The sequence below is a fragment of the Mustela nivalis genome, assembly GCF_964662115.1.
Source record: "Mustela nivalis genome assembly, chromosome: 8".
NCBI classification, from domain to species: Eukaryota; Metazoa; Chordata; class Mammalia; order Carnivora; family Mustelidae; genus Mustela; species Mustela nivalis.
Genome location: NC_139027.1, coordinates 137,895,674 through 138,000,154, shown reverse-complemented (window position 1 = coordinate 138,000,154; position 104,481 = coordinate 137,895,674). Strand labels below are relative to the sequence as shown.

Genomic DNA, 104,481 nt, shown 5'->3' with positions numbered 1-104,481 from the left:
CTCTGTCTTTGTAATTTAGGACATAGGGGCATATAATGCCTTCCATTTCCCAAACGACAAACCTGAGACTGAGGTGTACAATCTTGGGTCAGGGGCACACAGCAGTTGAGTAAAAGGAGTGCAGGTTAGGAGGCATTCTCAGATGAGGCTCTTGTGACTATGCCATGTTCCTTAGCCTCTCCCCAAAAGCTTCTGTGGTGCCCCACAGGGCCAGCTGGGTGGATGCTGAAGCTCGGGCGCTGGATTTTTTTCTCTTCCTCCTTGGTGTCCTCATTTAGAGTATTGGTTTTTAGGCTACTCTGTGCTGCAGACAATACACAGATTACGGTTTGAGGAGTTAATATCGTCAACAGCAACTAATTTGTGTTGAGAGCTGGCTGAGTGTCAGCTCCGTGACTTGAGCTGTTTTGTTCCAGGCACGGTGACACACTGATGTCATTAGCTGCTGTTACTTTCCACTGTTTTTGCGGAATGAACCGATGCAGGATATTCTCTTGCAAGGATCTTTGGTGACAACTTTGCCCCAGTCGAACTGTGGATTTAAAGGACAGGAAAGGAATAAAACCAAGAAAGAGAAAACCATCATCCTCTGGCAAAACCAGTATTTCTTAACCTCTTTGGTGTCATTGGACCTGATAGAGAATTTGATGAAAACTTTGGACTTACTCTCCAGAAAAATATCCAGTAGTACATAGAAAATCTTGCTACAGTTTACACATCTATGTATTTCATGCTTCCCCTGCTGAGGCTCAGGCTAAGAACAAGTACTTTAAGTGCTCCTACTGCTTGTTACAATCTTTCCCAAATGTTTTAGCCTCCTGAATGTTGAGGGTTTGATTTCCGGTGAGAGCTGCCCTCCCATAGTGCTCTCCCATAGCTGGAGTTTACAATTCTGTCTGGACAAGGCAGGCACGCAGAGTGACTCATTTTAAGAGTTAGCATGAAAAAATGACAAAAGCCTGTGTGTTAGGATTTTTCGAGAGTATCACAACCATCATGTACGGTTACACTTCTGAGGATGTCCCAAAGAGGGTTAAAGTCAAATAAAGTGGAAAGCTAGAAGTAATTCATCCTGACATAATTCAAGACCAAAACCAATTACTTTTGATTTTCAGTTTTAGGGAAACATTAAAAGTATTTCAGGAATACACAGGCCTTTCATGAACTGGCCTTTAGCTACCCATCCCAGCTGATATCACCCATGTTCCCTTTCCTCTCTTGGTTCCAGCCACATTGGTCCCTTCTCTCCCTTGAGAGCTCCAGGTTCATTTCCACTTCTGGGTACTTACCTTGCTGTTCCTTCTCCAGGAGCTCTCTTTTCCCACTGGTTTCCAGATTGCCTCCCTTGAGTGACTCAGTGTCTGCTCCTGGCAGGAGGGGTGGGGGGGGTGTATCCGTAGAGTTTCTTCCCTGACGTCTCCCAGTAAAAGAGCACCCCCCCATTCCTCCATCCACTACCACCACCTTGATGACCTCATGTTATAAATCTAAGTTGGTATCTTGTTTAACATGGACTTCTTTGCACTGGTTGTGATTTTTTTAAACATTGCCTCAAAATACAATGGATCTTGATTACAAAGGTTTGGGGCGCCCTCTTATGTTTTGCATTCAAGAAGAGTGCCTCACTCATCCCACCTCTCCCAGGCCCTGGATTCCCATCCCCCTCAGCTGGAATGAAGGCTGGAAGGTGCAGAAACTGTGGTTTGTCCCCTGTAGCAGCTCTAGTGATCAGTAGAGGCCTGGTGGATAGGAGATGTGCAATAAATAGTTGTTCAAGGAATAAAAGAAAGGAAAAGGGCATTAGCAAACCAAATGGGCAATCTTTGTAAATGGACAGATTTGGACACCTGGGTGGATCCTTGGGGAGAATATGAAATTTTAAAGAGATGTTTTATTTAAAAAAAAAAAAAGAAAAAAAAAAGAAGGCTAGTTGCCCCCAAACCAGAAACACAGCTCCCCGGTGCTTGTCACACAGAAGATCTCTCAACGAGGGCCTTCACCACTTCCATCCTCCTGATGAAATTCAGCTTAATTGAGGTCAAGCTGCTATCACCACCACACCACCCACCATTTCCTCTTCCTACTTTGAGAGGAAGCGGCACAGAATTCTGGGCATAAAAGAAAACTACTTAGCAAAACATTGTTAAAAGTTAAAAACTGTGATATTACTTTTCAGTGTTTTTCAGAAACAATTATCCGATCGAATTAGAGGAGACTCATCTCATAACTGCCCTTCCTAAAAAAAAAAAAAAAAAAAAAAAAAAAGGGAAGGAAACACATTTAGCTAAGAGCAGCAGCTTTCATTATTTTCAACCCAATGGTTTTGTATTTTATCAACAAGGGCTTGAATTGGTTGGTTTGAACTCGTCTCAAAATACATGCAGAGAACCCCCCCCCAAATGTTACATAGACAGATATGTCTCCGTATATATTGATCTGCCTATCTGCGTACATACATCGATAGTATTCTGAAAGCAATGGGGATCTGTTGATTACCTGTTAGAGCCTCTCACGTATGAGGGACCAAAAGAGTTAGAACAGCTAAAGCATTAAGACAGGATGTGGAATGTAGTAGTCCCTTAATAAATACGTGCTGTTATGACTATGGTGCAAAAATCATCTTGCTGGCTGGAATACAGGCACTAGTGCCTCCCTGCACCGTCCCTGTCCCTACATGTCCTTCCAGCACAGGCATTGGTGAAATTTTGTTCTGAATTACCCCTTCAAGGTGATTTTTAGCAAACAGTCTTAGAAGACAGAGATCATGTCTCTCTCCAGAGCACAAAGGCAGGTTTGCTTGCTGTCCAGTATCATAAAGATCCTGTCTGCCTCTAAGGCAAGTCTTGGTTAGGTTTGCGCAGAGGCTGCTAGGAAAGACTGGGTCTGCCTGTGCTAAGTTCTTTGGCTTTGGCACAAACTCAGTGTGCGAGTGGCATCACCCGTGCCTTCTTTTGCTCTGCCCTGGGACATGGGGTGAGGTGGAAATGATATAAGCATAAGCTGCTTGCAAGGCTGTAAGGAAAATCCTGTGTGTCTGGGTGGAAGAGTTGACATAGCAAGCCTAAATAATATTCTTAGAAAGGCTGGCTTGCCAGGATGAACTTTGGTTGTTTGTAAAAACTTAGATCTGGGGAGGGTTCCCACCATCCCTGGAGTTGAGAATGGGTCCACGTGCCAAAACTGTTTGTACACACAACGTGGTTCATACTGGACACCTGCTTGCCTTTGGAGAGACTGGAATTCGGGAATGTACCATGTAAAGACTGCCAACACGATCAACCCCATGGAGTCCTGGAGGTGAGGCTCTCATGACCTTCCCTGGCTGGCAACATCTCATGGATGTTGTCACAGTTTGTTGCTGAGGGAATTAAAAGTCCCCCCTTGTGACCGCAGAGAGAGGACTCTTGGCCACTTCAGCCTGGTTTCCTCTGTACCAAACTCTTTGAGCTTTTCCCTCTGCTGTCTCTTTTCACTGTACTAGATCAGAGTCATGAGTAGGAAACACAAGGCTAAGTCTTGGGATTCCTCCTTGTGAATCACTGGGCCAGCCATGGTCTTGGGGACCCCAGACATAGTTGTTGACCCCAGAATCTTATGTCCTTCTTGAAATATCCATGTAAGTGGCAGGCTAACTTGTTAATTAAAAGCAGGGGGATCCCAGACATGTCATAGGTTTGGCAGGGCTATTCTTTCCTTCTCTCAGGACACATGGGAGAGAGAGAGAGAGAGAGAGTGTGTGTGTGTGTATGCGCGCACATGCATGTACACATGGGGAGGGGTGAATCCCAAGTCTAGGTCAACCTGAGTACTACATTCTCTCCTTGTCCTGGGGATTTCAGGGGCCGGCACCTGCTCTAAGTTAGGCTAAGTAGAATCAAGCCTCTTTCTTTTCTTCCAGCCACAAACTAAAGACATAACCTGGGGCAGCCACCTTGCAATCACGAGAGTTAACACAGAGAAAGTGGGACTGAAAAACTGGGCACCCACACCAGCTGTCCTTGAAGCCAGTCTGTCCCTGGGTTATTTTAAGACACTTGAGTCAATAACTTTCCTTTATTGCTTAAGAAAAGTTGGATATGGTTTTTGATCACCTGCAGTAGGAGTTCTTGCCAATACAGTCACAGCTGTTCAAAGAATGCGGCATCTCTGTTCTAGTGCAGAGAACCCAGCAAGCTTCACAAAGATGCGATCCTTCTTTAGAGACCCTAAGAGCAACTCGGTGAAAACAAGCAGCTTTCTAACAGTCCACCACTTAGAAGTGCCTGTTAAGTGCAGAGTAGCAGGCAGGTTGGTGACATTTCAGATAACTTCCAGCCTGAGGTTGCTGGTTCCAGGTTACAAAGGTGTTTGGTGGCTGGGATGTATACAGGAGACATGGACCTTCACTTGAAGCAAAGTAGAGATGGTGTCACCATAGCAACGTGAGCTGCAGACCCAGCCGCAAGGAGAGGAAGAGCAGGTGGTTTGACTTGAGGGGAGCTCTGCACCGCTTTCAGATCTGTGCCCAGCAATGGGTATCCTGTCCACACCACACCTCCCGTTGCCTCACCACGAGTGATGGCTTTGTTTTTGCCGCACTAGCCTCGTGCATGAGCACCTGGCCTCTATGGTATCTCCTTGCACACTTTGGGGAGAGACATTTGAATAAGAAAAGCAAACATGGGTGGCTTCGCTTTGATATCAGAACCTGGGTGACATGGATCACCAACTTTTCCGAAGAGAGGATTGCTACAAAGAATGCTTCAGTTCATGATTATATTTACATAACATTACAAATGGTCACAGATTGGCGACTGTTGTAATACAAGCCTTTTCTGAGTAAACATACTGAATTTATCAACATAGACTATTACATACAAAATAAATTAATAAGGAACCCAACAGATATGTTGTAAATATAAGGTGTATCTTTAACTCAGTTAAGGTAAAATAGCATATATATATATGTTGTATAAGATGCAGGTACATGATTTGTACCAAATCTTAATTCAATTCAAAATGAAAAACTTATCACATCTGCTAACGGATGCAACAGAAATTCATCATTTGAGGATCAGTCCCTCCTCCTTCACCGTCTTGCTAACACCTGACAATTTGTGCATGTAATCCTTCATCACTTACCGTCTATCTCGCCACTAGACTGTCAGCTCCCTGAGGGCAAGGTCTCTGGCTCACGGCTATATGCCCAGCATCTAGAATCTGTCATAAGTAGATGCCCAATAAATAAGTCCTGAATGAATGATTTTAAGGCAGGCATACATTTGACCAATATAAAATTGGTTTCTACAACATCCCTGCATACACTGACTCCACAGGCTATGCTAAAAACTCCGCAAAGTTCTTTCTTAATACCTGGACCTCTCCGGGCTAAGTCAATGTCCTGGGGTTGTTTAGCCACTCGATAATACCAGCGTGTACTCAATGGTGCATCCCCAGGTTGGCTTTGCCTGTAGGACAGAGTTGCACATGTCAGGCTGGGAAAGCTGAGGCTAAGAGGTTAACGAGGAGACGGAGGGGGAAGGAGGCTCATTCTAACGTCCCTCTGAATTGCCGAGTGTGTTGCTCCAGCTTCTGGGCCTCGGCCTGGAGGTGCCCCAGGGCTGCAGGGCTGGGGTACTTGAGCACGGCGTGCTTGGTGGCCAGCGCGAGGTTCTTGAGCAGGCTGCACAGGTGACTGCTGCCGCAAAGAATCTCGTTGCGCACGTCCCTCTCCTGGGTCTCCTTGCACAGCGTGTCCACCAGCTTCTGTCCCACCATGATGACCAGCTTGCTCTGCGTGATGAAGACCTCGGGAGGCTGGCTGTTGCTGAGGCTGTGGTTAAATACGCTGATGGCTTTGAAGAGCGCCCCAAAATAGAGCCGACAGTGTTCAGAAAGTTGGAATCTCTTCTCAGGATTCTGCTGACTCAAAGGTTGCAGGATGAGGGAGCTAGGATTCTGGAAAAGGGAACAAAACCATTAGTGAGAGACAGATTTGATCACCAGGCTATGGTTGTCTCCTGTTTCCTCATTTGCTCAATTTTCTAGACTTTTTATAAGAAAAAACACAGTTTTGTTTGGGAAGCTCCACAGTGCACCATCTGCCTAACAAATTAATCTTTTCAAAGCACTGTTAACATATGAAGTATAGTATTTATATATACAATCTTACATATTTTGTTGTCTATATAATTTCATATGTTAAGTATACAAACTCTTTTTCAGTACTCCCAACAAACCATTAGCTGCCTATTCCATTAGACAAAACATTAGACAATGTCTAAATCTATAACTTAAAAAAAAATAAAAGAAAACTTGATGGTGAGATTTTAAAATTTACTCGAAGAACAGATTTTAAAGGATTTAAGAAAAATCTTTAATTCTGTTATCAGCAGTAAACCTGAGCCCCCAAAATTTCTAGAAGAAATCCAAGTATGTTGACCTAGCTCCCTAATGTTATGATATTTCTCCAAATTTCTAGTAAGATTTCATCTAGAATTTTACTTCCGTGAGTTGTATTTTCCAAAATGTGGAACCAGTATCCTCCCAAAGCCCAGGCACTATTGAAAGGTTCTCAGCATCTAGCTTACGGGCAGTCACTCCAGGTAACCATCCAAAGACCCTTCGTTAGGACAGGTGGGGAGACTGGAGCTCTCTGAAGTGGGGGGCCTGCACGTGGTCATTCATTTAGCAAAATGAAGAGCCAGAGCTCTAAGCTGAGCCTGCTCAGTCTTTTCATTAAACTGCTCTCTCTCATCTACCTTCTATCTCAAAATTCCTAGCTTGGCAGCACTGACAGTGTGCGGGTCTGATTTTTTTGTGCCTCCCCCGCTTTGTTGAAACTCTACCCCATAACATGAAGGTAGTGGGATACGAGCCCGTGGAAGGTCCCTGGGATAGGATGAGGCCATTTGGGTGGGGCCTCGTGATGGGAATAGTGCCCTTGTCAGAGGTCACTTTCCTTCTCTGCTCTCTGCACGAGAGGACAGGAGAAGACAGAGGAGAGCCCTCCCCAGGATCTGACCATGCTGGCTCCCTGACCTAGGACTTCCAGCCTGGGGTTCTTGTCCCAGCTTGCCTCCGAGAAAATGAACGATCTTGTCCACATCAGGAGGCATCCACCCTCCCTCCTCCACCCCCACCCACCCCCGGCCGGGGAGCTGTCCTGGCTCAGTGATCCTGGGTTTCAGGTACTCAGACAACTTTCACAACTGATGCCCTTTTTGTCTCCCTTTTAACCTGACTTGCTCCATCTTTGTCTTTAAAGGAATTTACTGGTTTTACTTATATTCGTTTAACGGCAATGCTTCAAATTGGTAACTGGAAAATCATTGTCATTTGCCACCAGTAGAAGGTAACCAATAAAAATAAGCACAATGATAACATCTTTGACCAAAAAAAGAAAGAAAAAGAAACATCAAGTGTCAAAAAGGTGTTGATGATAAACAAACTCCAAACCAAAATATCTCTTCTCCTGTAATCCGAAGCATTAAAAGAGGCTGTCAAAGGGAGTGGGAGTCTGAGCTGCCAAAGGTCAGGTCAGTCCCACCCGTGATAAACCTGCAGACAGCCGAGAACTATGTCACTAATTGTTCAAGACTCGTGCTCCATGTCCTAGGCTTCACTGGACTTGTTCAGGGCTCCTTCTACTGCAGACAGGAAAAACTGTCACAAAAACAGCTACTCCCAAGGGGGTAATGACTAGCACGCCAACTCGTTCATAGCAGGAGGCATCTCGAGGGATAAAAAGTGTGTGAGTCAAAAGTCCGGGAGACACAGTGCTATCACTTACCTGTCCTTCCCAGTTTTTGTTTTCATCCGACCTTCCTTCTGAGATGGGTGTTTCTGTCTCTTCTAGGTTAGACGACTTCTGAAAAATGAAATCCCTTCCAATTACCAATGTGAGTGGTTTTTACACTGTACAGAAGTTTTTTTTCCAAAGATTTTATTTATTTATTTGACAGACAGAGATCACAAGTAGGCAGAGAGACAGACAGAGAGAGAGAGAGAGAGAGAGGAGGAATCAGGCTCCCTGCTGAGCAGAGAGCCCCATGTGGGACTTGATTTCAGGACCCTGAGATCATGACTCGAGCTGAAGGCAGAGTCTTTAACCCACTGAGCCACCCAGGCACCCCTGTACAGAAGTATTTAAGTCCATTTTAAAAAACTTGAACATTTCTCTTTATATTTTTGTCAGTGGTTCTGCCTCCAGATGCCTTTTTAAAATTAAAATCAATTAATTAGCATGTAGTATATTAGTATATTAGTTTCAGAGGGCTGATGCCTTTTTTCAACAAAGGAAACTTTGCAAGACCAAGGACTGAATTTTGCCTACCAACACGGCTTAATACAAGGACATATGAGTTTTTAAAAAATTATATATACATTTATATTTGTATTTATACTTATATATATTATACCTCTTTATATCTATGTCTATATTTCTAAATTAGGGAATGAGAAATACCCAGATTTCTAGCTTCTCTAGAATGTGTGAAAGCTGTACTATTAACCAGCATGCACTTTAACAAAATACTATGCAAGACTAGGGCTGAAAGGGCCAAGTCATGTTATCCCCAGGTTATGTGCCATGCCTCTTGGCTCTCGCAATCCTTGAATGAGAGGTTCTCTTTCTACAGAGTCCAAACTCATGCAGCAAAGAATTTCTAACAGTAGCTGCAGTCTGGAGACTGCTAAGACCATAGGCAGTTGGAAGGGTGTTTACACTTCCTCTTCTGTTTCTAAGAAACACAAAAACAATGACTAAATCAACAGCTTTCAAAAATGCAAGGAAACTGGGTGGTGAGATTAAAAAAAGGGGCTCAAGGAACAGATTTCAAAAGGTTTTCAAAGTCCTTCCTAACTCTAGTATTAGGGATAATAAACCCCATGGGACTTTCCAGAAGACATCCTACATGCCTTAATATTAAGTGTTTAATCTTACTTACTTACTTACTTTATTTATTTATTTATTTATTAAAAGATTTTATTTATTTATTTGACAGAGAGAGATCACAAGTAGGCAGAGAGGCAGGCAGAGAGAGAGAGAGGAGGAAGCAGGTTCCCTGCCGAGCAGAGAGCCCGATGCGGGACTTGATCCCAGGACCCTGAGACCATGACCTGAGCTGAAGGCAGCGGCTTAACCCACTGAGCCACCCAGGCGCCCGAATCTTACTTTTTTAAAAAGATTTTATTTATTTATTTGACAGACAGAGATCACAAGTAGGCAGAGAGGCAGGTAGAGAGAGAGAGGAAGGGAAGCAGGCTCCCCACTGAACAGAGAGCCCGATGTGGGGCTCAAACCCAGAACCCTGGGATCATGACCTGAGTGGAAGGCCGAGGCTTTAACCCACTGAGCCACCCAGGCCATCCCTTAATCTTATTTCTTATTAAGATTTCATTTAGAACATTACTTTCATGAATTTTATTTTTTTTAAAAAATGGAACCAATGTCTTTCAAAAATTATTGAAAGATGAGTATCTTTCAATATCCAATTATTGAACTATCTAACAGTGAAAGCTTCTTAGCATCTAACTGATGGGCGACCACTCCAGATAAAATTTGAAAGCCTCCTTACATTATACCACCCTGAACTCACCGGTTCACACATAATTGTCCCATTTTTCTTTAGAAGCTCAGGGGAGTGTTCATTTTCCTTTTGTTTATTAAAAGGAGTACTTCTTTCGTATGGTTCAATTTCCCTTTGGGGAAGCTGGATGCATTTTGCAGGTTTCAGTTGTCCATGGGGGGTCATCTGCAAGGTATCTTCCTTTTCACAGTTCTGTTTGAAAAGGAGCCTCCCATTGGCAATGACAATGGAGGCAAACCTCTTGATGTCTTCTGGAACCATCCGCGCCACCATGACAAATCGCTCGAGGTCATCTGGGCTGTTTTGGACTTTGTCCGTCACAAGGACTTCCAAGGACCACTTGCAGTTATCCAGGCTTTCCTTCGTCCCAAGCAGGATCTGGTAGGAGCTGGAGATGGTCTGTAGCTGGTCCCTAATCCTGGCCTGAAGGTTCGTGTCGCTGAGGTTACAGGCGGTCCCACGGACGCCGCGTGCAAAATCCAGAAACGCTCTCAAGGATTCTTCCACGCGGTCGGCCGCGCTGCGGATGGCGCTGAGGTTGGCCTCCAGGTAGTCTCGGAACCTCCACTTCCTGCTGACAAAGAGCATCAGGCTGGCGACAGAGCTGGCCACCTCGTGCTGCAGAGCCGCGACCGTCTCTCTGGCCAAGTCCGGGTCCAAGGAGAGCTCCTTTCCTGACTCCTCCAAGCAGGAGCCAGACGAGGAGTCCGTGGACGTGGAGGAGCACGAAGAGACCATGCTGGCTCTGCTGTCCGAGCTGGAGACGGAGAGCCGGTCCGGGTCCGGAGACAGCGACGGGGCCCGACCCGAGAACCAGGAGGAGCTGCCGTCCGCGGCGATCTCCGGAGCCCCGCCGACTCTCCCCGGCTCGTTCACCGCCTGAGGGTCGCTCGGTGTCGCTTTAGGGATGTCGTAGATGTTGGGCTTGGTGTTCTGCTGCTCCACCCGGGGGATCAGAAAGCTTGAAGGCACCTTGTAGCCAGCACCCTCATCCAAGGGAAATGTGTCCCTGGGTGCCAGGGCTTTATAAGAAGGAATTTCGGGGAGGCTGAGTTTTTTCTGCATGGGCACATTTTTATGCAGGTGCGGATAGTGGGACCATGTTCTGCTGTTCAGAGGATTCTGGAAGCTGTACATGGGCCCTGGGGGACGGTGGGGCTCTGACTCTTCCACAAAGCTGCTCAGAGATGCATTTGTGCCTTCGGCTTTTTCTGGAGACACTGGCGAGTCATAAATCCATTCTGATTTCTGGGGACTGGGTAACGTGCTGTAGCCACCTCGCCTTGGGGCGATCGCTGATGTCGGGGGCGCACACTGTCCCTGTGAAGAACCACACAAAAATGCCCAGGTCAGAAGCAATACCAAGAGGATTCGAGCAACCCATGTGACAAATGTATATCACACTGGGGGCCTACTAAGTGCCGGGTACTGTGCTTCTTGGAAATCTGATTGTCATTCCCCTCCTCAAGCACCTTCAGTGGGTCCCCATTGTCATGATCACTCAAGGCCCTTCATTACCTGGTTGTACCCACCTTGAAGCCTCCCCAGCATGGCAGGCACCGGCCTCCTTAGGGGTCCAGTCACCCCCGCGGTTCACTTCCCCTGAACTCAGAGTGCTCTCTTAGCCCGCAATGGTTCATTTTGCTCGAACTAGTTCTTCTGTTCTACATGGCCGCCCGACCCTTTCCTTTCCCTCTAAAAACCTCCTCTACGTTCCTCACGATAACTGCGGAGATGACGTCTCTTTTGTAAGGCCTCCCCCAGAACACTTGGGAGTAGGTATATGTACTGTAAATGTGTGACAATTCAACGATGAATGTGGATTCCAGATTTTCAAATTAAGGCATGTCCCCTATAAACAAATAAAAATCTACCTTAACACAACATACCTCTGAGATGAAGAAGAAGAAGAAAAAGGAGGAGGGGGGGAGGGGAGGGAGGAGGGAGAGGGGGAGGAGGAGGAGGAGGAAGTCCTTGATTGGTTAAGGTATAATTCTTGGTCAGGATGAATATACTATTACTAGGACATTTTGGAGCCAGAGCCAAACTTTAAAAAAATTCAGCAATAACAACTACATGCGAACCTGTACAGAGTCAGCAGGAAGTGGAGGTTCCAAGACTAACCAAGTCAAGAGGAGGAGAGGGAGGAGGAGGAGAGGAGGAGGCATTTACCTAAGATCTACTGAGCTTCTGCTCCGTGCCAAGCACTGCACCTGTACTGGGTCGTCTGCGGGGATTATCTCAAGGCTCGCAATTAGTCCATCATGAGAAACGGAGGCACAGAGAAGGTAGAGGACTTGCCCAAACCACGTTGCTCACCTTGTTCCTGAACACCCCTGCCATCGGGGTTTCAAATGAGATCAGCTCTACTGTGAGCAATTTGCCTTCCCAATCTGACCAGGCTAATAAAACATCCCAGAGGATGTTCCCATTTTCCCAGCATTGAATCTCTGGGCCTCGTCATACTCACACTCAGTTGGCTGGCCGAGGGGCCCAGTCCTGCCTTCTGGGGGCTGGGGGGTATATCATATAATTGCCTCTTCTCTGGCTCCTGGGGGAAAGACAGAAAAGGATAACTTGGATTTTTCCTTCCCAATGGACGCACATCACAAACTCTGCCCACACCAGCATTTTTGTTTTTGTTTTTGCTTTGTTTTGTTTCCAAATGAAAACAGAAACCACCAAGGAATTTGGGGCTTTTGGTCATGATGTTCGCATGGTGGAAGTTTGGTCATGATGTTCGTATGGTGTAGTTCTGTTTTCAACAATGTGGACTTTGTGCTTTAAAAAGATGCCTTCTTGGGACACCTGGGTGACTCTGTCCGTTAAGTGTCTGCTTTTGGCTCAGGTCATGATCAGACCATGGTCTCATGGTCTCAAGTCCCATGTCAGCCTCCTTGCTCAGCAGGGAGCCTGCTTCTCCCTCTGCCTGCTGCTTCCCCTGCTTGTGCTCTTTCTCTGTCTCTCTGGCAAATAAATAAATAAAATCTTAAAAAAAAAAAAAAAAGAAGAAGAAGAAAGAAAGAAAGAGCGAGCTGGACTCTGGAGAGGGGTTTTCTTTGGAGAGAGCTGACCTGGGAGTTTCCCACTGATTCCTCCCCACAGGGGAAGGGTGCGATGCATTTCGTTCCCCTCAAACAGAGTGGAAAGGGCACCAATGGGACCTTCAGTGATGAATTGTGCCACCTGGGTGTGGGGTCGATGTGCACAGGGACTACCTCCGGCTTGGGCAAAGGTTAGGGTGAGAATCCGATGGCTGTGCTGGGGGTGGCCTGTTCCTGGGCAGGGATCAGGATGAAGAACATGGCCACAACAGTTGAGGGGCCCCCCCAAATTCTTGGTCATCAAGATAAATAATAATGGAATGCGAGATTTAAAAAAAATCACAATGTGAAAAACTCAGGATGAACAAAATGTCACCATTTTCAGTAAAGACAGTGTCAAGAGGGCGGGGGTGAGGTGAGGTGAGTCCTGCAAGCGTGTGTCTTTATTTAAGACTTTTGTGCCCAAGGCCACCTCGCTCTGCTGGCACAGCTGTGTTCCCCGGGAGTGTCCAGGAGAAGGGAGGGAGTGGGCTCATCACGGGCCAGAGGCAGATCACACTGAGCTGGAGCAAGGAATGTGGGACATCTCAGGAGTCTGAGCTTAGGGATGACCAGCCCCGCCCCCCACCCCAAGAAGGAGCCCCCTGGGAACCTGGCACCTGTGGGTGAGAGACCTCAGCCACGGGGGGGGGGGGGGAGGCAGGTGTGGGGAGAGGAGAGGCGGGGCGCAACTTGCCCCAATGCAGAAAAGCAATCTGCCTGCCTAGGGAAACCCCACAGCTGGGCCCGGCCGACACTCACCTTCAGGGCTGGGGGGCCCCGGCTCTGGGCCGGCACGTCGTACACCTGAGAAGGCAGCGTTGGCAATGAGGCCCGAGCAGGTCTGGGCATCGTGAAGAGGGCCTTGGAGAGAGAAGAGCAGAGGGAAGGAGACGTCACCACAGAGTCCGCAGATCAAGCTCCAAGCTAGCCTCGCACAACAAAGGCAGCCAGAACAGCGCAGAGGCCCTGTCCCTGCGCCCACCCCTGACTGGCGGCCCTGCACTCCAACCGCGGGCCTGGACGGAGGGAGGGGAGGCCCCGTGGTGGCGGGGTGCCCACAGCTGCCTGCATCAGCCCCACCTGGGAAGCAGGCTAGAATGCAGATTCCCGGGCCCCGCGTCCGGGGTACTGAGGTCTCTGAGTCCTGCCGGGGAGCCTGGGAATCTGCAGTATCAGGGAACTTCCCAGGTGATTCTGATGTTCTCGAGCGATCGAGGCTGTGATTTGAGTCTGGGGTGTTAACTATTCATCTGATGACGCAGGGACCGCCGTGGTGCGCCGGACAGGCAGGTGGGGTCCAGGGTGTAAAGTGGAGGGACTTGCGGGGCTGGGGAGGGGGCAGGGGACCTCTTGCAGGACTTGTCGCTGGGGATGAGGGTCGATGGTGCAGCAGGAGGAGACGGGACCAAGGGTGGCCCTCAGCCATGGTGGCTGTGTCTGTCACTGGACTCCAGTGAATCCTCTAGAAGTCATGAATGTCCCCACACTGGGTACCACACTGGCTGCTCCCGGCCGCAGCTTCCAGACCTGGCCAGGGAAACCAGGGTGGGGTGAACTTCAGAATGATACAGTTTCCCAGCTCCACATCAGACCTCTCTCAAACAAGGACGTCTCCAGGAGGGGCCTGGCAATGGGTGATTTTATAGGGAAATGGGTGCTGTCTGCCAGGGTCAGGGTCTAACAGGGGAGGAATAATGTGTGAACACAGGCAGGACACAGGCTGGAAAGCAAGACAGGGCCTTGAGGAGAGGAAAGGGTCAAGTCCAGAGAAGCTGGCAGAGGGAGCCTGCATTTCCCACCAGGTCCCCAGGAACCAGTCCCTGGAAAGGGCTTTCTGAATTGGATGGTGTGGCTGGTGAGGACCTGAGTCTGTGCAGACAGGGAGGGCCGGTGGCGGAGCAGCTTATGAGGACAGGGTCAGAGTCCCTTTGCTCACCAGGGCGACCCCGCATGGCATGAAGGAAATGTGAGTATCTTCTTATTTATTTGCTTGTTTTGGGTGAAAGAAAGTGCACAGCTTGAGGCAGAGGTGCCCACCCCTCAGGCTGGAACAATGGATGCAGATAAAGCCAGTGCAAAGCAAATGGGCCGACATTCCTTCCCACAACACAGCTGTCAACTGTCCAGATAACCTTCCCGCGAGTGATGACTGCTTCCGTACTCACAGAGAAAGCTGGTTCTCTAAAATCCTGGACTCTCAGGAGCACAGCAGACTGAAGTCACGTCAGTGAGAAGAGAATATCCCGCTCTCGTGAGAGAAGCAGGCTCGCTTTCCGTCCCCACCGTGGAACTTGTAACATGGGGTATCAGATGGGACACTCCCCACGTACCCCATCCCAAGGAGAAAGCAGTCTGCTTTGCAGTCTGGGCTGAGGCTGATCCTTGACACACTGCCCTGTTTTGCAGAGAGCCCAGCAAGACAGCCCTCGGTATACAAAGGGTCATGGTCCGTTACCTCCACCTCTGGCTTGTTCTGACACCCCAAGCTCTCCCCTACCACAGAGCTTTTCCAAATGCATCCCCCCTAAGACCCAAGCCCCTTGTCTTTCTGTAGCTGACTTTGTGGGGAGATGACCCACAGAGAACAAAGGGGTTTTCCTGGGTGTGGAATTTCAGGTGGAGGAAGCGGGTTCAGAAATAAATGCCCACTGTTTCTTGGAACATGGAGGTTCAAGGTGGCAGTCAATTAAGGAACATGTTTTAGAACCACAATTTCAAAAGGTTTAGGGGCACAGACAGGAACTAGTGGGTCTCAGAATAATTCCACCAGGAAGTTGGATCCTTTTACTTGAAATATGAACGATTCCCCTTTCTGAATGCAAACCAACATCAAATGGGTTCTTTGTATGGTGATTAAAAAGAAAAAAAAAGTCAAGCCAGCATATTATATTAAGGAAGTTGGAATAAAAAGTAAAACAAAGCTCAAGCCAGTGGTTCCCCTAGAGGAAGTGACCAGGAGAAATCGTGAGGGGCTTCTGGGGGCTTCTTTTTTCTGTTTCTCCCTCTGGATCCTAGTGACTAAGCTACCCCCTTAGGATCTGGAGGTTACGTCTCAGTAAAAAGCTAATTGTGAAGAAGAGAGAGCGTCAGCCACAGAGTTAGGAAAAGGCTGGGCAAGGGCAAGCCGAGTCCAGGGACGTCGGCAGCCATGCACGGGCGCAGGGAAGCTTTGGTCCCTGGAATTCCTCCTCCTGGGGCCCTAGTTGGGCCCCGTCACCTCCCTGGGAATTGGTTCCCTCGTTCCTAACATGATGAGTCGTTCTCAGGACCCACCGCGGTCTCTTTTAGCAACAAAGATGTCTGATCCTGTCACGTGGATTCCTTGATTAGAGAACCTGAGAAAAGGGACGTATTTTCACCTCCTTGGTTTTTGATTTTTGGCTCACCTTAATCTAGTGGTCGTCCATGCAGGGCTAAGGGCAGTCTGTGAAACAGGTCACCTGGGCCAGTTCCAGCCTGTGAACTGCCCGTTGGAAAACAGCTCAAAGCCAGTGGCCGGATTTGCTGAGTTACCCCCCTGACCGCACGGACGGGGCAGCACGGTCTGCCTCTACTATGGAGCAGAAGCTTCCGAACTGGGATTCATCCACTCCTTCTAGCTCCTTTCTTCTTGGGGTTGAAGGAAATATTTAGAATCACTAGAATCACTAGAAGGCACAACTTTGAGGAGCCCTTAGAAATGGGCAAGACAGGGGTGCCTGGGTGGCTCAGTGGGTTAAAGCCTCTGCCTTCGGCTCAGGTCATGATCCCAGGGTCGTGGGATCGAGCCCCGCATCGGGCTCTCTGCTCAGCGGGGAGCCTGCTTCCCCTCTCTCTCTGCCTGCCTCTCTGTCTACTTGTGATTTCTGTCTCAAATAAATAAATAATAAAATCTTAAAAAAAAAAAAAAAGAAATGGGCAAGACAGAGAGGTACAGAGGGGTGCTGGGACGGGTCCACTCTCCCAGCGTGGCGGTGGCTGCCCCACAAGCCAGGTGACCTCTGGTACTGCTGATTTCCCAAACCACAGGTGGCATCGCTTGCTCTCACAGACCCCCATCCCAAGCACAGAGAAGGTGATACAAATAAAATGTTGGGGAGGAGGGCGCAGAAATGTTGATGGGGCAGCAGCCACGGAGGAAACGGAAACAGGAGAAAAAGGCAGGAAAGTTCCCCAGGTGTTTTACTGGGCCCACCTCGAGAGTCCCTGGTTTCTGAATTCCCCCATTGGGCTGTGGTTTCTGCCCATGGCCGCAGCCGTGCACAGGGGAGGGCTCCCATCACAGACACGCTTCGTGTCAAGGACATCTCCCAGCCAATGCCCTGACCCTGTGCTGAGTTAGGTTGAGAGAGTAAATGCATCCTTCTCTTTATCGTGATGCCCGTCTAGAAGCTGGGGTCCACGGTCACTTCATTTAGCAAACATTCAAATGGTAGGAGCCTGCCTGCCCGGGGCCCAGGTGCCAGGGCCAGCTGGCGAACAGCAGGCACAGCCTTTGTTGGCCTTTTAGGGAGAGGGGGAGCCTGGATTAACTCCAGCAGAGGCCACTTGTCGAGGGAGGACCCACCACCCAGGCCCCCGCTCTGAGTCAGCTGCTCTAGCAGCAGCTGGGTGGGCCAGCTGTCCGAGGGCCGCCTCGTGGGCTGCTGCAGAAGGCTTGACCCGCTTCCGATGGGGCTTTGTAGTCAGCCCCTCTGAACCGCAGCTGTTTTGTGCACAAATGTCTACTTCTCTGCCTGGCAGCCCCGGGGGTTAGAAATTCTGAAGCATTCAAAATATTTTAAGAAACCAACACCTTTCAGGGCACTTGGGTGGCTCAGTTGGTCAAGCGACTGCCTTTGGCTCAGGTCATGATCCTGGAGTCCTGGAATCCAGTCCCGATCCGGCTCCCGGCTCAGCAGGGAGTCTGCTTCTCCCTCTGACCCGCCCCCTTCTCGTGCTCTCGCTCTCTCTCTCAAATAAATAAAATCTAAAACCAAACCAAAACAAAATACCTTCAAATTTAAAAAAAGAAAGGAAAGAAAAGAAATCAACACCTTTCCATGGTTGGAGGTGCTGTGGGGAAGGCTACAAGACCTTCCCAGAGTCCCCAGCTCGCGCGTCAGGGGCAGGGTGGGATGGGGTGGGGGTGGCGGCCGTCCTGGACACAGACCTTGCCAGGATCCCTGCCCTAAGCTTAGGCCAGGTAAGACCAAACTGCAGGAAATCCCCACAGTGACCCCAGACCACAAAAATCTGTTCTGCTTGCTTAACACCTCATACGGCCTAGGCCTGGGGACAGCAATCCATTGTTTTCTTCCTTTCTTCTTTAAATTCCTTTCCATTAAAAAAAAAAAATGTTTTCATTTTGCAATTACCTAGTGCTTCTTTTCCTCTGTTTCTTTTTAATTGCTATTTTTGAAAACTGCTGATGTCATACATACTGTATATAACACACAAACCAACTTTCTGATCTCTCTGCTCCTTGACTGTGTACCCGCTCCAAGCCAGGCACAGTCGCAGGCACAGGAACCATACGAGTGACCAACTCTACTTCTCAAGGGAACGTTAGTCAGTGAATGAGCACACACACTTATATACACACAGATCATCTGGTTTCTTTTTCCTTTTTTAGTTTTTGTTTGGTTGGTTTTGTTTAAACGGTTATTTTCCCCCTTCTACATGCCTCCTAGAACGACTTCATCTTTCTTTCAACAAGTGCCCAGTATGTTGCAAACATTTATATAACCAGTCGCCCCATTAACAAACATATAGGCATCTTCGATTTTTCCCTATAACAAAAAATGATATTATGGCCATGGCCTTCTCCACTCAAATCTATGTTTGCCTCCTTGGGTATTTCTGTAGTAATTCTGGAAGTAAAGTTTCTTGGCTGAAGGGAATCTAGATGTTAAATCTGTTGGGTAATTTCTTGCCTTTGAACCCATCAGAAGTCCCAGTGTCCGAAGGGCCATGGTAAAGGTCCTTAATACTTTCATAAATACCCTCACTAAGCATTCGATTTCCCAGCGACCATGGGCTTCTTGGAGAGCCGGGGTTGGGGGGGGGGATCACTGGAGTGCTGAGAATATCAGCAAGAAGCAAACTGGGCGCCAACGCAAGCCCACCCATCATCACCCAATCAAAGGTGTCCAGGTTCCCATTTTGCACATGGTTCCTCCTGCTGGACACCACGAACTGAAGGGCGAGGTCAGCCCCTGGGTGTTACATACCCCTCAACGCATCTGTTTTATCTGGAAACATGCATACCTGTTTCGGAAAGCTTAGAGTCTTTTCACAGACGATCCTGGCCCCCGCCGGTGGGTCAGGGAATTCGTAGACTTGGGTGGCGGTTCGTGGAGGTCCCTCCACCCAGCTCCTCATGTCCTCGTACACGGGGCCTGCAGTCGGGGGCTTGAGCAGGGTGGGCACCTGGTAGGTCTCCTTGGAGCAGGTAAGAGGTTCTTCCAGGCCTCTCAGGAGAGGGGCACACGGCCTGTCTGCGGGGGCCTCAGGGAGGATTTGGAGGCGGTTGGCAGGGGCCAGACCTTGCCTCCCGTGGAGCAAACACTTCCACCAGCCCTCGCTTTCTGGCACGTTTTGTTCCAGAATGGTCAAGATGTCTCCTCTGCAGAAAGCCAGCTCGTAGGAGCAGTCTGGGTGGTTGTCAAAAAGCGCTCTGGCCAGGAGGGTCTGGGGGCGGGAGGAGAAAGAGCTCATTGTGATTCCTGCTGCCAACCTCCACTCTGTCAAGGCCACTGGCTTGGAAACACATTCGAATGTTTCCCTGACCCCACAGGCTCTTGTCCCTACTCTTTGCCTGATTCCTTCCGACCCATCCTTGCGGACTCTGGCAAAATGTCCTGTCCTCAGGGCAGTCTAACTTGTCGAGTCTCCTGAATGTGCTCTCAGGGCTCTGTTTCCACTGTGACGACCCCGAGCTGCGTGGGTCAGCGCAGCAGAGCACGTAGTTGAATTGAAATCCTGGCTCTGCGACTTCTTAGCTGTGGGCCTTTGAGCAAGTTAGCTACTCTCTCTGGGCCTCAGTTTCCTTGTCTGTTAAATGGGACTAGTGATAATATCTCCCAGGGCGGGGTGGTGGTGGTGGTGGTGGTGGTGGCAAGAATGAAAAGGACTATTATGTACATAAAGCTCACTGAACAGAGCCTGGCCGTTAGCAGGTGCTCGGTGAAGGCTGTTTACTGTCCTCATGATCACGGTGCTCTTTGTCTGGTTGTTGTTATTTCTCTCCTGAACTGGATCCTAAGTTCCATGACTGCTGCGACCCTATCTCTCTTATATGCTGCTCGGTCCCCAACATCAAACTCAGATTCAGATGCCTGTGAGTTGCTCAGTCGACCTTCATTAGCGGGGGAGTGAGGAAGGAGAGACACGGGAGTTAGTGACTAGTTTGTGGCCACACGACCAGGATCAAAACCCAGTCAGGGGCGCCTGGGTGGCTCAGTGCGTTAGGCATCTGCCTTCAGCTCAGGCCATGATCTCGGGGTCCTGCGGTTGAGCCCCGCATCGGGCTCTGCGCTCAGCAGGGAATCCATTTGTCCCCCCCCCCCACAACCATGTTCATTCTCTCTTTCTCTAATAAATAAGTAAAATCCTAAAAAGAAAGAAAGAAACCCAGTCAGTGTCCCTAATTCTCAGATTCATTCTCTTCCAGTAAGCCACACACACTGTCCTGCCTCAGGGACAGCAATGGGTAAGCCTCCTTCTTATTGGATTTTGTTACTATAATTACATGAAGACAGTTTGTTTCTCGGGGTTTTAACATAACCACCTGTTACTACGTCAATGCACACTTTTCACAGAAAAATTAGGAAATGCAGAAGAGCAAAAAGAGGTGAAAACTACGCATAATCCCACCACTCAGAGGTAACTTTTTAGACCATTTGGTATTTAGCCTTCTGGTTGCTTTTTTCTTTCTTCGACTAAATTTAGTTAATTATACCTCTGATAGTCATTAACTCCTAGTACATACAGTTTATAAATAAGACAAAGCAAATTGACCTGCTGTCCCATTATGTTTGTCAGGGAGCGTTGCTTTTTATTTATTTTTTTGCGTAAAGTCTTTCTGTTACGAGAACGGAATTGGAGGTCCAGCTGCGGAAAAGTATCGTTTTAAGCACACAGTGAGGTCTCTGTGCATTTAGAGAAACACTATCACGTGTAAATCCAAGCATAAGTCGAGTCAGGTCCTGTGGACAGACACTGATAATCCCACATTAAATCTACTGCAGTTGAGGTCCCAGGAGATCAGGAATAAGTTCTGTACCTGGAACTTTCTTCTTACCACAAAAGCAGTAAACGTTCAGGACAGAGAGAGTACAAAGTAATGATGAGCAAATAGAAGAACGCAGAAGTGCCTGCCACGGATGACCACTGTCACTCCTGGGGGTCGTCCCCTCTCGGGTCTTGTGCCTTTTTGTTCATATTATGCGCAGAGTCAGCCGTGTTTTAAAAGCCTCATGCATGGAAGAGCTTGCTTTTCCTGGTTCAGGGACATTTTAGCTAATTCCAGTTTTTAGTTATTACAAACAGTGCTGAGAAGATCGTCTTTCTCACTAGATATTTGCCACGTTCCTTATTTATTTCCACAGAGAAATGCCCAGGGGGCTGAAATCCTTAGGACGCCCCCTGCCCTCATGGCCCTCAGACACGGCTGACCCACGGACCCTTCCATCCACTGTGAACGGGACCGCCCACTTCCTCACACCCCATGACCCTGGGCAGGAGCTCTTGGTTGGATGATACATTTGTTTTAAAAATCTTTGTCATGGAAACTTGAGATTTTTTTTAAAAAACACATTCTTGGCAATCAACTCATTTTTAAAAAGAAGGAACACATGGGGCGCCTGGGTGGCTCAGTGGGTTGAGCCTCTGCCGTCGGCTCGGGTCATGATCTCAGGGTCCTGGGACCGAACCCCGAATTAGGCTCTCTGCTCGGCGGGGAGCCTGCTTCCTCCTCTTTCTCTGCCTGCCTCTCTTCCTACTTGTGATCTCTCTCTCTCTGTCAAATAAATAGATAAATAAAAATCTTTAATAAAAAAATAATAGTAAAGAGAAGGAACCCAGTCCCGAAGCATTAGAGGTGTGTGTGTTGCGAAGGACCTTCCTGCCTGTGGGCCTCTCCTCTTCTATCCTTGAAACCCTCCCCTGAGAGGCTGACACAAAGCTCACTGATCGTGGGCAGAGTGAGTGTGCCGGGTTACACGGAAAAGCAGAGAGCCCAGTTAGGGCCAATGAACACGGATTGCCTCCGGGGTATGAGGGACTTCATGAAGTGTCCCCTCGGCCACCTACAAATTCTTTAGTTAAGAGCAGCCGACCTTGGCTGAAATTTTATGAGCTCCAGCACTGTTCTGTGTGCTTGAGTTCGGAGATACCAATTTTGATCATGTGGTGGTCCACTCTGTAAGCTTTCCACGGCTCCCCCGTAGCCCGTGCTCTGCCCAAACCTTCAGGGCCCTGAGAGATCCCACTCCCGCCCACATCTCCGGGGGCTCGTGATATCACTTCCTCATCAGCCCCACAGGAGCACACCCTTTGTGTGGGCTTGAGTCCCTCCCACAGGCTGCTGCCTCTGTCTGAGAGTCAGCAGCTGTGTGCCAAATCAGACCCACTCATCTTTCCAGACTCCTCTTAGATGTCCCTACTTGGCAGAAGGATTCCTTGACACCCAGACTCCTTCAGACTACCCTAGTTCTCTCCATTTTTTTTTTTTTTTTTGCTCAATGCTTTTCCGTTTCAGGACTGATGACATTGGCATATAATTCATTAAGTAGGTGATGATCATCTATTCGGTGTCTATGTCCGGGCTAGAGCACCGACTCCGGAAGAGGACACCGTCCTCACTCTAACCGCATCCCCAACTTCCGGCACATGGCAGGTGCTTATTGGCGGCTTTTTGAGTGAATTGGGTGGATAAGGCGGTGGATAAGGCTCCTGTGTGCATAAAAGGACACACAGCTGAGCTGAGAGCTCCTGTTTCTTTCTAGAGTAGGATAAAAAGGAGGGTCTCCGAGACTCTCTGCCCATCCTATTAGGTGGCCTTTGATGGGAATGACCACCACAATGTCCAAAAGATGGGCCACAGGACCTGGCTAGTCTGCTTACTCAGCGACTGTCCCACAGATGTGGTGCGAGCGTGTTTCCAGCCTGGGGAATCGAGCAGAGCCGAAGCATTTAGAGGGAACAGAATTGTCGGTTCTTATAAAGAGTACCAATTAGGGCGCCTGGGTGGCTCAGTCGTTAAGCATCTGCCTTCAGCTCAGGTCATGATCCCAGAGTCCCAGATTGAGTGCCAGATTGAGTCCCACATCAGGCTCCTTGCTCAGCAGGGAGTCTGCTTCTCCCTTTGACCGTCCCCCTCTCATGCTCTCTCTCTCTCTCTCTCAAATAAATAAAATCTTAGGGGAAAAAAGAGTACAAATTAAAGGCCAGGATTTAGTGAAGTTCTCTGTTATTTTGTAGATTTTTTTCCTAGTTAATAATAATCTCTGTATAGTAAGAAAAGAACCTGAAAGGTTACGGTCTATTACCTTGTCAGACTTTAACCAGATTTAATAATCGTTATTCAATTGCCTGTGGCTACCTAGATTCTTAAAGGCTCTCTGACCCAGTTTGAACATCTTCCTGGTTCTCTCCTTAACGGATCCATGTAACAAAATCCATGGTACGTTCTCTTGAGGGTCCTCAGTTGACCTTCCTGAACATTACACTGCAACCGTTCACACTGGCGGGAAAACAAAAACACAGTCTCCAACCAAGCATCACGACTTCACGAAATACACTTGGCACAGCCGTAAAAGAAAAAGCAGATCATTGGAGAGCCGCTGGCATTTGTTTAGAAATAAGATCACGTGTGTGTCCAGACAGAGCAGTTGCCGCATTATGGCCGCTGCTCGGAAGCACCCAGACTGGCATCAGCTTCGGCGTTGGGTTTGCCTGTTACGAGAGGCAGGGACTGCTTCCTGGAGAACAGCTGGCTCGCACAGTCAGCCACTCCACGCAGCACCCACAGCTGTCCACGACGAGAGCCACCATCTTACGACTCTGTGCCTCCCGCCTGCAGTCTGCAGGGCAAACATGCCTCCCTAACAGGCTGTAAACTCCAGGCAAAGGAAAAGTCCTATGCATGTTGCTATCACTTAACTGTCTTCGTTCTAATTGGCAGGGATGTCTCCGGACACCTCGTGCAATCAGCCAAAGTCTCAAAGTTTTAATAGCAAAGCCCATCAAAGTTTCTGTTCCGAAAGAGGAATCTAACACAAGTGAGGCATCTTGGGGGCTCTTCACCTGGGAAACAGAGGACCGTATTGAACGGGGCCCTACTTTGCATGGGGGGCGATGCGGTCATTATACCCCTTATGGATGCATTTTCTTATCCTCATCTTACAGAGGAAGAGGCTGAGGGTCAGAGAGATCAAAAGACTTGTCTAAGGTCACCCTGACTCTAACGGCTCGCCTCACATCCATTACTGCCCCGTTCATTCCCCTTACAATCCATTCTCCAGACATTCAAGCACATAAGTATTTAAATCCTTAAATCAGATCATGCTGGTTTCTTATTTAAAAACCTCCAGTGGCTTAGAAATACACTTAGAACAAAATCTACATTCCCTGTCTGGCCGCCCTCCTGGCCCACCACTCCGCCTGTTGACTTTCCTTCAGCCACATTGTTTTCTCCCTTTTCCCAGACGCACTGGGCTCGCTTCCACCGCAGGACCTTTGCCCTTGCTACTCCTCCTGCCCAGAGCACTCTCCCGCCAGACCTTGCCTGACTGGCTCCTCTTACTGATCTCAGCTTAAAGGTCACCTCCCGAAGAAGCTGTCCTTGCATGAAAGTCACTTCTTGCTGAAATGTCCCTGACCACCCAGCCAAGTAAGGCCAATCTCCTTGTCGGCGTCCTGATGGGACTGAGATGCTGAGCCTTTAGGCTCACTGAGGAAAGAATGCAGTCAGGACAAGCCAGACGTTTTTGGGCCTACGGTCGGGGTGGGGAAGGGAGGAAGCAGCAGCAGCAGCAAACACTCAGCATTCACCTATGTCCCTGGCACTGTGCTAAGCTCTTCATGGATAACACTTGGAAGCAACCGCCAGCCCGTCACGAGGGAACCTCACAACCATTGTGATACTCTCTGAGGCCACTCACAAGGTGTTATTTTAATAGGGTGTTAATGTGGAAACGTCTGTGTAGATACTGAGAAGATGAAGGAAGACGTATGTTTATACTTTTGTCCTCTGTGGCCACACTGACAGAGTCTGTGAGCAGTGAAAGAAATATTCCTGACTAATTTCCAGAAAGAGCATTTCCCTCACATGCCCCACCTCATACAACAGCTGGGGAGGAAAGGAAAATGAGGATGAATTTGGAAGAAAGGAACAAAGATGAAGTATAAGATTCTCTGGAGAGGGGGTGCCTGGGTGTCTCAGTGGGTTAAAGCCTCTGCCTTCAGCTCAGGTCATGATCCCAGGGTCCTGGGATTGAGCCCCACAGGGACTCTCTGCTCCGTGGGGAACCTGCTCCCTACTCTCTCTCTGCCTGCCTCTCTGCCTCCTTGTGATCTCTGACTGTCAAATAAATAAATAAAATCTTTAAGAAAAAAAAAAAAGATTCTCTGGAGAGACCTTTACACAACCGTCAGATGCAAGGCATTCGTCTGTGTTGAACGAGCTATGGGAGTAACTAGCTACAGCTGGAGAAGTCTGGGATGTTTGTTCATTCATTGATTCATTCATTCATTCACCAAGATCGTACGGAGCATCTACTATATACCCAGGGCCCTGCTAGAGATACAGCAGTGAACAAAGTTCCTGATCTCGTGTCAGTCTACGTTCCAGTGGGGGAGACAAACCTAATCAGATTTTCCCAGAAAGCAACAGAGGGTTTCTGCCCTTCTTCCGGACAAGGAGGGAAATACAGAAGTTATGAAAAATGCGGGTGTAATGAGAACAGAGCCGTGGAAATTGTGGAAATTGTGCTCTGGGGGCGAGGGGGTAGGAGTTAGTCAGCTCAGGAGTCATCCAGGCGAAGGAAGAGAAAGGTCTGAGGGCTGCGGGGGCGCGATGGACGGAGAGGGTGTGTGTGGAGCGGGCGGCCAGCGGAGGAACCAAAAGGTGGCCGGGCCGGAAGGGAGAGAAGTAAACAGAGGATCCAGAGCTCGAGTCCCAGCCGCTGAGGCTTGTGTCTGGTCGCCGGGTGAGAGGGGTCGGAGTCGGAGGGACGGGCCGCGAGACCAGAGAGGCTCATCCGGGCCAGCGGCCCAGCAGATGAGGGCACAGGCTGGGTTTAGGACAGCCCGGGGAAGGCGGTGGTGAAGGATCGCCTGCGATCTCTACGGCAAGTCTTGAGAGAGGGGAGGAGGAACCCAGTATGGACCAGGGAGAGTAGCCGGTTCTCGTGCTTTCTGTCTCCTGCAGTGGCACAGAGAGCCAGCCGCCGCGGCCGCAGCTCGAAGCAGAACCACAGGGAACGAGCCCGTGGAGGGGCCGCTGCGGAAGCTTCGGCTCTGTGCCTCTCTTAGTCATCACGCTCTGGACCAGCAGGGTGTGTGCAGCCTCTTTACCTTCCATTGTGCTTTCCTTCCTGGAAAGAACAAAGCTGCAGACACTCAGAGCCTGAGAGCGGGGCGGGGACCCAGGACGCTGTCTTCAGGGTTCGCCTCATTTGAGAATGTTGCATGTCTCAGACCAGGAGAGGTTATGCCACCTGCCTGAGGCCACACAGCGGCAGGCAGCAGCGTGTCTGATGCCAACGCCTGCTTTGCCAGCTCGACGCACGGCCTCTCCAAATCGAAGTCAACCTCTTGCTACTTATAGAAGAAGCAGGGAACTCACATGATGCTAGGAGCTGGGCAGCAAGCATACTGAGGCCAGGGGTGGGACATTTGGGAGCGCTGGAAAGTGCAGCGAGCTCACACAGATTTTAAAATATAACTTCTTGGGCCAAGCGAAGTGTGCTGCTGCTGCTGAGTCGAGCCACCGCCGGGGTCTTGGAGGCCCCGTGCTGCCCTCCTTTGCAAACCCGGAGCTCATGCGCAGGAGGCTGGAGCATTTCTGCTCAGTGCAGGGCTCCCGAGTGAGCAGGCGATCTGTTTGATGTGCCCTCCCACCCCGCCCCTTACGTTATGGCCAAGACCGCGCTGACCCCTCACAACACGAGACTCCTCTACCCTTTCCCGTTGCTCCTCTCTCCCCTTCCCCGCGGACACAAGTGCTATCCCCACCCCTATACTCCAGGATTCCTAAGATTAAAAAGTTAGTAGCCGGGGGTAGGAGAGACCCTGAGATGATTTCCTGCAAAGTAGGCAGAAGATCGTCATTTCCTTGGGAACATAAATCGTACCACAAGGTCTCCAGTGCATGGCCGGAAACAGTAAACATACTAAGCGTTCGAGCAAGAGATAAGAGACTGTACATGTGGCAAGAACCGTGAGCCCCAAGTGATGGCTGCCCCCCTGCTCTTACACTGTCCTAGAATCTCCTCGCTGACAAAATGAGCATCTGACTTCTACTGAACTCCTTCTCTGAAAAATGTCTGTGTTTAGCATTTTAGCCTCTTCCTCAGGGATTCCATGACTTGTTTCCAAGAATTCTTTGTTTTAGGAGAAGGTAGCAGAATTGTTCATACTTCCCCTCTGAGGATCATGAGAAAATAGTAACATATAAACCACATTTTTTTTCAAAGCACACACTGTAAATATTCGAAGACTTTGACAGATGGCAAGTATGGCTCTCTGAAGTTCATAAAGGCTTCCCCTGGATGGAGGAACTTTGACTCTGAGATCAGTGAGAGCTTCCCTTATAGACCTCTATGGGGTGGCTGAACCCAGACTCGGGACACCAGGAGTAGACACGGAGCCCAGAAAGCCCTTTGATCCTCATAGGGACAATAGTCTCCCTCGAAAGCCCTGGAAGAATTCACTGGAAGTATCTCATGCTGGGTAAATACACAGGCTTAGAAGGATCAAAACAGGGAGAACAGTGCTGTTGGCTTGTTTGCACGCTTACTTTCCATCGTTTTTAAAAGCACATTATGTTTAGAAAAAAAGAAGTTTCCAGGAGTATAAGCAAAATCCCCTCACCACCTCCATTTTCTCATCCGTATTCTCCAAAAGGGGGAGAAAGACAGAAGAAGAAGGACAACCCTGGGGAAGAGACAGAGGGACAGGCGACTCACTTTGTGAGAGGTTTTGGCGGGGAGCAGCATTCTGTGAGGTAAGAGGACAGGACAGGTGTGTTTTTAAGGAGTCATGGCAGAGATGGTCTGGAGAGGATTCCCAGTGCGCAACCCCCCATACCAGTGCAGCCTACTCCGCACACACGCTGTGTGTTAGCTGCTACTGGTCTCCTGCAGTTAATCAAAGAGAAAAGAATCCCCTTGATCTGGGCTGCATGTTGAGTCGCATCACGTTAATTTCTGTTTTTACTACTTAGCCACTTGCCCGTGGATGAGGAGAGGTCACAGTCTTCCGACTTCTGGGCCAGACACTGCAATAATTCACCTACATTATTTCTCCTGGTATTTACCACCCCACGGAGCAGTTACTGTGACTAATGTTCTGTTCGAGAGATGAGAAAACTAAGGCACAGAGAGGGTGATAAAGTATCGTAAGGGGGCTCAGAAAACAAGACGCAGAACGGGAATGGAACACAAGCAGTTTGGACTCTGCAGTCTGCCCTTTTGGCCCACAGATCACAGTGCTTGGCTCAGCCAGCCAGATGGCACGTGCGTCTTGACAGACGAGCAAAGGACAAAGTGTGCCTCCAAGAGAGGGATGGTAAGCGGATAAATACATTTCATTTTATTTTAGTTTACTTTTTAAAGATTTTATCTAGTTAACGGAGAGAGAGATCACAAGTAGGCAGATGCAGGCAGAGAGAGGGAAGCAATCTCCCTGCTGAGCAGAGAGCCCAATGTGGGACTCAATCCCAGGACCCTGAGATCATGACCTGAGCTGAAGGCAGAGGCTTAACCCACTGAGCCACCCAGGTGCCCTGATAAGTACATTTTAAAGATTTTATTTATTTGTTATAGAGAGAGAGAGAGAGAGATACAGAGCGCAAGCACAGGCAGACAGAGTGGCAGGCTAGAGGCAGAGGGAGAAGCAGGCTCCCTGCTGAGCAAGGAGCCCGATGTGGGACTCGATCCCAGGACGCTGGGATCACGACCTGAGCCGAAGGCAGCCGCCTAACCAACTGAGCCACCCAGGCGTCCCGATAAGTACATTTTAATTAGGTATGTACGTTGCATGGTCATTTATCAGAATTAGATCCTGCCCTAAGAATTCAGAACACAGCTCACAGGTAATTATTGGTAAATAATGATACACTTTCATAATGGAATACCATAAAGCCATTAAAAAGAATGAGGTAGAATTTATATGAGTTGAAATGGAACCATCTCTAAAATATAGTATTAATTTAAAAAAAGTCAGGATGACTAAGTGTGGGTATGGTGTGTCCCCATTTATGCTATTGTGAGTATAACATCTTTGTGCAAGGTGACATAAGTTTTTGGTTGGCACTTTCCCTCTCTCTGGCTGGGGGACCAGAGCCCAGGAAACCACAGATATTTGGGATTAAAGGAAAACATGCTTTTAGCCCATGCTCATTGGTAGTTAGAATTTTGTAAACCCTGGGTATGTGTTTTAGTTTTAAAAAAGTGTTCTATTGGAAGAAAATGGCTTTACGTTGGTAAACTTGAGTAACTGTCATTAATCATTCCTGTCCATTAGATAGAAGAAACCTTGCCTCCAAGTCAACTTCATCTCAGCTGAAAGCAGTTTTCCGCACAAGTCATACCACCAACAGAGAAATAAGGACGATGTTGCAAGGTGTTGTGTGCCTGTAACGTGCCTGTAACGTGGGGGCGACCTGCTGCTGCTTCCTTCCCCACCCCCAGCTGTATTCTGAAGTCTGTCGTTGAGATGGGACCACCTTCTCTTCCTTTTCTCCGCCCCCCACCACCCCGTTTCCCGTTTTCCATTTGTCCCTCCTTTCTTCTTCCCTCCTCTTGAAGAAGCTCCCCTTGAAACAACTGTTCAAGAAAGAAGTTGTTGCCTTAACTTCTGTTTTCCCTCATGGTTTCAATAACTTTCCAGAGCAACGCTGACATTGACAAGTGCAATTCCACAAGGTATAGGGAACTAAGTGTCACGGAAGATAGCAAAATGGTACATTTCATAATCAGAACGCGCCCTGGGACTTGCAACGGTATTCAGCTACTCACCTTTCATGGGTCATGCCTAATGTGCTGAGAGAGCTCGTTGGTGCTATTGTGGGGCTCGAGACAACTCTGCGTCAAGAATCTGCATTTTAGGGGCGCCTGGGTGGCTCAGTGGGTTAAGCCGCTGCCTTCGGCTCAGGTCATGATCTCAGGGTCCTGGGATCGAGTCCCGCATCGGGCTCTCTGCTCAGCAGGGAGCCTGCTTCCCTCTCTCCCTCTCTGCCTGCCTCTCTGACTACTGTGATCTCTCTGTCAAAATAAATAAATAAAATCTTTAAAAAAAAAAAAAAAAAAGAATCTGCATTTTAGGGGCGCCTGGGTTAAAGTTTCTCTGCCTTCGGCTCAGATCATGATCCCAGATCCTGGGATCGAGACCCGCATTGGGCTCTCTGTTCAGTGGGGAGCCTGCCCCCCCCCACCGCCTCTCTGCCTACTTGTGATCTCTCTCTGTCAAATAAATAAATAAAATATTTTTTTTAAAAAAGAATCTGCATTTTGGTGGGGGGTTAAGGGTAGGAGAAGAATAAATGAAGCAAGATGGGATCGGGAGGGAGACAAACCATAAAGACTCTTAATCTCACAAAACAAACTGAGGGTTGTGGGGGGGGTTTAGAGAGAGGATGGTTGGGGTTATGGACATTGGGGAAGGTATGTGCTATGCTGTGACGTGTGTAAACCTGGCGATTCACAGACCTGTACCCCTGGGGCCAATAATACATTATATGTTAATGGAAAATAAAAAAAAGAATCTGCATTTTAGTCTCAGAAATATTTGGGCTTTTTTTTTTTTTTTAATGAGGTGACAGCTAAGTAATTTCTTGCATCATTCTACGGCATAAAGAAGAGTTGTTTCTCTTGGAGCTGGTTTTAAAGGCGTAGCAAAAGGAGAGACACGGAAGGAAAGCTGCTGTTGCCTGTCAAGAGAGGCTGAGGCTGGCAAAATCAGCGAGTTTGGGCTCCAGCCGCTGCTCTGAAAAAGTGGACGCGTTCTCCAGTGACAGGCTCCAGAATGCGGACAAAGTGACCCAAAGTCACTTTCACTGAGACACCGAAATACCCTTTTCTCCCAATAACCTTTATGTTTAGAGTAACACTCAGGCTTAAAAAATAAAATAAAATAACTGAGTAGCATATAGTTTTTTAAACAAAATATAAATCCTCTCTTTTTGGTTCCAAAGCCAAAAATGGGCCATAGAGCAACTTTCAATTGCTTCAACTGGTGTGACAGCCCTTTGAGGACAATCATTACCGGCACTCTTAACTTAGGGGAAAAATTTGAAATAACAATAGACCCCTTCACATGGCTAATGTAGAGTCCCAGGCGGTTTGAATAGTGGCAAGAAACGGACGCCCGCCGAGAGAAACGCTGATACTCACATTCACCTTCACCTTGATCCTTTAAAGAAATTATTTTTCAGAGTGAGTATCCCACATCCTGAAAAACACCGGCAGAAACCTCTTGGGAGGGGAAGTCCTTCGGTGGCAGTTTAAGCCGGAATGCTGAGGGGTGTGGGTCTAAAACAGTTGTGCGTGAACCGTGTGCTCCTTCTGCAACTGTTCTCGCCAGCAGATCTGAGCGGACCGCAACAGGCCTGCCAAAGGATGGGGCCGGCCACAGCAGGCCTTCCCTCCGCCTGCGCCCTGCTCCCCGCCCCCATCCATCGGGGTGCCAATAGCCATTGTGGTGGGAACAATCCTGGCGAACATGGAAATGAGACGCTACATGAGAGAAAAAACACCTTAAGTCAAAGACTGATTCCTTGTTCTCCTAACACCTGTAAAAATGGCCCTGGTTGATGGCATCATCTATGAAAAAGCAGAAACGTGAAGTGATTTCTCCACCGTAACGTTGACCTCTGAACCCTCCAGCTTTGAAATCTTCTTGAAGGTTCAGATGAGAAAGCCCCTTATCCCAGGACTTCCATAGCTGTGGAAGGTCCTGCCCACGGATAAGACTTTGAGGAAGTGACTGACCAGAAAAAAATTCCGAAGCCGACCAATGGAAGTGAAGTATTTTCTTCCCTGAGGCCTGAATGCTGTGGTTTTCCAGTAGGTTTGGGTCTTGACCAGATCCACTCGTTTGAATCTACTTCCCCTATTGATGGGAACCTTGCTAGAATGCACTTGTCGTGCTTCATTGATTTGGCAATCATATATTAAATCCCTACTGTATGTTTGACACCGTATGCTGGGGGCAGTGAGCAAAGCAGTACAGGTCCCCTTGATGTAGCCTCAGGATAGAAATGATGCAATGAGAAACCAGGCCTTCCAGTAACTGATATTTAATTGGTTGTGGCCCAAGATGGGTGTCTGTTATACCAAACTGTGTCCTTCAGTCCACTGTTCCTCACCGCTCCCTTCTCCACCACGTTCACTCCTGGCCAGTCACATCCCTGGGTTATTGATTAAGATACCTTGTTTGGAAAAAAAAGAGAAGTTGGAAGCAACTTCTGGAAGTGGTTGAGGTTGAGCCCTTGCTCGTGAGAAGCGCAGGGAGGGAGGAGGGCGAGTGACTGGGAACTTCTTGGGGCCGCCACAGCTGGGTTCTTTCCCTTTTAAGCTTCCTTTCCTCTCTTCCTGTTTTCCTTCTTTCCTTCTTTCTTTCTTTCTTTTTTTTTTTTTTGAAGGAAAAAGAAGAGGAAAGACAGAGGCTACAAGAAGGTGTTTCTGTGCCATCGTGCCCTGTCCAATGAGGAGGACACTTTGTCTAGGATGGCACTTGTCAACTCCGTGTGTCTATTAACTGCTTCCCGTCATAGCCATGTGTCATTGTCCTTGGTACATTGTTTTACTTAGAGTAAAATGTTAAAAGAGACCAATTACAAACAACTCTCCCTAAGCAACCTTGCCTGTAAAATTGTTTGATGAGCTAGTATTCTTTTTTCTTTTTTTTTTTTTTAATGCATATGAGAATACATAACAGACGTTAGAAAAATGTTGTATCCGTGTCCCGCATCTGAGATCGTCTGGGAGGCTAGCAGTCAAGGGCCCTTCAGGGTGTGATTTTTTTCCATCTGATTGATCAGGAAGAATTCAAAGCTGGCCCAAGCCGTTTAACAGATCACAGAAAGATAAGGGAAGGTTCATGCCTATTCACTGAACTCTCTATGCCCCAGGGTCATTTTTAGGTGTGTTAGGAAAGCAAGGAGCCACCCTGTTACTTAAGCTCGTGGTCTCCCCTCTGTGGATGTGAATTTATCCCAGTGCCTGGACTTACCCACTTTGTTGTCAGTAATGAGTTATGGATAAACCCGTCGTAGGTCTTACTTGGGAGACCACACGGACAGTGAAAGACGGGTGTGTGTAACTGGCCGCGCTGACCTCACAATATTCATTAATCTCCTCACTTTGGGCAACATCCATGCAGGAAAGAACCAGCTGGAAGTACTCGCTGTCTATCATCAACTCTTATGCCCTTTCAACCTCGGGGCAAGTTTACATTCTGAACCTGAAGTGAACATCCCCCAAAGCCCTTTTTACTTTCTGTTAACTGGAGGGCAAAAATTGCCAAGGGAGAAAGACCCTACTGCTTTCTTGTCTCATTTCTTCTGTTTTCTTCTCCCTGGATGACAGATTGCCTGTAACAGATGCAGAGCAAAAGCTGCTTTTGGTTCTACGGAGAAACAAGACTTTCGGGAAAAAGAACAATACTGTCTATCCAGTAACTTCTAAGCTCACGGAGACATTCTCTCGGGAGTGCGTGGCCACATGGGTAGCCCAGACGTGCCCGTGGATAACTTTTCAGTGGTTTCCGTGTTTTTCCTAGAGGAGTCTGCAGAGACTGCAAGCCTTTGCCCAGAAGCCCGGATGCTGGCCCAGGTGCAGGACACACTGCCTTCTTGCCATTACTTCTGTTCCTATGGTGTGGACCCAAGTGTCCTCTTCCACTCCAGCCCACAAATGACTTATGAGCAATACAGATGGACACGGTTCCTAAAATATTTATTTCCCCTTTTTGCAACTCATGTTGGAGTATCCAAGTATCACTTCTCCCCGCCTCCCACCGCCGCCCTTTGAAGTTATTTCCCCTCAAGGCACTTGTCATTTCCTCCCTTAGTCACCCTAGTTCCAAAATGACCATGTTCTGTTTTTAGGGTTGCTTCCCCATTCGATGATCATGCAGACTACTTTTCTTTGAATAGTCTGGTAACTTTGGGGGTCGTGAGGGTGTTCTGTTGAGTTTTGTTTTTTTTTTTTTAATAGTGAGCTCTCTAGCAAATAAACTGTTACGAGAATAAAAGTTATTAAACAGGAGTGATCATACAATATGATGGGTATTTTATTCACTAAAATGACAGTTTATTATATTGGGAAACGGGTGGTGTTTAGAACAGTGCATGGCACAGGGCAGGCACCCATTAATTTGTTGAATGAATGAAAGGTATATTGCCTGGATAAATAAGGTTGGTAGAAAACAAACATCAGTTTAAAAGGATGCGTAGCATGTGTCGTTCAATAAAAACTGTTTACATCTTTCTTTGGTCTTCTTTCTGTTCATTTCCCCTGACAGTTTCAAAATGTCAAAAGTTTTTTCAAAGGACAGGGAAGGGATTTTTGTTCGTGTGCACTGGGAACAGCACGGCGGCCTGCAAAATGGAAGGAGAGACCACCGCCCTTGTCTCCTGACTCATCCTCCGCTTCTGCTCTTCTTGGCCAACATCCATTTGTTGCATCGCAGCCCGAGTGATGTCTTAGAAACATAAGACCATAAGACATCAGATCATGTCATCTCCTTCTTTAAATAGGCCAGTGGCTTCCTTAGCACTTAGAATGCACCTTAAAGATCTTACAGGACCAACAAGGTCCCACGTGAACAGGACCCTGCTTCTCCCTGCAGTCTCGTTTCTGCCCACTCTCTCTCCTTGTCCCTCTGCCCCAACAACGTCGGCCTTTTTGGGGATCCTCCAACAGGCTGAATCTCTTCCTGCTGTAGAGCCTTTGCCTTTGCCGTCTCCTCTGCCTGGAACGCTTCTGCCATCGGGCAGGTCTCCGGGGAGGCCCTCTCTATCCATCACCTCGATCAGATCACCTTGGTTTATTTTCTTCAGGGCAGTTCTCAACGCTGAAATCATTGTGTCCAGTTACTCATCTACTGACTTTCTGGCCCTACTAGGACATCAGCTCTGTGTTGATCATCCAAACCCCAGGATCCAGTAACTACATTGGATCCCGTTGCTGGGTAGATGGCTAAACAGTGGACAGTGAACTGTGTTCTCTGGCTGGCTGTCATATCTGGGATGTTTTGCCTTGTGAGGCAGGTAAAGGGATGGAACTGCTGGACAAGGTCACGGGGAGGCCGCAGGTCCTTGTGACCTTGACTTCAGCTGCAAAGGCTCAGATCTAAGGCAACATCCGACCATGGGAGTGAGAAGGGGGCCAGTTCTCGAAAGTCTAGGCTGAGTGGATCAGGCTGGGGCCAGGTAGCGGTTAGGGAGCTTAGAGTTGTGGTGGCCTCAGTTCCCAGGTGTCTGACAACTAGGAAGTACTGTCTCTGACCTTGTGGCAGGGCAGGGCTATGTCGCAAGTGTTCCATCTGCACTCTCTGTGACCTCCCACTTATTCCCACACAACTCAAAGTGTTTATTGGGCACCTATGGACAGGTACTGCTGTAGGCACTGGAGACCCAGCCCTGAGTAAGAAAGCCCAGAAGACATACAAATGGCTATCAGACACATGAAAATGTGTTCATCATCATTAGCCATCAGGGAGATTCAAATCAAAACCACATTGAGATACCACCTTACACCAGTTAGAATGGCCCGAATCAACAAGACAGTAAACAACATGTGTTGGAGAGGATGTGGAGAAAGAGGAACCCTCTTACACTGTTGGTGGGAATGCAAGTTGGTGCAGCCACTTTGGAAAACAGTGTGGAGATTCCTTAAGAAATTAAAAACAGAGCTTCCCTATGACCCTGTAATTGCACTACTGGATATTTATCCCAAAGATCCAGATGTAGTGAAAAGAAGGGCCATCCGTACCCCAATGTTCATAGCAGTAATGGCCACAGTCACCAAACTGTGGAAAGAACCAAGATGCCCTTCAACGGATGGAATGGATAAGGAAGATGTGGTCCATATACACTATGGAGTATTATGCCTCCATCAGAAAGGATGAATACCCAACTTTGGTATCAACATGGACGGGACTGGAGGAGATTATGTTGAGTGAAATAAGTCACGCAGAGAGAGTCAATTATCATATGATTTCACTTATTTGTGGAGCATAAAAAGTAACACTGAAGACACAGGGAGATGGAGAGGAGAATTGAATTGGGGGAAATCGGAGGGGGAGATGAACCATGAGAGACTATGGACTCTGAGAAACAAACTGAGGGTTTTGGAGGAGAGCAGGAAGGGGGTTTAGGTGAGCCTGGTGGTGGGTATTAAGGAGGGCACATATTGCCTGGAGCACTGGGCGTGGTGCATAAACAATGAATCTTGGAACACTGAAAAAATAAAATAAAATAAAATAAAAAAGAATAAAGAAAGCCCAGGTCTGTCCCTTGTGGAGCTGACACTCCAGAGGGGACGACAGATGATGAATAAAGGGAGAAACAATTGGGAAAGATGATTTCAGACGTCGATAAATGAAGAGGAGGAGGAAGCTGAGAATGACCAGGGAGGGTGTGGCTGGGGACGTGCCTTGGGTGGGGAGGTCCAGAGAGGGGTCAAGCTAGTGAGTGAGCGAGTGTGGAAGATGCTTTCGGGGAAGCCCCATGGCATCCAGCCCCCAGATGGAGCGTCTCAAGGTGGGGAAGGGGAGGCAGTGAGGTGGGGGATTTGGCAAGAGGAGGTCAGGTTGGCCTTGTGGCCGTAGTAAGTTCTCTGCACATATTCCCGCTGCCATTCCTCAACAAAGACTGAGTTAAAACGTCTTGCTTCCCACCTCAGAGGTCCTAAAGGCACAAGGAGAGCCTGCCATTCTCCCCGCCCGCAAGTGACATCCCCAGTGCGCTTGCCTGGATGCACCAAGGCAGGCACCGCCTAGCTGTTGGGCCTGCCTGTGTCTAGACAAGCCCTGGGAACGTTGGCAATCTTTACCGAGCCCCTCCTGAGGGGCTGGAGGACCGCTCCACCCAGAATTGGGATGGAAGAGGGCTAAAGGATATTTGCTCTTCACTTGAGGTGGAACCTGAAATGTTAAGGACATCTAAGAACACTGAAAGGTGCGTGAAATATAAGTATTATTTTGATCAGTTCTCTGGACAACCACCCTTCAGAAACAGGGGAAAGACACTTGTCTGAAAATTCCTTTCAGAAAACCAAGTGAGCCTACAGCCATATTGACAGAAGAGAGAAAGTGCAGGTCTGGGTAGAGAAAAGTGCAGGTCTGGGGCAGGTAGAGAAAATACTGTGAGAAAGTAGGTATAAAATAGAATCAAATTTCAGAAATTCTCAGAAAGCGAAGGAAAACTAATACCATGCTTATCTGACTCTCCTTCAATTCCAACCAGACAAAGATGTCTGTGCCCAAAGTTGCCAGTTTCAACATGAGCTCTAATGGTGTGCACGGGTACACACACACTCAGAAGTGAATACAATTTGTAACACACGGGACCCTGTCACTTAAGTACACGCAAACTCTGTTTTCATAAATAAGGCACTTGTAAAACTACCCAAAATCCCAAACAAGGCTTTACTTATAATAAAATCACTTATTCACCCTTTTAGACCTAAATTTCCAGCATTTCTTGAATGGAGTTGAACATGGAGGCAACATGTCCAGCTACTGTCCAGTAAGCCAACGAATGACGTGTTAGATGCAGCACTTTGCCACCCGTGACGAGCTACTACCTCTGTTGCGAATGTACCACTCCCCAAGTTTCCCGACACTAATACCATCTTATTTACTTTCCATTTTTCTTTTGGTTTTATGTGAGAATTAGGGAAAACCTAATCAAAGTCAGACAACTACACGAAGGCTGCTGGTCACAAAGGCGGAGACTCTACTGACACAGAACAGTTGGGTGTCAAGCAGCAGAACCAGGGGACAGCATGATAGGCAGTCACGGTCACCCCCCACTGTCCGCAGGCCACCTTCAGGGTATGAGAGGCATTCCGGGATGCCCCCGAAGAACCTGACGGTGCTTCAAAGCCAAATGCGCTGAAAGCTGAGAACCACTTACATGGTATGAACCCTGACTGCATGGTGTCCCTCTAATAAAAAGCAATTAATTAACAAAGGAGATCAACTGTGCTAAAATAAATGGAACTCTAATAGGTATTGCTCATTGTAAAAGGTGAGAAGCTCAACAGTTGTTCCATTAGTGCTCTTACTTGTAGAAAGCCTTTAAATAAGTCTATTATGTCATACGTGCATTGATATGTTTTGTAGGCATCCCAGAGCCGAGGTTGCCTCTGGACTAGGAGTTGAAGATGTGGGTTCTTGCCCTACTGCTGCTGGTATGGACTTAGTGTTAGAAGGACCTTATTAATTCAACGTTAAATATTCTTGCCTGTGACCAGATTGGAGTTTTACAGAAGAATGTCCTTGTTTTTAAGAGATACATATTGATGTGAAGTGTCCTTTAGGGGTGAAATGTCATTATGCCCACAATCGATTTTCAAATGGTGTAACAGTAACAACAAAGTGTGCACACACCTCTGTAAATACACACAAGGAGAGGCAGACAAATGTAGCAAAGTGCCAGGAATCAGTGAATCTAGGTAAAGGCTACACAGGGATTTACTGAATTACTGCCCCCCCACCCCCAGGTTTCTAATGGTTTAAAATTTTTTCAAAGAAAATAGTTGGGTATCAAATTCCAAGGTTCCTTAAATATTTACACACAATCCATATGAGTGAGGCCGGCATAGGTTACTCAGCAGTAAATTTCACTGGTGACATCCATTGTTATTATTTTAATACTAAGTAACATATTCATAATTCATATAAACAAGCTTCCCCTTTAGTATCTGTTTCACTTTTTCCTGTTCTACTTCACATTTTAAAAAGGTGCAGCAAGATCATCCTTGAGTTTCATTTTCCTTGTGTCCCAGCTGTTTTTCCTTTAAAGCAGCCAACACAACTTTCTAAATAGTGAATCTTTTTTGATTCATGACACAGACTTGAGCCCCACTCATACGTATCAGTACAAAAGTTCTCGGGAATTAGTGCGCAGAATGTTCCCTGTGGACCCAGCCCCCTGGGGGCTGAAGCCAGATGTAGACTCCGCTCTGGGGAAGGAGCACGGGATCAACCAGGACACCTGGGAGAGACACTAACTGTCTGCAGGGCCCAGAGAGAGGGGAGGCCAGCGTAGGCGGAGGCCGAGACTCACGTCTTGCTCAAGAAGTTTGTTAGAAGGTGAATGGTCGCCAAGGGATGGGTGAGTTGTATCATCAACCCCATAACCTGGCTTCTGCTAGGAAGTCATTTCATCCGTCTCTCAATCAAACTGGCAGAGGCTTTAGAACACATATCTTTTCCACACTTAGACTTAGTTAAACTTAGTTAAACTTCTCCATCTCAAACTCACATGTACTACTATTAGTACTATCTCAAACTCACACTCACTACTATTCACCTTTCAACTTCATTAGAAACTTGGAGTGCAAATCGGTCCCTGTCCTTAGCCATACCAGGGTGTCCCACCGCCCGCCCCTCCAAGCAGTCCCCGTCACTCACCTTGGGCATACCATCCATGACGCCTGCTCCCTTCATCTTGGTGTGAAACAGCTCCCGTGAGCTCTCCGGCTGATATCTCCGGCTTCAGAAGAGGATTATGCAATGTCACTGCATGCCTCTGGCCTGTTCTCAGAAACTGAATTCTGTGGAGCTATCTGACAACACGGGAAACTGTCAAAACGATTCTCCCAGCAGGCAGACTTTCTGGAAAGCACGATAAGAGTAAAATAAAAGGGATGATGGAGAGGGGACAGAAATCCAGGCCACACTCACTCCTCAATGCCTGGCCTCTCACTTGGTCTAGAAGTAGGGATTGTCACACTTAAGCTATGTGAAACCACAAAAGATGAAAAAAAAAAAAAAAACAACGCTCTTCTGCTTTATAGGGTGAAGTTCCTACTTTGAAAGCTCAGCGTATGAGCGTGTTGCATTCTCGTCCCCACAAACACTATGAACAACTTCCACCAGACAGAGCAAGTTCATTTTTTTGATTAGAAGCCGCTAGGCCAAATTTGCAATCGTGGTCAGCCTCTCTTCCTTCCTGCTTCCTAAACTTGCCCCACAAACAGCTGGGAGAAAACAAGTCAAGGGGGGTGCCCTCAAGGACCCCGTCCCGACTCATCTCTCCTCTGGTACATACCGCTCCTTGCTCACCGGCCCACCCAGGCCCACCTCCTGGTCTCGGCTCACAAAACTTCATGACGAACATTTTCCGAGTGCTGACTCTTTAGCAGGGCTCTCTGCTGAGCACTTTTCTCTTATCTCTTAAATTGTCTCTTAAATCTCACCCATCCATCATCTGAACTTGAAACCACAGCACGGGCTCAGTGCAGTTCAGCATTACCTGCTAAGTATTTTTACTTTCCCTGAATTCAGAGTAAACGTTCAGAGAGGACATACAGGGAAGAAGACTTGCTAGCCACAGTCACAGCACCATGAACTGGTACCCATTCTCCTGAGCGTGGTTCAGGTTACACCTCCAACAGTTTGTCTCTCCCCATTGCTACCCCTTCCTGCCGTTAGGGCCCTCCCTGTCTGGTCTGCTGAGTACCCACCCCCGTGTCGTCAGCGCTCCCACGTCTGAGCACCAGGAAGGATTTACTGGAAATAGCCGGCTGATTTCTGGCTGAGACAATTCATATTTTAAATTGTTATCATTGTTGGAAGTTAACTCCTGGGGCCGAGTGACGGACGTGTCACAGATGGGAGCCGATCAACAGGGAGGGAACGACGAGCCCACAGGGTGAGGACACCAGCTGGCTTAGCAGCAAGTTCAAAGCGGAGATTCACAGGGAGGACGACAGAGATGGGAGAATGGGGAGTCACGGAGGGCAGGTTTCTCGAGGAAGGTATGACAGGAGAGGCGGGGCAGATCGGTGGAGAGGCCGAAATCGCTCCCAGCTGCAACGCCATGAATATGCAAAAAAAGAGATGAGGTTAGCAAGTTCCATTGAAGACATCGAAGCAGGGTCGGATGGAAGAGCAATGAGTCAGAAGGGCTGAGGTTTTGAGTGACAGCCTGGACTAGCCGACGGATTTTATCCCGTTGGTCTTTTGCAGATAGGACGACTCATGCGAGCGGTCCCCCTGCCAGGCGTACAGCGGGCAATGCTTGGCAGGCAAAGGCCTGGACAAAATGGCAGGTGATGTCCATGTTGTTGAATGTGAATCTGGACATTTTGCCGGGGTGTGCCTCTTTGCTCCTTTCTTCTGGCCCTAAACTGCATGTCTGTGTTGGTGGGCGTGGATGCTTCCTCTCAGATGAGGAAGATGCGGGCACTGCTGGGCTCAGGTTGAGGTTCAGGCTTCCAGGGTGGGAATCCATTAACCTTAATTTGAGGCTTCTGTGTCCGTTTAGTGGACACACTAAACGGACACAGAATGTGTCCATTATGTCCTGATTTTCTTTTGAAAAGTCCTTATCTCTCAGGCACACATACTGGAATATTGACAGATAAAGATCCGAGATTTGCTTCAGAATAATTCAGCAGAGGGGAAAGTGGCTAGAGGTATAGGTAGAAGAAGATGAGCTATGAGTAGCTGGCTGGGGGGGTCGAGTGATGGCTACATGGAAATTCATTATATTGTACTCTTGACATCGAATTACAAAAACAACAGCTTTATTAAGACAGAATTCACATACCGCAAAATTCATCCTTTTAAAGAGCACAATTCAGTGGTTTTTTCTTTGTTTTTTGGTATATGCAGGGTTGTGCAACCGTCAGCACTATCTAATTTGAGAAAATATGATCACCTTGGAAAGAAACCCATAGCAGTCACTCCTCATCCCTCTGATGGACTCCAGCTCCCGGCAACCATTGTTTTTTTTTTTGTTTTTGTTTTTGTTTTAATTGTATCATGCCCTTCACATATATTTGAAAAAAAGTAAAAAGGATGGACAAACTTGCTCAAGGTCACACGGTGATGGGACTGAGGCAGAATCCAGACCCAAGCCTCTCAGAAGAAAGCTAGACTCCAGTCTGGACGGTTCCCGCCATCTCCTCAAACTCCCAACGGTGATCTTTCCCACAACTGAAGAACTGACCCTTGAGTTCCTAATACAGGTTAGAATGCTGTAATTTGCATGTCTTATTTGCTTATTTAGGAGAAACAACCTAAATTAAGAAACAGAATGAAGTCACAAAAGCCACAGATTTGGTCCCAAAAGGAAACAGACTCACGCTTACACAGACTCCTAGTTTTGAATTTTGTGAATGAGGGGCTTGGCTTCTCAGTCTATCTGGCCCTGTCATTTTACTGAATGAAAGCCCTTAGACATTTTGCTGCAATCCATTCGTATTTACTTCTTTAGGCGAAAGTGTCCTCCTGTGCACAAATATTCCAAGAGTTTGCTATTCCAGGAAGGTAGGTGGCTTTCGTATCATTCCGCTGACTGAAGGTTGAAACAGCTGCAGTTCAAGGGAACCGAGTCCGAGACTCTAATGAGATAATTTTCCCCCTTCTCTTGACAAATGTTACTGAGAATGGTATTTTGGATGAATTTTGTCTTCAAAGCCTGGGGCATCTGACCACTTCACTTCTAGAGCTCCTAATAAATGCGCAGGAAGGTTGACTGCTTTTGTAGATGGGACTGTGTTTTGGGTATGCTTTATACTGTTTTCACGTGCACTTCTGGCTAGCATGCTCCTTGAGGGGTAGTTTTCGGACGCTGGGCACTCAGTGCCCGAGTTTTTCAAGTGCAGCTGGACACCAGGTGAAGAATGTCCAAAGCATTAAAGGCTTAGCAGGAAACTTCAGACTGCATGGTTTAAAAAAAAAAAAATTATTTATTTATTTGACAGAGAGAGAGAAAGAGAGAGAGAGGTCACAAGCAGGCAGAGAGGCTGGCAGAGAGAGAGGGGGAAGCAGGCTCCTCGCTGAATGGAGAGCCCGATGCAGGGCTCGATCCAGGACCCTGAGATCATGACCTGAGCTGAAGGCAGAGGCTTAAACCACTGAACCACCCAGGTGTCCCTAGACTGCACGGCTTTCAAAGCATCTAGTAATCTGGCGGCTTTTAACCTCAAGAAGGTAACTCAAATTCAGCTCTTTTGGGGAAAGCAGAATTTCATAAATTGTCAACAAATTCACCTAAATTCTCCAATGCACAGATAAAACAGGGAGGACTGGGATTTTAAAGGTCAGTGATGACTCTGTTTAATAGTTTGAATTTTGATGTCATGGTGGAGGGGGTTATAACCAGCACGACTTGAGAAACAGGATGCAAAAGAAACGCTGAAGGCATCAAGGGGGCCAAAAGCTGGAGGAGAGGGGCGGAGTGTTAGCAGGAACACAAGAAAATCCCAGGGCACCACACGGGGCCGCAGGCAAGGGGTTACTGTCAGGTGAGTGGCCAGCTGAACAGTGAGTGAGAAAGAGGTTCACTGGATTAGAACGCCCACCAAGGGAGTCAGAAGGTGAAGTAGAAAAGCTCCAGAAAAAGGCCAAAAGCCCGAGGAATTAAAGTTATAGAAATGTCAACTATTGGGGTGCCTGGGTATGGCTCCGTGGGTTAATGTCTGCCTTTGGCTCAGGTCATGATCTCAGAGTCCTGGGATAGAGCCCCATGTGAGCGGGGAGTCTGCTCAGCAGGGAGTCTGCTTCTTCCTCTCTCCAACAAATAAATTTAAAAGATCTTAAAAAAAAAAAGTTGATTATTTTCTACAAGGTTTTTGTTGTCCAGATCTTCTTGATCACTTTTTAAAGTTTCTTGGTCCTCGGTCCGTTTCATCTCTTCATGGTCGATGTACTCACATACCATGCATCTGATTAATTCCAAGTCTTCAAGTCTGACTCTCGGGTCTAGTTTCTACTGCTTCTCCTCATGGGGGCAGTTTCCTTAAATACTTGATTATGACCCCGTGATTCTCAGAGCTGGATCTGGGAGCACTGGAGCCTGGGGGAAAGTTGTGTTCTTCCTTCATTGGTGTTGGCTTTAGACTCTTGGGTTGCTTGTCTCCAGCCACAAAGGTAGTATGAGTTGTTTGTTCCCACCTTAAATGAGATGGGACTGTCAGAGAAGACCCGCCCCACAAACCTGAGCCAGCACCCAGTCAGGCAGCTTTCCTCTTCCCAGGAGGCGGAGTTTTTGTAAAGTTCACCCTTTCAGGGAATAGGGCTCCTTCTGGGTTCTAGGCTTTCCTACCAAGTCTGGACCAAAGCTCCCACGTGAGGTCACAGCTCAGAAATCATTCGGCTTCAGGGGCTTGACCAATGTCCTCAGTGCAAATGGCCACCCCATAGCTCTTGATTATCTAGATTTGAACTTTCTGGTTGCTTTTGCCTCTCAAAAATTCCCTGAGAACTTATTGCTAGCTCAGCTATTTAGAGATTAAACTAAACATAAAAGAGATTAAACTAAACTAAAAATAAATTCTGTACAGGTGTGTGCTGAAAAGGTTCTGAGAGTATCCGGTTCACCATATTTTCAGAAACAGAAGTCTCCCCCCCACCCCAAATCTGTTGCTGAGACACCTCCCCCACCCCACAAGATCACCTTTCCTCGGCTCAACTGAAGTCTAAGGCGAAAGGTTGGTTTCTCTGAGTCATCAAAAGATATGGAATTATATTTAGTTTTAGGTAAGGCACATAGCTAAAGGAGGTTTGGCTATAGAAATCTGACTTCTAAGCAGAGACAGTCAATTATCATATGGTTTCACTTACTTGTGGAGCACAAGGAATAACACGGAGAACATGGGGAGATGGAGAGGAGAAGTGAGATGGGGGAAATTGGAGGCGGATACAAACCATGAGACTGTGGACTCTGAGAATCAAACCAAGGGTTTTGGAGGGGAGGGACTGGGGGGGTTGGGTGAGCCTGATGGTGGGTATTATGGAAGGCACAGATTGCATGGGGCACTGGGTGTGGTGCAAAAACAATGAATTTTGGAACGCTGAAAAAAAAAAAACCTGACTTCTAGAACAAAACACTAAAGAAAGTATGAAAAGTACCAAAGTCATAATTGCTATATGAGAATACATGTTTAAATATGGAAACATTCAAAGTAAGGTCCCAAAAAAAAAAAAAAAAAAAGAACTAGCTTTAAATTATTACATACAAAAAGTTTATTTTTTAGAAATCACATATCTTTAAAAAAATAACACAGAAGTTATAAGTTCTGACCCTGACTTATTATTCACTGTTTGAAAGCCAGGGTGTTATGTGGTACAGTTAATGACATGCTGATGTCATGTCCATGTAATATTCCTGGCCTTTATACCAGTTCAAAATATTAATGTGATTTTATTTTTTAAAAGATTTTATTTATTTGAGACACAGATATCAACAGAGATAGCAAGAGAGCAGGAGTAGCGAGGAGAGGGTAGAAGCAGACTTCCGGCTGAGCAGGGAGCCTGACGAGGGGCTGGATCCCAGGACTCTGGGACCATGACCTGAGCTGAAGGCAGAGGCTTAACCGGCTGAGCCACCCAGGTGTCCCAAAATGTGATTTTTAAAAGAAGAAAAACAAAAAAGGTCTGTTTTGGAAACACACGAAGTATCTTGATCTTGTAAGCGGGAGTCCTGAAACTATAGATCCACTGCTGAGACCATTCCAGAAACTGGAAAAAGCAGGCATCATTATTTAAATTCATCAATAGTTAAAAAGACCCAGTGGAGCTTAAATCAGGAATGCTTCGGGGTCACTCTAGTGCATGTGCTGGAGTAGAAGGTGGTCGACCTCTGTTGTAGTTTCATAGAGCTGAAAGCAAAAGCAGCAGCAAAAAAAGAAGCCAGGAGCTTTGGTTGGTAATTTTCTATGGAACTGGTTATTCTTTTTCCTATTCAGTAGGTTTCTTCCAATCTTACAAAAGCAGCACCTGCAGATGGCCAAGTTCAAATGCTGGAGAATCAAGACACAGAATAAAAATAAATCCAAACTCCCTATAGACTAAAAAATATCGCTCTTTGGAAATCTGAACTAAAACTCTGATTTAACATATTAAGAATGCCTAAGATGGTTTCCTAGTCCAAAGACTTGAAATGATCCTTAAGGCGGATGACTAACGAAGAATTTTTATGCAGTAAACCTCAGAAGATTTTAAAGTTTCTATAACATAAAACACTTTAACTTTAATCAATTTGATATTTTTATCAAATGACCCTAAATTCTAATTCTAGATATTCCTACCCAGATCATGAGGTATTTGTATTTGGGGATAAATATAAACCAAAGTCTATCTTTCGGAGGAAAGGTTAGGGTTCCCTGATCTAGCTTGAGCTGAATCCAGAGAAATAGTGTCACATCCTAAAAAGTTTTGAGAAGAAGAAAACCCCCATCGGTTGGTTAACTGCAAAAATCTTCCAAGAACAGAGTTGCTGTGCATCCACGATGAGTAGTGATGATTCATGCTGAAGAGAACTGAAAAACGAGATTAAAATTACACAAGAACAAAGTCAATCGGTATTAATCACCTGTGAAACAAGTGAGCAGCTGAGCAGCCGTGGGGTCACCTAATTTTGATTAGATTGGATGGATCTTCAATTAGGTTTTCTATAGACCAGCAATAATCTTATTAGAAGTATTCACTGAAGATCAGCACAGCAGGCACGGAAAGGACAATGTGGGAGGTACAATGAAACATCTGGTCTCCTACACATCTTCAGGAAAAACTGGCCGCTATTTTATTGAAGTGAAAAAGTGTAACACTAAAGTCAGAGATCTGAGCTTTATTATCAGAATGATGTCATTTTAGGATAGAACTGATGGATGCTCTAAAATGGTTTTAACACAGCACAACACTCGATTCTCAGAGCTGTGCGCCCACTTGTCGGTCGATATGTATTCTGCATGGAGACACACGGACAAGGAGGGTGGAGAACAGGTACAAAAGGTGACAAAAATGCCAAATGAAAATTCCTCGGGACAGGTTCAGTTGAGATCTAGAAAGCACTTTAATACTCTATCCTTCTTCAAATGATCAAGAGATTCAAGAGAAATGGCAAGTCCTGTATTTACAAAACCGATGAAAATCACACTGTAATAATCAGTGAATGCAGAACCACCGCACAGATCTGCGTTTCCAACTTTTCCCACCATGATTCTACATCAAGGTAAAAAAAGATTCTTTTGTACAAATCCAAGAAGGACGGAGAGATGGCGGCACACCTGCCAGGTGGTGCAGTGACTTACGACCGGAGCTGCTGATGGGGCGCGGGGGCAGAAGGGGCACAGTCCTCGAGACAAGAACCCTAGATCCTGGAGGCGGGTTAGTCCGTGGTGGATCTCCGGTACCAAAACCGTGCTCGGAAGTCGTCGCTGCACGTCATGAAGCCGGGGTTGGTGGGCGAATGCACGATGCAGCGCACGATGTTGTTGTGGCCCAGGGAGAGCAGGTTGCGGCGCTCGGCCGTGCGAGAGTCCCAGCAGCACAGGCTGATGGTCCTCTCGTCGGGGAGCAGCACGTAGTCCTCAGTGTGGTTGAACACGGCCTGTGTTCGGTGCACCTGCCGCCCGCTCAAGCCGGCACCTGCACAGAGATGAGAGGTTACGGGTCTGAGCGCCAAGGCTAGCCGTCCACGTTGATGTTTTCCATCCTCGGACTCTCGCACATTGGCTAACTATCCTGTCCCTGGCAAAACAGCATTTTAAAATGGAAGGAATACGGGGCGCCTGGGTGGCTCAGTGGATTGGGCCGCTGCCTTCGGCTCAGGTCATGATCTCAGGGTCCTGGGATCGGGTCCCGCATCGAGCTCTCTGCTCGGCAGGGAGCTTGCTTCCCTCTCTCTCTCTCTCTGGCTGCCTCTCTGTCTACTTGTGATTTCTCTCTGTCAAATAAATAAATCTTTAAAAAAAAAAAAAATGGAAGGAATACACATTTGCTGTGCACTTTGGGATGCTCCAGGAAAGCATGCAGACCCCAATCACCCCAGCTTGCTACCTCGGGCAACTAACTGTGAATGCTCTGATATACCTCTAGGCATAAAAACATCTTAAGAAAAGATACAAAATTGGTGCTACATGTCTTTTCTGTCACAGTTGAAATCAACTTTTTGTTGGGTACATTCGTTCTTCCATGTTTTTTACTGGCTGCAAAATGCACCATTGTTAGGAAGCACTATTACTAGTTAATTCTTCTCCTGCTAGGCATTTAGTTTGTATCTGATCGCAAATAACACTGCAACAAATTCTTTGTACTGAACACATGATTTCCTTGATTAAATTCCTAAAACAGAATTACTGGGATGTATGGACATCTTCTCTCCAAAAGGAAACTTTAGGCTTTTTTAGGACCAGGAAAATACAGATTTTATGTTTAAAATACTGTATGAAGCATAAAAAAGAACAACTGCCTGATAGTTTTGCACCCAGAGTCAGTATTCTGATGAACACCCTTTCTCCAAATCTCTGTACGTTGTCCGTCATCTGTAAAGCAGGGCACACACCACTGCTTTCATTCGACAGGCTGGAGCAGAGCTCTGTGAGGAGGGACTATGGTTTCATGGATAAAAATACAAGTGTTAAAAAAAAAAAAAATACAAGTGTTGGTGTCAGATCTGGACTCAACACTTATAAGTGATGCGAACATGGACAGATCACATTGCCCTGTTATGCCTTCAATTTCGCTTCTGTTCTGTGGAGGGTAATGACAGCACCCACTCACACGGTGGCTGCCAGGATCTGCATAGGGTACAACACACATAGAGCTTTGCAGGGTGTTTATTTTTCAAGGCTGCATACTGTGAAAAGGATGCTGAACAACAATTCACTTCATTCTCTCCCTTTCACCTACTCTAGATTTCGTTGGCATGGAACCTTGCTGTGTGCGCACGTGCATGCTTGCTCAGAGTCTTTTTAGACTAAATTTCTAAGAGTGCACCTCGTAGGCCTGATGCTGAAAATTTTGATACAGGACACCAACCTGCCCAGTGGAAATACTTTACCAGCTGACACTCCTAACAATAGGATATGTAATTTCCTAAAATGTTGATCAATACATTGTAACAGCAATCTTATAAATTCCCGCCACCTGACGCGTACAGAAAGATACTTCCATTTCCATTTCTTAGGTTTACAGAACTGCCAGTCACCTTGCCCTCTCCTGGAGCTCACTGACTGCGCATGTGTCCACTTCACAAGCTCTGCGCACTGCTTCCCTGGTTCAGCATTTTTAGTGTTCTGAATTAATTTTTAACATTGAAATTTCTAACACTTGATAGTCTTTCCTTGTCTTTCAATATTTCAAGAACCCTTTGAATTCTAACTAGACACTCGAGCTGGAAACACAGATCTAAGCATGCTGCCATGGAATCTTAGCCTGTGAATTAGAAAATGAGGGAATTTGCATACAAATTCCGTAGAATCTCATTTTGACATCAAATCCCAATTCTCCACCAAAACAAACTCATCAGCCACATGTAAGCATGAAACATCCCAATAGTCACAAGACAAAACAAACACAATAAATCTCGAGACGCTAGCATGCACCCTTCCTGATACACTGCACTCAGTTACTTCTGAAGATGGAGGTTTTCCCACTTTCACTCCGATCACTTTTTTATCTTCTTTTTGCAACAAGCATACAGTCCTTGAACAATAAGAATTAAAGAAATTCTTCAAAATAGCTCCATACAATAGTGTTTCAACAAAGTCACCAAGAATTATGATAAAAATGACTTCCCACAAGACTTGTCAGTTGTACCGCCTGTGTCAGAAGCCAGACAGCTGGCAGGAAGCGAACTTGGCGGCCAGGAGACAGATCAGAGGGGGTCATGCTGCACCCTAGTGGTTCAGATGTCTCAGTCTCCACCTCTTCACTTTTCTAAAAGGCTAACTAATAACCACCACAGCCAGGCCCTTATAAATTGTTTTCTTATTAAGTTCCGGTCCTGGTGATTTCAGTGTATGACACAAACATCTCACAACACAGGAAACTAGCTGAAGTTTCCTGGAGGTTTTCTACCAAACAATAGCCTTGGCAGCTCTGAGGAACAGGGAATGAGACACAGTATTTTACCAACATTCACTGCCCGAGGAACTATTAGGGTTACCGGCTGTCTTAGGAATAGGCCAAGATCTTCCCTCTCAGCCTTCTTTCCCTAATGCGTATATTTACTGTGACGCACTAACTCAGGCTTTTCTCTGGACTGTTCTATGTCTGAGGAAAGAAGGCAGACCACTGGTTTACAAATGGACCACCAGAATCGCAAATGTTAATTGCATGGAATCAGATCTCATTTAAGCCATAAAGTATGGAGAAGAATAAGGTTATGAAACTATCGTGCTATTTCCAGCTCTGCTTCTTGTGACCTGCAGCCTTGGCTGAATGACCTAATGTCTAAGCCTCGATTTCTTATTTAAAAGAGGAATCACACCTGCCTTGCTCAATGCATACATTTACTCTGTGGCTCTCGTGAGGATTTAAGGGTTCTGGAAACCATAAAATGCTTCAGGAACATTAAGCAATAGCAATTTTGCACACACCTGTGTATCTGACCAGCGTTCGTCCTGTCGATATCTCCCAAAGTTTAGCTACAGAGTCTTTTCCACTGGAGAGAATGTATTTCGAATTTTTGGAGAAAATGGCAGAACAAACTTCAGCACCATCATGGGCTTTCTCAAAAGTTGTGATGCATCGATTTGAAACACCATCCCATAGCTTGATGCAGCCGTCCTTGCTACCAGTTACATACATATTGGCGCTAGGATTGTAATTCACGGAGCATATAGCATCGGTGTGTTGATCTTGAGGATTGCATGAAACAAAACACTGAAATGTATTGATATCATAAAGCCGAAGAGTAGGGTGCTGAGTCCCAACAAGTATAAAGTCTCCGGAAGGATGAAAAGAGATGGAGCGTAACATTTCGGCTTCCTGTTAGGACAGAGACATTAAGTAACCAACTGGTGAACAATTAAATCCGGAGGAAATGCGGAAAGTATTTCATTGATGGAAAGAATACTTAAGACAATGGTCAGATGTTACACAGGTATAAGAAGGAACAATGAACTTTCTAGAGTATCATTTGAACAGAGATTTTAAAAACTATTTCCTGGTGAGATTACTTATTCCAAAAACCGCAGGAGCGAGCTTCATTATTTCCAAATTAACATCGGGTGAACTCAGAATGGAACACTATCGGGCTAGGATACATTCACATATGAACAAACAAGGATAAATACAACTTGTACACGGGAAGAGCTTCTTCAGTTTGTCCGGGGTCTCCAAATATTGAGTAAAAAAACTAAGTTAAATTATAAAAAGGTAGAAGCCACTACCAAAACATTAGTATTTCTGAGCTTCAAACTCAAAATACAGTACCAAATGTCACTTTTCCGGGAAGCATCTGAGTTTCAATGGAATGATTTTTTGATTGCCATTAAGTTACACTTCAGCCAAGTTGGTCTGTTTTATCTTTAAACAGGGTTCTGCAACTCTTAAAAAGGGACATAGATTGTGAACCCTTGTTGCATAAACTGTGGCCAGCAGTCCTGACCAGCCACAGAGGTGGGCACAGGAAGCATGCGGACCACGAGTCCATGCAAATCGGATTCCCGAGCAACCTGAGGCATGCGTCTTTGTTGCTCCTGTTTTATAGGATGATCACTGAGCCTACTTTAAAAAAGGGAATAGTCATACAATAATAACTCTTAGTTTTTAAGAAAAAAATGTAAAGCTCCTTTCCAAACATTCCTAACCTGAATGTATTTGAAGGCTCTTTTTGCAGATGGCTTGGAATAATCAAATAATTTAAGAGTATAATCCCTTGAGCCAGAGGCAAGGATCTGTTCTGTTGGGTGGAAAGCGAGACATGTGACTTCATCCACGTGGTCGTAAAGCGTTCGAATCACTGGGTGGTTTTCCATGTTCTGCTGTGCAGTCTCGTTCATCATGACCTAGACCAATGAGAAAATAGGTGCTCAAACTCTAAAATCTGTCTGATTCAAAGTACCCAACTGTGCTAAGTTAAGTCTGATCTACTGGTCTCTCATTCTCCCAGTGAACAACAGGCACACAGCACACGCGTCACTGGCATTGTTACCTCTATCGGCATGGCACTTTTGGCCAACATTCTCTCTGTGTCAAGTATCTTTATGGAAGCGTCAGCAGATCCAGTAGCTATTAACTGCCCATCTCTACTGTACGTAGCTACGCGGCACGGTCCTTTATGGGAAGTGACATAGCACGTTTCGTACTCTGAAGCCTCTGGGGACATGGTCTGGACATCTGCATCAAATTCCAGGTCAATTCCTGTGCCCGGGGCAACTGTATCTGAACGACCAATTGCATACTGAACTGCGGTATCATCATTTTCCATTCCTGAAAGGAATAAAAATTAAGTGCATGAGGGGTGCCTGGGTGGCTCAGTGGGTTAAGTGTCTGCTTTCAGCTTGGGTCATGGTCCTAGACTCTTGGGATCAAGCCCTGCATTGGGCTCTGTGCTCAGCGGTGAGCCTGCTTCTCCCTCTCCATCTGCCCTTCCCCTTGCTCATGCAGTCTCTCCCCTCAATAAACAAATAAAATCTTTAAAAAAAAATTAAGTGCATGAAAAAATGTTACTTTAAAAAGCCAAGACGAAATTCTGGATCCAGTATCACTTTACTCTTTCTTGGAGCTGCAGGACATCTAGCCCTTCACAAAATATGTCTGCCGACCGAGGTGCATGCACAGTGACAACCCTATAGGCAGTAAGGATCAGGGAAGCTTAGATTCCAAAGGTTCCATCAGCTCCCCCAATTTCTGCCTCCAAAATTTCCTACTTTAATTACAACTACAGAAATGTAAAAAAAAAGCAATTCTGTAGTTATGCTGTCCATTTTTTCCCATTCTGTATTTTAGTGCTGAGATCTGTTAGTAGCAGCTTTGAGGCTCATTAAGTCAGATACATTGTTAGCAGTAACATTAGTGAAACATATTTGAAAGAATTTTGATATTTAAATAAACAGAAGTTTCTCAAGAAAATGCATTTTAAATTTAAAAATAACTTCACATATCACATAAAGAGTATGTTTATTAAGTATAAGAAAAATTAGGAATACAGATGAACACAAAAATAAAAATTATCTTCTATTAGATCACCCGGAGATAGTTACTATTAACATGGTGGAATGAAATTCTTCTGGACCTTTGTTACAATTCTTAAAAATAGAACCACACTATATGGTATTTTGTAAGTTGTTCATTTACTCAAACAGAATAAACATCTGGCCAGTGTAATGTTTATCTATATCATGTTGCCGGACCCAATGTGATGGATACAAGAATACTCACAACTAACTTCTTATTTTTGGGTATTTCAGTTGTATTCATTTTATATCCTCAAATTCGTATAAAAATTATCAAAATTAGCATTGCTAAGTCAAAGGGTATAAACATTATGGTCATTCTATATTTTACTGAGTGCTTTCTACAACCCAGGCAAGCATCAGGATATCCTGTTGAACAAGACAAGATCCTGGTCTTTATTGAGCTTACTGTCTTTTCTGGGGAGTACAGACTGCGTGGGAAACAACCTGAAACAGTGAAGAAAATTTCAGACAGTGATTCTATTACGAAAGAAAGGGAAGTGTTGTTTTAGAGCACCTGGGGAGGTATGGGGAAGAGAGCAGGTTATTTTAGAAGAGGAGAGGACGACTCTCTGAAACACCATTTGAGCTGAAATCTGAAACCATATTACAATGAAAGAACGCTTCAGATAATTCTTACACAGAGCTTGAGGCTAGAACCAGCACGAAATCGTCATAACTTGGAGTCTGCTTACTATTTCAGTATCTAGCACTGAACTTGACACATACTAGGCACTAAAACGAAACAAAAATAATCTTGAACAATTCTGATTGTGAAAACATCGGGAACCTTGTCACGGAATCAATGAATCTGCATTCAAAGCTACCTAGTTTGATGAGATGCAACAGCTGCTCCGAGGGCGCACAAACAGACTGAGGCTTGATTTCATTAATGAGGCCATTAGCAATGCTGATGTAGCCATCATAGAGCAGCTGGCTAATGATCAGCTTGTAGAGCTGTTGGCGGTCCTTCAAGCCCACTTTGGTTCTGTACATCTTGGAGAAGAGGAAGCCAATCTCCTTGCCGGCTGCAAGATGAGAAAAGAGGGGTGGTGAAGGGCAGAGGCACTACTAAGTCACAGAGGCAACACAGCAATCTGGTCAGACGTGTGGGGAGCACATCCCAGCTCTACTAGTCGTGTCATCTTTGGTCATCAACCTCCTTCCTCTGAGATCATGTTCCTCAGCTGTTAAGTAAGTTAGTGAAGGTTAAATAAGAATGGTGTGTGCAGAGCAGTGAAATCATGTTATTCAAATTCATGTTAGCTAATATTTACAGAATATTACAGAACTTTTTGTCAATTTTTTTTCTGTCAAACTACCTGCTTGCCATTTTAATTCTATATTGCTATCCTAGAATCTTCTATTTCTTCTGTTAAAAGACACTAACTGGGCCACCTGAGTGGCTCAGTGGGTTAAAGCCTCTGCCTTCGGCTTAGGTCATGATCCCAGGGTCCTGGGAGAGGGGAAGCCTTCTTCCCCGCCCCCTCCCCCTGCCGCCTGCCTCTCTGCTTCCTTGTGATCTCTGTCAAATAAATAAATAAAATCTTAAAAAAAAAAAAAAAAGACACTGGTTTTTGCAATAGGTAAGACAGCTGCTATTGCTGAATGTCTAGACACTACTGTTTCCACCAGCTGAGCTGCATGTTTACTCATGTCAGTTATGTTCATTTTTTAAAAATAGGGTTTATTGGGCGCCTGGGTGGCTCAGTGGGTTGAGCCGCTGCCTTCGGCTCGGGTCATGATCTCAGGGTCCTGGGATAGAGTCCCCCATCGGGCTCTCTGCTCAGCAGGGAGCCTGCTTCCTCCTCTCTCTCTCTCTGCCTGCCTCTCTGCCTACTGTGATCTCTCTCTGTCAAATAAATAAATAAAATCTTTAAAAAAAAATAAAAAATAACAAAAATAAAAATAGGGTTTATTTATTTATTTTACAGAGACACAGCGAGAGAGGGAACACAAGCAGGGGGAGTAGGAGAGGGAGAAGCAGGCTTTCCACTGAGCAGGGAGCCCCAGGCGGAACTAGATCCCAGGATGCTGGGACCATGGCCTGAGCTGAAGGTAGGCACTTAACGACTACCCAGGAGCTACCCAGGAGCCCCAGTTATGTTCATTCCTTTAAAAAAAAAAAAAATCATTTATTTATTTATTTATTTTACAGAGAGAGAGAGAGAGAGAAAGAGTGTGTGACTGAGAAGCAGGCTCCCTGATGAGTGGGGAGCCAATGTAGGACTTGATCCCAGGACCCTGAGATCATGATCCGAGCCGAAGGCAGATGCTTAACTGACTGAGCCACCCAGACACCTCCCAGTTATGTTCATTAAAACACATTTTAAGGTAGGAGGCCAATGCCTTGTTGGCTCAGTGGGTTAAAGCCTCTGCCTTTGGCTCAGGCCATGATCCCAGGGTCCTGGGATCAAGCCCCACATCGGGCTCTCTGCTCCGCAGGGAGCCTGCTTCCTCCTCTCTCTCTGCCTGCCTCTCTGCCTGCTTGTGATCTCTTTCTGTCAAATAAATAAATAAAATCTTAAAAAAAAAACCCCACACATTTTAAGGTAACTAAATCTGTTATATTACATAATATAATTACATGGTAAAGAGAAACACAAGGGCACAAAAGCCACGATGCTATGAAAACTAAATCAAATTGAATGCTTTGGAAAGATTCAAAGATGAATTGCTTAATAAAATACTGGCAAAAAGGATATGGCTAAAACAACAATAAAAACATGAATAAAAAGGGCAAAAATCTGAAGGATTGTGCCCTAAGATTGGTTCAGAAGTGGTTAAGGTCTTCCTTAGAAAGTAAAATGAAAACTGCAGATGATGGTTTCTGATCTATGCAAAAAAAGTCAGTACAAATGGTGAACATGAGTGCATAATTTGACTTCCAAAAATCAATGTCTGTATGTATATGTATGTCTGGACAGCTATCAGAGGGCCACAAGAGTCTGGGGCTGTTAATAAAGAAGAGAAGTTGCAGGCAGACAAGAAACTGCAAGAGCACAGGGGAGAGAGAGGAATACCAGAAAGGAGTGAGCAGTAACACTAGCCCTGCCTGGACTTTACCGGGAAAGATTCTGGAACGGGGGTGTCTTATAGTAAAGGGGTGGGGAACCATGTTTTCTAACTCCCTCTGGAGAATAACTGAAGCTATTGATCCTAAGAATAAATAACAGGTACTGAGTATTTAGCATGTTTTTTCTTACTTAGTCCTCAACACCGCTCTGTAAAGGAGATCCTGTAATCTTATATACAGATCAGAAGGGAAAATAACTTGTCCAAGGTCCCACGACCTTGGAGTGCATGGAGAAAGCAGGACTGAAATACAGATGGTTTAACTCTAGACTATGTTGCTGATGACTACTTGTAGCGCTCCTTGAAAATTTAATGACAGAGGCGCCTGGGTGACTTAGCCCATTAAGCCTCTGCCTTGGCTCAGGTCATGATCCCCAGGGTCCTTGGATCCATTCCCGAATCCGGAATCCGGCTCCCTGCTCGTGGAGGAGCCTGCTTCTCCCTCTGCCCCTCTCTCTGCCCCTCCTGCTCCCTCTCTTGCTCTCAAATAAATAAAAATCTTAAAAAAATCTAATAATTTTAAAACTTTAAAATCTATTAGACATAAGTGTAGTATATAACACACAGCGTGCAAGCAACCTGTATGCATTATCTCACTTAATACTCACCTAATCCTGTTTTAGAGATAGGCAACCTGAGGTGCAAAGAGGTTAACTCACCCAGGCTATCTGACCTCAGAGCTCCAGGCCTTACTGGGCTGCACTGACCGGTGTTAATAACAGCTGCTAACATTTAATAAGTACTTGCCAGGCACAGTGTTAACACTTTACAAGCGTTAGCTCACTGAATGAAATCGAAGTATTTAAGCACACGTAGAAACAACTGTATACAAATCTATGCTTGTGTAGACAACACTTGGACACAAAAGAGATGATGAAACCGGCACAAAGAAGTTAGGAAACTGAAAATAAAATGTGGCTGGGTAACGCGTCAAGTGGCCGCCAGGACAGCCCACAGCAGCGCCCAGAACTTAACCACAAATCTCTCCCGCCTCTGCCCTCACGCCAGGAGCATCACGCGGCACACAAAGATTAAGAAAGAAAAGGACGAGGCCCGCTTCTCAAGTCTCCCAGAACGTTCGCTCGCTGGGCTACTGAGTGCCCCAATTACCGCCCCCAATTTGCAGATGAGGACGCCGAGGCCCGAGGACGGGAAGCACAAGCCGCAAGAACTGTCTACACCCGGAACTGGAAGAGGGACCAGGGCGGGGACACACATGGCCCCTCACGAGGCTCCGCTACCATCCCGCGGTAGAAGCGAACTAAGGACGGAGTGAGGGACGGAGCGAGGCCTTCGAGGAACAGAAGGGGGTGTGCAGGCCCGGCCGGGCAACTCAGGGCGCATGCCAACCCTCTCACTATCCGGCCTTCCCGCCCCGCTCATCTTTCCTGTGGTCCCATAAAGACCCCGGCGAACCGCACCAGCCGCTCTCCATGCATCCCAGGGCCCCAGTACCCTCTAGTCCGGCTCTCTTGATCTCCCGCTCTCTCCCAGAAAAATGGAGGCGCGAATTCTGCCCAATCGATCGCTCTGAGCGCACGTTCCCTGCGCACGCGCAAAGGGCGAAACGCCGAGCGCCGCGCTATCGATCGGCCTCACTCTCTCCTGCTCCTCTCGCCATCTTACTTACTGGCGCGTTCGAGTGGTTCGTTAACCTCCTCGGACTTTCCCTCTTGCGCGACAACGTTGATTGACACCAGGGAGATGCTGTTTCGTGGACAAATGTCGGATCCCGGAGAGCACCGCGGGCGCTAGAACGGCCAAAGCCTGGCGGGCGGTTGGCTCCACCACTTCCGGGGCCTTACCGGGCAAGTGCGCCTGCGCGCTGTCACCGCCTTGGTTGTGACTCAAGCCGTCGGGTTGGCTGTGAACCAATCAAAAGGCAGCGCCTCTCTGGCCCAGGCCAATCAGCTTTCAGATCAGAGGGTTTAACTCCTATTTAAAATGAAGACTTTGAATCTTAACGGCTGAGCTCCAAGGAGCACTCGGCTGCCTCGGGTCGGAGGCGGGAGCCGACGAGTTCGTAGACCCTGGGACAGCTCTGTGAGACGGGTGGGCGAGGGCGGCGGGCCTGGGTGGATGTTCAGCGGGCGGCGGAACGGGTGGGAAGGAAGAAGGCGGTGGGGCTGCGGGGCCCGCGGGGAAGAGTGGAGGCGAGGCCTCCCTTGGTGACTCCGTCGCTACTTTGGTCCTCCTCTGTCCTCCTCAGCCCTCCTGTTCCTCTCCCTGCCCCTCTCCCTGCCCCCCCCCCACCCCGTGCTTTCCCAGCTCTGTCCCCTCTCCTTCCGGGTCCTGGGGCACCCGGTAAGATGCCGCTTGGTGTTTACTAAACACCCGCGGTGCATGGGGTTGTTGGGGGTCTTGGGGGTGGGGGTGCTTTCTGATGGGCTTCTCGTATTCGGTGAGCACCTGGGTAAGAAAAAAATAGGAGGGCTTTTGCTCTCCGGTAGTTTGTGTTCTAGCGGGGGTGGGGACGCCAGACGACGAACTGACCCGAGAACTTGCAAAAGAAAACCGTAGTGTGGCTTACCGGGGGCTCCGTTGGGTAGAATAGCCAGGCGGGACCCTCAAGGCGATGAATGGATGGAGGAGGGGTGAATAAATGAAAACTTCCTCCAAGAGGCTTTCTTTGGGGCGGTGCTTCTCAAACTGCAGATCTTGGACCGCGTTTAACGGGATTCCTAAGGGTCCTTGTGAAAAATGTAGACCCAGCTAATGAATCACAAGAGCTTGGGCATAGAGGACTCAGGTGTCTGTAGTTTGTCAGGTTTCCCAGGTGATTCTGATGTTTCGTGGACAACCAGTGATCAAGGCCAAGGCGTACTAGACGTCTGGGGATGTTAAAATGCAGAATCTGATTTATTAGGTCTGTGGTTGGGCCTCAAAGTCTCCATTTCTAACAAATGCCCTCCAGGAGTAGATGGAGCTACTGCCCTAAACTTTCAAGGGTTTGTCCTCTCTCCTTACCCTTTCTTGTTCTTTGAATTAAATGCTTCTCAGCCACATACTCATTCTCATTCTCCTCTGAGTCTGTGCAGACACTAGCAGGTTTGGTGAAGAAAAAGTCGAAATGCACAGTGCTGTACAATCTTTAACAGTTTCCTGTTTAGAATAGTTGGATATGTGGTTTGAGTTGCAGGGATCTTGTGAAGGTCATTGGGTCATGTGACCCTGGCTGTGCACTGGAATCATTTGAGAAACAGTTTTCCTGGGGCTCTCCAGAATCTGTGGATCAGAATCTTACTCCATTCTCTTTTTTTATTATTCATCTCCCTGAGAGGGTAAACTATATTCAGTTGGGGCAAATATCTAGCTTTTGTGGAAGACTATTGAATGAATGTCTTTAAGCCTGTGTGATCTCATTAGTCTGCTGCTTGTGATCTTCCGGGAGAGTGAAGAAAGCATAAGAGCGTATGTGAAATTAATGTTTGCGTAACACAAGCTTGTAACTCCTTTTTCCTTTCTGTCATTTCTCCTAACCCGTTTGATATAAAGACTCCTTGCTCTGTAGCTGTCGGTCCATCTTCAGGGCAGAGTTATTTGCTTATTTGTGAAATGGATGTGAAAGTGTGTGTGTGGGGGGGACATTTTCTGATTGGATTATAGAATTAGAGAACACCTGGGTAGGAAAAATACAGAGAGGTTTCTGTTTTCTTGGAGTTTATGTTCTACCTACTTGATAGGTTGCTGTGTCTGATTCACAGTATGGGCTTAGTAAGTGCTATAAACTATTTGCATTATTGATGTGCTTTCTTAATGGATTAACTCATTTCCCAAACACTGGTATAGGAACTGTGCAGACATGTTCTGAGGATGCAACATAAACAAAATGGGACTAAGCCCTCACTCTCATGATGGAGCTTACAAGTACAAGCAATGTTATGTTAGATGTTAAGTAAGGGCTATGAAGAAAATAAAAGCAAGATGGTCAGAAAGGCAACATTTCAGCATAGACTTGACTGTAATGAAGGAGCAAGCCACACTTCTATTTGAGGGAAGAGCCAAATGGGTAGAGAGAACAGGAAATACAAAGGCCCTGTGGCAGGGGACTGCTTTGAGGAAAGAAAGAAGCCCTGTATGGCTGGTGTGCAATAGACAAGAGGAGATAAGGCAAAAATGGTGGTCTGGGTCCATACTCTATGAGACTCTACGCCTGTCTATGCAAGTAGGATTTTGAATTTGCGTTGAGAGTCCATGAGGGGAATCCAAAGCAAGGAACTGACCAACATAGATGACTTAGTAGTGTTGTGCATGGACTATAATGGGCAAGGGTGGAAGCAGTGACCACGGGGAGCTTGTTGCAAAGAATTGAAGGGAGAGAGCATTGGTTTGTATTAAAGGTGCTGAGCAGTGATTTTTTTCAATGTAGACCCGACAAGATATGCTGATGGATTAGATGTGGGGTTTGAGAGAGAACCGTATTAAAGGTGCTGAGCAGTGATTTTTTCAATGTAGAGCCGACAAGATATGCTGATGGATTAGATGTGGGGTTTGAGAGAGAACCGTGTAAAAGACAGTGAACTGAGCAACCAGCCAGCTGGGCTTGCCAGGAACTGAGATGGGGACGTCTGCAAGAACAGGGTGGGAGAGATGGGGTAGGGAGAGAGCAGGAGTTCAGTTGAGACATTTTAAAATTGAGGGATCTCCGATTAAAGGTGAAGGTGTTTCCTAGGTGGTAGGAGTTCAGGGGAGAGTTCTGGGCTAGAGGTGGAAGTCTGGAGGTCCTGGCCCCTTTGAGGGCCAGGAGACTGGATGAGATCCTGTAGGGAGTGAGGACAGCTGCAAAAGAAAGTGTCTCTGGGCCCGAGCTCAGGCTGCTCCTGAGAGCAGAGGGGAAGAAAGGCCAGAAGGAGGAGGAGGTTCTTTCCCGATGTGCTGGGATTGAGGTGTTTGACAGGCCTTTTTGGGGAATACTGAGCAGGTAGGTAGGAGGCTGGCGGTGGGAGGAGAGGTTAGGGTAGAAGATGTAAATTCATATCATCTTAAAGATTGTTTAGAGCCCTGGTGCTGGATGAGGGACCCTAGGAAGGGTGGGGAAGGAGAAGTGGGGTCAAAGGACTCACTCTGAGTCACCCCCAGACTTTCAGGTTGGCAGAAGAGAGGCTGATGGAGCGAAGGAGGTTGCAGTAGGGCAGCTGGTGGTGTGGGGGACCCCCCTGCAAGCTAGCAGAGGTTGGGAGTGGGAAAAGAGCCACCCAGTCAAACTCTGCTGGGGGACGCCAGTTTGGTGACGCTAGAGGTCAGTCATGAGCCAGACAGAATCATGGGGGAGGGCTAGTGGCTGAGAGGAATGGTGGATGTGGTGAGTGTGGATGACCGTTCTGGAGCTTTAGTGTTGAAGGGTGAGGGCGAAGATGTTGTCCTCGCCGGAATCTGTTACGGGGAAGAGAGGATCTGCCTTTTTAAAAAATATTTATTTATTTGACAGAGAGATCACAAGCAGGCAGAGAGGCAGGCAGAGAGAGAGAGGGAAGCAGTCTTCCCACTGAGCAGAGAGCCTGATGCGGGGCTCAGTTCCAAGACCCTGAGATCATGACCTGAGCCGAAGGCAGAGCCTTAACCCACTGAGCCACCCAGGCGCTCTGTGAGGACCTGTTTTTATTTTATTATTTTATCTTTTTAAAAGATTTTATTTATTTATTTGACCGACAGAGATCACAAGTAGGCAGAGAGGCAGGCAGAGAGAGAGAGAGAGAGAGAGAGAGAGGAGGAAGCAGGCTCCCTGCTGAGCAGAGAGCCCGATGTGGGGCTCGATCCCAGGACTCTGAGATCATGACCTGAGCCGAAGGCAGAGGCCTAATCCATTGTGCCACCCAGGTGCCCCAAGGACCTCTTTTAAAAGGCAGCAGGGTTGGAAGGAGGCTCCTCACTGACGGATGTAGTCCTTTAGAGACGAGCTGGTGGAGCTGGTGGAGCTGGTGGAGCTGGTGGAGCTGGTGGAGCTGGTGGAGCTGGTGGAGCTGGTGGAGCGGGAGGACGCAGGGAGGGGAGGCGGTGCAGGCTGGAGGCCTCACACCTGTCCCTTAGGTCACTCAAGAAAACAAGGCTCCCTTGCTAGCTTCATTTGGACAAAGAAAAAGTATGAAATTCTGTATTGTGGAAGCTTTTTTCATCAGGAACTATAACGCTGATCTAGCATAACAGCATTTGGAAGCATGAGGATTTGTATAAATTAAAGGTGGTTCTTTTTCTTTTCAGGCATCATGGACAGATCTAAAGAGAATTGCATTGCGGGGCCTCTGAAGGTAAATTGAATAATCTGTAATCTCGATCAATTTATAAAACCCAAGAGGTTGGTTTTATATCTGGAATTCCTTTTACTTTTACTTTGGATTGTAACTTTAGAACTCTCTACTCCATTACTGGATGTCAGTCCCTTTTCTTGGCATTCAATACTTTTTTGTGGATTGTCACTGTAGCTTTTATTTTGTTCTGCTTTGTCTTCTAGCTAGCTGTTTAAGTATCTGTATCCCTGCATTATGTGGAGGATAACACTGTACACAACAGGTGCACAATACTTGCCTGTGCTTCCTAGCTTGCCAGAAATGAAATTGCTTTGCCCTAGTTTGTTCTGGGCAGCATTCGGGGAATGGTAAGCTCAGAGGCCGTCAGGCTGCGTTGTAGTGAACATTTCCTGGGTGCCCACTTTAAGCCAGATGCTGTGTCAGATGCAGGGATGATTACATGGTGAAAAGCACATGGTCTTTCACACTGAGGAACTTAGCCCTTTTGGGGAGTTATGTGAGCCAGTACACGCCTTCCCAAAATATGTGTAAATGAACAGACCTGAGTAGTTCTGCCAAGGGGTGCTCAGTACACATTGGGCTATGTTGGAACCCAGGAAGGCTTCACCTAGGAAAGACCCCAGGCTTTAGTGAGTATTTGTGGAGCAGCTGGGTGAATGAGTCTTTATAGAAACATCTTTAATGTAAACAATCCCCAGATTTTATTCCTTCTAGGAAGTCAACATAAAAACACAAATCTTCTTGATTTGTGTGTTGGTGGGGGGGGGGTTTCTTGTTTGTAGAAGTTTTTCTCTTCTTTAATTTTTTTGTTTTGTGTGTGTGTGTGTGTGTGTGTGTGTGTATGTATGTGCGTGCACGCGTGTTTGTGTGTGGTGTTTTGTGTTTTTTTTGTTGGTGGTGGTTTTCCTTTTTTGAGTGAGCATGCATGAGCAGGGTGTGGGAGGTGGTGGGAGAAGAGGGAGAGAGAAAATCTTCGGCAGGTTCCACATTCAGTGCCGAGCCCGACCTGGGGCTCAGTATCTGGACCTCCTGAGATTACTGGAGCGGGAGCCAGGAGTTGGATGTCCAACCTACTGAGCGACCCACATGCCCCTATTTTTCACTTTTGGAGGAACCTCCATACTGTTTTCCACAGTGGCTGCCCCAGTTTGCATTCCCACCAACAGTGCACGGATGTTCCTTTTCCGCCACATCTTCGCCAGCACTTGTTTCTTGTGTTTTTGATTTTAGCCATTCTGACAGGTATGAGAAGTTTTCATTTTCAAATAAATGGATACGTAACCTTTTTTTTTTTTTTTTTTTAACTGGCTGGAAGTCTAAAATAACCAATCAGAAAAAGGCTAACTTGAGTCCTTATATTTAATTCTCAATTCCTATGATAAAGCTCATTTTATTTTTTATTTTTTAAAAGGTTTTATATAGATATATATGAGAGCCTGTGAGTGAGCACATGTACACCAATAGGGGGAGGGGCAGAGGAAAAGGGAGAAGCAGGCTCCCCGCTGAGCAGGGACAGCCCCCCTCCATGCTGGCTGATCCCAGGACTCTGGGATCATGACCTGAGCCACCCAGGCGCCCCTGATAAAGATCATTTAAAAAAAACTGCTCTGTGTGAAGTGTTTGTCACTGCCTGAATGTCTGCTGTGTTGGGGAGGTTGCTAATTTCAGGAGTAACTGACTTTTTACTTGGAAGTTGGAAACCATCGCTTATGAGGCGCTCTGAGGCTTCCCTTGCCAGCATTGTTCCCCCGTTTGTGAGGAAATTTCCTCCATTGAAGTTTACTTTGATTAGTTGAAGGTCTTAGAATTAACGATATTTTAAGCTCGTGATCCCCTACTTACAGGCATGTAAATAGTATATTTTGGCATAACTTTTCGAAGAACCCATTTATTTCCTCTTTGCCATAACTCCTTTGGCTCAGACCTATTTTGTAAGTACTTGGACGATGAAACATTAGGAAATAATTAATAGTAGTTAAGTATTTTGTGTAAAATCAGGTAAATGCAAAAACTCAGACTTTTATTTCTTTAAAGATTTTATTTGACAGAGAGAGAGCGTACAAGTAGTGGGGGAGCAGCAGGCAGAGGGAGAAGCAGGCGCCTTGCTGAGTGGGGAGCCCGAGGTGGGGCTCGAACCCAGGACCCTGAGATCGTAACCTGAGCTGAAGGCAGATGCTTAACCACACAGGCGCCTTTCAGACTGTCTTCTGAAACCTAACCACTGATGAATATTTTGACATATTTCTTTGTCTTTTTTTCTAAATATCTGTATGGTATCGCCAAAGAAATTTTATGGAATTGGGATTTTTGGTATAAAGTTTCTGTGTTGTAGCTTTTTGGTAAGTAATAATTTCTGAGTCATTGAGAATTCTTGATAAGTGTTTGATGTCTCACTCTTCAGATGGAAGTTGAGTAAATGAAGAGTTATTTATAGGAGTGTGGTTTTAGGGGTGGGGTGTTGGGGTGGGTGGGCAGCACCCTTAATACTCCTTTCAGCTGTATATTAACCAAATCCTCTGGGAGTGCTGATGCAAGTAGCTTTCCCCTTCCATGGATTATCAGTGACCTTCAATATTTTGTTATACTAGAAGACAGACTTTGCAAAATTGTCAAAATACTCAGCTTTTGTTCATGAAGACATGAAATTTTTCCCTCCTAACTTAGACCACGATTGCACTCGGTGATGGTCCAAAACGTGTTCCGGTGACTCAGCAAATTCCTCCTCCAAATCCGTTATCTGCAAATACTGGCCAAGCCCAGCGGGTCTTGTGTCCTTCAAACTCCTCCCAGCGGATTCCTCCACAAGCACAAAAGCTCGTCTCCAGCCATAAACCGGTTCAGAATCTGAAGCAGAAGCAATTGCAGGCAACCAGTGTCCCTCGTCCTGTCTCTAGGCCACAGAATAATACTCAAAAGAAGGAGCAGCCATCATCATCAGCCCCTGGTAAATCAGCTTTCAAGACTTCTATTGGATAGTCACTCTTCATCTTAGTTGCTTAAATAAAGGGGGTGTGAGTGGGCAGGTTGCATTTTCTGTCTGGAGCCCTCCCATGTACTTCATCCTTATCGCGGACGGGTTGGAGAGCAGTGTCTCCTGTGCGCCAGCCCCACGCCCAGGATAGAGAGCGGCTTCCTACCCTCCTGTGTGCTTGAGGAACTGAAGAGTTCCGAGGTTGGGCATGGGGAGGGCGGTCAGGGAAGTGGATGGACTTGGATGGACTTACCCAGCCGGGTGAGGTCATGGTAGGCTCTGTGGCTATGTCGCGGAGTGGGGTGTCAGCCCCTGTGAATGGGGAAATTGCTGAAAGGTTTTTGAGCAGAGGAGGGGCTGGCCTTTCAGAAAGAGGTTTCCTCTGGACGCCTGGAATGACGGGGAAGGTCCTAGCACTGCACTGCAGGGTGGCTGACAGGAGGCAGGCTGGTGGGGGTTCGGTCAAAGCCTGCAGCGGCCTCAGCCGAGTGCAGCAGGGAGGGTGGTCTCGGGGATCATTTACCAGCTTTGTAGATGGGACCGTGTTTTGGGTCTGCATCATACTGTTCGCATGTGGACTTCTGGCTAGCATGCTCCTTGAGGGGCAGACTTTGGATGCTGGGCACTCAGTGCCTGAGTTTTTAAAGTGCAGCTGGACACCAGGTGAAGAATGTCCAAAGCATTAAAGGCTTAGCAGGAAATTTCAGGCTGCATGGCTTTTTTTGTTTTCTTTTTTTAAAAGATTATTTATTTATTTATTTATTTGGCACACACAGAGAGAGAGAGAGGTCACAAGTAGGCAGAGAGGCAGGCAGAGAGAGAGGGGGAAGCAGGCTCCCCGCCGAGCAAGAGCCCGATGCAGGGCTTGATCCCAGGATCCTGAGATCATGACCCAAACCGAGGCAGAGGCTTAACCCACTGAGCCACCCAGGTGCCCCCGAATCTGCATAGTCTTAAATCTTGAAATTATCAGAGGGCCTAGCTGTATATGTATCTGCTCATCTTTACTCTAGAAATCGATAAAGACTTCACCTGGTATAAGTCAGGTTATGGTGTGATAATCTTTTTTCTATAAAGAAAACTAAAAATAGCCCAGACTGACCGTTCTGGGCATACCATTAATATTTTGGTGACCATTCTTCATTTCTGTTCATGGGGTTTTAATTCTTACAGTTATTCTATTCTAAAATAATTGTAGTTATTCTAAAAAAGGATTTTTAATTTATTCTACATAGGAAGTAATTCTGAAAAGGAACTGGCAACAAAACAGAAAAGTGAAGAATCAAAAAAGTAAGCTTTATCTTACTTACAAAGTTCTGTGCTATCATTTTAGTAGAATACACCATTGCAAGTTTAATTATGGGAACATGTTTAAAAAGGTCTTTATATTTTCACTCAGAAAATAAAAATGTTTCCAAATTCTAAACTTGCAAAAAAAAAAAAAAAAAAAAGGGAATTTTAATGATGTTTACTAGGGACTCAAGCTTAGCTTTTCTTACTGCTTTCCAAATTTAGAAAAGAACCTGTATGAATTTGTTACAAAAATGTGTAAAATAAGTTTCTCTCTACCCTCAGAAGTAACCACTACAGATAGTTTAGGTATGTTTTTATATTTCTATTCTTATACAAAAGAGCAAGTTTGTTAAACAAAAGGCAGTCATGCTGCAAAACTATGACACATGTATATGGGACTCTGAATAATTTTGACAGTATCAAATGAATTATTCTTTATAATATCTTCCCCAGATATTTTGCAAAAGTCTGCTCTCAATTTCTGAACTGTTTAGACTCTAGAATGTAGAATGTAATTTCTAGAATGGAGGAGGAGGAGCCAAGAATGAACCCACAGGCTTTTGTGCTTTAGCTGCCTATGATAGCAGCTTTCCGAGAATCTAAATCCAGGGGTTCTCACCTCACCGCCCTGTAGGATCCAACCCCTTTGATTCATCCACCCCAGATTCTCCACCCCAGAGAGCTTAGCTTCTCTGGAATAGAAGAGGAGGCTGTGTTTAGTCTTTGAGAGACCCACAGACACATCTGAAGACTTCCTCCAGTTACTTACCAAACCTTTCCTGTGATCTTCAGTGCTGGTGGTAATGGGTCTGTAATTCAGAGTGTAGTAGTGCCTTGGGACACTTTGCATTAGTGCTTTAGCTCTAAAAGTCCAGATTGTTCCTTGTCACAGACTCATACAATCATTGGCAAGTGAGGGAGTGGGGGTTTCAAGTTGGTGGAGACTCACACAGAGTGGTTCTTGGATTGGTTCTTGTCAAGGTACATATTAAGTATGACTTCAAATATAAAATTATTGATAGGTATATCTAGAACTCCTTAATAAATTGTTAGAAAAGATTTGTTTTCTTCATATTTTAAAATGTTCACATTTTTTCCTAGAAGGCAATGGGCTTTGGAAGATTTTGAAATCGGCCGTCCCCTGGGTAAAGGAAAGTTTGGTAATGTTTACTTGGCGAGAGAGAAACAAAGCAAGTTTATCCTGGCTCTTAAAGTATTATTTAAGGCTCAACTGGAGAAAGCAGGAGTTGAGCATCAGCTGAGAAGAGAAGTAGAAATACAGTCCCACCTCAGGTGAGTTTCCAGATTGATGTTCCAAAGCGTGTGGTGCAGAACTTAGGCACTGAGAGTTAGTGATGGCAGCCTGCTCCGTAGGACTGCAGAGCGTGATTTAATTCGTCATTTTTTAAGAATTTATCTAGACAAGTGTGGTCCTTAAAAATCCCTTTTATTTGCGTTTTATTTACGTTTATGCTTTGTTAATGAATTATGTACATGTGTAGCCAAGCTTGTGTGTGTGTGCGCGCACATGCGTAATGAAGGGGAGTGAGAACTTCTGAGCTCTAAGCAGAGGTTGCAGACTGGCAGCCTCTGCAGGCTGACTTTGGCCAGTGGGTCTTTTTCTTCTCTCTTTTTTTTTTTTTTGTTTGCTTTCACTATTTTTTGCAGACTTGAATCAGTCGTTAATACTGACAAATCTGCCCGCATCATGCCTGTATCTTTCCCTGGCAGCCACTGGCGGGAGCTGAAGGCTGTGGTCCTGGGCCGTGTTCTCAGCTGCCCAAGTCCTCAGCTGAACATGGCTTTGAAGTTGTGTCTTCTAGTGTTTGGGGATCAAAATGCTGTGGGAATACCATGTCTCTCTTTCTCTAATGTGCAAAGAATTAACATTTAGCTGAGTTTTTCCTCCAAAGAATAAAGATGGTCTGAAGGAAGGAAATCATCTTAACTAACCAAGGTCCATTAATACCTTGTAATGTTTGTCACTGACTGCAGATGTATTTGTTTTTTTTCCCCGATTCTCAAATCAGGTGGGGGGTATGTGTCAGGGGAGGAATCTGTGTCCAGGACCAATTTTCATTAGTTTTACATGAGGGGGTTGGTTAGTAGTTAGTACAGATTTTTGGATCTTTTCCAGAACCAGGCGTTAGAGCATTCATCCTTTGTTGCAGGCATCCAAACATCCTCAGACTGTATGGCTATTTCCATGATGCCACCAGAGTTTACCTAATTCTAGAATACGCACCTCTCGGAGCTGTCTACAGAGAACTTCAGAAACTGTCGAAGTTTGATGAGCAGAGAACTGCTACTGTAAGTTTTCATTTATTGTCCCGACTAATTCTGTTTCCTCTGTTCCTGTGCTACGTATGAGCTACGTGTGTATGTAGCTACGTATATGCTACGTGTGTCCAGCGGCTTAGGGGAGCCTCATGGGATCAGGTGTTTGAGTGAAGGAATGAGAGTACCGTAGTTGTACTCTAAGTGTGGGTAAACTCGGGTACCAGGTGAAATACTGGGGCTGGTTTGTGTCTACAGCTGCTTTTTGTGGAAACGTATATATGAATAGTTGCCCTCTTTTTAAAAAATAATTTATTTTAGAATAGTTTTGAATTTCAAGAATGTGGAGCTAGTGCAGACTTCTTTTCTCTTGTTCATTGTCCATTAGTGTGGTCCCTACTAGAAACCTGGCTTATGGCTGGGGCTCTTGGCTTTGACCTGGCTGAGGTGTCACACTCGTTAAGATTTCTCTGCCGGCAAGTTACTCTTTCTGTCTTTCCATACTGTGCCGTGCTCTGTCCCGCCGACACTGAAGAAGGAACGTGGCTTGATCCCACCCCACGTCTGTCGCGTACATCATGTAGGGTTCTTGTGCCTTAGAGTGGTCTGTTCTCAATTACTCCATCATTTGTTAATGTGGACTCATGGCTATTCTAAACTTCGAGTCATAATCTCATACTCTTTGATTTTGCTGGTCAAATTGTTCGAGCTTTGGCCTTTGGCATCCCTTTCACATGGTCCCTGTTTTAGGTTTTTTTTTGTCTTACCCCCAACATTGTTCCTTTTATCGAAAAATGTTATTAGAAACTAAGATCTGGGAGCTAGATCTGCTCATTGCTACTGGAGTGTCCTTCTGTCTAGACCCTCAGCAGACAGAACAGGGACATATATGTGTATATGAATCTGTATATATTCACATATCTGTATTTTTATCCATTTGTATCTACATTAAGGAAAACATGAGTCTGGTGCCATGTGGCTCATTCTACCCTCTTCCCCTTATTTATCTGTAGCCTCCCATTCCAACCTTGAAAAATCTAGATCCTACCAGCCACCAACCATTTAATTATTCAGTTCCTATGTATATGGGTGGTGGTATCAGAATGATGAGCCAGTTAGCCCGGGGCGGGGCAGGGGGGACAACTCTAAGCCTTGCAGGGTCACCTGTGTCCTTCAGTGGGCATAGGGCGCGGTCACGGGAGCTCACTTGTTATTGCCGAATAACTCTGCAGCACGATGTAGTTTGGTTCACATTGAAGGTTATCTTGGTCACTTCCAGTCACTGGTGATCATGAATAAAGCCGCACTGAGCATCTGCATGCGTGTTTTTGTGGGACGTAAGTTTTCAACAGATTGGAAAACTGGCTTGTGAGTAAGATCATGTGTAGCTTTGTAAAAACAAAAAACCAAAAAAACTGTTAAACTGAAGGCAGACCATCTTGCGTCCCCCCCATGCATGTTTTCCTGTTCCTCCTCCTCCACTAGTGACCGGTGTTGTCAGTGTTCTGGATCGCAGTCATTCTCATCGGTGTGCATGGGACCTCATTTTAATTTGCAGTTCTCTACTGACCGAAGATGAGCATCTTTTCATGTGCTTATGTGCCATCTGTATATCATCTTTGAGGTCTCTGTCCAATTTTTTGCCCATTTTCAATTGGGTTTTTGGTCGTCTTGAGTTTTAAGAGTTCTTGTATATTTTGGAGACAAGTCCTTTATCACATGTGTTTAAAGCTTCTCTCCCTGCCTATGGCTTGTCTTTTCATTCTCTTACCTGGATCTAATCTTAAAGTCCAACATAAGCAGGTTTTTGTTTTGGGATTTTATTTTTTCCCCTGCGGATTGCACTGCTTTATTTGAGTGAAATTACTTGTTTGAAGAAATAGAGAGTCTGGGCAGTTCTTTGTTGAACTGACAGCTGATTGTTCTGGGTAGTATGGACACTCAGTTGCTTTTTGGCACTGGTTTAAATGGCATTACTTTCAGGTGGTTATACTTTTGAAATCAGAGCTTTATTGGTGAATGACCCTTTGGTCTTGTCTCAGCAATAAGACATTTTAAAGTCAAGGGACATCTGGGTGGCTGAGTTGGTTAAGCGTCTGCCTTCTGCTTTGGTCATGATCCCAGGGTACTGGGTTCGAGTCCCATGTCAGGCTCCTTGCTCAGCGGGAAGCCTGCTTCTCCCTCTGCCTGCTGTGCCCCCTGCTAGTGCTCTTTCTCTCCCTCTCTGACAAATAAATAAATAAAATCTTAAAAAAAGTCATTTTAAACTTAAGCATTTGCTTTTTAGCTAAGTAGAAATAGATTCATTTTACTTTTCAAATATTAGCTAACCTAATTACTTGTTTTATTTAATTGGCAGTTAATACTTACACTACTACTACTACCTTTTGTTTAATCCAGATGGAGTTTATGTTGATATAAGCACATAGTTATTGGAAAGGAAACTTGGTTGGTTCGTTCGTTCATTCTTTCTTAAGATGATTTATTTGACAGAGAGACCTTGAGAGAGGGAATACATGCTGAGAGAGTGGGAGAGGGAGAAGCAGGCTCTCTGCTGAGCAGGGAGCCTGATGTGGGGCTCTTTCCCAGAACCCTAAGATCATGACCTGAGCCAAAGGCAGACACTTAATGACTGAGCCACCCAGGTGCCCAGCTTGGTTCTTTCTAGATTGCCTAGTAGTTAGAATGAACATTTATTTATACACTCCTGTTTCCCTTTTCTGATTAATTCAAATAGAACTAACTGTAGAGAAATATTAGGGACTTTTACACATAGTCACAGTCTGATAAGGGAGGTAGATGCTGGAGAGCTCTAACACTAGCTTTTTTTTTTTTTTTTTTTTGAAAAGATTTTATTTACTTATTTGAGAGAGAGCATAAAAGTAAGAGACCACAGGGACACCTGGGTGGCTCAGTTGGTTAAGCAGCTGCCTTCGGATCAGGTCATGATTCCGGCGTCCTAGGATTGAGTCCCACATCGGGCTCCTTGCTCCTGGAGGAGCCTGCTTCTCCCTCTGACTCTGCCTGCCACTCTGTCTGCCTGTGCTCGCTCTCTCTCTGACAAGATAAATTAAAAAAAAAAAAAAAAGGTAAGAGACCACAAGCAGGGGGAGTGGCAGAGGGAGAAGCAGAAGCAGGCTCCCCTCTTAGCAGGGATACCATAAGGGACTCCATCCCAGGACCCCAAGATCACAACCCGAGCTGAAGGCCGATGCCTAACCAACTGAGCCACCCAGTCTGCCCCTGATCTTGGTTTTAAAATGGGAATTGACTACTTGTCAAGTTTAAAAAAAAATTTTTTTTTTTAATTGTTTACATGTCTGACTCCCTGGTTTGTGCCAGTTTCTCAGTATTATCATAATTCATTGTTATTAGGCCATAAATTGCCATGTGGTGATGAATTCTAGCTTATCAGTTTTCCCCTCTTCCTTCAGTAGCCTGTCTGCTGTATTAGCAAATAAATAACTTAGTATAGGATAACTGGTGTTTTATGCTAAACACTAATTTGGTTCGAAAAAATTTTTTTTATTTAAGAGTCCTCAATTGTTGGGGCGCCTGGGTGGCTCAGTGGATTAAAATCTCTGCCTTCAGCTCAGATCAGGATCTCAGGGACCTGGGATCAAGCCCCACGTCGGGCTCTCTGCTTATCGGGGAGCCTGCTTCCTCCTCTCTCTCTGCCTGCCTCTCTGACTACTTGTGATCTGTCTGTCAAATAAATAAAAATCTTTAAAAAAAAAAAAGTCATCAATTGTTTCTAGCTTTTGCCTCAGAATTTACAAAACCTGTTAAATCTATGTTGGGCTTCCTTTCAGAAGAGATGTCTAAAATTGTGTCACATAAAATGTAAGATACAGACTTTCCATACTTTTTTATTTTTAAAATAGTATATCACAGAGTTGGCAGATGCCCTGTCTTACTGTCACTCAAAGAGAGTCATTCATAGAGACATTAAGCCAGAGAACCTACTCCTTGGATCGGCCGGAGAGCTGAAGATCGCAGACTTCGGGTGGTCAGTACACGCCCCATCCTCCAGGTACGTACCTTTACAGGTGGAACTTACTTACTTTAGTTAGCAACAGCCCTGGGGACTTTTAGGAGCTAAATAGAAAAACACTTGAGCATAGATATGTGCATTCGGGGCAGGTAACTGACTGCACATGCTTTGAAGTAACTTGGGCCCAATAGAAGTGTCTTTGAGAATTCTGCAACTATTTTGAGGCTGTTTAATGTGTCCTAGGCCTGGGTTAAAGATGTTGAATGTCTTTAGAAGCTAATGAAGGGGGCCTGTGTGAGGAGTCCATGACCACGGAAGTGAAGTGCAGGATGTGTGTAGGGGGTGATGACTGTAGCGGTGGGAAGGGGAGACTCTGCTGCTTCCTGGACAGACCAGTTCTGGGGGCAGCAGCCCACACACAGCTAGAACTGAGAGCACAGTTCTCTGGGGGAATTTCCAAAACCAAATTGGTTTGGATAGAACTTTCAGGGTGGTGGTGAGGATTCTCTGTGGTTTGCCTTTGTCAACAGCAGAGTCCTTTCGTGCCCCCTCTTAACAGAGTGAGAAATCTAATGAAACAATTTAAATCTTACCTTTGCAAACAAGAGCTAAAACACTGTTTTAGTTTAATTTGGGTTTGATTAAGCTTTTGAGGCCTTGTGAGGTAGAACATTAGAAACACAACATGCATGTAGATGCTCACCTCGCCCCACCTCCCCCGACGTGAGCAACCATGAGAGCACCCGGGTGTGGTGGTGCTTGAGACCCTCCGCCTCGGGCCATTTCCGCCATCTCCGTGGTGCTGCGGGGATAGAGGTCTGGAGACGCAGCGCCTTCATCCCAGGCCGCGGGTCACCACTGAGCTCAGTGCGCTCTTGTGGGCTCTTGGGGTGACAGGCTTGGTGACCAGCCTCAGCATGACCCCCTAGAAGAGGCAACGGCAAAGAATAACTGCTAGGAAACAATGAAACCTACATGGTGTTTGCGCCTAGTTCAATGTGTGCCACCCTCCGCTTACTTCCAGGCTTCGTTGTTAAAAACTCAAACATACAGAAACGCCGAGCTGGTGGTCGGCTGCTCACTGTCCATGCCGCGCCTGCCCTCAGCAGGTGGCCACATTTTGCCATACGTATGGCCGCACAGCCCACTTGCTATATTTGGCGGGGTCTGTTTTTCTGGTGAACCTTCAAAAATAAGTTGCACACCTCATGCTTCCTTCTCTGAGCACTTGAGTATGTATCTCCTAGAAATCAGGACGTTGTCCTTCTAACCACAACCATTGTGACTCCCAAGAAAATTAACTGCCTTGTTAGTATCTGTTCAGCCCATGATTCAATTTCCCTCGTTGGCCGCAAAATTTTAGAGCTGTTCTTTTAAGTCGGCATCAGCCAAGGTCCATCCGGGTGTTATATTTGATTATGTTTCTTTGGTCTAAGTTTGCACCAGTTGCCCCACAATTTAAAATGGACTTTTCTCACCTAAAATGGTGTCACTTGGTCCTTCATCCTCTGTAATTGCTGAGAATTGGAAGTCGGTCAAAAGGCCTACACAGTGTTTTTGGCAAGAATACCTCATAGGTCACCCCCAAACTGAAGTGTCTCTTTGGTAGAGGCAGCATGTATCAGAGGCCAAAAGCTGGTGCTTCCTCAGTGGCACAGTTTGTAGTTTCTCGTCACTCATGCCTTCTGGCTGTTGAGCTGCTTAGCCTATCTGTAATGTAAAAACAAATCTGGAACTCTAAACTGTATTCACAGAGAATTCTGACGGTTGCTTTTATATAGTAGGGATTCTTGAAGTTTCTCATTTTTTAGATCATTTAAGAAGGTTCTGGAGTTGGACACCTTTGGGGTGTGACTTGGTTGCTAGCTGTGTGATGTTGCATATCTCTCCATCTGTTTTCTATCTAAAATAGGGGATTTATTTTTTTTTAAAGACTCATTTATTTTAGAGCGTGTGCACACATGCGAGCCAGCAGGGCAGGGAGGAGCAGAGGGAGAGGGAGAGAAAGAATCTCAAGCAAACTCCCACTAAGCGCGGAGCCCGATGTGGGGCTTGATCTCACGACCCTGAGATCGTGATTTGAGTCGTTGCAATCAAGAGTTGGACACTCAACTGACTGAGCCACCCAGGCACCCCTCAAACCGGGGATTTACGTGCCTCGTAGCGCAAGATGTGGCCTAGGAGGAACGCACACTCAATGTTTGTGTCGTTGTGAATGGCGTTTAGCCCCTCTTGTGCTGATAGGAACAGGAGCATACCAAGCTGAGCCTGCCTCTGTTTTTAGGAGAACCACCCTCTGTGGCACCCTGGATTACTTGCCCCCAGAGATGATTGAAGGCCGAATGCATGACGAGAAGGTAGATCTCTGGAGCCTTGGGGTTCTTTGCTATGAATTTCTCGTTGGGAAGCCGCCTTTTGAGGCAAGCACGTACCAAGAGACCTACAAAAGAATATCACGGGTAAGACCTAATGAGAAATGATCCATTGCTTGTGGTAGAATTCTTATCCGCCTTAACTGTGCCTGTGAGCTGGCGAGCCGCACTGGTCTAAGCCGCGTTTTGTGATTGTCAACTTGTTGTACTCCAGGTTGAATTCACATTCCCTGACTTTGTGCCGGAAGGAGCCAGGGACCTCATTTCAAGACTGTTGAAACATAATCCCAGCCAAAGGCCGACTCTCAAAGAAGTACTAGAACATCCCTGGATCATAGCGAATTCATCAAAACCATCAAGTAGCCAAAAAAGCAAAGAATCAACTAACAAACAATCTTAAGAATGGTGCACGGGGAGGAATCTGAGAGGCAGGGCTGCCACCTGGTGTCAGCAAGGCCTCCCTGTGCCCAAGGGCACTGCTGACAAGGGCCTACTGAGCAGGCGCTGCCTCAGTCTCCCCACCCAAGAGTCTACTCCAGTGAACACTGCTCTGGAGTGAAAGGAGCCACAGGAATTGTGACAATGTCACTAGTTTCACAACCCGGAAGCGAGGTTCACCTGGAGCCCCTCCCCACAGCCTGGCTGGAGCAAGGCCTCCTTGTGGAGGGGGGACCGGCTCGGGGCCTGACTGCGGGGAGAGTGGCCACATCACCGTGACTCCGTCAGTGACACAGGCGTGCAATAACCTTCTGAGTCCCTTCGTGTGCGTGTAACTTATTGGGTGGCCAAGCCTGGGAAAGCCGTCAGGATGAACATGTGATTCTTTCTTTTAATGTTAAAATAAAGATTTTTGTGTCGACTTCTATCTTCATTTCCGTGGCATCCCTTGAGGACTGTGCTCCGTTCCAACATGTCTGCCAGACACGAGCGGTGAAGACTGGTTAGCGGAGTTCTCCTCGCCCCTGAGACTGTGATACAGAAACGTGTGCTCTGCCCTCATCTTGGGACTGGCTAGAGCAGACCTGTCTCAGCTGTTTCTAAGTGTTAAAGGGCTTATTTCATGGTTTTGAGGTTTTAATTTTTGTAAAGCACATTAAGTCACCTATAAAATGATTACACTTCATGTTCTCCTGTGTCTGACTTTGAAATGATCATGCATTTTGCAGCTCCTTCTACCCTTTGAAAAATGCCAGGCTGAGCATGGGCCCACTGGGAGGGTGGGAAGGCCCCTCCGTGGAGCTGCCAGGGCTGCAGTTCTGGAGCTGGGCCGGCCTGTGAGCATATCCCCTCTGACAACTGGGGACATGACTGAGTAGGGTAGCCTACCTGATTACCCATCAGAATTCGTGGGTAATTATGATGGGTAATCAGGTAGGAGAGGCAGCCGGAGGGAGTGGCATCTGAGCCAGACTTGAGGGACAGGGAGGATTGAAAGGGTGGAAGCAGGGAAGGCAAGAGGTCCCCGCAGCCCAGGGAGGGAGCAGTAGGCAACATGGCAGCACAGGGGGCAGGCACGGGGCTGTGAGACTGGGTGGTGGAGGGGGAACCAGGAGTCAGGCTGTGGGGGTGGTTAGGAGCATGAAGCCAGCACCCTCTCTCTGTCCTGGAAACTGTCCTGTGTGCCAGAAGTGTGAGTTTTGTTGTAGGCTCTGGACCTCCAGTGCCGGAGCGCAGTCCAGTGCATGGAGCTGGAATCTTGGGTGGTTCCTCACCCTGGGGAATCAGTTGCGTCCACAGTAGTTCGCAGACGTGGGTACAGCTGGCCTGGCCTGGGAACTTTCAGGGTTCACTAGAGCTGCAGGTGGTCAGGACAGAGGAAGTCTTCAACTTCTATGTCCATACCTGCTTCTGACCATGTTTTCATTAAGATGCAAAGAGCTTTACACGTGGGGTAAACTAGTTCTTTGCAAACTGATTTTACAAACATGGGTCTTAATTCTCTGAAGGAATGTTTGCTTAATAGAACCCCTCATTTCCAGCCATGGGGGATCAAGCCTGCTGCCCCTGCAGTGTCCCTGGTAGAGGATTCCTTTGCTCCCCTTGTTATCTGGCTCCCAAGGGACACCTGGCAAGTTATTAAAATTTATTACTTTGGAGTTATGGCACGTATATAAACTTTTTTTTTTTTTTTAATAAACTTTAAAAATAAGGACGCAAATACATCTAGGCTGCACGGGTAATTCTGTTCACTATCGGTTCATTGTTGACCTGGAAATGAGCAGGTGCCATGGAAGGAGCTGGTGTATCCCTTTCCGATCTCATGTACTATGTGCTCCTAATGCATAAAGCTACATATCTGTTTCTAGCTGCCATCATCTCCTTGACCAAAGAGGGATGAACTTGACCTTGGAAATGTTGAAGTTCCTGAAAACTAGTACAGAGCTATGCTTTCATGGCTGACCTTTGTTCAACACAAGGAACTAGATATTAGAAATGACTACTTCCATGTCAGCTTTGGTGACACCTGACAGAAGCTTCAGAACACAACTGAGTAAAGCTGCAAGTGTCCATCCGGTTACCCCCTCAGGATAAAGGAGCTTTCCAGTCTTGAGTTAACCAACTTTTACATTCCCAAAGTAGTCTTTCATGCGCCATCCATCCAAGTGATAGTTAATATGACATGACCAACTTTACCAGTGACACCAGCTAAACTTCTGTCATTTCCCCAGAATCCCATACGAGCAAAGAAAGTAGCTCATTGTAGTAGCGCACCATTAACAAACCAGTCACAGAGCCGCTTCCTAGTCAGCAACAGTTATGGCTTAACCAGACGAGGAATCCAAAGTTCTTCACTACACTACAAAGATGTTTATTTGTTTCAGGGAATTTAAGTGGCTCATTTGGTCAAATACAAAATCAGGGGTGAACGATGGCTTACATTTTTAAAATAGATCGTGTTTTATTCCCTAGTTCCATAAAAACAGTGTAAATACAAGCATTCTGTACATCTTGCTGGTGAAGTCACATATTCCCTGATCTTCTCCAAGTTCTTTGTTCTGCTGGGGCCACTGGCCACAGGAGTGGAGCGGAGGTGGGGCTTTGAAGAAAAGGCCATGGCTGTTTGGTTTGGTGACTGGTTTTATTGCTTTCTTGTCAGTCCACTTCCATTCCTCCAAACATGGAGTCAAAGTTTAAGATTTCAGCCCTTGAACCTGTAGGACTCACTGTCAGCTTTTTTTTTTTTTTTTTTTTGCATAGGCAAACTAGGGGTCTGAGTGGTAGGGAGTCTGTCGGGTAGGTGGTTAGGAGCATGAAGCCAACTGTCCTTGGAATTAGATCCCAGAAAGGCAGTTCCAACTTGAAATCGATAAAGCCTTTTGGCAATGGGCTAATTGCTTTAAAAGGGTGGCGGTGAGGGGGGGCTCAGAATCCACTTTTAACGATCTTGCAAGTGGAGAATTTGTTCCATAAAGCTTCTTGTAAAAGTTGACTCAAGTAACGGACATAGGTTACTAAGGCTTAATCAGGGAACGGTCAGCAGCCGGGTGGTAAAACCACAACGGTCAATTTATAGTTCCTTTAGTCTTCTGATTGTCCTTTCTGTAATTAACCCTCCTCCTACAAAGTGGATCTCCCTCAACCAGGGTGGCAGGGCAGAACTGGTTGAATTGGGGGTCCCAGTGTGGACGGTGCTGTGGGTGGATACAGCCCTGAAGGGAGCACTATAGGAATCCCACAGAAAGGCATTCCCTCCAGTCCGCCTGCTTCTAAGCATTCCAGGGACAAAAATGTCCATTTGAATCTGTGTGCTTATTTCTGTTTTTAACTAATAATGTCCCTCACAGCAAGGCGGGTGGGGGGGGTGTGGGGGGTGATGGGAAGCTCAGATCAAACCTCCTTTATCAGGTAAAACTGGCTCAACAGAAGGTGATTACACCTGCCCGCCCCCTCCCTCCCTGGCTTGTATTATGTTCTAGTATTTCCCAGCTGCCTCCCATTTACAGCAAGTGCCGCTCAGTTTCCTTTTTAGAGAGTGATATAAAATCTTTTTCTACATAACAATTTCAACTCAAAAAAATGTAAGTAGCAACACAATGTAAACATGGTGATGATAGTTCTGGAATGTCTGACATTAAGCAAAGATTGTCTTAGCTTTCCATGAGTGCAGTGTCCAAGCTCACCTGTGGATTAGGCCGTCAGGAGCCACGTGATGCCATTACTACTGAACAGAATTTCCATTTTTCACCCCAACAGAGACAAATGACCCTGACCTACTTCAGTGAAATTTGAGAATGTCCAGACTGGAAGGTGTTTTAGCATCAATGAAACAACCAGAGATACTTGGTTATTCTTCCTCCCTAAAAGAAGGGTAATGAACGTCGAAGCATTGATGCTATTTAGATCCTGATTACATATTGTTAAGTCTTAAATTCGGCTTCATTAACGGGAACACCGGGAGCTGCTCTGTAGCCTACTGCGTATGAAACTGCAGGCAGCCTGGCAACAGATATTGGAGGAAGGGGAATTTTAAAAACCGGCTTAATGAATCGTTGCCCTTTAAGAATTTGAGCGAAGATTAACCCCTGAGGGTTTTCGCAAACTAGAACCTCAACAGTGATCTTCCAGAAGGACCATTTGTAGGCAAACAGTTTTGTTTGAGATGACAACTCAATTTGTGACGTTTCACTGACATTTTAGATTACGCGTACAAATCCTCTGAGGAACAGCATTAACAACATTTGTAAAGCAAAATAATTAGAATTATTAAAAAACCTGAATTTTGTTGCCAAAGGGAAAACTTATTCATGAGAACAGAGCAATTAGCTTCCTGTCCCCACCCTACTCCTAACCAACCCCCCACCCCCGAAAAGCTCTATCCTAAAACTAACCCAAAATTTCTATTTAAAAGAAACAGGTTTGAAGCGTTCATCAAGGCTTTGCAGCTGGAGGTTTAAAAAATCCCACTTTGCGAAAATATCTGACGATGAAGGGCACGGACACTAAGGTGATGCTGATTCGCACGGGGGCAAACAGCTTGTGGATGGCGTAGGCCACGACGAAGGTGCTTGTGCCTGCTGCCATCTTCGACTGCACTAGTGACTCTTTAAATCCGAGTTTGAGCAGGATTGCAGACATGTCCACACCACTGCGGAAGGAGACCATCGACAACAAAAAGGATTATCACAAGGGGTTAAATTAGGCGATCGGTGTGGCTCTAAGATTTAAAGTATTTATTTTTTTTTTCAGACTTTATTTATTTGACACAGAGAGAGAGAGATCACGAGTAGGCAGAGAGGCAGGCAAAGAGAGAAGGGGAAGCAGGCTCCCCGCAGAGCAGAGGGCCCGCGGGGCTTGATCCCAGGACCCCGAGATCATGACCTAAGTCGAAGGCAGAAGCTTAACCCACTGAGCCACCCAGGTGCCCAGATTTAAAGTATTTAAAAAACATGCTGGAAGCAGCTACACGAATACACATTCATAGGAAAAATGTTCTCATTTGCAAAGAATCCTACATGACCCTAAAGAACAAAGGGATGTTCCTGCCAGAGCTCTTACCTTGAAACCACCATGTAAAATATCCCCAAGGAGATCAGAGAGATTCCGATGTGCAGCGACACACCGACAGCACCATACTCTTGGAAAATCTTTCTCAGCTGCTGTGACTTGCTTTGCTTTTCCTCCTCCGAGCTGCTGACAGGAGGGGCTGGCGTCCCAGTGCTCTTGCTGGGGTCCTGCGCACCAACAGAAGGGGAGAAGTTCTGGGGCAGCAGCAAGGCAGTTGGCGGCCGTCAGGAGCTTTCTTTTTTCTTTTTTTTTTAAGGTTTTATTTATTTATTTGACAGAGATCACAAGTAGGCAGAGAGGCAGGCAGAGAGAGAGGAAGGGAAGCAGGCTCCCTGCTGAGCAGAGAGCCCCATGCGGGACTCGATCCCAGGACCCTGAGATCATGACCTGAGCCGAAGGCAGTGGCTTTAACCCACTGAGCCACCCAGGTGCCCCGTCAGGAGCTTTCATATCGCGCAGTGTTCCACCCTCCCTCCTGCCCAGCGATGGACCAGTTACTCCCTACCTCCTCGGTCAGCTGGTGCCCACTTCGTCACTGAGCACGCTGAAAGGCTAGGTACTGGGTATGATCGGCAGAATGATGGCCCCCAAGATCTCCGGGTCCTAATCCCCAGAGCCTGTGACTGTGTTACCTTACATGGCAAAGGCATTTTGGAGATGTGACTAAGTTAAGTATCTTTTTTTTTAAAGATTTTATTTATTTATTTGACAGAGATCACAAGTAGGCAGAGAGGCAGGCAGAGAGAGAGGGGAAGCAGGCTCTCTGCTGAGCAGAGAGCCCGATGCGGGGCTCGATCTTAGGACCCAGAGATCATGACCCGAGCCGAAGGCAGAGGCTTCAACCCACTGAGCCACCCAGGCGCCCCTAAGTTAAGTATCTTGAGATGGGCAGGGCATCATGGATTTTCTGAGTAGGACCAATGTCATCACAAGGGTCCTTAATCAGTGAAAAGAGGGAGGCAGGGGTCAGGGACAATGTGACTACAGTAGCAGGGTCGGAGATCTGAGGAAGGGGCCACAGGCCCATGAGTGCATGTGGCCTCTAGATGCTGGAAAAGTCGTGAAATAGATTCTTTCTTAGAAATTCCAGAAGGAACAAGCCCTGCCCATGCCTTTAGCCCCTTGAGACCTGTTCTGGACTTCGGGCCTCCAGGCCTGTAAGACAATAAATGTGTGCTGTTTGAAGCCACTGGATTCCTGGTAAGCTGTTAGAGCATCAACAGGAACTAAAACCTTGGGGCACACATATTCGGGGACACTGATGGTGCTTTACTGAGTACTCTCCCAGCCGGGCATGGCTTAGATGCTTCTCTCCACCTGCTGCCGGCTTCCATCCTCATGACCACCCTCTAGGTAGATACTGTTTTTTTTTTTTTTCCCACTTTCCAGAAGAGGAACACAGGCATCAAAGGCCAAAGAATTGGCCCAAAGTCACCAAAACTAGAACCCAGGTCACCGGGGTCCACATCCTGAGCACATGCCACCCATCCTAGACGCCACAAAACAAGGATAGTGGGTGCAAAAAAAAAAAGAAAAGAAAAAAGAATGGAGCAGAAGCTACAGTATATTTACTACCAGAATCAAGGTTTTCCTTGGAGATCTGAGCAGATACAGGGAGGGCCAAGTCCTGGGCCATAAATGCACTGGCCTGAATTGGCACAGAAACAAGCCACTGGACTTGGCTTCTCTTAACAAGCACCTACATGGCCTGGAATGTTTGGGAGAAACAGAAAACCCAAGAATTCTGGATTTCTTTTAAAAAAGTCTCCTCAATATGGAGAGTGCCTTTTTTTCTGAAAAGATCTCTAGAATCCTAATGACCTGTCTCCGAGCTCTTCCTGGGAGGAAGTATCTGGGTCAATGAGCTCCAGTTCTGCCGCACAGCATGATGGCTTTTTCTTTGTATTTTTAGAGCAGGCTGCACCCGAGCAGCATTTCAAAGGCAAGAGGGAGGAGTACGACGCCCAGAGTCCCTGGGAGGGAGGCTCAGGACTCCCCAAATGAAAATGAAACAACATAAGGGCTCAGAGCAGCACCTCCAGACCTCACAAGGCTCCCCAGGGCTGCAGGGGACCTCCCAGCCCTGTCCTGCTTCAGGAGCCCCTGCCCTGCCTGTGGGGTGGGCCGGGGTGGGGGAGCTTTGCTCATGAGCTCCCAGTGGGCTCAGGTGCTGCTGGTCCACTTGTATCTGTGTCCAGGTGCCCAGCGTCTGCTTTCGTGTTCTGGGGAGAGCACTGGGCACTGGGATTTGTTATCAGGTGTCCAGGGTTGCCAGGTAAACCCCTGCTTACCAATCCTGCCTCACCTTGCCAGGCTTTCCCCCGCTCAGCATGTTCTCCAGGGGGGCCTTGACCCAATGTGGGGCTCGAACTCACAACCTCGAGATCACGAGTCGCGGACTCCACCGACGGAGCCAGGCAGCTGCCCCTTAGAGAGTGCATTCTACTAGGCAGTAGCGCATAACTTCCTTCGAAAGTTTCCGGGGAAACTACCTGTGTCCTCAGGTTAGGTCCCCCCTCTACTGAGCCAGGTGCTGGGCTTAGCGCTTTAAAGGTGTCATTTCATAAAAACCCTCACGGTAAGCCCCATGATGTGGGCACGTCTGTGGCTCCCACTTTGACAGGAGGGAGAATGAGGTTCGGGGGTGGGGGAGAGTGGCGAGCTGGCCGGCCCCAGGGCTTCATGTCCTGTAAGAGCTGGACACTCTGAAAGTTCTGAAACACTTGTCCAGGACTTCAAGGCTTTGGCGGGGAGAAGGAAAACCAGTCAGTCTCCTGAAGGTCGGCCAGCACGTGTGACTTCCCCTTTTCTTCAAAGCTTTCGCCTGCCTCTTCCTCCCACCCGCCAGAATGGCAGCTCAGAGCTCAGGTTCTTTCTGATAAACACAGCCCCACCCGCCTTTGGCTGCCGAGCGAGCCGTGCCGATGGGAGAGCTGCCAGACGTCGGGCCCTGATAGGACAATAATCTCCAGTCCCCAGTCCAAGTGCCACACGGGCGTTCTGAGGCTGAGGAGGGAGAAAGCCCCTTTCACTTCCCACCCTTGACACTTGGCCCGACCAAACTTAATTATGCTCCATCTGTCCATTCACCAGAGCCCAGTGGAGCTGTCTCTGTTGAGGGCTCTTTTCTTTACAACTTCTATTTTGGCAAAAGGCCTTTTGGCCACAAAAGAAAAATAAAGAGGCAGCCAGACTTCCAGCCACAGAATGACCCGCATCTGCTGCAAAACAATGGGAGGGGTGAAATATTCAGACACAATGGACCACTTCCTGGTAGCGGGTTCTTTGTGAACCTAGAGTTAGAATCTTGGGACAGGGGCGCCTGGGTGGCTCAGTGGGTTAAAGCCTCTGCCTTGGGCTCAGGTCATGATCCCAGAGTCCTGGGATGGAGCCCCGCATGGGGCTCTCTGCTCAGCAGGGAGCCTGCTTCCCCCTCTCTCCCTGCCTGCCTCTCTGCCTACTTGTGATCTCCATCTGTCAAATAAATAAAATCTTGAAAAAAAAAAATCTTGGGACAATTTTTTTCCTTTTATCGTGGTAAAAGGAAGTATCTTCAAGCACTGTGAACCAGTCCGTTTTCTTCCTAAGCCTGGAGGAGGCTGAAGAAACTAAGGGAATTTCTGAGGGGGTGGCTTGCGAGGAATGGAAACTTTTCAGACATTCACGTCTTTGTGAAATATTCCCCCTAAGTCCCTGTGCTATGTCATCAGGCACTGCCCTGGGTGCCTGTAACATGACACATGCCCCTGGTGTCTGAACTCAGCCAAAGTGCCTTTACAAATCCTTGTGTGTGCCTGTGCGATTGCCACCCCCAACCCCAAGCCAAATTATTATTAAGGTATAAAAGGCTCTATCAGAAGGGGCAGGAACGTTCGAAGAACAGAACGTTCGAAGAATAAAGCAAATATGTTTCTCACGAGTTGCTCACATTGGTTGGAGTACCACCTGATTTCATTCTTTCAGTAATAATAATAATAATAATTATAATTATAATAATACTAAACACAACACTACATTGTATTTATTTTGTACCAAGCACTCTTCTGAGTACTTTGAAAATATTAATTCAGATAATCCTCACAACAACCTTGTGAGATAGGCACTATATCATCCTCCCTGAACAGAAGAGGAGCCTGGAAGCCCAGAGAGGTTGAGTAACTTCCAGAGGGTCACACAGGAATTACCTGTCAGGGGTGGGATGGAAGCCTACCGGGTCCAAGGCTTTTGCTCTTAACAACTATGCTGTGCTTCTCAGTCAGGGATAATTGCTCTATGAGGGGTGCTGCTCTAATTGAGGGGAGAGAACAGTGAATGAAAAAGAACTCTACCCTCAAGGGACTTAAGGCTAGTGGGGGAGGGTAGCAACAATAAACAGAAAAGGAAAGTATCAGGGCTGCTAGATAGGACAAGTGCAATGGAGAAACACAACGGAGGGGAGGAGACTGGCCGGACTGTCGGGAGGGATGCGGCCAGTTTAAGGTCATCAAGGAGGGGATCCCTGAAAAGGCAGCACATGAGCAAGAACTGACAAAAGACACTGGGGCTCAACGAGAGCCAATCGTTTGCCCAAGATTTCCCTCCCGTAGTGTAAGTGTAGGCGGGCTGGGCTGCTCTGCGAGGTGACATGACACGAATCAGGTTAGGTGAAAGGGGCAGGATTCTCCTGTGGCTTTACCTCCTTCCTCCCGATTAGAGTGGGGACCCCACTGAAGGCAGACGTGGGAAGGTCCCTCAGGTACTTGATTAAAATCCTGGCATGTTTGGAGACCCTAGCTGCACTCCCTCCTCCCAATGGCCAAAAACAAGGTGCCTGTGGGTAGCCGGGAGCAGCTGACAGGGGAGATCCCTGCACCTGCTCCCAGGCCCCAAGGGCGATGTATTTTCTCAAGAAGATGACACTTTGAGTAATGAGCATCTTTTGCCCTAACATCCTGTTAGGTTCTGACCCCACTTGGATCCTTCCCATCTACCAGATAGCAGGAGAAACAAGCACAGCTCGTGGGGCCCCGTGATTTATACATTTATTGCCACAGTAACATCAATAGCTAACATTAATTTAGAATGTCCCCGATGGCAGGTTTCACACTCATGCTCTAAGAAATGTGAATTATTAACATCCCATTTTACAGACGAGGACACTGAGAAACAGAGAAGTGGGGGAATCTGATCAAGGCCACAGAACGATTGAATAGACAGGAATATGGGGAGCCTGAGACCACACTCGTTACTACTATATGCACATATCATGCCCGCACATACGCATGTTCAAGCGCGCGCGCACACACACACACACACACACACACACACCCCTGCCAGTGCCAGGGCCTGTGCTGGGGGCAAAACTGATGTGGCTCGTGGGACAGACAATCAAGTTAGGAGACCATTCCAGATGAAGACTGCAGAGAGAATCCACACCCAGGGGGCTGAGGGAGGCCAGTGGAGGCTCCCAGGGCCTCTCTGGTGGTCAGGAAAGGCTTTCTGGAGGAAGAGACAGAGGGGCTGATCCATAAAGAATGGCCAGGAGGCAGCCAGATGTGTGTGGAGGGCTCAGGGTTTAGAGACAAGATCTGCTGCCGTTGGAAGGGGGAGCAGATGGCAGGAGGCATGTTAAGGGTGTGAGTCAAATCCCCCTGCCACATTCATTCAGGAAGCTCCACCGGCACTGTGCTCAGGCCTGCTTCAGCTCATGGAATCGTCCCCCAACTCTTGTTGGGAAGCCGCTATCTGTAGCCCTTTGAAAGGTCAGCAAACAGGCTCAGAGCCTGCAGCGTAGGCGGGGTGAGGTCACAGGCTAGTGAGTGCAGGCGCAGGGATCCCATCCTTAAGCAAAGAAAGGGACTGCAGGAGGCCAGGTTCTGCGTGTTCCAACTCGTCAGTCCTGTGTCTCCAGACTGCGCCACTTACTGTTTTTCTTTAAGGAGACAAACTTCAAGAGAAAAAAAAGCAAACAAACTTAAAAACATCTTTTTTTTTTTAAAGAAAGTCCGGATTACCTTCTGAAGGGAAACCAGTTTCACGTATCATATAAAGAAGGTAACCACGATGAAACAGGACAGAACACTGTGTTTCTTGCCCGAGTCTCGCCTGAAGCCCTGCAGGGAGGCCTGCTCTTTTGCTTAGATAACGAGGGAGTAGCAGCAAGTGATGGGGGTGTTCAAGACAGCAGCACCCCGGAGCCGGTCTCCTCGGCCCCGTGTGTTGGAGGATCCGGCGCTGCTCGAAGGGGAAACAACTCTAACAGCATGTGAGCACGCTGAGAGCAAGTCCAGGCCCCAGGTATAATTCTCTCGGCTACTGCCACGGTGCCGGCCCACGCTTTGGGAACCTGGGGCTCTGCCAGAGACTGTGTGACCTTGGGCAGATAACCAGACCTCCCTGAGCCTCAGTTTCTCCAGCTGTCAACTGGGAGATCGTTTTCTTGGCTTGTAGGGATTGGGGCCTCGGGAGCCCTGGAGTGGGTGGGGGTGTCTAGGTCTCGGAGAGCTGGACGACTAAAGCTCTATTTTGGCGGAGATGGAGCGGGATCCGGGCGCCCGGGGGCCGGGATGGGGGTGGGGAGGCTTACCTGGCGGCCGCGGCTGTCCCCGCCGACCGCGCGCAGCAGCGGGGCATCGGGCCCGGGCCGGAGCAGCGGCAGCAACAGGGGGCGCGGCGCGCAGGGGGCTGCGGCTCCCAGGAGCCAGGAAGCGCGAGGCCGAACCCGGGCGCCCACCCTGCCCGCGGGGCCCAGGAGCGCCAGCAGCCCGGCCATGGCGCGCGGCGAAGCGCTGCCGCGGGCGCAGCGAACCCGAGGGGAAACGAGCGCCGGTGGGCGGGGCCCGCCGGAGCCGGAGCCCGGAGCGCCGTGGGCGGGGCCGGAGCCGCGCGATCCCTCTCTGGCCCTGCCCACCGGCCCCGCCCCTCCGGAACGGCACGCGGGGTGGGCGGGGCCGGAACGGAGCGAGCCCTCCAGACCCCGCCCCTCCGGAGCCCGAGGCACACGCGGGGTGGGCGGGGCCGAGCCCCGAGATTCCTCCCAGGCCCCTCCCCGCCCCGCCTCACCGGAGCTCCAGCCTTGAGCAGAGTGGGCGGGACCGGACTCCGAGCGCCAGGCAGAGTTCGCCGGGCGGGAGATTCGTGCCTTTTCCATATCCTTGGAGTTTTGGCGGTGTCGACTCGGCTTCATTCTTTTGGTTACAAGAGAGTCAGAGGACAGCCGAGATTCAAGAGCGAGGGGTTAGATTCCTCCGACGTGATGGCAAGTGGCGAGGTCACCTGCGGAAGGCTTCTGGGATGGGAAATACCGCTGTGACCATCTTTGAGAGATGCAATGGGCCACAGTACTCAATAACTATTAACTGATGATAATGATAATAATAATCTTTGGTCTCCATTCTACAGAAGAACTGAGTTTCAAAGAAATGGTGACTTCCCTAAGGTATCTTCATACACTTTTCATGCCCAACATCTTTAGCATTTTTTGGTTGGAACTAGAGGATTCTAAATGTTTCTAGATCTTTGCTATTTTAGGCAGAAAATAATTTAACACAGGGAATTAGTGCTTGGAAAATAACTGGAAAAGCTAGAGGAGTGGGCACTAGGCTCTTCCCCAGGAAAGACTGCCTGGACACAGCAACACTGGCCAGCCACAACCGGAAAGTGGGCATCAGGAGTTGGCCAGTGGAATGAATGTGCTCTAGAACTCACTGCCACAGCTCTGATCCAGGGTTCAGAACTGCTTTCCAGCTCCCACAAAACACGTCACTGGACCCTGTAAAGGCAGTCAGGCTGCTGTCTCTGCCACACCTACTTGTCCACATCCATGGCCTGGCGACCCGCACCTGAATTCTGTTGCAGAAAACCCCCAATCTCTGCAAACTTGTTTAGCAGCAGCAAAGAGCTCAAACCACAGGAAGATGCCTCTGCTCCGTTTCTGCCTTCAAAATATTGTGCAAGCGCATCCAATCCGCAGAAATGAATTCATATCCAGAAGCCCAACTTCCCAGACTTCCCAGGAAACTTTGGCTTTTCTCCCAGGAAGGTTCTGGAAAGGGATGGGGTCAATTTGCCCAAATTCAGTAGGGCAGCAAATAAAAACCCTTTCTAGAACCCCCCACCCCACCTCTTACCATGAGAAGCCCCTTCTGTCTCATTGGCTAGAACTCTGTCTGTCACATGATCACTCTTAGTTGCAAGGGAATCTGACAAAAGGAAGCTGAGTTGGCAAAGCAGTACTCACATTGTCTTCCTAACACAGTTGAGGTTCCGTTGGCAGATGCCTAGAGGGAATGGCTGCTGGGACGTGAGGTGGTAACTCACAGATGGTGCCACAGGGGGGCTGTGTGTGCACGTATGGTGGAGAATGAGTAACACGGGAGGGCATGTTTACAAGTGGGAAGCGGATCACTTGAGTGTGTGTGTCCACTGTTGAGGAGGAAGGGGGTGAGGTGCTGAAGGAAAAAGTTTCCTCCCTTCCATCAGAGGAACCCCTTTTTCCTGGTTTCTAAGGGAACATGTTATTAATCTACTCTGGGGTCTGGGGCCTGTGATTACTCATGTGGCTTGTTTCTATAGTAATGTGGGGGATACATTCCTGAGCCCAGGCAGAGGAACTGTGTTAAAATGCAGAGTGGGCAGCGTTTGGGAGCAACTGCTGAGTTTTCTCCCAAGGCATATTCTCCGATCATACCCAAGTCTTCCTGTGGACCAGAGCATTTTTATTCCCATTCTCTTTCTCTTTTAGATGACGCAATGACTGTTCCAAATGTTTTTGGCCTGTCTGGAGTCCTCCCATCTGTTTCTCTCCTTTTTCCCAAGGCAAAACCAACCACCTCAGCCCATCCATCATTTCTTGTGTCCCTCTCTGTTCATTTCCAATCAGCACTTATTATTCTGATGACTCTGTGTGCCTGCTGCTGTGCTGGCAGCGAGTGACACAGTGAAGGGAAGATCTTGTTTTTTAGGATTTGGTGGTTAGCCTCATGGCTTTGGTGCAGTCCAGGCCTGGCTGAGAACCTGGCTCTGCCATGAACCTTTGCTAAGTGACTCCAAAGAAGTCGCTGCTTCTTTCCTTGTAGGAAGTGGGAGTAAGAGCACCCATCTCAAAGGACACTGTGAAGGTTAAATGGGATGACACACTTCAGGGCTTGTAGAACTGGGCCTGGAATGGAGTAAGGACTGAAGAGATGAAAACATGGCTGGTAGTTCTTCCTTTTTTTTGTCTACTCAGCTCCCTCTTTGTATTGAGGAGTGCACCTCTTTCCCTGTCGTAGCTTGGGAGCAGCTGTCAAAATCTGAGTGCTCCACCTGCTCTCTGGTCAGGCTGGACCACAGGATCCAGGTGTTGCTAAATATGCATTGTCCCTGGTATTGAAAAGAATGGGGTCATGCTGCAGATGCTGGAGAGGATGCGGAGAAGGGGCCCTCCTACACTGTTGGTGGGAATGCAAGCTGGTGCAACCACTCTGGAAAACAGCACGGAGGTTCCTCAAAAAGTTGAAAATAGAGCTACCCTATGATCCAGCAATCGCACTACTGGGTGTTTACCCTAAAGATACAGAGGTAATGATCTGAAGGGGGCATGTGCCCCCGAATGTTTATAGCAGCAACGTCCACAATAGCCAAACTATGGAAAGAACCTAGAAGTCCATCAACAGGTAAATGGATAAAGAAGATGTATGCACACACACACACACACACACACAGGAATACTATGCAGCCATAAAAACCCCGAAATCTTATCATTTGCAATGATGTGGATGGAACTAGAGGGTATTATGCTAAGCGAAATAAGTCAACCAGAGAAAGACAATTATCATCTGATCTCTCTGATATGAGGAATTTGAGAGGCAGGGCTCGGGGCCAGAGGGGGAGGTTGTGGGAGGAATGGAGGGAGAAAATGAAATAAGATGGTATTGGGAGGGAGACAAGCCATAAGAGACTCTTATCTCACAAAACAAACTGAGGGTTGCTGGGGGTGGGGGAGGGTGGATGGGGTGACTGGATTATGCACATTGGGGAGGGTTTGTGCTATGGTGAGTGCTGTGAATTGTGTAAGACTGATGAATCACAGACCTATACCCCTGGGGCAAATAATACATTATATGTTTGAAAAAAAAAAAAAAAAGAATGAGGTCATGCTGTATAATTGTATTATAACATGACTCTTTTTACTTCTTATGTCACTGTTTTCTTTCTTGTTGAAACCACAATAGTGGAATATTATTTAAAAGCTGCAGAGTATCCTATAGTGTTGATGTGTCATGACTTATGTAATCCAAACTCCTAGTAACGGATGTTATGGGCTGAATGCTTGTGTCCCCCCTCCAACCCACCTCTTCAGATTCCTGTTTTGAGCATTAAACTTTGCTATGATAGTATTCGGAAAGGAGGACTTTGGGAAGTAAATAGGGTTAGGTTAGGTTAGGTTAGGTTAGGTTACAGCATGGGCTGTCATGATAGTATTAGTGCCCTTATAAGAAGTGGAAGAGACCCCGAGCTCACTCACTGTCTACCGTGTGAGGCCACAGCAAGAATGCCATCAGCAAGCCGGGAAGGGGGCTCTCACTAGACCCTGTCTGAGCTGACACCCTTCTAGCCTCCAGAACCGTGAGACATAGACTTCTGGGGTTTAAGTCTTCAGTCTCCCAGTCTGTAGTGCTTTGTTATGGGAGCCTAAGTAGACTAATATAGATGATAATGGACATATATAGGTGAATTTCTTTCTTTCTTTTTTTTTTTTTAAATAACTCAGACTTAATGGCCAAGTCTCCTAGCCCTTTTTTAAATACCCATTATTTGTAAGATCTTGTAGCAACAGATCCTGTTAGCAACCTTCTCCTTGAAACAATCTCATCCATTCACTTACCGGCTCACTCACTGTGCACTTACTGGGTAGTGATGACGTGTGCGGGGTTTGCGGCCATCACGCCGTGCCTGCTGATTCCTGTCCTGTCCTGTCCTGTGAGGCAGGGTCTTTGGAGGCAAATAGGTCAGAGGTGGGTCCTGGACCATTAGCCATGTGTTCTGGAGGAAGGTATGCAACCTCCTTGAGGCTCAGGTTTTTTTTCTTTAATGCGGAAATAACAACAGTGCTTCTGTGGCTTCCCGGAAGGATGAAAATTCACCCCGTGGGTGCATGGCAGGGTGGGGGCGGTGTAAGTGCCCCAGAGGCTTCACTCCTCAGCCCCCTTCCCTTCATCTCAACACAAGTGGCTTTGCGGGGGATAATGGAAGAAGGAGGAAGGCGGAGGGGAAAACATGACTCTGCAGACCAGTTTTTTTTTTTTTTTTTTTTTTAAAGTAGGCTTCATGCCCGGTGTCGAGGCCACAGTGGGGCTTTAACTCATGACCCTGAGCTCAAGACCTGAGCTGAGATCAAGGGTCAGGTGCTTAACAGACCAAGCCACCCAGGTCCCACTTATAGACAACTTTTGAGTTGGAAACCATGAAAACTTGAGCTATGTAGTTTCTTGTAAAAGGAGTTGAGCATTTACTCATTTGTTCAGCAAACAGCAAACTGGTGTTTGGTGCTGTGTTAGGCAGAAAGGGGACTAGAGAAAAAGTACAGGTCAGGGCTCTAGTCATTAAGAAGACAAACACAGAAGAAGCCCTCAAGCTCCTCCATTCCTAGGAAATGCCCCTCCCCCCCCACCTCCCGCCCTTAAACTGGTGTGGAGAAAGGTCACCAATGGTGGTGGTGGCCTCTCACTTTCTCCTTCTGGCTCCCATCCCGTGGTAACTCCCTCCCTGTTTGCACTTGGACCGACTTTGGGTCCCCTTCTCTGCTTTTCTTCATCTCTTTGAGAAAGAATCATGGCTAAGAACATGGGCTCTGGGGGCAGATGGGTCTGGATTTGATTCTGAGGCAGCCAGTTACTAACTGTGGCACCTTGCGAAGTCGCTTCATATCTCAGTGTATTCGGTCCTCATCTTTGAAACGGGGACAGTAAAGTACTCCCCTTGGTGCTGGTGTGAGGCTGGAATGGAATCGGTCTTTCCAGGGCTCACCCCAGAGCCTGGCCAGGGACAGGAGCTCGACAATGTGAGCTGTTAAGGGGATTCTGAATCCTCCTCCCCAGGGTGTCTGCCTGGTTGGGTTTTCTCTTCTTTTTTTCCACAAATAAGGTAGAAGATGGACCCAGTGCTTTGGAACTAATGACATTTTGTGGTTTGGAGCCAAGGCCTGGGGCTTTGGGGTCAGATGGCCTGGGGTGTCCCACCACCTTCCGGTGTCCTAACCATGAGACTAAGCAAGTCACCCAGCAACTGTGAACATCAGTTATTCTCTGCGAACCGGGAATAGTTATACAGGTAGGGACCTGCCCACCTCACAGGGTTGCTGTGAAGATTCAGGGAAATGATGCACATATGGTGCTTGGCACAGGGCCTGGAGCATAACGTGCCCTCTGGAAAGACAATTATAGTCCACATGGGGACCGTTAGTGTTTCTATTCATTCATTCACTCATATTCATTCAGAGAGGACAGTGAATGGTGTGAGCTTGATGTCAATAAAGGTCTGGTGGTGGAGGGCCCAAGGCATGGGACCTGAATGTCCAGTTCGGTGAAGCTGCTCAGGGAGACAGGCTGCTTTTAAACCCCACCCTGAGATAAGTGGTAGTTTTTGGAGTTGGAGGATGGAGCTGTTGAGACGCATTGAAGAATCTCCTCCGTCTTTGAGATAAAAACAGATTATTCTTGGGATACCTGGATGGCTCAGTTGGTTGAGTGTCTGCCTTTGACTCAGGTCATCATCCCAGGGTCCTGGGATCGAGTCCCACATCTGGCTCATTGCTCAGCAGGGAGCCTGCTTCTCCCTTTGCCTGCTGCTCCTCTCTCTTTCTCTCCTTCTGACAAATAAATTTTAAAAACCCCACAAACAGATCATTCTCTGTGCATAGGAAGGCTCTGGATTAACTGGGACTGTGATGTCTGAGGTTTTTTGTTTCTTTTCTTGTATAATGTCTGAAACAATTGCTAATGAGAATGTCTGGAGGAGTTCCTAGTCCTGCTTTAAAGACTACAACTCACATCTGAGAAGCCTAAGACTCACAGGACATAAAATCAATATCCATAAAGCAGACCAGCAACTCACCTGTTCTCTTGGCAATTGTGGTGATTTTAAAAGCTCAACTGATTTTTTTTATTATAACAATACTTGCTCATTTCAAGAAATCAAATTCAAACAAGGTGGCAGGTTAATTTGTTTATTCATTCAATAAACACATTTTGAACACCTGCTCAGTGCTGGACCTTTCAAGGTGCTGTGGACACCTGAACTAGGAAGACAAAAAAATCCCATGGAGCTTATGCTCTTGTAGGGAAGAGATGTTGGGGAAATAGAATTAAAAAAAAAAATCGCCTGCCAATCCAGAAAACCTTTCCACAAAAAGAGAGAGCAGTTCTATTGTTGAATAAACATTAAGGCAGAATGTGATGCATGTCAAATAGAGTGCAAAGACAGAAAGAAATCTCACCCTTTTATGTCGCTCAGCAGATGCAACACATTATACCCACATCTTAAGATAAATGATAACTAGGTCTCATGTAAGGGGACTGGACAGCACTATTTGTCACATGTATTTCATCTTAAATCCACTGGTAATTGGGATGGCCATTTGTGATTGCTAATTGTCTTTATCTGAAGGAATAATAAACTTCTCATGTCTCTATGACAAGCTTGCAATTATAACAGGGAGCTACACCTAAGTGAGACCCTCAGCTAGACTAGGAGTTCAGGATACTATCTTTCTTCATGTTTACATTTCCAAGATATGGCTCTCAGGTGCTTAAGAAACCCATTTCTGGGTTGTACAACCGGCAAGAGCTTATTTCACCTTTAAAAAGGTTTGCATGCATCTCATAGGGGTAGAAAAGAGATTTTTAAGTTTTCTAAAGGAAATATCTAAGAAGAAAGGGGGTCTCTTCTCTTTTTGCACCATGGAAAATTAACTTTTTTCAGTTTGTTTTCACCCTTATACAGACAGGCAAGTAAACCAGTAAGTATACTCCGTGGGGTCCAGCAACAGGAAATGCCTTGTGGGAATCAGGTGAAGAATGGGGAGTATTGGGGGGTGGGGAAGGTGGCTTCAAATAGGCTCGTTGGGCAGATGTCACTGAAGAGTTCCATGTGCCCTGAACTGGCAGCAAGAAGACCAGGGAAGGCTCTGCTAACCTCAGCCAGTCTTAGTGCTTTTGTGTCCTTCCAGGCAGGTTCCTATGCATGAATGATGGTATCTAGCTGTTCTCTTATTTGACTCGAATGGGACCCTAATGTGTCCTTCTGCTTTTTCAGTCACTGTCCTACCAAGGACGTCTATTCGTGTGAGTAAACCCAGAGCAGCTTCATCTTTCTTGAAAGGGCTGCACTGTCTTCCCTGCGGTGGCCCTGGAGGAGTGGTATACCCCTTTCCCCACATGGCAGACATTTACGGTCTTGGAGTGGAGGCTGAGAGTTAAGTTTGGCGTGAAGCCCAGGTTCAAGCTCTTCCTATATGACACTGGGAAATGATTTCACCTGTGCCTCAGTTTCTGCGTCCAGGAGATGGGAGAGTGAGAGCAGACACATGATGGGGTTACTGTGAGGAGTAAATGTATTAACGCGTGTAAAGCGTTTAGAATACAGTCAGGCCTGGAGCAGGCTTGCCCTGGTGACGGCTATTACTACAAATTATATCAATAATTACTGGTAGTTCTCTATAGGGTTCTATCAGTCTTCCCATTCCATTCCTCTCTCCCTGCCTCCCTCGGCTCCTCTCACCCCTCAGCTTTCAGTGGGAAGAGGCTGCGGAGCAGAGGGGTGGCGGGGGCGCATTTCCGAAGAGGTCAGCTTGGCGTGTTGGCGGCAGGCAATTCAGAGGCCCGAGTGGCCGGGGGCACAAGGAGTGAGGGGCATGGCCGGGCTGGAAAAGGTTGCCGGGGTGGGGGTGGGGAATTTGGCCAGAGCAGTGGGTTTTATTCTAGATGAAGGGGTTGAACATTGCAGGCTTTCATCCCAGGAGTGAGACAACCCGGAGGAGGCAAGATGAGACGCGCCGAGCCGGGGGCCGATTCTGCAGACTTTCGAGGGAGGGAGGAAGAGGAGGACAGAGAATGCGCCTTGGGCTCCGGTGGACGTGAGGGCCACGTGGCAGGACGTGAGAGCCACGTGGGAAGCGTGGGGGTGGAGCAAGGAGAGGCGGCTCTGGGATTGGCTGCGAGGTCACCGGAGAGCACGTGATTCTGGGGAGAGCACGTGATTTTGGGGGCTGGGCCGCCAGGTGGCCCCGCCCACCAATCTGGGCCAGGAACCCCGTCCGAGGTCGCGGCCTCAGGGAGTGAGGTGGGGTTGAGCCCACCCGGGCGCTGACCCAGCTGGGCTGGGGCCTTTCGGTAAACTTTAAGCATCTGGCGGAGGGGACGGAGGGCAAGGCCCCCCACCCGCAGGTTCCCCTGCTGCCGGAAACTGTCACCTGCCCATGCGGCGACCTGCCTGGCTCCCGTCTCTGCGCTCCGTGCAAGGCCAGTTTCGGGTGCCGCGGGGACCCCGGCGTTGGAGCCAGCGTGGATGGCTTCAGGACTTCACCCCATTCACCCCGAGCTCTGGAGGGGCGGCTGGCCGCTGGCTGGAGGGGAAGAGTCGAGAAGAGCCGGCCTGGCGGGTGAGTCGACATTCTCTCTTTCTAAAGGTTCTGTTCTAAGGTCTGCGAGGCATCAGAGGCAAGAGTTGCGCTCGGCTGGGCAACCGCGCTGGGCTAGTTCTCAGACGTGGACATGCAGGGAAGTTTTAAAGTGATGTTGGGGGATGCCTGGGTGACTGGGTCCGTTACCCGTGTTAGGCTCAGGTCATGATCCCTGAGTCCTGGGTTCAAGGCTCCCACTGGGCACCCTGCTCCGTGGGGAGTCTGCTTCTCCCTCTGTCCCTCCCCCTGCTGGTGCTCTCTCATGCTCTCTCTCTCTGTGTCTCTCAAATAAAACAGTCTTAAAAATGAAAAATAAAGTGATGTGGGTACTATGAGCAGGGAATGCGTGCGCGCGCATTTGTCTCCCAGGACTATGAAAGTGTTGCTCATTAGCCTTCCTCTGTTGGCCTCAAGCTTCTGCACCATTACTTGGGTTTTGACCCTGGTCATTGTGGCCTGGAACACTGGGTTCTAGGCTGGCACCTCCACTGGCTGGCTTCTGGGAATGACAAGCAAGTGATGTGAAGTCATTAGCTTAATACATCCTCAGCATTTTCTCCTGTAAGATGGGGGACAAATACCTAGGGCCACACCATGCCAGTGAGGAACTCAGCAGGCAGCAAAAGCATCCTAGAGGGGTGTGAGGGTTAAAGTCGTTTGCTTTGCTTAGTCCCCTACCCCTTAAAAAAAATATTTTAGTTATTTGATGGAACATAAGCAGCGAGAGCAGCAGGCAAGAGTGAGAGGGAGAAGCAGGGTCCCCACCAAGCAGGGATCCCAGTGTGGGGCCTAATCCCAGACCCTGGGATCATGACCTGAGCCAAAGGCTAATGCTTAACAGAGCCACCAGGCACCCCTAGTTTCCTTTTTTTTTTTTTTTTTTTAAGATTTTTATTTATTTATTTGACAGGGATCACAAGTAGGCAGAGAGGCAGACAGAGAGAGGAGGAAGCAGGCTCCCCGCTGAGCACAGAGCCCAATGTGGGGCTCAATCCCGGGACCCCTGGGACCATGACTTGAGCCGAAGGCAGAGGCTTTAACCCACTGAGCCACCCAGGTGCCCCAGTTTCATCTTTTTAATACATTAAAAGAAAAAGGGTAGGCGGTGGGGAGGAATTTGACCTGCCAATAGTTATGCAGGAAGAAAATTTTTAATACTTCCAGACAAAGGCTGCTGGCACTTGAATTTTAGCTCTGTTAGTTGCTTAATCTCTGAGTTAAGGTAATAAATGTTGGGGCGCCTGGATGGCTCAGTCAGTTAAGCCTCTGCCTTCAGCTCAGGTCATGATCCCAGGGTCTTGGGATGGAGCATTGGGGCTCCCTGTTCAGTGGAGGGTCTGCTTCTCCCTCTCCCTAAGCCCCTTCCCTCTGCTCGTGCTCTGTCACGCTCTCTCCAATAAATAAATAAAATCTTAAAAAAAGAAAAGATAATAGAGGGCACCTGGGTGGCTCAGTTGATTAAGTGTCTGCCTTCAGCTTAGGTCATGATCCCAGGGTCTTGGGATCAAGCCCCACATCGGGCTCTCTGCTTGTTGAGGAGCCTGTTTCTCTCTCTTCCTCTGTTTGCTGATCCCCCTATTTGTGCTCTGTCAAATAATAAAATCTTAAAAAAAAATAAGATAATAAACATTATGGAACATAGTAAACATCGTGGAAATGCTTGTTTCAACGCAGGTAAGGCTCTTGGAATAGAGCTTGGTAGGTAATAAATGCACGGTACCGGCTATTTTGCTCCTGCTTGAGGAGGGGACTACTACTCATCATTGTTGTTATGGTATTACTCTTAGGCAGAGGAGGTTCAGGCCTCCCATTAATAGCTGCTACTTCTGCACACTCTGCTGCCGGCCTCTGGGTACTTAGGGATGGTCACATTTGCACCTATCAACAACCCCTGGGGTTGGTATTATCATTTCCATTTTGCAGATGAAGCAGTTGAGGCTCAGGGAGGTTAGGGAAGGGATATTTGGGGCTGCCGAGCCCTCCCTGACCTGGGTCGGTGCTGGGGGGAGGGCTTCCTTTCTTCCTGCAGGACGTGAGCTCATTGAAGCCCTTTCCCCGCCGCATCTAGGGTGCGCTGGGGGGCTGAGGACTGAGCGCTCGCGCACGAAAGGTGGTCTGAGCCCTGAGGTGGTTGGGATTGCAGGGCTGGGCCTCCAGAACGGGCGTCAGAGGCCCCGGGGCCGCGGGCTTGCGGCTGGGGTGTCGTCGCGGATTTCCCTTCAATAGTGCGGGCCGGCTCACCGGTAACCCTGTTCTAGGCCTCCTCGCCCAGCAGGTGGCGCTGCAGGTCCTCCCGAGGCTCCGAGCACCCAGGGGTTAGGCGCCTGCCGGAAGACAGGTTTGCAAGAAAAGCTGCTGAAGTCCGCCCCCTTCGCAGTCGGGGTCCCACGACCCGTTCAGAGAATCGCTTCCAAGGCTGAGTCTTCAATTCCCTTTTGTAGGAAGCCTGCCTTAAATTCAGAGCCGAACATGGAAATAGCCTTACCACTCACTCTGAGTGCTTTTTTGGGTTGTTGTACTTTTGATTTGTGTCTAAATTTTTTGTTACACCACCATAGGTCCACACTTATGCAACATGAATAGAGGGACTAACATAATATCTTTATGGAGAAGTATGTGAACACAGCAGGTACAGTTTTCCAGCAGAGAGCCTGAGGCTTGGACAGAAGAATTCGTGGAGTGGTAGAGCTTGGAGGGGATTCAGGTGCTCTGGCTCCAAGGCCATTTCCCCCTCTAAGTCTTTCCCCCTTTTTAGTTCCCCTTCCCCTCATTGATTCTCCCAGCAGCAGGTGGGTTCTTTATTGGCGCAGGGGTGGGCGGGGAGGAAACAGGATAAAGAGAGAGGGGATGTTTTCTGAGACGTGAAAAGTGATCACAGCAGCGGTGTTCATGGCTGGGGAGGGTCTTTGGGATCTGTGGAATGTGGTGTCGTTCTGGGATCAGGAATGGCGGAGCCTGCCACATCGGCACAGCCAAACCGTGTGTAATTGAGTGAGCAGGGGCAAGGCTTGGGCGGAGGGGCCCTGCCAGACCCCTCCAAGGGGCCAGCTATGGCTTTAGCACATCGTGTGCCCAAGGTGGTCACATGTACTGAATCTTACGATGAGCGGTGCGGCTGGGGAGCCTCGGTGGTTCAGTTGGTTAAGCATCTGCCTTCAGCTCAAGGACACTGGGCGTGGGACCTGAATGTCCAGTCCAGTGAAGCTGCTCAGGGAGAGACTCGGCTTTTAAACTCTGCGCTGAGGAAAGTGGTAGCTTTTGGAGTTGGAGGATGGGGCTGTTGAGACGCACTGAAGAATCCCCGCTGGGGCGTCTTTGAGATGAAAACAGATCATTCTCGGGGTGCCTGGGTGGCTCACTTGGGTGAGCGTTTGCCTTCAGCTCAGGTCATGATCCCGGGGTCCTGGGATTGAGTCCCACATCGGGCTTTCTACTCAGTGGGGCGCCTGCTTCTCCCTCTGCCTGTCGCTTCCCCTGCTTGTGCTCTCTCTGTCTCTCTCTCTCAAATAAATGAAATCTTAAAGAAAAAACCAGAAAGATAAGATATGTAGTCAATGGCAAAGGTGACCGCAGATTCTTCCCCGCCCATTCAGAGGTGAAGGGGGATTTCCACCCCTTGAATCTGGCTGGCCTGTGACATGCTTTGGCCAGTAGAATGCAGCAGAAGTGATGGTGTGTGAATTTGGAGTCCAAGCCTCAAGGGGCCTTGCACACTCTGCTGTTGCTTCTAAAACCCGTGATCACCTTGTGTGCAAACCCGGGCTAGCCTCCTGGAGGAGGAGACCAAGTAGAATGGAGTGAGTCATCCCAGCCGGGGCTATCCTAGACCAGCCAGCCCCCACCTGAGCTCCAGTGGACTATAAATGCAGGAACAAGCCCAGACCCACATAGCCATCTGGCTGAGTCCAGTCCAAATTGCTGAACCACAGAATCGTGAGACAACAAATGATTGCTATACAGAAAATGCCAATGACCCAGGCCCGCTATCTGTATCTAAAGAATGTAAAATCTCCTGATTTTTTGTTTTTTAATTCTTGAAACATTATTTGAGAGAAAGCATGTGAGTGTGTGCAGGGGAAGGTGCGGGGGAGAGGGAGAGAGAGACAATCAAGCAGACTCTTAGCTGAGTGTGGAGGCCGACGTGTGAGGCTCCATCTCAGTGCCCCGAGATCCTGACCTGAGCTGAAATCAAGAGCCGGATGCTTCACTGACTGAGCCACCCAGGTGCCCCCAAATCTCCTGATTTTAAAATGTTGTCAGTGAATTAAAAGGAAGCAGGCAGACGAATCAGCCCACACGTCCAGAGGTGGGTGTCCAGAGGTTGAGCCAGATATTTCTGAGATCCAGGTGGGGCCCCCGGAATCACGCGTTGGCAAACCCTGCCATAAAGCCCAGCAAACCTTGGTTTGCTGTTTGCGGTCATCTCGCACATGTAAATCGTAGTCTGTTCATAAATATTAATTGAATGTTAGTGTGGAAAGCAATTACAGTGCTGGCTCCCAAAGGGCACTCCTCTCTGTGGGCTTTCCTCTTGGGATAAGGAGTTTCAACTTTTCTGTCTGTGGGTTTCTCTGCTCAAGATCATCTCTTGGTTCTGTTTAAAAATAGAATCTTTATGCCTCAGTAAGGCTCACAGTCCTAATCTTGTTACCCACTGCAGTGTGTCTGGGTACCGGCAGAGTTTCAGCTTCTGCTCATCAGTCTGCTTTAATAACTTCAGGGGCGAATAATCAAGGGTATTGACAAGGCAGAGGAAATGAGTATTTTGAATCAGCGTCCCTGAGTGGAGCCGAGCGAGGCAGCAGGAAGGAACCAGACTCGTGTTTCACCCTTAAGGTTTTCAAGGTTTCCAAGTTGTTTTCTCTGCATTGTCTGTGAGACTTTAAAGAGCCATTAAAAACAGTCTTGGTCCTGAACACCTGATAGAATGAACCAGATGTCATTTGCTCAGATTTGCAAAACTGGGGAAGAGAAGAAGAAGTCTCTGGGAGGCAGTAGTAGCCCCTGAGTCTTTCAGGGAGTTGGTCCCCGAGTTATTCACTGGTGGATCTTTTATGAGGCCGAGAAAGGATTGTGATTGTACCTGTTTTACATAATGGAGCTCAGCTTGCCGTCCTCTGCTTCAGACTTGGAGAAGGCCTGGCTCATTTATGCTTGAATACTTTCAATGTTACTCCCATTTCACAAGCTGCAATCACTTCAGCTAATCGGTGGGGGGAGCGGAGACACTGTGTGGAGCAGCTTTTCTCTGTGTGTGGTTGGGGCCTGCCAACATGAGGGTCACCTGGGCGGGGGTCGGAGGACGGCTTTTTTTCTTTTAATTGTGATGTAATTGACGTATAACCTTGGGTCAGTTTGAAGTGTACAGTATATTGGTTTGTTAGGCTGAAATAATGCAATATGATCACTATAGTAGCATTAGGTAACATCTTTATCATGTTCCAGATTTATCAGTGTGTGTGTGTGCGTGTGTGTGTGTGTAGAATGGTTAAAATTTGGTCTGTCAGCAACATCGAAGTTTATAATGCAGTGTTGTTGACTGTAATCCCTGTGTTGTATATTAGGTCTCCTGAACTTACGTGTCTGCTAGTTGTAAATTTGTCCCTTTAAGCATCTGCCCAGTTCGCCTACTCCCTGACCCTGAGTGATCACTATTCGACTCCTGTTTTTGCAAGGTCAGTTTTTTTTTTTTTTTTTTTAGATTCCACATGTAAATGAGGTCATATAGCATTTGTCTTTCTCTGTCTGACTTATCTCACTTAGCATAAGACCTTGGAGGTCCATTCATGTTACAAATGGCAGATTTCCTTCTTTCTTTTCTTTTTTAAAGATTTTATTTATTTATTTATTTATTTTTTATTTTTTATTTTTTTTTTTTTTAAGATTTTATTTATTTATTTGACAGAGAGAAATCACAAGTAGATGGAGAGGCAGGCAGAGAGAGAGAGAGAGGAGGAAGCAGGCTCCCTGCCAAGCAGAGAGCCCGATGCGGGACTCGATCCCAGGACCCTGAGATCATGACCTGAGCCGAAGGCAGCGGCTTAACCCACTGAGCCACCCAGGCGCCCCAAAGATTTTATTTATTTATTTGGCGGAGAGAGAGATCACAAGTAGGCAGAGAGGCAGGCAGACAGAGCGGGGGAAGCAGGGTCCCGCTGAGCAGAGAGCCCGATGTGGAGTTCAATCCCAGGACCCTGAGATCAGTACCTGACCCGATGGCAGAGGCTTAAGCCACTGAGCCACCAAGGAGCCCTGATTTCCTTCTTTCTTATGGCTGAATGGTATTCCATTGTCTAATGCTGCATCTTCTTTATCCATTCACCTGTTTATGGACACTAGGTTGTTTCCACATTTTGGCTGTGGTGAATAGTGCTGCAGGGAACGTAGGAGTGCAGGTATCCCTTTGGGATACCGATCTCAGTTCCTTTGCCTGTATACCCAGGAGTTGGATTGTGGATCATATGGTAGCTCAGTTTTTAATTTTGGGGGGAAAGTGCCATAGTCTTTTCCATAATGGCTGTACCAATTTACATTCTCACCAGTGGGGTAGAAGGGTTCTCTTTTCTCCTCATCTTCACCACATTTGAGATCTCCTGGGGGATGGCTTCTTGAAAAAACAGATTCTTGAGTCCAGACTAAAGTCACTGATTCAGAATCCCTGCAGATGGCAACTTGAAACCTGTAGTTTTAAAAAGCCACTTAGGAGTGCCTGGGTGGCTCAGTGGGTTAAGCCTCTGCCTTCGGCTCAGGTCATGATCTCAGGGTCCTGAGATCGAGCTCCACATTGGGCTCTCTGCTCAGAGGGGAACCTGCTTCTCCCTTTCTCTCTGCGTGCCTCTCTGCCTACTTGTGATCTCTCTCTCTCTGCCGAATAAATAAATCTTTAAAAAAGCCACTTAGTTGATTTTTTGCAGTGTGTTAAGAGGTAAGGAGGGAACAGGCAATGTGGTGCAAAGTGAGCTCTGAAAACCTTTCCCTTTGTTAAAAGGTCCAAGTTTAAAGGTCTCAGTGAGATGCTGACCGATAGCCTAGAATGTACAGGGCTTTGGCTTTGGTTCTGCCACTAGGATCAGGAGAAGATTTTGCAGATACTTAAAACCAGGTGTTTACTCAGACTAAAAGGACTACCTCTGGTTGAGAGAGCCCCATCTCTTTACCTGACTTGGGATACTGACATTTGGAACTAGCCATGTCCTGTGAAATACAGCTCTCCAGCAGGATGGCTGGCGCTGGTGAATTGCCGTAGTTATGTACTGCTGCACGACACCTTACCCCAACACGGAGGGGCTTACAACAATAGTAAACATTTATACTGTTTACAGTTTGCATAGGTCACAAATTTGGAGCCAACTTGACTGGGTAGTTCTGGCTCAAGACTTTTCATGAGGTTGCTGTCAACATGGAGCCACGGCCACTGTCACCTGAAGGTTTGATTGGGGCTGGAGGATTCACTTCCAGAGTGGCTCCCCGACATGGCAGGCCAGTGGGTACTGAGTGTTGGCAGTTCCTTTCCACCTGGGCCTCTCCATAGAGCAGCTGGCTTTCCCCAGGCCAAATAATCCCAAGAGAACAAGGCAGAAGTTGCAGTGCTCTTTATAACCTAGCTTTGGTAATCATGCAGACTAACGTCTGCAATATCCTATTGGTCAAATAGGTCAACGCTATTCATTGTGATACGTTTTGGGATTACACGAAAGTGTGAATACTGGGAGATGAGGACCACTGGACACCACTTGGAGGCTGGCTACCACTTGAACAGCATTTGCCTCGTCATAACAATAATAACTACTTTTGATGGAGGGCTTACTACATGCTGAACACTGTGCCACGTTCTTTACACACTTCATCCCATAATAATATAAGTGCTATCTCTTGGTTTTCAGTATTTAGACTTGATTCCCAAGCCAAGCATGAAAAACTTCGCTTTTGTGTTTAGAGGACAGGGGGAACTGAAACTCAGAACTGTTTAGAAACATAAATGCGAAGGTGTTTTGACAAGACACTGTGAAATGTGTTGGAGGGACGAGGAGTGGGGAGAGGGGAATGGGATCTAATGAACATCTTACCAAGGCAGGGGGTCAGGAGATCCTGTGGAAAGTTGGTAGAATAAGGAATAG

General features: G+C 47.3%; 4 protein-coding genes and 2 long non-coding RNA genes across 15 annotated transcripts; 2 read left to right on the top strand and 4 right to left on the bottom strand.

Moving 5' to 3' along the window:
* Positions 1 to 4,039: 4,039 nt before the first annotated feature.
* On the bottom strand, positions 4,040 to 39,943 carry CASS4 (Cas scaffold protein family member 4). Of its 3 annotated transcripts, XM_082742930.1 has the most exons (7): positions 39,488 to 39,943; positions 18,884 to 19,306; positions 13,415 to 13,516; positions 12,040 to 12,120; positions 9,579 to 10,889; positions 7,772 to 7,849; positions 4,040 to 5,937 (listed from the first exon to the last, which is right to left on the bottom strand). In XM_082742930.1, exons 1-7 carry the CDS (start codon positions 39,521 to 39,523, stop codon positions 5,527 to 5,529), a joined length of 2,442 nt encoding a protein of 813 aa, XP_082599056.1. In that variant the 5' UTR covers positions 39,524 to 39,943; the 3' UTR covers positions 4,040 to 5,526. The 3 variants fall into 3 exon arrangements, with proteins under 3 accessions (XP_082599056.1, XP_082599058.1, XP_082599057.1); XM_082742932.1 differs by lacking the exon at positions 18,884 to 19,306 and having other exon boundaries at positions 39,488 to 39,820; XM_082742931.1 differs by lacking the exon at positions 12,040 to 12,120 and having other exon boundaries at positions 39,488 to 39,792.
* A 623-nt stretch (positions 39,944 to 40,566) lies between these two features.
* On the top strand, positions 40,567 to 42,062 carry LOC309870580. Its single transcript, XR_014314713.1, has 2 exons — positions 40,567 to 40,730; positions 41,696 to 42,062. It is a non-coding gene; the product is annotated as an uncharacterized lncRNA (long non-coding RNA).
* Positions 42,063 to 45,028: 2,966 nt separating this feature from the next.
* On the bottom strand, positions 45,029 to 57,868 carry CSTF1 (cleavage stimulation factor subunit 1). Of its 3 annotated transcripts, none has more exons than XM_082742934.1 (6): positions 57,698 to 57,868; positions 53,820 to 54,020; positions 51,969 to 52,246; positions 51,625 to 51,822; positions 50,410 to 50,800; positions 45,029 to 47,455 (listed from the first exon to the last, which is right to left on the bottom strand). In XM_082742934.1, exons 2-6 carry the CDS (start codon positions 53,986 to 53,988, stop codon positions 47,196 to 47,198), a joined length of 1,296 nt encoding a protein of 431 aa, XP_082599060.1. In that variant the 5' UTR covers positions 53,989 to 54,020; positions 57,698 to 57,868; the 3' UTR covers positions 45,029 to 47,195. The 3 variants fall into 3 exon arrangements, with proteins under 3 accessions (XP_082599060.1, XP_082599061.1, XP_082599059.1); XM_082742935.1 differs by lacking the exon at positions 57,698 to 57,868 and adding an exon at positions 57,523 to 57,625; XM_082742933.1 differs by lacking the exon at positions 57,698 to 57,868 and adding an exon at positions 57,489 to 57,600.
* Positions 57,745 to 76,342, top strand: AURKA (aurora kinase A). Of its 6 annotated transcripts, XM_082742939.1 has the most exons (10): positions 57,887 to 60,407; positions 60,480 to 61,651; positions 62,266 to 62,312; positions 64,977 to 65,256; positions 66,519 to 66,573; positions 67,678 to 67,869; positions 68,748 to 68,886; positions 72,738 to 72,886; positions 75,132 to 75,306; positions 75,434 to 76,342. In XM_082742939.1, exons 3-10 carry the CDS (start codon positions 62,271 to 62,273, stop codon positions 75,617 to 75,619), a joined length of 1,218 nt encoding a protein of 405 aa, XP_082599065.1. In that variant the 5' UTR covers positions 57,887 to 60,407; positions 60,480 to 61,651; positions 62,266 to 62,270; the 3' UTR covers positions 75,620 to 76,342. The 6 variants fall into 6 exon arrangements, with proteins under 6 accessions (XP_082599066.1, XP_082599064.1, XP_082599063.1 ...); XM_082742940.1 differs by lacking the exons at positions 57,887 to 60,407; positions 60,480 to 61,651 and adding an exon at positions 57,745 to 57,875; XM_082742938.1 differs by lacking the exon at positions 60,480 to 61,651 and having other exon boundaries at positions 57,875 to 58,110.
* Positions 69,151 to 75,125, bottom strand: LOC309870579. Its single transcript, XR_014314712.1, has 2 exons — positions 73,551 to 75,125; positions 69,151 to 70,241 (listed from the first exon to the last, which is right to left on the bottom strand). It is a non-coding gene; the product is annotated as an uncharacterized lncRNA (long non-coding RNA).
* A 1,662-nt stretch (positions 76,343 to 78,004) lies between the features above and the next one.
* FAM210B (family with sequence similarity 210 member B) lies at positions 78,005 to 87,601 on the bottom strand. The gene is made up of 3 exons (XM_082742949.1): positions 87,290 to 87,601; positions 80,716 to 80,891; positions 78,005 to 80,305 (listed from the first exon to the last, which is right to left on the bottom strand). Exons 1-3 carry the CDS (start codon positions 87,473 to 87,475, stop codon positions 80,089 to 80,091), a joined length of 579 nt encoding a protein of 192 aa, XP_082599075.1. The 5' UTR covers positions 87,476 to 87,601; the 3' UTR covers positions 78,005 to 80,088.
* Between the last annotated feature and the right edge of the window lie 16,880 nt (positions 87,602 to 104,481).

What these genes read in the sequence shown, in the direction of transcription:
- FAM210B (XM_082742949.1), bottom strand. Translation starts at nt 87,475, where the DNA reads ATGGCCGGGCTGCTGGCGCTCCTGGGCCCCGCGGGCAGGGTGGGCGCC. An exon ending in GGGACAGCCGCGGCCGCCAG is followed by an intron (nt 80,892 to 87,289) that starts GTAAGCCTCCCC and finishes GTTGGTGCGCAG; the next exon opens with GACCCCAGCAAGAGCACTGG. An exon ending in TTTTACATGGTGGTTTCAAG is followed by an intron (nt 80,306 to 80,715) that starts GTAAGAGCTCTG and finishes CTCCTTCCGCAG; the next exon opens with TGGTGTGGACATGTCTGCAA.
- CASS4 (XM_082742930.1), bottom strand. Translation starts at nt 39,523, where the DNA reads ATGAAGGGAGCAGGCGTCATGGATGGTATGCCCAAG. An exon ending in CTCTAAGCTTTCCGAAACAG is followed by an intron (nt 13,517 to 18,883) that starts GTATGCATGTTT and finishes TCTCTCTCCAAG; the next exon opens with GCCCTCTTCACGATGCCCAG. An exon ending in GGGGCCCCCCAGCCCTGAAG is followed by an intron (nt 12,121 to 13,414) that starts GTGAGTGTCGGC and finishes TCTTTCCCCCAG; the next exon opens with GAGCCAGAGAAGAGGCAATT.
- CSTF1 (XM_082742934.1), bottom strand. Translation starts at nt 53,988, where the DNA reads ATGTACAGAACCAAAGTGGGCTTGAAGGACCGCCAACAGCTCTACAAG. An exon ending in GTTGCATCTCATCAAACTAG is followed by an intron (nt 52,247 to 53,819) that starts GTAGCTTTGAAT and finishes TATTCCTTTCAG; the next exon opens with GAATGGAAAATGATGATACC. An exon ending in GAGCCTTCAAATACATTCAG is followed by an intron (nt 50,801 to 51,624) that starts GTTAGGAATGTT and finishes CTGTCCTAACAG; the next exon opens with GAAGCCGAAATGTTACGCTC.
- AURKA (XM_082742940.1), top strand. Translation starts at nt 62,271, where the DNA reads ATGGACAGATCTAAAGAGAATTGCATTGCGGGGCCTCTGAAG. An exon ending in GCCATCATCATCAGCCCCTG is followed by an intron (nt 65,257 to 66,518) that starts GTAAATCAGCTT and finishes TATTCTACATAG; the next exon opens with GAAGTAATTCTGAAAAGGAA. An exon ending in ATGAGCAGAGAACTGCTACT is followed by an intron (nt 68,887 to 72,737) that starts GTAAGTTTTCAT and finishes TTTTTAAAATAG; the next exon opens with TATATCACAGAGTTGGCAGA.